The sequence below is a fragment of the Bubalus kerabau genome, chromosome 9, assembly GCF_029407905.1.
Source record: "Bubalus kerabau isolate K-KA32 ecotype Philippines breed swamp buffalo chromosome 9, PCC_UOA_SB_1v2, whole genome shotgun sequence".
Classification (NCBI taxonomy): Eukaryota; Metazoa; Chordata; class Mammalia; order Artiodactyla; family Bovidae; genus Bubalus; species Bubalus kerabau.
In genome coordinates this window covers 29,845,929-29,990,107 of record NC_073632.1, presented here as the reverse complement: position 1 = coordinate 29,990,107, position 144,179 = coordinate 29,845,929, and the positions used below count along the sequence as shown (strand labels likewise).

General features: G+C 37.9%; 1 protein-coding gene and 1 long non-coding RNA gene across 5 annotated transcripts in view; both read left to right on the top strand.

Annotated features, from left to right (window-relative positions):
* Positions 1 to 11,188, top strand: part of LOC129659979 (uncharacterized) — a 14,189-nt gene extending 3,001 nt beyond the window's left edge. Inside the window, exons 2-3 of the long non-coding RNA XR_008718273.1 lie at positions 10,059 to 10,160; positions 10,923 to 11,188. This is a non-coding gene — a long non-coding RNA (uncharacterized LOC129659979). The remainder of the gene's footprint in view (positions 1 to 10,058; positions 10,161 to 10,922) is intronic.
* A 33,999-nt stretch (positions 11,189 to 45,187) lies between these two features.
* IBTK (inhibitor of Bruton tyrosine kinase) lies at positions 45,188 to 139,376 on the top strand. Of its 4 annotated transcripts, none has more exons than XM_055534881.1 (29): positions 45,188 to 45,381; positions 58,043 to 58,733; positions 63,618 to 63,714; positions 66,907 to 67,031; positions 71,124 to 71,234; positions 72,831 to 73,001; positions 74,853 to 74,970; positions 75,060 to 75,240; positions 77,225 to 77,348; positions 79,398 to 79,575; positions 82,374 to 82,548; positions 83,841 to 84,440; positions 85,414 to 85,500; positions 86,317 to 86,399; positions 86,482 to 86,519; positions 86,956 to 87,052; positions 94,961 to 95,062; positions 97,509 to 97,626; positions 100,388 to 100,448; positions 108,279 to 108,400; positions 110,296 to 110,408; positions 112,597 to 112,745; positions 114,687 to 114,850; positions 115,952 to 116,044; positions 116,590 to 116,733; positions 126,681 to 126,830; positions 136,715 to 136,786; positions 137,182 to 137,314; positions 138,093 to 139,376. In XM_055534881.1, the coding sequence occupies exons 2-29, from the start codon at positions 58,227 to 58,229 to the stop codon at positions 138,222 to 138,224; spliced, it is 4,245 nt and encodes a 1,414-aa protein (XP_055390856.1). In that variant the 5' UTR covers positions 45,188 to 45,381; positions 58,043 to 58,226; the 3' UTR covers positions 138,225 to 139,376. The 4 variants fall into 4 exon arrangements, with proteins under 4 accessions (XP_055390856.1, XP_055390855.1, XP_055390857.1 ...); XM_055534880.1 differs by having other exon boundaries at positions 82,371 to 82,548; XM_055534882.1 differs by lacking the exons at positions 136,715 to 136,786; positions 137,182 to 137,314; positions 138,093 to 139,376 and adding an exon at positions 133,132 to 133,933 and having other exon boundaries at positions 82,371 to 82,548.
* Positions 139,377 to 144,179: the final 4,803 nt, after the last annotated feature.

Here is a 144,179-nt window from a genome sequence, read left to right as displayed (position 1 = left end):
CTTTAACACAAAAGCAAGAACTTTAAAGACTAGCAGAGCCTTTGCCAAAATAACACACTGATTTAGTTCCCTCTTGGCTTTGAGCCTGTCGGATTGTCATCTCTTCTGTCTAGAAGGCCTTATTCCATTTCTCTGGCTGTAATCTATTCATTTATCACCTTCTTGGAAGCCAATGAACAAAAGAAACAGTTGCCTGTGGAACCTGGGGAGAGAAAATCTCTCTTTGCTGTTGCTAAGGGAGAGATCTTTGCTAGTGATCATCATCTTGTTTCTCTCTGTTAGATCATTCTCATCTTTCTCATCTTGAACAGGGAGGAATGTGCCCTTCACACTGGGTCTTCTAGCCTCCTTCCTATCTTTCTCATTCTTCTACTGCTCCTTTGTAATACATTCCTGCATGACAGTCTCATTTGGTGCAGTGTCCTGGGCATGCAAAGATAGGAGGGAAAAACCCAGCTCCAAAAGTAATGACCTGGCATCTGTGAAGAAAGAAGGTAATACAATCCAGTCAGTGCTATTAATGTGGCCTAAATTAATTGACCAACAACCAGACTCTATTTTCAGCTCTCCTAGAACCATACCTTGTCTTTGCCATCTTCCCTGAATCCCCAAGTATTGTTTTCTCTTCCAGGCACACTGTTTCTTCCCTGGCCTAATGTTCCTCTTGGTGGACTGAAAAGCCACTCAGTTATTTGAGAGGCAAAACACTCTTCCTTCCTGCCCCTGCTTCCTAACAAAAAATTTCCTTCAGTAGGACCTTTCTTTCTCAGATATAGTTTGATTATCTGAGGGTATCCTGATGGATACATCTGTATTCAGTTCAGTTCAGCTCAGTTGCTCAGTCGTGTCCAACTCTTTGCAATGCAACCCCATGGACTGCAGCATGCCAGGCTTCCCTGTCCGTCACCAACTCCCAGAGTTTGCCCAAATTCATGTCCATCAAGTCGGTGATGCCAGCCAAACCATCTCATCCTCTGCCGTCCCCTTCTCCTCTCGCCTTCAATCTTTCCCAGCATCAGGGTCTTTTCAAATGAATCAGTTCTTCGAATCAGGTGGCCAAAGGATTGGAGTTTCAGCTTCAACATCAGTCCTTCCAATGAACACCCAGGACTGATCTCCTTTAGGATGGACTGGATGGATCTCCTTGCTGTCCAGATCAGATCAGTCGCTCAGTCGTGTCCGACTCTTTGCAACCCCATGAATCGAAGCACGCCAGGCCTCCCTGTCCATCACCAACTCCCGGAGTTCGCTCAGACTCACATTCATCGAGTCAGTAATGCCATCCAGCCATCTCATCCTCTGTTGTCTCCTTCTCTTGTCCCCAATCCCCCCCAGCATCAGAGTCTTTTCCAATGAGTCAACTCTTCACATGAGGTGGCCAAAGTACTGGACTTTCAGCTTTAGCATCATTCCTTCCAAAGAAATCCCAGGGCTGATCTCCTTCAGAATGGACTGGTTGGATCTCCTTGCAGTCCAAGGGACTCTCAAGAGTCTTCTCCAACACCACAGTTCAAAAGCATCAATTCTTCAGCGCTCAGCCTTCTTCACAGTCCAACTCTCACATCCATACATGACCATGGGAAAAACCATAGCCTTGACTAGACGAACCTTTGTTGGCAAAGTAATGTCTCTGCTTTTGAATATGCTATCTAGGTTGGTCATAACTTTCCTTCCAAGGAGTAAGCATCTTTTAATTTCATGGCTGCAGTCACCATCTGTAGTGATTTTCGAGCCCAGAAAAATAAAGTCTGATACTGTTTCTACTGTTTCCCCATCTATTTCCCATGAAGTGATGGAACCAGATGCCATGATCTTCATTTTCTGAATGTTGAGCTTTAAGCCAACTTATTCACTCTCCACTTTCACCTTCATCAAGAGGCTCTTTAGTTCTTCTTCACTTTCTGCCGTAAGGGTGGTGTCATCTGCATATCTGAGGTTATTGATATTTCTCCCTGCAACCTTGATTCCAGCTTGTGTTTCTTCCAGCCCAGTGTTTCTCATGATGTACTCTGCATATAAGTTAAATAAACAGGGTGACAATATACAGCCTTAATGTACTCCTTTTCCTATTTGGAACCAGTCTGTTGTTCCATGTCCAGTTGTAACTGTTGCTTCCTGACCTGCATTCAGATTTCTCAAGAGGCAGGTCAGGTGGTCTGGTGTTCCCATCTCTTGAAGAATTTTCCACAGTTTGTTGTGATCCACACAGTCAAAGGCTTTGGCATAGTCAATCTGTATATCTCCAGCTTAAGGGACTGGGTACTGTTTTAGTGAGATGGTATGTTAACATGATTGGTTTATCTGATAAATCTGAGCCTCATTATTTGCAAAGTTGTTAGATGATGGACTCAGAAGAATTGAGACTCGAAATAGTACTACAGGATAGGACTGGAGATTGTGGACACTGATGACTTTAGAAAGAGGTTCTGCAAAGAGATAAGGAATCACCGTGCACAATTTGGGATATTGCAAAAGAACATCAGAGCAGGAATAGATCTTAGAAATCATAGAAGAAAAGTGTCGATATGTGCCTTTCAGCTGGCCAGTGTCTCCTGTGTGTTTGCTTGTTTAATTGTGGTATATATATCTCATAAAATTCACCACCTTAACCATTTTTAACTGCACAGTTTAGTCATGTCAACTATATTTACATTGCTGTGCAACAGATTTCCAGAACATCTCATCCTAAAAAACTGAAACTCTATCTATTAGACAACTGCCAGATCCACCACCACCCCCCTATTCCCAAATATTGCCTGGTAACCACCTTTCTACTTTCTATTTCTATGAATTTGACCACTCTGCTGCTGCTAAGTCACTTCAGTCGTGTCCGATTCTGTGCGACCCCATAGACGGCAGCCCAACAGGCTCCCCCGTCCCTGGGATTCTCCAGGCAAGAACACTGGAGTGGGGTGCTATTTCTTTCTCCAATGCATGAAAGTGAAAAGTGAAAGTGAAGTCGCTCAGTCGTGTCCAACCGTCAGCGACCCCATGGACTGCAGCCTTCCAGGCTCCTCCGTCCATGGGATTTTCTAGGCAAGAGTACTGGAGTGGGGTGCCATTGTGGAATTATACAGTATTTGTCATTATGTGACTGGCTTATTTCACTTCACATAATGTCTTCAGGATTCACCCATGCTGTAGCATTTCTTGTGACAAGATTTCTAGTGACAAGATTTCTTTCCTTTTTAAGACTAAATAATATTCGATTGCATGTGTATGCCACATTTTGTATATCTGTTCATCCATCAGTGGATGTTAGTGTTGCTTCTACTTCTTGGCTATTGTAAACAGAGCTGATATGTACATGGATGTGCAAACTTCTCTTTGAGACCCTGCTTTCAATTCTTTCAGAATTCTTTTGGATCTATACCTAGATTGCTGGAGTATATAATAGTTCTGTGTTAAATGTTTTAAGGAACCACTGCTGTTTTCCAGCTGCACCATTCTACAATCCCACCAACTGCGCACAAGCGTTCCAATCTCTGCATATCTTCACCAACACTTTCTATTTTCTCATTTATAGCCATCCTAATATGGGTGAGGTGATATTTCATTGTAGTTTTGATTTGCATTTCTCTAATGATTAGTGACATTGAGCATCTTTTATATGCCTGTTGGTCATTTGTATAAGTCCTTTGCTTATTTTTTAGAGTTATTTGTTGTTGTTATTGTCATTGAGTTATAAGAGTTCTTTATATTAACTCCTTATTAGATGTATTATTTGCAAATATTTTCTCCCATTCTCTAGATTGCCTTTTTAATTGTATCCTTTGGTGCACAGGAGTTTTAAAGTTTGATGTAGTCCCATTTGTCTGTTTTTTATTTTGTTGCTTGTGTTTTTGATATCACATCCAAGAAATCATTGCCAAATACATTGTTAGGAAGACTTTCCCCTATGTTCCCAAATTCTTCTGGGTATTTTATAGTTTGGGGTAACACATTTATTTTTTATTTATTTATTTGGCTGTCAGGTCTTAGTTGCAGCAGGCTGGACCTTGGTTGCATCATGAGGGATCTATCATTACAGCACTCCGACTCTCTAGTTATGGCACGCGGGCTCAGTCGTTACAGCAGGTAGGCTCTCTAGTTGTGGTACATGGATTCAGCTGCCCCATGGCATGTGGGATCTTAGTTCCCCGACTAGGAATCGAACCTGCATCCCCTGTGTTGCAAGGCAGATTCTTAACCACTAGATCACCAGGGGAGTCCCCAGGGTATTACATTTAGGTCTTTAATCCATTTTGAATTTATTTTTGCATATGGTGTAAGATGATGCTTCAACATCGTTCTTTTGTATGTGGATATCCAGTTTTCCCAGCACCATTTTTTGAAGAGACAGTTTCTTATTGAGGGTTCTTAGTATCTTTGTCAAAGATCATTTGACCATATGCAAGGACTTATTCCTGCCCTGCAGTTCATTTTTTAATTCACTGAGGTGTCTATCATGATTATGTGGCTTCTTTGTTCAGTTCAGTAACTTAGTCATGTCCGACTCTTTGTGAACCCATGGACTGCAGCATACCAGGCTTCCCTGTCCATCACCAGTTCCTGGAACTTGCTCAAACTTATGTCCATTGAATCAGTGTTGCCATCCAACCATCTCATCTTCTGTCTTCTCCTCCTGCCTTCAATCTTGTATAGACTTCTTTGTATAGAGACTAAATAGATGCCTGGCCTCTTGTATCAGTCTACCCTGAGTATAAGTGCTCTACTATTTACTAAGTGTGTGATGCTAGACAATTTACCTTGCTGTGCCTTACTTCTTTATCTGTAAAATAGGGATAATGGTAAAGTACCTCCCTCAGGATGGGATTGTGAAAGTAAATAAAATAAAGCCTGTAAGAAAATGTCTGATACATAGAAACTACTCAATAAATCTTAGCTATTATTATCTCTTAAATTTGCTTCTCTCATAATTTTACTAGAACATATTCAACAGAGTTATAGTTCCCTAAGGATCTTCAGATCATAGCAATGCCCTCAATTCTAGATACCAATACTATTCATGCCTACTGTGCATTTTCACGATGCACCAACATCCAGGGGCTTTTTTTTTTTTGGCTCACTGTGTGGCATGTGGAATCTAGTTCCCCAACTAGGGATCAAACACATGCACCCCCACAGTGAAGTGTAGAGTCTTAACCACTGGATAGCCAGGGAAGTCCCTTTATTTCATTATTTTTTATTTTTTGATGTGCCACACAACATGTGGGATCTTAGTTCCCCAACCAAAGATCAAACCCACACCCCCATGCATTGAAAGCATGGAGTCTTAACCATTGGACTACCAGGGAACTCTCTATTTTTGTTTGTTTTTTTTGTGTGAATTCCACAGGACCACTTTTCTTGCAGCCTTCTACCTGTCCCATACTTTCCCTGAATATAGGAAATAAAGAATGATCAATATTGGAAAAATATAAAAGAAGGTAAAGGTCTCTGTGGCTTCTTAAAGTTGGTGTTCAGTATGTATTGATCCATGTGCCTAAAATAGATCTGAAAAGGATCAGAGACTTTTCTTCCTATTCTGTGTCCACTGTGAAGTGATGGAGGTGAGGTCCCAGGTAGGAGGGGTAGAGGGGAACCGAAGCCCTTTGGTACAGCTCAGCTTGAAATTGACAGGAAACTGCCACAAAAATCTGCCTGGTTGTTAGGAAGCTGCACTGGCCACTTCCTTACCTCACTGATAACTGCTGCGTGAATATGAAGGGAACAAATTTAGGTTAAATGAATGTATTAACCGTGCTAGCAGCAAAACAAGTCAGAGCAAAGAGGAAAGTCGCATAAATCTAAGCAAAGGTGAGAGTTAACACTGGTTCCGTCCCGTGTGGTTTGGCACAGCTGGAGTTAATTGGGTCTCTCTACCTTCCGTTCTTTTCAGATTAGTTCTTTCTGTTAGAACCAATGTGCTTTCCATTATCTTTTGATCTCGTTCCCTTTCCATATTGAAGATCTCTGAAAATCCAGAGGTATAAATGTTGTTTATAAAAATTTTTCTTGTCCCAATATCAATGTAAATTAACCAGCTGTGCCTTTGATATCACTGTCAGCTAATCTCAATATTAGAAAACTCAGTTTTAATTAAATTGATAGCTATCTTCGATTTACATTATTTCATCCCAGAAGTCAAAGTGTCAAAAGTGGATATTAAACATTAAGAAAAACTTTTTTTTCTTATTATACTTAATACAGTACTTATCAGTATGTGATTATCAAATATATTAGAAGGTTAATACTTTTTAAAATGGAAACGGAAATGGAAGCCCACTCCAGTATTCTTGCCTGGAAAATTCCATGGACAGGGGAGCCTGGCAGGCTACAGTCCATGGGGTTGCAGGGAGTCGGACATGACTGAGCATACAGCACAGGACTTTTTTTTACAACCGTGGACCATAATGATTGCATTGTCAGAGAAAACGTTCGTGGATATTTTAAAAGACTCTAAATATAATTTAATATTGTTTTTGAAATGGGTAAAACTTCCAGATTATTCTAGAGACTAGCAAGGCAAGATGTTTTCTTCACTTTTCAAAAGTTTTTCTTATAGAAATAAAGAACGTATAATCTTTATGAGAACTTTGAGAAAGTCATGTTTAATATCTCATCTAAAGGGAGCTTGGAGCTAGTTGGTTCCACAAATAGTTTTTTTTTTTTTTTTCATTATTTGTTTATTTATTTGGTTACACTGGGTCTTAGTTTCGGCATGCAAACTCTTAGTTGCAGTATGTGGGATCTAGTTCCCTGACCAGGGATAGAACCTGTACCCACTGCCTTGGGAGTGTGGAGTCTTAGCCACTGGACCACCAGGGAAGTCCCCACAAATTCTTTTAGTCATAATGTATGTCCTTCTCAGCATGTCCTGTCCACCCCCATCCTTCATCACTAATATATACTGGAGGTAGTTTTTCAAACTCCTGCTTTCTTTGTCCACATCAAAAACCTCTGTCCCTAGATAAAAGCTGGTGAGATGAAATAGAATGTGAAACCAGCTTGGACTGTGCCTCTTGTGAACTCTGTGACTTTGGGCAATTACTTCATCTCTCTGACCTTTCATTTCCTCCTTCATGAGATAATTCAAACTTCATGAAGTTTGTTGTGGGGATTAAATAAAATAATAGAGTGCTTACTAAATCTATGTTCTTATGAGCATCTCTTCATTAAATTCAGCACCTCTGATGTGTATGTCAGTCTGATGAAATGCTTGTGAATGAATTCCTTTGTATTTTCAACATTTTATTTTATTCCTTTATTGCTCACCTACTATGGACCAGATACAATGATAGCTTCTGGTGATCCATGAATGAATAAGAGACAGACAATTCAAGATGCCCTTAGAACAATAAATTAGGAGTTTGGGATTAACATATATGCACTACTATGTATGAAATAGGTAAACAACAAGGATCTGTTGTACAGCACAGGGAACTATACTCAATATCTTGTAATAACCTATAATGGAAAAAAATCTGAAAAAGTATATATATATATATATATATATATATACACACACACACACATAACTGAATCACTTTGCTGTACACTTGAAAAGACACAAAATTGTCAATTAACTGTACCTCAATTTTTAAAAAGTGTCCTCAGAGCCTCCCAGCTGGCGATAGTAGTAAAGAACCTGCCTGCCAATGAAGGAGACATGAGATATGTGTTTGATCTCTGGGTTGGGAAGATCTCTTGGAGGATGGCATGGCAACATACTCCAGTATTCATGCCTGGAGAATCCCAGGGACAGAGGAACCTGGAGGGCTACAGTCCATAGGGTTGCAAAGAGTCAGACACGACTGAAGCAATTTAGCACACACACACATTTTCAGAGCAGTAGAGGAGACAAATAAATGCTATAAAATCCCCAGAATGGAAAGCCAGAGGGTAAAAGAATTCTTTTTAAAAGAGAAAATGCTTGAGCTGCACATAAAGGGGAGAGAATGGGCAGCTCATGGTGTCTCCTTGGGCCTCTTCCTTATGAAGAGAGTGCCCAAGTTATCCAGGAATTTCTGGGCTTCAGTTGAAAACCTGCCTTCTTCTGATGGCCTCCTTTCTCTGAAAACCTTCTGTAAGGGCTTCCCTTCCAGGTGGCTCAGCAGTAAAGAGTCTGCCAGCAATTCAGAAGACCTGGGTTTGATCCCTGGATTAGGAAGATCCCCTGGAGAAGGGAATGGCAACCCACTCCAGTGTTCTTGCCTGGAGAATCCCATGGACAGAGGAGCCTGGTGGGCTACAGTCCATGGGGTCACAAAGAGTCAGACGTGACTGAGCATGAGCACTTCTATAATAGGACTGCAACACAGAAAGGATAAGTTTCTCCTCTTCATGGGGAAATAAAGAAAGAAAACTGTTGTCATTCTCTCCATACATTTCTCCATTCGTTTAAGTGTGCAACAAACATTCGTGTCAGTGAAGTATTAGGCCCTGTGCTAGATGCTGGGGATTCAAAGAGACAAGAAACTCAGTCTAGAGAGAGAGAGAGAAGTGAGGTTGTTGCTCAGTTGTGTGCAATTCCTTGCAATCCCATGGACTGTAGCTTCCCAGGCTCCTCCATCCATGGAATTTTCCAGGCAAGAGTACTGAAGTGGTTTGCTATTTCCTTCTCCAGGGTATCTTCCCAACCCAGGATTCGAACCTGGGTCTCCCACATTGCAGGCAGACACTTTACCCTTTGAGCCAGAGAGAGAGAGAGAGAAAATCAAAATGGTAGTCTGTCTGTAAGAGCTCTATTGGAAGTGTACTCAGGGGGGTGGGGGGAGCAGTGCTGGGGTGACCAGTTTTCCCAATTTATCTGCTACTGTCCCCATTTTGGCACTGTAAGTCCTACATCCTAAGAAGCTGCTCAGTCCTGGACAAACTGGGACAACTGGTCAACCAAGCTCCTAGCCACAGAATAGGGCCCCCTGATGCAGCCTGGGGTAGGGCTGGGAGCATAGTCACGTTAGAATTTGATGATGAGCATAAACTTAATGAAATACTAGATGAACGAGATCACAGGGAACATTTGTGAAGGGAATGAATTTAGCACGTAGGAACCAGATGACACTGAATTACGCTTAGGAAAACCCCGGCAATGTGCAAACAGTTCACGTGAAACCATCCCCAGTACGTTTGTTAACCATAAAATTTATTTTTTAAGCTGAATCTGAATAATTGATAGCAAAATCTAAGTTTCCTGATTTCTTCTTTCCAGTTGCTCATGCCCTGTGAATGCTAGGTCAGTTCAATCGTATTCGACTCTTTGCGACCTCATGGACTGTAGCCCTCCAGGCTCCTCTGTCCATGGGACTCTCCAGGCAAGAATACTGGAATGGGTTGCCATGCCCTCCTCCAGGGGTCTTCCTGACCCAGGGATCGAACCTTCATCTCCTGCGGCTCCTGCATCAGGCAGATTCTTCACCACTGAGCCACTGGGGACAGAACTTCATAAATTCAACCCCTCTGTTTGTTCATCCCTGTGCCTCTCTCTGCTCCCCTCATCCAATTTGTGTTCCCATAAAATGCAATGTTCACATCTCACTTCTCAGCAAAAATATGAGATGTGTTGAGTGAATTCACATTAATAATATTTTAGCTAACAACACTGCAAAGAGCTCTACAGACCATTTACCAAGGAAACTAAATTATTTCAAATGCTTGTGTCAAAATAAATGAACCAAGGCTTTTCTGATGCAGCAGCCTAACATTTTATTTGGGTATAATAAACACAGTTCCCCCTTCTCCAAAATTCAGCAATTCTTTATTAGGTTCTTTCTTCATTAAGGCAAATAAAACATATTCTCCTATGGATTTTTCCATAACTTCTAGTGGAGGAATAGGGCATCTCTTTACTAAAGTAATTTAGACTAACATGAAGCTCTTTTCTAATAATAAAAAAGTGTCTTTAGAATAACTTAGAATTATTGCAAATGATAAGCAGAATTTATTAAGGTTATGAATCAAAGAGAAATGTGTTGTTGTTGTAATTAAAGAAAAAAACCTTTAGAGGTTAATCTTTTCTCCCATATTTTGGCTTAGTGATTGAGTTCGAGTTTTTTTTTTTTCCCCTCTCCTAATAGGTTCTCTTTGGTTCCAAGGTATTCCCAGCTGCTGAGAGTCACAAATTCTGCCTGAATAGCAGGGTGACCTTTTCAGAGAGCAGCCAATGTTTGTAAGCTCAGGTACAAAGAAAACCAAGTTTACTGACTCTATCCTAGAGGAAGAAGAAAGCTCATTCAAACCAGCTCTCTATCACCCATCACCCCCTACTCCCATCCCTACCAGTCTTCCAACTCCTTCATCTTCATCCTGCCTGACCTTACTGGACCAGTAGAGCAGCCAGCTCCAGGGATGCCATAATTCACTCAGGCTCTTTGATGTCTTTAAAATTCTGTCTCAGTTTCCACTTGTCTTTTTTGGGCAAAGAAGCAGCATCTGGCACCTCCACTCTGTGGAATGTGGCTGTCTGCTCCTGGGAAGGGGGATCAAGAGGTGCCATCCTGGGTTAGGAAGGCAGGTGACCTGGGTTATGCCTGCCCACTGCCAGTCTAGTCTCCCAGGTTACTTTTGGTCTGTATCTGGCCAGATGTCCTCAATTCCCCAGGCCTGAATACACTTAACCTTGCTTCTGCAAACTGCTTTGCATTCCTCACCCACCCCTAGATCCTCTCCATTCTCAGCTCCTAAAAAAAAAGAAAAAGCAAAGAAATCACAGACACTGCAGTTATCACACATCTTTTGACTGTTCATCACAGCTTTGCATGCTCCTTTCAAATTGTCTCTTCCTTTCTTCCCCTTCTTTTTAACCTCCCAATTCTGCTTTTTGGCAAACAACCAAAGATTTCTCTGTGCAACTTAAAAGAAATATTACAAGACAAACCTTCTCTTGGTAGAGAGCAATGGAATGATTTGCATATATAATCTCTTCCTGTGTCTCCTGCTAGCTAGCATGGGCCTTTTCGTCTCCAATCCTCATGGTCTAACAAAAGAATAAATTACAACTACTGATGGAACAGTACACTGACAATCTTCTGAGGCACCGGGAGTTTTAATGGAAACCAAAGAGAAGTCAAGATTAGACAATTTCTTGTAAATGTATTTCTTTTTTCCTATATGCCCTCTCACATATTATCAATTTTCTGACCTTCTTATTATTCAGTTTCCTAGCTGCCAAATAACACATCTAAAGCTGCTTTTGAGCCAATCTCTCATCAATGGAACTGTACTTGCTGTTAGAGAATTAAAGTATTGGCAAATTGGTTACAAGGTGTTTAGGCTTATGATTTAAAGATTTAGTTAAATTAATAAATGATAGCAATTTCAAGGACTGAATGGATGCCCTTACTTAATATTTTGCGTCCTTCCAATTTCGTTGAGATGGGAAAAGTGAAAATAAAGGTGTCTATATAGTGCCATCTAGTGGCATAGATGTTTAAAAGGTCTGGAGAAGGAAACGGCAACCCACTCCAGTGTTCTTGCCTGGAGAATCCCAGGGACGGGGGAGCCTGGTGGGCTGCGGTCTATGGGGTCGCACAGAGTTGGACACGACTGAAGCGACTTAGCAGCAGCAGCAGCAGCAGGAGCCTGGAGGGCTACAGTGCATGGAGTGGCAAAGAGTTGGACACGACTGAGCAACTAACACACACTTTCATTGAGGGACTGTTTAAATGAACCTAGAAAACAATTGCTGCTATTAGTATTAGGGTCTGATTTTTAGAACCTCCAGGCTTGATTCTAGTTTTGTTTTACCTCCTTTGGGGATATCCAATCATGGGGGCCCTTTTTGCTGTCATTGAGAAAGTTTTAATCGGCTTAGTGGAAAGCCAGAAAAACTCTGGAAATCCACAGGAATTGCTGCTCCACTGCTGTTCAAACTTTCTTGCCACTCCACTTCTGATTGCAAAACAGATTCTGCTGAGAAGAGAAAAATGTTAATAATCCAAGAAAACAGCAATGATCATACCACTGAAAATACAAAGATGCTCTTCTCTTCCAACTCTTCTCACTTAAACCTATTGTTCTTAAATGCTAACTATGTGAATATGTACAAAGGTTTAATCAGTTATATTTATGAAAGAGATACGCTTTTATGCAGACAAGACCAGAGTTTGAAAAGCTGGCCCCTGCTAGCAAAGTTCAAAATCAATAAATATATTGAAAGAAACATATATAGAAAGAAAGTAAAAATTAGAAAAATGAAGCCAAATCAGAAACTATGGTCTAATTTATTTGTGCTTCCAAGGATCTGCATGCCCTTTTGAAGACTGATCTCGCATTTGGAATTGAGGTGGGCTTTGCTTTGTGGGCTTCTTCCAAGACCAGAATTCTGTCTTGACCCAAAGTACTTCTGGCTTTCTCAGAGGGCTCTCCTCTGGTACCAGCACTGAGAAGCTGATCAAATCTGCATGTGTCAGTCATCACGTACTTCTTAGCTGCTGACCGAGGTTGGATCTTACCATGCTGACCTCAGAGACCTCAGATGTGTTTCTCAGGCCCTCTTCCTGTTGTGCTTGCTTTCTTTCTGTCTTGATCTTGTGGATAAACTGACAAACACGAATGTAAACTGAAATATAAGACAAGCTGTGCAAGTCTAAAATGTTTTGAATAGGAGGTACTTGAATGGATGACTCAGCCCTCATAGAATGTCTGCTGAGATACATATCTGTTGAATCGGGGTCAAGATCCCTAATTTCCCCAAATATCCCATTATCGGGGCATTTCTTCTTAAAGAAGTTCGGTCTACTGCTCATGGTTCCCTGACATTTACAAAAGGACATCTTTGGTCTTAATCTTTTCTTTTTTTATTAATTTATTTTTAATTGGGGGACAATTGCTTGACAATGTTGTGTTGGTTTCTGCCATACATCAACATGAATCAGCCAGAGTTTATACATATGTCCCTTCTCTCTTGAATCTCCCTCCCACCTCCCACTTAATCTTTTCTTCACTGAGGTACTGTTAACTGTGAAAATGAATATGACGAAAATGAATGTTTCAGGATAGAGGCTTTTAGAACACGAATTTTACTATCATTTTGCCATGTTAATTAGAAAGAGAGTAACTAAATGAGGTACACCTGTCTAAAGCAGTTTTCAGTTAAAAAGGACTCAAAACCTCTGTTCTGAATTTTGGCTAAACTACTATCGAATTTGCCTTTTCAGAAACAGGATGCTGGTCTCTTGATCTCTGTGGTTTTAGAATCCCTCTACTCCCCTAACTCAAAGTTTCCCCTTTTGTTGATGGCATTAGCAGCAGTCTCATAATTGCTAGTTAGAATTGACATGCGGTGAAGTTGAAGAGGTTGTTGGGCAAGTTGCTGTTAAAGAGTTTTAAATTAAATACCAGTTTGGTATCTGGTGTTCTTTGAAAGGCCAACCTTCCACAGCAGGAATTTTAGTGTAAGAATGCCAAGCCATGCTCACTTTTTGTCTCCCTTCCAACTCTCTCCAGTGGTGCCAAGTTTATTACGGGTTAGAAACTGAGCAGGATCAAGGGCTTCATTTCTAAAATGTAATCATTTAATGTGCATATAATTTTATGAGGGCAGTTGAATTATTTCATAATTACATAACCAGAACATGGCATGATGCAAAGTTGTGATGAATGCCCTATCTTACAACCCTAAATATACCTCCCCATCCTCCGCCCCCGCCACCCTCTTTCAGAAGTCTTAATCAAATCACATATGGAGATTCAATTAAACTAATACTAGTCTGTGTTGGCATCTCTTTCTCTTCTCTCTGTGGGCATTAACTCAGAGTTTTCCTGGGCATATAGGAAGAAAAGCCTTCCTCCTATATCCTTCTGGTTTCTCTTAGTGCTTGAACTTTCCGGTAACCTATTAGACACTATTTTATGCTGCTCTTAAAAGTAGAATCATGAGGGACTTCCCCGATGGTCCAGTGGTTAAGACGCCACCTGTCAATGCAGAGGGTGTGGGTTCAATCCCCGGTCAGGGAACTAACATCTCATAGGCCGATGGGTGCAGTCAAAGGGCTGAAAAAAAAGTAAAATCATGAGACTCAGTAGTAAGATGCTCCTCTAGGAATCTCTCTCTCTCTCTCTCTTTCATGTGACTAGAGGAGACATAGATGCTAAGCTGTGGGCTTCATGCCCTCCCTGTGAAATAACTTTTTTCAGATCCCACTCATCTCATGGAAAGCTGTTTGGAACACAGTACTGGGGCCCTGATCTGTTTCTGGCACATAATTTTATTAATGAAAAAAAAATAGCACCTAAAACAAATTCTTGCTTGCAGTAGTAGAAGATATCTACTGCAGAGAGTGAGCTGGTTTAACCAGGAACTAGAGCCATTCTCATTACAATGAACTTAGGACTGGTAGCAACTATAAGGTTGTTCCAGTTTCATAAAACTAGAAACAAGTTGTGTTAGTTGCTCAGTCGTGTCTGACTGTTTGCAACCCCGTGGACTGTCGCTCACCAGGCTCCTCTGTCCATGGGATTCTCCAGGCAAGAATACTGGAGTGGGTTGCCATGCTCTTCTCCAGGGGATCTTCCCGACCCAGGGATCAAACCTGGGTCTCCCACATGGCAGGCAGATTCTTTACTATCTGAGCCACCGGGGATCAGTTCAGTTCAGTCACTCAGTCATGTCTGACTCTTTGTGACCCCATGGAGTGCAGCATGCCATGCTTCCCTGTCCATCACCAACTCCTGGAATTTACTCAAACTCATGTCCATTGAATTGATGATACCATCCAACCATCTCATCCTCTGTCACCAACTCCTGCCTTCAATCTTTCCCAGCATCAGGGTCTTTTCAAATGAGTCAGTTCTTCGCATCAGGTGGCCAAAGTATTGGAGTTTCAGCTTCAGCATCAGTCCTTCCAATGAATATTCAGGACTGATTTCCTTTAGGATGGACTGGTTGGATCTCCTTGCAGTCCAAGGGACTCTCAAGAGTCTTCTCCAACACCACAGTTCAAAAGCATCAATTCTTTGGCACTCAGCTTTCTTTATGGTCCAACTCTGACATCCATACATGACTACTGGAAAAACCATAGCTTTGACTAGATGGACCTTTGTCAGCAAAGTAATGTCTCTGCTTTTTAATACACTGTCTAGGTTGGTCATAGCTTTTCTTCCAAGGAGCAAGCATCTTTTAATTTCTTGGCTGTAATCACCATCTGCACTGATTTTGGAGCCCCCCAAAAATAGTTTGTCACTGTTTCCATTGCTTCCCCATCTATTTGCCATGAAGTGATGGGACCAGATGCCATGATCTTCATTTTTTGAATATTGGGTTTTAAGCCAACTTTTTCACTCTCCTCTTTCACTCTCATCAAGAGGTTCTTTAGTTCTTCCTTGCTTTCTGCCATAAGGGTGGTGTCATCTGCATATCTGAGGTTATTGATATTTCTCCTGGCAATCTTGATTCCAGCTTGTGCTTCATCCAGCCCTGGGTTTCTCATGATGTACTCTGCATATAAGTTAAATAATCAGGGTGACAGTATACAGCCTTGATGTTCTCCTTTCCCGATTTGGAACCAGTCTGTTGTTCCATGTCCAGTTCTGTTGCTTCCTGACTTGCATACAGGTTTCTCAAGAGGCAGGTCAGGTGGTCTGGTATTCCCATCTCTTTCAGAATTTTCCACAGTTTCTTGTGATCCACACAGTCAAAGGCTTTGGTATAGTCAATAAAGCAGAAGTAAATGTTTTTCTGGAACTCTCTTGCTTTTTCAATGATCCAACGGATGTTGGCAATGATCTCTGGTTCCTCTGCCTTTTCTAAATCCAACTTGAACATCTGCAAGTTCACAGTTCATGTACTGTTGAAGCCTAGTTTGGAGAATTTTGAGCATTACTTTGCTAGCATGTGAGATGACTCCAATTGTGCAGTAGTTTGAACATTCTTTGGCACTGCCTTTCTTTGGGATTGGAATGAAAACTGACCTTTTCCAGTCCTGTGGCCACTGCTGAGTTTTCCAGATTTGCTGGCATATTGAGTGCAGCACTTTCCCACCATCATCTTTTAGGATTTGAAAGAGCTCAACTGGAGTTACATCACCTTCACTAGCTTTGTTTGTAGTCATGCTTCCTAAGGCCCACTTGACTTCCAGGGATAGTATGGTTTATTATTTGTTTGTTTGTTTGTTTGTTTTTGGCTTTGGTGGGCCTTCATTCCTGTGTGTAGACTTTCTCCAGTTACAGTGAGTGGGGTCTACTCTAGTTGTGGTGTGAGGGCTTCTCATTGGACTGGCTTCTCTTGTTGCAGAGCACAGGCTCTAGAGCTCTCAGGCTCAGTAGTTGTGGTGCATGGGCTTAGTTGCCCAGTGGCACGTGGGATCTTCCTGGACCAGGAATCAAACCTGTATCCCCTGTGTTGGCAGGCAGAGTCTTATCCAGTGGACCACTGCTGCTGCTGCTGCTAAGTCGCTTCAGTCGTATCCGACTCTGTGCAACCCCATAGATGGCAGCCCACCAGGCTCCCCCGTCCCCGGGATTCTCCAGCCAAGAACACTGGAGTGGCTTGCCATTTCCTTCTCCAATGCATGAAAGTGAAAAGTCAAAGTGAAGTCGCTTAGTCGTGTCCGACTCCTAGCGACCCCATGGACTGCAGCCTACCAGGCCCCTCCGTCCATGGGATTTTCCAGGCAAGAGTACTGGAGTGGGTTGCCATTGCCTTCTCCGAGTGGACCACTAAGAAAGTCCTATTAAGCATGTCTGTGATTCCAAAAATATATTTTTAGAATGTCTAGGTTTCTTATTAAAATTTCCTGGGTTTTTATGGACATAATTAGGAAATAAAAGGACATTTCATCTTACTAGACAGCTTCCTACTCTGAGAGCTCTCAGGGACCCATGACCCCATGTTATAGTTCTCATCCACAGAGGGAATTTCATGCTTCAGGTCCTAAAGAGAGGGCTTCCATGGTGGCTCATTGGTAAAGAATCCGCCTGCCAATGCAGGAGACGCGGATTTGATCCTTGAGTCAGGAAGATTCCCCGGAGGAGAAAATGGCAACTCACTCTAATATTCTTGCCTGGAAATCCTGTGAACAAAGGAACGTGGCAGGCCACAGTCCATCAGGTTGCAGAGAGACAGACATGACTCAGCGATTAAAACTACAGGTAAAGAGAAGGTGATGGATGGATAGGGAGGAACATAAACAGATATTTGTATCTTCACGACACTAGACTAGAACCCAGTGTCTATGGTTGTATTGTCTTAAAAGACAATTTAGCTATGTATTTTTAAAAAGGGGGGAGACAGGGGGATTCCTGTATGTTGGGGACAGGAGTAAGGCAGATGTGTGGGCAGGAACTGAGAAGGAAGGACAGATATGATGGGCTCCACTAGGAAAGCCATCCAAGCCTGCTTTAGACATCAGTCTCTGCTGGAAGAGACCTTGGTGTGAGGCAGTATAAATGCTGCTGACAACCTGGGCCTGAGGACTCGGGCACTAGGAGTCTACATGAGGTGCCTACGCTGACTGTACGTAATGCTGGGGAACTAGACAATCCGCAAATGGATCCACCTGTGTGGGAACAAGAGCTCTCTGAGGCCTTGCTATCACCTGTGTACAAATTACAGTGCTGCAAAATAGCTCATAGACACTGAAAGGCCCAGGGACCCAGTAATATGAGCTAATTCACCTAGTTTCCCATTGGTGTCACCCAGATCTTTTTGGTCCATTTCAACATCTTTCACAATTTTTTCCTACACTGGCAATCATGGAAATAAGAGATTGTTTTCTGATGCTCCCCTGAAGCCTATTCATCCTTCAATTTGTTTACAAATAACTCAATTTAGAAGTTTATTCTGATCTTCTCAATTGATCGTAGCTCTCTCATATTAATAGCTCCATAATTCCCTTGTCTCTTTCTCTCTGTTTTTCTTAAATATGTATATTTTTAATTTTTTTATTCAGCTACACTGACTCTTAGCTGTGGTGCTCGGGATCTTTAGTTGTGGAATGTGAAATCTTAGTTGCGGCATGTGGGATCTAGTTCCCAGAGCAGGGATCAAACCCAGGACCCCCTGCATGCGTTGGGAGGTGGTGGAGTCTTAGCCACTGGACCACCAAGAAAGTCCCTCCCTTATCTCTCTTTTACGGCAATATTTCATTTTACCACCCTTAAATGAAAAAATTAAACCTTTGGAGTGTGGGCTTTATAATGATTTAAATGAACAGAAGTCCTTCATGGTCATCCCTATGAGAAAATTTTACTATGATTTCCTCCAGTGAAATTAGAAGTTTAGAAAAGTTTTTCCATAAAAAATGTGAGTAAAAGTTTTTTTTTTAAGATTTTTAAGAATGCCTTTTATTTTTTGAAGTTCAGGTTAGATCCTGATCATCAGTTAATCATTTATGGATTGGTATTACCTCAAAATCATTGTTAGGTCATTCGGTATGTAAACAGAGTTTAAAACACTGCCTTCAAAACTGAAAACTGGGACCCAGTTTCTAGTTTGCAATCCCAAACTGGGATTGCACTGGGACCCAGAGGCAGTTGGCATCCTTGCATAAAAGACACTGGGTACCAATCATTTATTCACTAAAGGGGTCTAGAATCCCAGATTAAATTATTCACAGTTTTGATTCAATTAGCTTTTGATTCAGTACCTGTGTCTTTAATGACAAAGTTATTCCAGAAAAAGTTGAGCCCTGGAAAAGTTTTACCTAGCTGAGATTCCCCTCAAGGGATGATGTGAGTCACACAGTACTTACACTGGCAAATAAAACCACAGTGCGTGTCTGCTCCCTGCGGATTTTAATTTGCAGCAACAATAAGCTGCAAGTAATGGGCCTTAAGTTAAAAGGTTGAATATAAAGTTCAAATCAGAATTAAAACATCTTGTCTTGAAAAAGATGAGGTAAATGTCAGAGGCCAAATGTTCTGAGAAGCCTTACAAAAATGACAGACCCCGCCACAATCTAGATTGGGGCTTCGCAGGTGGCTCAGTGGTAAAGAATCTGCTTGCCAATGCAGAAGACACAGGTTCGATCCCTGGGTCAGAAAGATCCCCTGGAGAAGGAAACAGCAACCCACTCCAGTATTCTTACCTGGAAAATTCCACAGACAGAGGAGCCTGGTGGGCTACAGTCCATGGGGTTCCAAAGAGTGGGACACAACTGAGCGACTGAGCACCAGCACCTTCTAGATAACCTGGGTTTATCTCCCCCCACAGATTATCTTCATATGAATCTTTTCACTTGAATTAGTTCTTTCAATCCAGTTTGTACCTTGCACTCACAATCCCAGGGGAAGGGGACAGCAAATATGACCAGGAGAAAAAATTAAATTGTCAAAGCATGAATTTGCCAATCAATTTCTCCCCTTGGGGGTACACTTGTGTCTCCAATACAGTGCTCCCTGCCTTTCTCCCTTTTAATTTATTCTTTCATGCTTATGTTGTTGTACTTATTCATTCATATTTATTTAGTCATTCCTTCAACCAACGAATACCTGTTGGTGAATTAAGGTATAGAATAGAATCTAGGCTGTTTCTTAGTGGAGATGCTATTGGCATTTTGGGAGAGAGAGATCTTTTTATTTATTTATTTGGCTGCACTGGGTCTTTGTTATGGCACACAGGATCTTTAGTTAGAGGATCTAGTTCCCTGACTAGGGATTGAACCCGGGCCCCTGCAGTAGGCACTCAGAGTCTTAACCACTGGACTGTCAGGGAAGTCCCTGGGGGAGATAAATCTCTGAGATAATTCTTGTGCTGGATTGTCCCATAAACTGCAAAACATTTGTCATCTCTCGGCTCCATCCACAAAGCAGTTTGTTCTCACTCCCTGAGTATCCTAACCCCACTCCCCACTTCCCTTTCCAAACATTGCAGAAGAACCTGGGTATGATGTCTCATGGGAGGGGATCAGGATGAAGAAGACAAGGTCATGGTCCTCGAGAAGTTGGCAACCTCAAAGAAAAACAGATGAGTAAATACAGTACAGCATGACACATGATATGAGAAAAGTAAACACAAACCAGTGACTCCCAGAAGTATTCAAGAAGGCTTCCCAGAGGACAAAATGTTTGAGTCATGTCTTGAAACCAAATAAAATGCTCGATCGAGAACAAATAAAAATGAGCTAGATGATTTCTAGGCATCACAAGAGGTCCAAAGATCATGCCAGAGTTCAGAAAAGTGCTTTGAATGGAATTGGAGTTGGAAAGGGCATGACTAGTAAGCTAGGAGGTGTGATTGCAAGGAGGGTGTCACAGGCTAGGCTCCAATACTTAGACTTTATCATGGGAGTGACATCATTAGATCTGAATTTCAGAAAGGTCACTCTGGAAAGGACTCTGGGATATAGATTAGAGGAAATAAGACTGGAAACAAGGAAAATCTTTTTTTTTTTTTTTTTTTTTTTAGGTTGCTGGAGTAATTCAGGAGAGAAACGAAAGGTACTTAATGGATTTTGGTGAATACATCTATGGATACAGTAAGGGCTGCCAACATCCTCCAGCCAAAGACCACCAGGTACATATGTTTAGTTGAACAAGTTGGTTTTATTACTCACTGCAAAGGAATGTGAACGCTCACCTTGAGGAACCAAGGGGTGTTTGCATAAGAGCATGTTAGAAGGAACCTATTTATTGGATTTGAGCTTTATTGGATTAATTGGGTAATTTGGGGGAGAGTGTAGGAAATGAGGGGTTTACTCACTACCAAAAAGTGAGGGCAATTCTATGCTTTGGGTATCTCAATAAATCATATCAGGAGGGCGGACTAGAGGGAAGATTGTAAGGAGGTAGTAGTCACTCTCATTAGCTGGAGGACGGTGATGATTGGTATCTTGTGTATTGCAGGGACCTTACTTTTGTCTCATTTTATTATGGTTTCCACTGTGTGAAGACTTCAAATGTTTGGCTGTGAGGGCAGATAAACAAGGTAATAGTTCAGTGGCATTAGTTGGGGTGAGTTTTGTTTGTTTTTTGATCAAGATACTTGATCAATAAGCTGAGGAGAACTGCTCAGTAGAGAGTGAATTGTGAAGGAGGGACAATAATGCAATGAGAATCCAGCAGACATTAGAGATCACACATTTTCATTTATGAATTATACATAATTATTTAATTTCTTCTAGTAACACCCATCAGTCAAGATAAAGGGCAGTGGAGGACACCTGTTAGTTACTTCTTTAGTGTTATTTCCCTCTTTCTAGTAGCTACTGATTTCTAGTTGGGATCCATGAGATTCTAGGGAAACTAATTCCCTTTCCAGCACCAATATGGAAACACAGAACAGAGTTTAAGATTATCAGTTTATCTGAATTACCTGGCCAGAGTGACTGGCTCAGTAGTGGGCACACAACCTAGGAGTTTTACCATGAATGCTGGGACACATATTTGTTTTTTCCCTGCTGGATATGATGGAAAAAAAGATTATTTCAAAATTTTAGAATCCTAAGGCTTCAGAGTACATCATGAGAAATGCTGGGCTGGAAGAAGCACAAGCTGGAATCAAGATTGCCAGGAGAAATATCAATAACCTCAGATATGCAGATGACACCACCCTTATGGCAGAAAGTGAAGAGGAACTCAAAAGCCTCTTGATGAAAGTGAAAGTGGAGAGTGAAAAAGTTGGCTTAAAGCTCAACATTCACAAAACGAAGATCATGGCATCTGGTCCCATCACTTCATGGGAAATAGATGTCAGACTATAGTGGAAACAGTGTCAGACTTTATTTTTGGGGGGTCCAAAATCACTTGAGATGGTGACTGCAGCCATGAAATTAAAAGACACTTACTCCTTGGAAGGAAAGTTATGACCAACCTAGATAGCATATTCAAAAGCAGAGACATTACTTTGCCAACAAAGGTTCGTCTAGTCAAGGCTATGGTTTTTCCTGTGGTCATGTATGGATGTGAGAGTTGGACTGTGAAGAAGGCTGAGTGCTGAAGAATTGATGCTTTTGAACTGTGGTGTTGGAGAAGACTCTTGAGAGTCCCTTGGACTGCAAGGAGCTCCAACCAGTCCATTCTAAAGGAGATCAGCCCTGGGATTTCTTTGGAAGGAATGATGCTAAAGCTGAAACTCTAGTACTTTGGCCACCTCATGTGAAGAGTTGACTCATTGGAAAAGACTGATGCTGGGAGGGATTGGGGGTAGGAGGAGAAGGGGACGACAGAGGATGAGATGGCTTGATGGCATCACTGACTCGATGGATGTGAGTCTGGGTGAACTCTGGGAGTTGGTGATGGATAGGGAGGCCTGGCATGCTACGATTCATGGGGTCGCAAAGAGTCGGACACAACTGAGCGAATGAACTCAACTGAACTGAACTGAAGGCTTCCAATGGCTTCCCAGGTGGCACAGTGGTAAAGAATCTGCCTGCTGATCCAGGAGATGCAAGAGACATGGGTTTGATCCCTGGGTCAGGAAGATTCCCCAAGAGTAGAAAATGGCAACCCACTCCAGTATTCTTGCCAGGAGAATCCCATGGACAGAGGATCCTGGTGGGCTGCAGTTTGTGCAGTCACAAAGAATTGGACATGACTGAGTTGTGGATGTGACTGGTGATAGAAAAGTCCCAATGCTGTAAAGAGCAATATTGCATAGGAACCTGGGATGATAGGTCCATGAATCAAGGCAAATTGGAAGTGGTCAAACAGGAGATGGCAAGAGTGAACATCGACATTCTAGGAATCCGTGAACTAAAATGGACTGGAATGGGTGAATTTAACTCAGATCAGTTCAGTTCAGTCGCTCAGTCGTGTCCGACTCTTTTCCACCCCATGAATCGCAGCACGACAGGCCTCCCTGTCCATCCCCATATCCCGGAGTTCACTCAAACTCACGTCCATCGAGTCGGTGATGCCATCCAGCCATCTCATCCTCTGTCGTCCCCTTCTCCTCCTGCCCCCAATCCCTGCCAGCATCAGAGTCTTTTCCAATGAGTCAACTCTTCGCATGAGGTGGCCAAAGTACTGGACTTTCAACTTTAACATCATTCCTTCCAAAGAACACCCAGGAATGATCTCCTTTAGAATGGTCTGGTTGGATCTCCTTGCAGTCCAAGGGACTCACAAGAGTCTTCTCCAACACCACAGTTCAAAAGCATCAATTCTTTGGCGCTCAGCTTTCTTCACAGTCCAACTTTCACATCCATACATGACCACAGGAAAAACCATAGCCTTGACTAGACGGTCTAGACCTTTGTTGGCAAAGTAATATCTCTGCTTTTCAATATGCTATCTAGGTTGGTCATAACTTTTCTTCCAAGGAGTAAGCGTCTTTTAATTTCATGGCTGCAATCACCATCTGCAGTGATTTTGGAGCCCCCCCCAAAAAAAGTCTAACACTGTTTCCACTGTTTCCCCATCTATTTGCCATGAAGTGATGGGACCAGATGCCATGATCTTCGTTTTCTGAATGTTGAGCTTTAAGCCAACTTTTTCACTCTCCTCTTTCACTTTCATCAAGAGGCTCTTTACTTCCTCCTTCACTTTCTGCCATAAGGGTGGTGTCATCTGCATATCTGAGGTTATTGGTATTTCTCTTGGCAATTTTGATTCCAGCTTGTGCTTCTTCTAGCCCAGCGTTTCTCATGATGTACTCTGCATATATGTTAAATAAGCAGGGTGACAATATACAGCCTTGACGTACTCCTTTTCCTATTTGGAACCAGTCTGTTGTTCCATGTCCAGTTCTAAATATTGCTTCCTGACCTGCATATAGGTTTCTCAAGAGGCAGGTCAGGTGGTCTGGTATTCCCATCTCTTTCAGAATTTTCCACAGTTGATTGTGATCCACACAATCAAAGGTTTTGGCATAGTCAATAAAGCAGAAATAGATGTTTTTCTGGAACTCTCTTGCTTTTTCAATGATCCAGCTAAGACCACAGCCTTGTCTAACTCAATGAAACTAAGCCATGCCCTGTGGGTCCACCCAAGACGGGTGGGTCATGGTGGAGAGGTCTGACAGAATTGGTCCACTGGAGAAGGGAATGGCAAACCACTTCAGTATTCTTGCCTTGAGAACCCCATGAACAGTATGAAAAGGCAAAATGAATTTAACTCAGATGACCATTATGTCTACTACTGCAGGCAAGAATCCTTTATAAAAAATGGAGTAGCCATCATGGTCAACAAAAGAGTCTGAAATGCAGTACTTGGATGCAAGCTCAAAAACAATAGAATGATTTCATTTCGTTTCCAAGGCAAACCATTCAATATCACAGTAATCCAAGTCTATGCCCCAACCAGTAATGCTGAAGAAGCTGAAGTTGAATGGTTCTATGAAGACCTACAAAACCTTTTAGAACTAACACCCAAAAAAGATGTCCTTTTCATTATAGGGGACTGGAATGCAAAAGTAGGAAGTCAAGAAACACCTGGAGTAACAGGCAAATTTGGCCTTGGAGTACAGAATGAAGCAGGGCAAAGGCTAATAGAGTTTTGCCAAGAGAACACACTGGTCATAGCAAACACCCTCTTCCAACAACACAAGAGAAGACTCTACACATGGACATCACCACATGGTCAACACTGAAATCAGATTGATTATATTCTTTGCAGCCAAAGATGGAGAAGCTCTATACAGTCAGCAAAAACAAGACTGGGGGCTGACTGTGGCTCAGATCATGAACTCCTTATTGCCAAATTCAGACTTAAATTGAAGAAAGTAGGGAAAACCACTAGACCATTCAGGTATGACCTAAATCAAATCCCTTATGATTATACAGTGAAAGTGAGAAATAGATTTAAGGGACTATATCTGATAGATAGAGTGCCTGATGAACTATGGACTGAGGTTCATGACATTGTACAGCAGACAGGGATCAAGACCATCCCAATGAAAAAGAAATGCAAAAAAGCAAAATGGCTGTCTGGGGAGGCCTTACAAATAGCTGTGAAAAGAAGGGAAGTGAAAAGCAAAGGAGAAAAGGAAAGATATAAGCATCTGAATGCAGAGTTCCAAAGAATAGCAAGAAGAGATAAGAAAACCTTCCTCAGAGATCAATGCAAAGAAATAGAGGAAAACAACAGAATGGGAAAGACTAGAGATCTCTTCAAGAAAATTAGAGATACCAAGGGAACATTTCATGCAAAGATGGGCTCGATAAAGGACAGAAATGGTATGGACCTAACAGAAGCAGAAGATATTAAGATGAGGTGGCAAGAATACATGAAAGAAGTGTACTAAAAAGATCTTTCCGACCCAGATAATCACGATGGTGTGATCACTGACCTAGAGCCAGACATCCTGGAATGTGAAGTCAAGTGGGCCTTAGGAAGCATCACTACGAACAAAGCTAGTGGAGGTGATGGAATTCCAGTGGAACTATTTCAAATCCTAAAAGATGATGCTATGAAAGTGCTGCACTCAATATGAGTGCAAATTTGCCAGCAAATTTGAAAAACTCAGCCGTGGCCACAGGACTGGAAAAGGTCAGTTTTCATTCCAATCCCAAAGAAAGGCAATGCCAAAGAATGCTCAAACTAATGCACAATTGCACTCATCTCACACGCTAGTAAAATAATGCTTAAAATTCTCCAAGCCAAGCTTCAGCAATACGTGAACCGTGAACTTCCAGATGTTCAAGCTGGTTTTAGAAAAGGCAGAGGAACCAGAGATCAAATTGCCAACATCTACGGGATCATTGAAAAAGCAAGAGTTCCAGAAAAACATCTGTTTCTGCTTTATTGACTATGCCAAAGCCTTTGACTGTGTGGATCACAATCAACTGTGGAAAATTCTGAAAGAGATGGGAATACCAGACCACCTGATCTGCCTCTTGAGAAACCTATATGCAGGTCAGGAAGCAACATTTAGAATTGGACATGGAACAACAGCCTGATTCCAAATAGGAAAAGGAGTACGTCAAGGCTGTGTATTGTCACCCCGCTTATTTAACTTATATGCAGAGTACATCATGAGAAACGCTGGACTAGAAGAAGCACAAGCTGGAATCAAGATTGCCAGGAGAAATACCAATAACCTCAGATATGCAGATGACACCACCCTTATGGCAGAGAGTGAAGAGGAACTAAAAAGCCTCTTGATGAAAGTGAAAGAGGAGAGTGAAAAAGTTGGCTTAAAGCTCAACATTCAGAAAACGAAGATCATGGCATCTGGTCCCATCACTTCGTGGGAAATAGATGGGGAAACAGTGGAAACAGTGTCAGACTTTAGTTTTTTGGGCTCCAAAATCACTGCAGATGGTGATTGCAGCCATGAAATTAAAAGACGCTTACTCCTTGGAAGTTATGACCAGCCTAGATAGCGTATTGAAAAGCAGAGACATTACTTTGCCAACAAAGGTCCGTCTAGTCAAGGCTATGGTTTTTCTAGTGGTCATGTATGGATATGAGAGTTGGACTATGAAGAAAGCTGAGGGCCAAAGAATTGATGCTTTTGAACTGTGGTATTGGAGAAGACTCTTGAGAGTCCCTTGGACTGCAAGGAGATCCAACCAGTCCATCCTAAAGGAGATCAGTCCTGGGTGTTCTTTGGAAGGAAAGATGCTAAAGCTGAAACTCCAGTACTTTGGCCACCTCATGTGAAGAATTGACTTATTGGAAAAGACTCTGATGCTGGGAGGGATTGGGAGCAGGAAGAGAAGGGGACAACAGAGGATAAGATGGCTTGATGGCATCACTGACTCAATGGATGTGAGTTTGAGTGAACTCCGGGAATTGGTGATGGACAGGGAGGCCTGGCATGCTTCAAATCAAGGTGTTGCACAGTCAGACACGACTGAGCGACTGAACTGAACTGAACCACTGAACGTGTACAAGTGGGATAAAATAGATCACATACCAAGGAGCAGGAACAAGCATGACATCTGAATTCTCAGGAGCACTGCTGCACACCAGAATGTGATGGAGCGGTGCCTGGCCTGAGAACAAAGCCAACGCCAAGGAAGGCAACCTGAAATGACAAAGAGAAGCTTGGTGTTGCTCACATCATTTGCACTCTAAGATGAAGCCACGTTGGAAGGCAGTTTTACCTTCGGTCTTCTCAGTTCAGATACCCTTCATTATTTACACAAGTGTGTGTTCATCTTCCTGTTACTTGTTATCTTGTCTCCAGCATAACTAAGGTAAGGAGTGAAGAAGGCTGAGGTGTAGGTTGACCCAGGATTACCACTGAGCTTGAGGCAGGCTTGTGCCCCAAGAATTCAGGGAATTAAAAGTCATGGCAAGGGACTTCTTGGTGGTCCATTGTTTAAGCATCTGCCTTGCAGTGCTGGGGATGCCGGTTGAAAGATCCCCAAGTGCTGCAACTAAGACCCTACACAACCAAATAAATAAATACTAAAAAAAAATTTAAGAACGAGTTGCCAGTCCAGGTTCGATGCACGATACTGGATGCTTGGGGCTGGTGCACTGGGACGACCCAGAGGGATGGTATGGGGAGGGAGGAGGGAGGAGGGTTCAGGATGGGGAACACATGTATACCTGTGGCGGATTCATTTTGATATTTGGCAAAACTAATACAATTTTGTAAAGTTTAAAAATAAAATAAAATTTAAAAAAAAGAAGAAAATTTAAGAAAATATTTAAGAAAGAATGATAAATGAATGTAGACTCCATAGTCTTAAAAATATCTGGTCTTCCTCCACTAAAATTTTCCTTTTCTCTGTCTTCTTAGGGCCAAAGTCCATATTTCTCATGCTATTATCTAATTTAATTAAAGTCAAATAAAAACTATAAGTATTGCAGCATTAAATTTTGTGAGAATACAGGAGTCTAGTTTCCTGTTTCTAGTCCTTGTTTCTAACACTCTTATATAAAATAAGGGTGTTAACATACCCACAGGGGCTTCCCAGGTGGCCCTAGTGGTAAAGAACCCACCTGCTTCGGCAGGGGATGTAAAAGGCACAGGTTCGATCCCTGCTTCAGGAGGGCATGGCAACCGACTCCAGTATTCTTGCCTGGAGAATCCTACAGGTAGAGTAGCCTGTAGAGCTACAGTCCATGGGGTCGAAAAGAGTCAAATGTGACTGAAGCGACTAAGCACGAAAACACACACACACGCACACACACACACACACATAGCACTCACCCATTCACTTATTCAACTTTTAAAAAGCAAGACAAAGCAAAATGCAAGAACGAGCTCAAGTGAATTTTACAGATGGCAAGTGCAATGGGATTTGAGAGGAAGTAGAAGGCAATCTGTGCAGTTCAGCTAATGTGGGGTGATTAGAGGAAATTCCCCAGGGCTCCCTTTTCTCTCATGTAATCTGTTAGCATGACAGGGGGCAGCAGGCTTAGTCTGTTTCTGATGTGATGGATGAGGAATTTTTTATGGCTCTGTGACCTTGAGCAAGTCACTTAACCCCTTAGAGCATCATCTTTTTTATTATAAACCTTTTGATTGTAAGTCCCTACTTCTTTCTCAGGATTTATTGCTGAGAAGCAAAATCATAATCGGAGACAAAGGATGTTAAAGTAACTTCCAAACTGGAAAACACCAAAGAAAAGTAGGCAATGATGATGATAATGAACGGTGGACCTCAGCTGATCTAGAGGTACCGTGACTATGATACTATTCACTATGTTTTGCTTTGTTTTTGTCTTTGGTCAAAAATCTAAGTATCTAATGGTGGCTGTTTTAGAAGACTTGAACAAATCTGTGAAGAAGAAATTGCTATACAAGTTGTAACATGTACCTCTCTGTCATCTCCATTTGGGGACAGGTCCATTGGGCAATGATGTAAATTTTTAGGAAGTGCTTATTCAGCTGCATTTTATCCACAAACCTAAAACTGGGATCAGGAAACAGATGGACACTGACAATGACCTTTTCTGTTTGGGACCAAAGAAAGCTTCCATTCAAATGAAGTTGTTCACATGGCTCTGCTCTTGTAAACTTCATAAGTTAATTTCTTCTTGCTCAGTTAAAGGCTGAGCAAATTAGGAGCCAAATGCCAACACCAGCAAGGATCCAAATCCACATACACATTGAAGGCAAAGCAGTCATAAGGGTTATAGGGGAAATGAGGTCCTTAAGATCCTGGCTGTCTTCCTCCTCCTTCTTTAACTTAGGCCAAGATAATTTCTCTGAGTCTTACTTCATTTTTCTGAACTATGTGTTTCAGTCTGTTCTCTTGCTTTCTCCTCTGGTCCTGTGCTGGGCTTCTTGTCCACTCCTGATCTGCTTACAGTAGAGGGCAATTGTGCAGCTGCCTTTAGTATCCCCCTTTCAGAGCCCTCACTTAACGTTGTGCTTAAAGGCAGGAAGGAGCTTCCCAGGTGGTGCTAGTGTTTAAGAATCCACCTGCCAATGCAACAGATGTGGGTTTGATCCCTGGGTCAGGAAGATCCCCTAGAGTAGGAAGTGGTAACCCACTCCAGTATTCTTGCCTGGAGATTCCCAAGGACAGAGGAGCCTGATGGGCTACAGTCCATGAGGTTGCAAAGAGTCAGATACAACTGAGCAACTGAGCACAAAAGCAGGAAGTTTTCCAAGGCTTAGTCTTCCTTCCATCTGAGAACCAGGATGGGTCACTCAGGGGGTTTAGGGAGGACCGTGCCGCATAGCGTGAGTGAGCTACAGAAGAAAAACCCACATTCTGGACATGGAAGACATGCCAGAATTCTGGTTTCTTTGGGATTTCAGAATAACAACCTCAGAAAGGGAGGGCCACCGACTATTACAAGTTCCAGTCCTCTCTGCTTCTAGAGGTAACCAAGCAGCTACATTCAGACTCAAAACAAAGAAATTCCTGAGGGATATTGTGTAACCTTATTACATTATAGCCTGATATCAATTTCTCAGTGGTTTCAGTGGGTAGAGATATGCTTTAGGCTTTGTTGATCACCTTTTTAAATCTCTCAGAAAATTAAGATATGCAATTGAAACCCTCAGAATAAGAACCAGCCAGCATTCAAAAGTGCAAACAACAGAGCCTGCATTGTCTAGTTTAAGCCTAAAAGGAATGTATTAAGATGTTGGGCAACTTATAATTTCTGAGAGAACCTTTATAATTGGGTTTATAGGCTACAGGGCCTGTAATAATTAGGCTACTGGGTTATCCAGTGAAGACTGTATCTCTCTTGCTTCTGGACAGAGGAAAGGAAGCCTGTTCTTTTGCACTGTCAACAATGAATACGCAACTCAAGTTCTAGGACCTTCACCCTAATTACCTTTGAAATCTGAATGCTTTTTCTTTTTAAACTTTATTTCCATTTCTTTACTTTTTAGAAAAGATATTAATTTTTTATTTTTCAGTAATTATAGATTCCCAGGAAGCTTCAAAAATAGCTCAGGGAAGTCCCTTATACCCTTCACCCAGTCCCCCCGCACCCCGCCAATAATTACATTTTATAGAACTATGCTGTGCCGTGCTTAGTCAGTCATGTCTGACTCTGTGACCCCATGGATTGTAGCCCCCCAGGCTCCTCTGTCCATAGGGATCTCCGGGCAAGAATACTGGAGTGGGTTGCCATGCCCTCCTCCAGGGGATCTTCCCAACCCAGGGATTGAACCCAGGTCTCTCTCATTGCGGGAGGATTCTTTACTAGCTGAGCTACCAGAAAAGCCCTTATATAACTATAGACCTGTGCACAGGTCTGTACAAATGTATAGACTTTTTACCATCTGAGCCACCAGGGAAGTCCAAGAATACTGGAGTGGGTAGCCTAACCCTTCTCCAGGGGATCTTCCTGACCCAGGAATTGAACCAGGGTCTCCTGCATTGCAGATGGATTCTTTACTAACTGAGCTACCAGGAAAGCCCTTATATAACGATAGCACAAACCAAATAAGGAAACTCACTTGGTACCATCCATGGCCCTTATTCAGATTTTATCACTTTTATGTGTGAATTCATTTATGTGTATGTGTGTGAATGTGTCTGTGTGTACTGGTCTGTGCAAATGTATAGATTGGTATAACCATCACTGGAATCAAGGTACAAAACTGATCCATCACCATAGAAATTTTCTTTGTGCTATCTTTTCATAGTTATACTTACTTCTTCCTGTGGCTAACCCCTGGCAACTATGAATCTGTCTTTATCTCTATGTTTTCATCATTTTAAGAATGTTAAGTAAATGCAGTCATGTGTGATATTTTAAGATTGACTTTTTCTCACTCTTTTTACTCAGCTTATTGCCCTTCAGATCCATTTAGATTATTGTGTTAGTTAAGAAGGAAAAGTTAGTTCCTTTCCATTGTTGAGTCGTATAGCAGGGTATGGATATACCATAGCTTGGGATATACCATAGCTTATTGAACAATTCACCCACTGAAAGATATTGTGGTTGTTTCTGGTTTGGAACTTTTACAAATAAAGTTGCTTTGAATATTCACGTAGTTTCCCTGATCCACTTTTAAACCAAGGTCTTCCTCACATTGACCCACTGACCCATTGGAGGTAGATCTGCTTAATAGAACCCAGACCAGAGTTTGTGCCCAAGGTTCCTAACAGACCTCCCTTATTATCATTAATCCCTATTGGTCATTTAGTATGATTAGCATAATTTCAAATATATACAGATCAGATCAGATCAGATCGTGTCCAACTCCATCGTGTCCGACTCTTTGCGACCCCATGAATCACAGCACGCCAGGCCTCCCTGTCCATCACCAACTCCTGGAGTTCACTCAGACTCACGTCCATCGAGTCAGTGATGCCATCCAGCCATCTCACCCTCTGTCGTCCCCTTCTCCTCCTGCCTCGAATCCCTCCCAGCATCAGAGTCTTTTCCAATGAGTCAACTCTTCACATGAGGTGGCCAAAGTACTGGAGTTTCAGCTTCAGCCTCAGTCCTTCCAAAGAAATCCCAGGGCTGATCTCCTTCAGAATGTACTGGTTGGATCTCCTTGCAGTCCAACGGACTCTCAAGAGTCTTCTCCAACACCACAGTTCAAAAGCATCAATTCTTCGGCGCTCAATGATTTTAACATATACAAGCTAGAAATATATAGAGATTTTAACATACACAATAATTATGTACATATACAATTTCTAACATACACAAAGTAGACAGAAATGTAAAATGAATACCCATGATCATCAATGAACTTCAACAATATCGTGATTCTACCATGTCTTTCACTCATATCTCTACCCGCTCTCCCTACAAACACTCAATTATTTTGAAACAAATCCCCAAGCTATAATTTTATCTGTGAATATTTCAATATGTATCTCCAAAAATGAAGAACTTTGAAAAAACATAACTAAAATGTCATTATGCCAATGTCATACTCTGGGTTCCTCCAGAAACTCGTAATATACCACAGACTTGAATGCATATAGTCTGTTTGAGAGAAGGAGCCCCAGTAGGGAAAAGGAGGAAGTGTAACGAAAAAGGGAAGGCTGTAAGTTAAACATGGGTAGAAAGCTGCTCTGGTAAGCATTAACTCCTCAGCACCTGCAGACAGCCAAGGGCTGACCAAGACTTCAGCATGCAGAGAAAGCCCTCAGGGAAGAAATGCAGATGCTGACAGCAAAATTCTGGAAAGCATGCACCTTACTAGTAAGGGTGAGTGACTATGGGACCTGGGAACTTATCCTACACAGGCATAAAAACAATTAACAAGTAATCAGCCAGTGTTCAGATTTCCCCTAGTGTCTCATCATTTTTAGCATCTTACATGTTCAAATTATGATCCAAATCAAGTTCATACATTGTAACTGATTTATACAATTTGTTTGAAAATTCAGACTAATTTATTTAAAGATTTCTTTATTTTTGGCTGTGTTGGATCTTTGTTGCTGCGTGCGGGCTTTCTCTAGTTGCGGTGAGCAGGGGCTACTCTCGTCGCAGGGCATGGGCTTCTCACTGCGGTGGCTTCTCTTGCTGCAGAGGTCAGGTTCTAGGACACTCGGGCTTCACTGGTGCTGCTCGTGGGCACTAGAGCTCTGGCTCAGCAGTTGTGGTGCTTGAGATTAGTTGCTCCGCAGCATGTGGGGTCTTCCCAGATCGGGGATGGGACCTGTGTCTCCTGTGTTGCTAGGCAAACTCTTAACCACCTACACCACCAGGGAAGCCCCTGAGTTATACAATTTTTAAGTCAATTTTCCTCTTTTTATTTTGAAAACTTTAAACATGCAACAGATTTGGAGGAGTTTTACTGTGAACTACAGTAAACATTTTTATATACTTCCCTTATCACATATCATCCTTCATCTTTTTCTCCAAATTATATTTCTTGATACATAGTAAATAGCAGGCATTAATTTACGCTTAAATATGTTGGCATAAAACATTGCTAAAGTTCATATTGTTTACTATTTTTTTCCTCTTGAGGTAACTTTTAAACAATGAAATGCACAAATTTTAAGTGCCTATCTGTTGTCTTGACAATGCATACAGTTTTGTAATCCACACCCCTGTAAAGATACAAAATATTATTTTTTACCAACTTGGAAAGTTTTCTTGTACCCTTTCCCAGACAATATCTATCCCTAATTCCTCAAAGGCAGACCCCCCCTAACCTAATGTTGTTTATAATGTTTTTTTATTTTTCCTTCTAATGTCTGTAGGATCTAGAGTGGTGACTTCACTTTCATTCCTGATACTGGTAATTGGGGTTCTTATTGACAGACAATTATACATGGGTCTCTGTTACCTGAAAACTAGGTTTACCTCTTGGTGGATATTGAGTCAAAAGACACAACCAAGCCAAAGAGCAGGAGAAAGAAGAATTTATTACTTGCAGCAAGTAAAGAGAATACTAGGGATTTTCCCCAAAGCACTGTCTCCCTAAATAGCAAAATTGCCAAGGGTACATGTATATTCAACAAAAGGATTGGGATGGCATATTCATATTCCTGAAGGGGCTTGAGCAGAGGAGAATTCAGCGTAGAACTGGGGCAGTGGTTAAGAGAGTCCAAGTTTGGTTGACTGAAGCATTCAGGAGGATCAGAAAAGGTCAGCCTTTGTCATTCCTTAGGTTCCAGATGATCTGGTGGTTGAAGGCTGGAGGGAGCTTGAATTCTGCAAAGGAGCTCAAGAATGCCTCAGGCTGCTGCTGCTGCTAAGTCGCTTCAGTCGTGTCTGACTCTGTGCGACCCCATACACGGCAGCCCACCAGGCTCCCCTGTCCCTGGGAGTCTCCAGGCAAGAACACTGGAGTGCGTTGCCATTTCCTTCTCCATGCCTCAGGCTAGTCATTACCATTAACTGGTAGTCTTTATAACTGATTTATTATCTCTGCTATTTTCACTTCTCTTGCCTGATATTAGTCATTTATGCCTGCATTCTTTTGTTCCTTAAAATAATCACTGAGCCCTGTTGAAGGATGAGCACTGTGCAGGCTTAGCTCACAGAATGGCTTAGGCCCCAAATGGCTTCTCTTGTGTCAAAAAAGCCTTACCTGGTTCTCTGTCTCCAGGAACCCCTACCCTATCTACTTATATGTCCTCATGTTTCTGCACATCTTGTGAGGAGGACACTGACAGCCTTTGTCCTCCACTGTCTTCTCAAGGTTGTTGTGTTGGTATAGCAAACAGCCTTGGTAAAGAGCGATGGTGGCTTTCTCCGGGGCAGAGGACACAATTTTTTACTATTTAGTATAGTAAAGGCAATTTCTGCTTCAGGGATGAAAACAGACGTCAACTTGCAATATATTTTAAAATACTGTTTCCCTAAGCTTGGAGTTCCTTAGCTGGGATGCTGACTCACTAGCATTTGCAACATCTACCTGGGCCACTCTGTGTCATTCTTGACGGATTTGGGGGCCAAAGTGAAACCGTGTACCTCAGATTGGGAGTTGAAGCCACTCACCAGGATCGGAACCCAGCCGAAACCCAGACTGAGATTTGAACCCACAGTCTTTTAACTGAGACCACACCAGGTCTCAGGACTTAATGAAGCTCAGGTTCTTGATGTCTCATTGCAAAAAGAATTCAGTGAGAGACAAAGTGATAGGTAAGAAGTGGATTTATTTAGAGAGAGACACGCTATACAAACTGAGTGTAGGCCATCTCAGAAGGCAAGAGTGGCCCCGAAATATGGCATGGTTAATTTTTATGGGGGCTTCCCTGGTGGCTCAGACAGTAAAGAATCCACCTACAATGCAGGAGACCTGGGTTGGGAAGATTCCTTGGAGGAGGGCATGCCAAACTATTCCAGTATTCTTGCCTGGAGAATTCCATGGACAGAGGACCCTGGCAGGCTACAGTCTGTGAGGTTGCAAAGAGTTGGACATGACTGAAGTGACTTAGCACAGCTTACAATCCTTCTACTCATTAGCCTATGAAATTACCCAGCCTATAAAAATGTGCTGTATACTGTGCTTAGTCACTCAGTTGTGTCCAACACTTTGCAACCTCATGTACTGTAGCCCACCAGGCTCCCCTATCCATGGACTTCTCCAAGCAAGAATACTGGAGTGGATTGCTATGCCCTCTTCCAGGGGATCTTCCCAGCCCAGGGGGCGAACCTGCATCTCTTATGTCTTCTGTGTTGGCAGGAGGGTTCTTTACCACTAGCGCCACATAGAAGCCCATCATGGTGGGTATGTCACTTAGCTTATGCTGCTGCTGCTGCTGCTAAATCGCTTCAGCCGTGTCCGACTCTGTGCGACCCCATAGATGGCAGCCCACCAGGCTCCCCCATCCCTGGGATTCTCCAGGCAAGAACACTGGAGTGGCTTGCCATTTCCTTCTCCAATGCATGAAAGCGAAAAGTGAAAGTGAAGTCGTTCAGTCGTGTCCGACTCTTAGCGACCCCATGGACTGCAGCCTACCAGGCTCCTCCATCCATGGGATTTTCCAGGCAAGAGTACTGGAGTGGGGTGCCATTGCCTTCTCAGTAGCTTATGCTAATGTATTACTGCTGCTGCTGCTAAGTCGCTTCAGTCGTGTCCGACTCTGTGCGACCCCATAGATGGCAGGCCACCAGGCTCCCCCGTCCCTGGGATTCTCCAGGCAAGAACCCTGGAGTGGCTTGCCATTTCTTTCTCCAATGCATGAAAGCGAAAAGTGAAAGTGAAGTCGCTCAGTCGTGTCTGACTCTTAGCGACCTCATGGACTGCAGCCTACCAGGCTCCTCCGTCTATGAGATTTTCCAGGCAAGAGTATTGGAGTGGGGTGCCATTTACAATGAGTACATATTGAGGTTCAAGGTCCATCAAAAGTCAGATCTTCCACTATCTTGGATCTAGTTGGTTCTAACTAGTTTTTACCATGTCCTGTGGCTTTGTCATTCTTTTTTTTTTTTTGGTTGTCCTGGGTCTTCATTGCCACACACAGGTTTTCTCTAGTTACAGCAGGTGGGGGCTACCGTCTAGTTGCAATGCACGGGCCTCACATTGCTGTGGCTTCTCTTGTTGGGGAGCACAGGCTCTGGGCACATGAGCTTCAGTAGTTGCAGCTTTGGGGCTCTAGAGCATGGGCTCAGTAGTTGTGGCACACGAGCTTAGTTGCTCCATGGCATGTGGAATCTTCTTGGACCAGGGATCAAACCCATGTTGCCTGCACTGGCGGATGGATTCTTACCCACCGTCCCACCAGGAAGTTCACTATCTCATTCTTTGAAAGGTTGTGCCCGGCTTCCTTCCCTCCCGTTTCAAAAGGAAGTGATGCAAACATAAAGCTCATTCCATTTGCTGTGCCATGAACAATAAAGTCTTATTTCTGGCCCAGGAATCCCATTAAGTGCGCCAGCAACCCTGAAACTGTGATAAGCTAACTCGTTAGCTTTCCAAGTACCGTATAATTTGAAGCCTTTGAAATTCTTGTCAGTTCTCAAATTTTACTTTTTTCTGGAAAACTAACTCTGGGTAGGAGTTGGTCAATTTTGCTAATATTTTCAAAGATAGTTTTCAGCTTGCTACTTTTCTTTACTTTTTTATCTGTTTAATTGAATTCTGATGTTATTATTATTTTCTTCCCTTTCCTCACTTTGAATTCACATTGCTTTTCTTTTTCTAGCTTCTAAATGTGGAACCATAAGTGACTGATTTTTTTTTTAATTTTTAATTGGAGGATAATTGCTTTACATTGTTGTTGGTTTTTTCCATATAACGTGAATCAGCCATAAGTATACACGTGTCCCCTCCCTCTTGAACCTCCTTCCCACTCCCCACCCCGCGCCACCCTATAGATTGTTATAGAGCACCAGCTTGAGCTCCCTGGGTTATACAGCAACTTCCCACTAGCTATCTGTTTCACACATGGAAATGCATATGTTTCAATGCTACTCTCTCAATTTGTCCCACCCTCTCCTTCCCCTGCTCTGTCCAGAAGTCTGTTCTCTAGGTGCTTGATTTGTGGTTGCTCTTCTTTACTAACATAAGTATTAAAAGCTATTAATTTCTGTATATGAGCATTACTTTAGCTGCATCATACAAATGATATGTTGTATTTTTATTTTTGTTGTTCTGTTTAGTTACTGAGTTGTATCTGACTCTTTTGCCACCCCATGGACTGTAGCCCACCAGTCTCCTCTGTCCATGGGATTCTCCAGGCAAGAATACTGGAGTGGGTTGCCATTTCCTTCTCCAGGGGATCTTTCCAACCCGTGATCAAACCCAGGTCTGTTGCATTAGAAGCAGATTCCTTTTTTATATGAGCTGAGTAATATTCTGCTCAGTATATATGTTCCACAGAGAAGGCAATGGCACCCCACTCCAGTACTCTTGCCTGGAAAATCACATGGACAGAGAAGCCTGGTAGGCTGCAGTCCATGGGGTCGCTAAGAGTCCGGCACGACTGAGCGACTTCACTTTCACTTTTCACTTTCATGCATTGGAGAAGGAAATGGCAATCCACTCCAGTATTCTTTTTTTTTTTTTTTTTTCACTCCAGTATTCTTGCCTGGAGAATCACAGGGACAGAGGAGCCTAGTGGGCTGCCGTCTGTGGGGTCCCACAGAGTCGGACACGACTAAAGCGACTTAGCAGCAGCAGCAACAGCATATATGTTCCACACATCTATATCCATTCATCTGTTGATGGACATCTAGGTTGCTGCCATGTCCTAGCTATTGTAAATAGTGCTTCTATGAACATTGGGGGTCCATGTGTCTTTTTCAATTATAGTTTTCTCAGGGTATATGCCCAGTAGTGGGATTTCTGGGTCATGTTGTAGTTTTATAACTAGTTTTTTAAGGGATCTCCATACTGTTCTCCATAGTTGCTGTATCAATTTACATTCCTATCAACAGTGCAAGAGAGTTCTCTTTTCTCCACATCCTCTTCAGCATTTATTGTTTGTAAATTTTGTGATGATGGCCATTCTGACTGGTGTGAGGTGATACCTCATTGTAGTTTTGATTTGCATTTCTCTAATAATTAGTGATATTGAGCATCTTTTTATCTGCTTATTGGCCATCTATATGTCTTCTTTGGAGAAATATCTGTTTAGGTCTTCTGCCCATTTTTTAATTGGGATGTTTGTTTTTCTGATATTGAACCATTTGAGCTATTTATGTTTTGGAGATTAATCCTTTGTCAGTTGTTTCATTTGCAATTATTTTCTCCCATTCGGAAGAATCAGTATTGTGCAAATGACTATACTACCCAAAGCAATCTACAGATTCAGTGCAATCCCTATCAAACTACCAATGGTATTTTTCATGGAACTAGAACAACAACAAAATCACAATTTGTATGGAAACAAACAAACAAAAAGCCCTGAATAGCCAATGTAATCTTGACAAAGAAAAATGGAGCTGGAAGAATAAACCTTTCTGACTTAAGACTATACAACAAAGCTATAGTCATCAAGACAATATCAAGACACTAAGACACAAAAACAGAAATACAGACCAATCGAACAAGATATAAAGTCCAGTGATAAACCCAAAAACTATGGACACTTTATCTTTGACAAAGGAGGCAAGAACATACAATGGAGAGAAGACAGCCTCTTCAATAAGTGGTACTGGGAAAACTGTATCCAGTTTCCTAAGACCATACCCAAAAATAAACACAAAATAGATTAAAGACTTAAATTTAAGGCCCCAAACTACAAAGCTCTCAGAAGAAAACATAGGCAGTACACTATTTGACATAAATCACAGCAAGAGTTTCTTTGACACCTCCTGGAGTAATGGAAATAAAAACAAAAATAATGGGATCTAATGAAACTTAAAAGTTTTTGCATAGCAAAGGAAATGATAACCAAGATTGAACTGTTTTTTTTTTTTAACATTAAACTGATGGCCATGATACTCATTCTTGAACAAAGCTGATCTAACACATGTATTTTCTGCTCAAAGCATCTTTATAGACTTCTTGGGCTTAGGAACACTTCAGCACTCCATTTTGGGGGGCGGGGAGCACTTTAAAGAGCAAAATCATCCATAAAAAGCACAAGAATGCAAAAAACATGGCAATATATAAAAACACCTGTTTGCATCCTGAGAGTTAAAACAGGAAGGCAGAGCTTTGTCTCGTCTGATCCCATCTGGAACGTGCTGAGAACACCTGCAATAGGTGACTCAGAGCTTCCGCTGCCCTGAATCCCTGAATGTGTGTATCCCTGAATGACTGGGAAAGCTCTGAGTACTGATTTAGGGGTTACACATAAATTTTAGCCCATTGGTGAATTCACAAATACGAAAGCTGTGAAAACTGAGAGTTGACTATATTTCCTTGAACATTTTCTGTTTTTCATGTTCTTCCTTCCTTCCTAAAATTTTGTTTCCAACTGGCAGCATTCCCATTGAAGATCTTTAGCATCTCTTGTGGGCCAGTTCTGATGACAGTTACTTCTCTTACTTTTTGTTTCTCTAAAAATATCTTCATCTGCCTTCATTATTTAGGGACAATGTATGGGTTAGCAGTTTTCTTTCTTCTGCTCTTTAAAGATACTGACCTACTGTCATTGTCATAGGTGGCGCTGTGGTAAAGAAGCTGCCTGCCAATGCAGGAGACACAAGAGATGCTGGTTCGATCCCTGGGTCGGAAAGATCTCCTGGAGAAGGGAATGGTAACCCGCCTGGGAAATTCCATGGACAGAGGAGCTGGTCGGGCTATAGTCCATAGGGTCACAAAGAGTGCAACACAACTGAAGCGACTTCGGACACACACACATCATCTTCATGGTTTATGGTGTGAAATCCACGGTGATTCAAGTCATTCTTCCTTTTATATAATACTACATCTTTCTCGGAGTGCTTTCTCTTCATCTTTGGTTTTCAGCTATTGGACTATGATGTTTCTGGGCATAGCTATCTTTGAATTTATTCTGCCTAGGTTCTGCTGAGCTTCTTTCAATCTGTAAATGTATATTTCTCACAGTGTTAGTTTTCCTTTAATATTTGATGATTCTTAGTTTTGTGCTCATCTGTGCACAAAAGAGATTAGAACAATATTGTTTGTGGAGGAAGCGCTGTCTGTTGTGGGGAGGAATAAGACCTGTAGCCACACCTGAATACCTGTCTTGCTTTAGGGGTATGAGGAAGGGATGGGTCATGTTGCTGAACAGGAAGAGATAGTAGGTAGTGTTGAGGTATAATAGTTTCCTGATTACTCCAGGTTTCACCTTCTGCATGGCCACTGTCCTCTCTTTTAAACTGAAGGCCCTATATTCTACCTGGAGGCAAATATCCCAGCTGTGCTCATTGAAGAGGGAGGCTAAGGAAGATTCAGTTAGCTTATCTGCTCCTGCTGTGATAGTCCAGTTAATCACTTTGCGGCTTAGTATGAATTCCTTTCTGCTCCTGACAGCCACCCTGGATGTGGAACACTCTCGGCACTGCTGTTGTCTTTTGTAGCAGTCCTGTCTTGTTGTTTTGGGGCTGTTACTATTTTCTACTGTCCAATCCAGCCTCCTATCCCTCTTTCAGAGAATCCTCCTAAGTTCTGGACCATCAAGAGCCAACGTTCTTATTTTCCAATGCACTCACTTGTGAATTTTAAAATTCAATTTTAAAGATGCTTTTCCTGCCAGGTCTAGAGATTTGTGGCATGCAGTATGTGCCCAGCATGACATTTTAAATCCAACCTGTTTTTCTTCTCCTCCTCCCCAATCCCCTCTCCTCCTCTTCCTCCTCCTCCCACTCCCTCTTCCTCCTCCTCCCACTCCCTCTTCCTCCTCCTCCCACTCCCTCTTCTTAAAGAAACAGTGGTGATAATCTGATTTAATCACATAGTTAGACAAAGAAGGAACACAAGCAAATCTAAGTTAAGGTGGGCTGAGAAACGAGCACTACAAATTCTCGTAGTAAAGGGGGAATAGAGTTGTCCTGATTATAAAAGAATGCTAAGCTTGACAAATCCATAGATTTGATTTCTCACAATTTTTGTTGCCTCATGTAGGCTTTGAAATGGTCTTGAATTTCTCCAGTATTTGCCTTGAATTTTTGGGTTTATTGGTGGACTCTGCTTTCAAGCTTATATATTTCTAAAGTTATATTCAAACACTGCCATCTTCTGGGTCATTTCTTGGGTCTCCCAATCCCACCTCTCAAACTTGCTTATGCAAATATATTCATCCAGAAGGTTTCAGGGATATCAACGTTTGTTAGGCCCACTAATAGCAGTACTGAGATATATATGAAGTCATTAAACTTCATAAGGCCTTTATGAAGGAGGTACTGCTAAGCCCGTCAGAGGTGAGGAAACTGAGGCCTAGAGTGGTTGTATAATTTGCCTTAGGTCTCAAAGCTGGTAATAATAGAAGTAAATTTTTATATTCAGACAGTTTGCCTTCAGGACCTTTGCTTGTACTGCACCCACATATAAAACTAATAAATCTAAAAACAACCCAGTGTGACACAGTAAAATGAATAAGCTATAAAACTAGTAGAGAAGAGAGGATAACTGTTAGGAAAGGGCATCAGGGAAGGCATCACAGATTTGTGAGGAGGTTGCCTCCTCTAAATGAGAATTAGAAGGATAATTTTCCCATTGGGAGGACGCAGCAGAGTCCATAACCCCTGGATCTAATAGTATAGAAACACCCTCAGTTCAGTTCATTCACTCCATCGTGTCCGACTGCGACCCCATGAACCGCAGCACGCCAGGCCTCTCTGTCCATCACCAACTTCCAGAGTTTACTCAACCTCATGTCCGTTGAGTCGGTGATGACATCCAACCATCTCATCCTCTGTCGTCCCCTTCTCCTCCTGCCCTCAATCCTTCCCAGCATCAGGGTCTTTTCAAATGAGTCAGCTCTTTGTATCAGGTGGCCAAAGTATTGGGGTTTCAGCTTCAACATCAGTCCTTCCAATGAAGAGTTATCTAATTTTATCTGCCACTGTACCCTGTCTTCTTTTGGGAAACTACTTGTCATTCTGCTTCAATTATTTGTTGTTTAGTTGCTAAGTCATGTCTGGCTCTTTGTGATTCCATGGACTGTAGCCAGCCCAGTTTCCTCTGTCTGTGGAACTTCCCCGGCAGGAATACTGGAGTGGATTGTCATTTGCTTCTCCAGGGGATCTTCCAGATTCAGGGACTGAACCCATGTGTCCTGCATTGGCAGGTGGATTCTTTACCACTGAGCCACTATAGAATTCTAATAAAAGCTGTCAGTCATGATGCCCTTACGGTTCACCTAATCTGAGACAATATCAGGGTACATCAGGTGCCCTGAGATTTTTGTGCTTGAGGCAGAGGGCTCAGTGCTGTCTTTCCCAGTGGCAAAGCCGAGGTTGGTGTCAGAAAGCTGCTTCCAGCTAAGCGTTCTTACCTGGAAGGCAGTTTGGAGTAAAAGAAAATCAGGTCAAACAAAAAAGTTCTCATCATCTGTAGGCCAGCTGCATTGCTGATCTTCAGGTAGTGATAACCACTCTTACAAAACCTGAGCAGGTCTGGGTTATGGTTCATTGCAACCATACAAATTCTGATATTCTTTTTTCTGCCACCAGCTGAAGTAGGGGCAGTACTGTATTCCTTGTCTGTACAACTTCAATGGTAGCACAATACATTCTGATGATGAAGGATAGAACAATTAACATGAGAAAAATGGCATTTATGGAGTTTATTGGAAATGGTGTGGTTTAAACATCTCTGCAATGCTCTGTCTTGGTCTCATCTCAAGCTCCATTCCTGATTCATGGACTATTTTCCTACTTCTCTGCCTCTAAATCACTGTAATCTTCTAAAGCCATCCTTAGATTTCTTGCTTTAAGCTTAATTTAATTTTAAAAAATTGTTTCTTTTTTGGTCATACCATATGGGATCTGGGTTCTTAGTTCTCTCACTAGGAATTGAAACCAGGCCCTTGGCAGAGAAAGCACAGAGTCCTAACCACTGGACCACCAGGGAATTTCCTAACCCTACTTTGGAGATTCCAGTCAACTATTTTTCTAAACTTCCATTTTTTTTTTTAACTTAATGAAGTAACTTTAATTATTGCAAATAAAAATGACAAATTCAAAATGATAGAAATTAACAATCACCAATAACCCACCACACAGATAATAATTGCTACTAGTATAGTTCTGTCTCTTCTTTCTTCTATGTGTCAGCACAAAGAGAGTTTTTTTTTTATGGCTAATTTTGATCTCTTCCTTCACTAACCTCATCTCCAATGCCTTTTTCATTTCATTTTCCTTTATTTGTACCATTTCCTAATCATTGCAGTATTCCATCCTGCAAATTACCAGTATCTTTGAAGACATCTAATCTTCCAGGGAAATGGGGAGCAATCTCACATCCCTTGGCTTGCAGTGTTCTTTTTTTCCTGCTTCATCTTGTTATTATCTACTCATTCTTCCAATCTTAGTTCAAGTGTCACTTCTTTGGGAGCTTCAATTTATCATAATAATATTTGCAGTTTTTGTACAAGTTGCAAACAATTCTTATGTGTGGGATTATCTGGGTTTTGTTCACTAATTGGATCCCTATTGTTTACAAGTGCCTGACACTGGCTATTGTTAAAATGAATGGAATAATTGCAACGGAACTAGAATAATTCCACTGCTAAGGAAATACTTATTTATAAAAAGTAACGTCTACCATTTAGGAAGTGTTATTGTGTTCCAGGCACTCTGCTAAGTGCAATATGTCTCTATATAATTACATTTTCACAATGGTAATTGCATTGATGCTCCTATTTTACAAATGAGGAAATAGAGGCTTCCAAAAAGCCAATTAATTTGCCCAGAGACTGATAAAATATTTGATCTTTGGTCAGTGCATTTATTTACATTATTTTTCTTGCCATTGCTAGCTTCTTTGTGCATGAATATAAAAGTCATCATACATAGCTTATTTTCAAAATCACTTCAATGTTTACATTATAAACTAGTTTTTGTTACCTGTCAAAGAAGGGCACCTAGAATAAGGGGCAAAGAGACAGAACAGAGTTAGTTATTCTCTTCACGAACCAGCTGGGTGTCTTTAGGCTTCCACAAGGCAGGCTCCTGAATGAGTTCAGCTGAATGGGCCGTCCCAAAGAAGACATTTAGTCCAACTCTGTCGTTTTACAGATGAGAGAGACTAAATGGCTTGTATAACTGACCACGTGGCAGAGCCGCACAGCTACCTCCTGACTTCGAGTTGTTTGTTCTGAGTCACCGAGCCCTCCCCGAACAAACATTGAACGGGCGCCTACTGTATTAGGCATTCCCAGGCAGGGTGTTTCTTTTTCGCTACCTTAGTATCGATTATTGGCTGCTTGCTTTTCCTCCCTCATTTTTCACGCGACCATTTTAAAAAACAGCCCTTCCGTGCGGAGTTAAAGGGGGGCAAAAAGGATAGAGCCAGCCTGGCGTCAGGCAGAGTGGCGTGAGCTGGCGACTGGCGGGCCCCGGGTCGGCGGCTGGACGCGCACAGCGATGATCTAAGAAGTCCTTGACGCCTTCTGACCCAGGGAGTGACCCCCGCCCCGATCATCTGGGTGTGGGAGGGGCGATGCTGTCTCTCTGCCAGACCGCGCCCTGAACTTTTCAGTGACCCCACTGGTAGGGCGTTGGGGAGGAAACTCAGGTGGCAGATGCCTACGCCTTTGATTTCTGTTGCGTGGTGACCAAGGCATCCGTCCAGGTTCCCAAAGTTCAGTCTCTACACCAGGGTTTATCGTGAACTGCTAAGTCTCCGGCTGTGGGGGCTAACAGGATTTCTCCTTGGGCGACAGCTGACGCGAGGCGGACATTTCCACCATCCCCCGTTGGTTTAAGAGTCCCCGACCGCGGCCTTCCCCAACCCCGCCGCCCCCCTCCGCACACCCCCACCCGCCAGCGCTGGCAGTCCCAAGGCCGGCGGGGTCAAGTTCCTTTAGGGCGCCAGGGAAAGGCCACAGTTTCGGTGCTGCCACGCGAGGCCTTCTGAGCAGACACTAGCCAATCCTCAAGAGGCATACATGAGCCCCAGCCAATCAGCGCCCGTCTTATTCCTAGGTCCCGCCTGCGCCGGCCTTTCCTCCCAGACCCACTTCCCACCCCCCTGCCAGGCGCCTGTAGACGCGGCTGTAGCTGCAGCCGCCTCCAGAGCTGACCCGGGCCTGGGGACCGGCCTCCACTGGCGCCCTTCGCTTTCTCCTGCTGCCTTCACTGAGGATGAGTCCCTGCGCTGCCGTGCGCCCACCCCGCGGAGACCACTGGCGCATTTTCATCTAGCGACTGGTGAGGGGGAGGCTTCGGCCGCGACGGGACGGTGTGATCTTCCCGCAGGGTGCGGGGGACAGCGGGCAGGGGACTCCGGGCGCCGAGGCCGCCGGGCTCCGCGCGAGGCGGCGCGAGGCCGGCCGTGTGGCCCGGGTCCCAGTGGCCACCTCCCCGCCTCCTCTCTGAGCTAATGAATGGTGTGTGCGGGCAGCGCGCTACGTTGCGGTTCTCCTGCCACGCCTTCCAGCGACGTCGCGCTGCTCGTTTCTGGTGGTTGTCTCGTGTCACTGTCCCTTGAGCCTGAATGTGAAGCCATTCTTCGAGGCGCCCATATCCCTCAGCCCCTTCGTCGCGTCACAGAAGTTTTCGTTCACTCTGGGGATGCTAACGATGAGGTGCTGAGTGAATCGACTGTTCTGTGAAAGGGACCCGTTCTTTTCTTGGGGGATGGAAGAGACAGGATAGAGGCCTTCTGTTCTTGTATCATGTTGCGGATTTCTAAAAAAACAAAAAGTTTTAGTTCAGTAGCGAAATAAGTAACCCAGGATATCCGTGATTCCGTATTTCCAGCGTAGGTAATAAAACGTAAAGGGTGTTCACCAGACAGGTCAGGAAGTAGAAATTGATGTGACACCTTTTTTTTACCCCCCATGCATGTAAGGTAGGGGGTTTGAAAGTCAAAATTTATCAGAAATGATAAAAGAACCAGTGTTTCTATGCCCGTGATGTCCAAATTCACATCCTGCCATAGATCCTTGACCTTTTCACTGTCCCCCCCCCCTTTTTTTTAAAAACTTTTTAATTTTTATTTATTTATTTGGCTGCACCTGGTCTTAGTTGGGGCATCTGGGATCTAGCTTCCTGACCAGGGATGAAACCTGTACTCCCCGCACTGGAGCCCAGCGTCCTAGCTACTGGACCACCAGGGAAGTTCCTGCCCTTTCTAATTTGAATTCCTTGATTTTTATGGATTTTATTTTATTTATTTATTTTTGATTTTTATGGATTTTAGAAACTGATATAGGGCAGAAAGAGCTGCTTTCTAAAAAGAATTATATTATGATACTTGCAGAAAGTACAGATATTTAGTCAAAGCAGCTTATTTCAAGGAATTTTAAAAAATGGCTCTTCTATTATTTAAATTTTTTTTTTTTTAAACTTGTGTCCACGGCTTTCAGTATGCTAAATTATACATTATGCTTCAAGACCATAAAGTTCAATAGACCATATTACATAAGGAGCTCAGTGTTACTTGGTTAATTATTATAAATGATTTCGAAGTTAGCTTATTATTATTATTTTTAATCTTTTGGACGTGTCCTGTGTCATGTGGGATCTTAGTTCCCCAACTAGGACCAGGGATCAAACCTGTACCCCCTGCAGTGGAGCACAGAATCTTAACCACTGGAGGGACCCCTAAGGAAATCCCTTTATTATCATTAATAGGGTGGTAATTCTTTGCCACCTCCAGAGATGTGCTTGCCCCCTAAAATTTGGGGAATTGTTCAATTGTGAAACTGGGTTTTGTGCTAATAAAATGTTGAATTTTTTCTTTTGTACCCAGAGAATAATTGAGAAAACATTAGAATGAAATACAGTATTGATAAAGGTAAATTATTTCCTAAAGTAGTATGTCTTGATGTTTTAAAATTAGGTGAAATATTTTCAGGGCTTAAAGAAGGAATTTAAAATTTTAAACATTCTTTGATTATAAGTCAGTATAATTTGTAGCTTTGTAACAGTTAACATAGATACAAGTCTTTAGGGAAGATATTTTGATTTTAGAGAGCTCTTCAAAAAAAATAAACCTACTGGTTGAATACATGTTATAATATTGTGAGAAATATAAGTTAGTATGGCATTCCCTTCCCTCCCTTCAGGAACTTAAAATTTTTGTAGGCAAGGTCTCCACTCATAAGGCAAGTTGTTTTCATTTTACAGATGAAGAAATTTGGATTAGGGAGATTAAGCTACTTGAACAGGGTTTTAGATGATAGGAATCCAATTCTTTTTTTTTTTTTTTTTTTTAAGTGAAACATTAGGCAGAAAAGAGTTGCGCTCATGGTAGTTTGAATTACTTTTTAGGAGCCGTTTCTTCCAGGTTTCATTTGGCCAGTCATTTTGATTTGCCTGGTTCTGAGTCTATTCAGTATAGCTTAGGAACTTCCCCTGTGTGCCCGCTCATCTCTTAGCCAAGATGGATTCTAGTGCAGAGGCTTATGGGTAGTTGACATCACTTACTGTGAGGTGATGCCTCCTCCCTTTTTGACCTCTAAGGAGCCTTTCATGTGTAGTCTGCAAGGTCTCCTTGACTTTGAATGAGGAGTAAGTGGTCTTTTATCTCTTATCTGGGCAAGGCCCAGACTCTTCCATCGTCCTGCTTTTATGGAGTTTCTGGTATTTATGGAGTTTCTGTCCACAGGGGAGAAACTGTTCAGTTCAGTTCAGTTCAGTCGCTCAGTCGTGTCCGACTTCACGACCCCATGAATCGCAGCACTCCAGGCCTCCCTGTCCATCACCAACTCCTGGAGTTCACTCAGACTCATATCCATCGAGTCAGTGATGCCATCCAGCCATCTCATCCTCTGTCGTCCCCTTCTCCTCCTGCCCCCAATCCCTCCCAGCATCAGAGTCTTTTCCAATGAGTCAACTCTTCGCATGAGGTGGCCAAAGTACTGGAGTTTCAGCTTTAGCATCATTCCTTCCAAAGAAATCGCAGGGCTGATCTCCTTCAGAATGGACTGGTTGGATCTCCTTGTAGTCCAAGGGACTCTCAAGAGTCTTCTCCAACACCACAGTTCAAAAGCATCAATTCTTCGGCACTCAGCCTTCTTCACAGTCCAACTCTCACATCCATACATGACCACAGGAAAAACCATAGCCTTGACTAGACGAACCTTTGTTGGCAAAGTAATGTCTCTGCTTTTGAATATGCTATCTAGGTTGGTCATAACTTTCCTTCTAAGGAGTAAGCGTCTTTTAATTTCATGGCTGCAGTCACCATCTGCAGTGATTTTGGAGCCCCAAAAAATAAAGTCTGACACTGTTTCCACTGTTTCCCCATCTATTTCCCATGAAGTGATGGGTCCAGATGCCATGATCTTAGTTTTCTGAATGTTGAGCTTTAAGCCAACTTTTTCACTCTCCTCTTTCACTTTCATCAAGAGGCTTTTTAGTTCCTCTTCACTTTCTGCCATAAGGGTGGTGTCATCTGCATATCTGAGGTTATTGATATTTCTCCTGGCCTCCCTGTCCATCACCAACTCCTGGAGTCCGCCCAAACCCATGTCCATTGAGTTGGTGATGCCATCCAACCATCTTATCCTTTGACGTCCCCTTCTCCTCCTGCCGTCAATCTTTCTCAGCATCAGGGTCTTTTCAAATGAGTCAGCTCTTCGTATCACGTGGCCAAAGTATTGGAGTTTCAGCTTCAACATCAGTTCTTCCAGTGAACACCCAGGACTGATCTCCTTTACGAGGGACTGGTTGGATCTCCTTGCAGTCCAAGGGACTCTCAAGAGTCTTCTCCAACACCGCAGTTCAAAAGCATCAATTCTTCGGCGCTCAGCTTTCTTCACAGTCCAACTCTCATATCCATACATGACCACTGGAAAAACCATAGCCTTGACTAGACGGACCTTTGTTGACAAAGTAATGTCTGCCTCAAATCCCCCCTGAGGGATATGAACCCCAAGAAATCTTTATGGGGAGGATGAAGGGCAAAGGTCTGTCTTCTCTAGCTTCTAGTTGGGGTCACAGAGCTCTTGTTTTGTCTCAGGGTGACTTCTGCTGTTATTTTGGCAGGATCTATTCCGAGGAGTGGCTGGTATCTCTCCATCACTGTCATCTTGATGCAAAACTTATAATTTGGAAGAGACAGACTTAATAATCTAGATTGGAAAAGTCAGGGGCCAAATATCAATAAAATAATTTTTTGTAACCAGGGGCCCAAGCAGGAGTAAGAACCAGGTTACATTTGGTAGCAGTTTTGATCCTGGTCTAGATAGAGTCAGAGCTTGGGTTACCCTGTCCAGAGAAATGGAGCTATTTGGTGTGGTCATACACATTTTCTTTGTTCTGTTGGCCTAGTATGATTGATGTAGGTGTCACACACCCAGTTAGAAGTAGTTGGACAAGTGACAATGTGAATGTTAATAGACAAAATTGGTCACATTTCTTTTCAGGAGAGTAAGTCAGAAACCCAGTCTGGCCCTGGTGCTTTGGGGAGACTTGTAGCCAAGTAGCCATTTGTCTTGTTTTATCTAGGTAGGTTTTAACTCTTGATTTGGTATTAACATATGGGTAATGAGTGCTATTGGTCCCTGCACATGTGTTTTCTCATCTTGTTAACATATGATTTAAAGCAAATTCATTGTCTAAAAATATAATAATTATAAGAGGAGGCCTTTAAAAAGTAAGGTTGTGGTCACCAGCTGCTAGCAGACATTCTTTTGAGACTGGTTGGTGGCATCCCAAGTTTGACACAGTTCAGAAAACTTAAGTTCTTAGTAATACAAGGACTTGTTTGAAATCACATCCATAGTAGGAGCCCAATTCTTATGACTACAAGTAAGGGTAATTCTTTTCTGCCACACTATTCTAGTTCTTATTGAAGATTTCCTAACTGCATTTTGAAAGAGCAATTTGGGTAGAGAGAATAGGTAGAATTCACAGTTTTCTATCTGTGTGATTTTACATCAATTTACATCAAGCTTTTACATCAATTTCCTCTTTCTGAAGTAAAGGTAATATACAGGGCAATACAGTTAGTTCATTTATGTAAAGTACTATGCTTGTCCATATGAAAGTTCAAAAGATGGTAGACATAACGTTTGTAAACTGTGGACAAGTTGGCAGCCTTCTAAAGGTTTGAGTAAAAACGTTCCAAGCAGAAGGGACTTCAATATAGTTACTCCATTTTCTGATCTATATGTATCACTATGTTTCTTTTTCCTTCATAACATTGTTTGGTACTTACATGTGCATGAATTGTCTCACTGATTTTTCAGAACAACCCAGGAGATAAATAGTTATTCCCTTTTTACAGGAAAGAGTTGAATCTTAGGTGATGGGTGATGTGCCCAGGGTAATTTATAACTTAATTAGTGGTGTATCTGAGTTACTAGCCCAGTGTTCTGAATTCACAGTCTGAACTTTATGTGCTACATAATTGCCAAGTCTAACTGGCCTCCTCTTTCTGAGGTCACAAAGCTATTAATGTATGAAATATATTGTTTCATTTTGGTCTTAAGTATTTCAGAGACTAGCATGATCAGATTTGTGTTTTAGGAATATAACTGAACTCTTAACCAAGTTCATACATAGGATTATGAGCCATGGTTGAGGGCTCAACCTCTACTGACTGGCACCTTTATAGTGAAGCAATCTTCAAGGTTAACAATTGCCTGTAGCTAGCTATACTCCTCCACTCAATTTCTCATCAACACTTCATCACATATAAAACAAATCTTCACCTTTAATTTGTTTGTTCCTTTTGTTTTAAGTTTGTTTTCTCTGATTTCTAAAGTATTTACCCTCTACTTTTCTTCCTGGCTGCCCAAGCCAGAAACCTAGAAGTTATCACCACATCTAATCAATTCAGGGTCCTAAATATGTTTTTGATTGCTCACTTTCTTTATCCCTAAAGAAAGGCACATAAGACTGTCTATAATCTAGTGTATCCAGTATATATATATTAGGCATTATGCATTTCTGTTTTCTGAATTTCTTGGAATTTTCAGAATGGACCAAGGTAATTTTAGTGCTTTTATATTTACTCTTACTTCTGCCTCAAATGCCCATTAACCCCAGGCTGACACGTGCTCATCTTAAGTCTTCGTTTATACATATCCTTTGGGGAATCTCTCTATCCCTCCTATTGACTCTACATTCCTGTGAGTCACTTGTTACATCTTTACCATAGATTTTTAATCATGAGTTTTTTTAGTACTTGCTTAAATTCTTTCCCTTCTACTAAGCAGTTCATTCCCCCGTACTAAACTGTGACCCACTGATGGTAGACTACGTACTAGATAATAAATCTTGTTCAATCAATACAGTTGTTAAATGAGCTGTATTTTCACTCAATTATTATTGATGAATATCGAGAATAGAATTTTTCGAATTATCTAGAGTAACAGTGAAAACTGTCCGTCGCTTAGTTGTGTCTGACTCTGCAATCCCACAACTGTAGCCCTCTCTAGGCTCCTCTGTCCATGGGATTTCTTAGGCAAGAATACTGGAGTGTGTAGCCATTCCCTTCTCCAGGGGATCTTCCCAACCTAGGGATTGAACCCGGGTCTCCTGCATTGTGGGCAGATTCTTGACCGTCTGATTCACCAGGGAAGCCCTTAAGCTCTTTGTATTTTTGTTTTTGCAGTACCTTGTGACCTGTAGATGCACTGAGGAGGCAGCATAGTGTTGTAGAAATAGCTTGGACTTTACTGTGAAATAGATCTGTGTTTGAATCCTGAATCCTAACTCTTTGCTGATAGTGTGATTTGGGTGGTCTACTTAACCTCTCTGATGTAAAATATCACATGCCTTCAATAAGTATTGTTCAAAGCATAGATAAGATTAACACTAGGCATTGGGCCAGGAATTTAGGGGAAACATGAGGGCAGGAGGCAGGTTTGAGGATTATGAGCACATAGGTTAAAGTAACATGAAGACATTGAAACTATCCAAGGTGAGTGAGTATGAGTTAGGAAAGGATAACTCAGTGGAACACTGAGAGAAGCCCAACACTTGAATGTCAGGGGAAGGGAAAATGCCTTTGGAGAAGTGGTAGGAGAGCGAGCCCATGCTGAAATGCTTCAGTGGTTCCCTGTCCTTTCAGTACTCCTTGGAGATGTGAATGTGGTGGTAACCATTCAACAGCAGGGACGTCAAGTAACATTATCCCCAAGTAATATTTGGCAATTTGGATGTCATTGGTAACCTTGGTATGTATGGTTTCCTTGGAGGTGAGTGCTCGGAAACCAGTGACAGAGATATTGCAAGACCAAACATGAGCTCTGGGATAAAAGTTATCTTTTTGTTACTGAAGAAATGGTAGTAATAAAAACTACTATTTGTGGAATATACATTTGGTGGCAGATACCATGCTGAGCAGCTTCATATATCATTATAGTAACTCTGTGAGGTGGGTGGCATTGTCTCTGTTTTCAGGTGAAGAAATGGAGGCTTGGAGAGATTATTGTACTTTGTAGTTACATAATTGGTAACAGCTGGCATTGCTATATTTGAATTCAAATATGTAGGATTCAGAGAAGTGCCAGCTCTTAGTCACTTCCATATTTATGTTCATAGTACTCTGTACGTGCCTCTCTTGTTACATATTGTATAGTATCACTTTTATTTAGATTTAGTATTCTTTTTTCCCTTTAAGTCTTTGAGTTATGTATCATAACAAATTAGGGAATTCTTTTCTCTTGTACCTTAATTATTGCATGTAGGTTTGAGTGACTGATGTAAGTGGTTCTTTTCAGGTATTAGGAAGACACTGAAAACACAAAATTTTAGAGCCTCAAAGGAATTAAGTACTTGTGACTGTTTTGCCACCTATCATGTTTTCCAGTTTAACATTTTAAACTACTTGAGGCTTTGGTACTTTGTCTTCATGTCTGCTAACTACTGAACACTTTGTTAGCTTGTTTACATGTAGTCTAGTGGAAACAGAACTGGAGCTAGAAAGAACTAGGAGTTCTCTAGTTCTGTGCTATCATTTCCAAATGGGGAAATCATAATAGTTAGGAACCAGTTAGGTTTAGAATTTATGACTTAGTGTGATTTGAAATGGGAGTGGAAATTATGGATTTGGAATGTTTTATGTCTGCTGCACAGAAGTTTTTCCTGTACATACATGTGAACTCACTTATGTCCCTCTAAATAGTCATGTAACTGTTTTTGCTCTGTCATTCATATAAATACAGAAGTTCCTTGATATCAGTCGGGTATTGGTTCTAGGACTCCATTGGTATAACAGAATCCACAGATGCTTAGGTCCTGTATGTAAAATGACTTAATATTTGCATACAAGTATACTTTGAATCATCTTTAGATATCTAAATACAATGCCAATGCTAATGCTATGTAAATATGGTTAAACCTTGAACAACATGGGTTTGAAGTGCATAGGTTGACTTATACTTGGATTTTTGTTAATAAATGTGTACTGCAGTACTACCAAGATCTGCCTCTGAAATGGCAGATGTGGAGCTGTGACTAGGAGCGACCTAGCATAGCGAAAGCTGGCTATGAGAGGGCCATTGTGTTGTTCAGGGTCAACTGTAGTTGAATATGCTATGTAAATATAGTTGGTCAGCATGAGGCAAAATTAAGCTTTTGGAACTTCGTGGAATTTTTAAATACTTTCAATCCAAGCTTGGTTCGATTAACAGATGTGAAACTTGCAGATATGAAGGGCTGACTGCATGTTTAAAATAAATTAAAATGAAAGAAGTATTTTGGGAACTTAATTTGATACCTTGGAAAAGGTAATTTATGTAGAATTTCTCCTATAAAAGCTTTAAAATCTAGGCATTATAGATGGATTGACTACTCATTTAAAATCCAGAAGACAAAAATACTGAAAGGAGAAGATAATTAGGAGATGATAAATAAAAGGTGATGGAGAAATCCTTAATGTGAAGTAGTCCACTCTAGATATAAAATTTCTAGTATATTATATTGGTGTTTAGTTTTCTAACACTGAAGAAACTGAAGATAAGTAGTTTATCAAGTGGCTGCTGCTGCTGCTAAGTCGCTTCAGTTGTGTCCGACTCTGTGCGACCCCATAGACGGCTGCCCGCCAGGCTCCCCTGTCCTTGGGATTCTCCAGGCAAGAACACTAGAGTGGGTTGCTATTTCCTTCTCCATCAAGTGGTTGACAAATAATATTTTATTTTTCCAGATCAGAAAGGGCAAAGCAAGAAACATTAGCATATTGCAAGAAGACTAGAGGCTCATGTATGATGGTTGAGTTTTCTTGACTTGCCTGTGGCCTCTCTAATCAACATATTAGCATTTATGTGTGTTTTTAAGATGTATGTTTATTTTAAAATGTGTACATGAACTTGGTAAAGCATTCAAAAGAGGTTTGTAGTAAAAAGTAAGTCGGCCTTGCATTTCTGTCTCCAGCCATGTGCTCTTCCCTGGAGCAACCACTATTAACCATTTTCTTGTATGTTCTTCTAAACATCTTTCATGCGTATTTAAGCATAAACATGTGCTTACATATACATTTTCTCATAAGTGGTATTACACATGCATCTAGTTTTAAGAGACATTTTACAATTTATCTTGCAGGCTATTTCATATTAGAAAATATGTAGCTGCCTTTTTTTTTGATACATGAACAATCTTTTGCATGGACATACCTTAACTATCTTAACTATGAAGATTTTTTTCATGCATTGATGCAGTGACCGTTCATGTACTTATGCCGTTTCACACATAGATATATTTCTACAGGATAAACTCTTAGGAGTAAAATTGCTTGAGTCAGAAGGAATGTGCATTTTACATTTTGGCAAATATTACTGAATTGCTGTTTATAATAACTGTACTGGTGTACACTCACCAACAATGGAGTAGAGTTTCTATTTCTCCACACCCTTGTCTATACATAGTGGTATCAACCTTTTTGATCTTTGTCTTTTTGATAAAATTAGTGTATCATTGTAGCTTTAATTTACATTTCTTTTCTTTTGAATGAGATGAGTTTCTTTTTAAAAATCCATTTAAATCCACCCCACACCCCCTTTTTGTGTGAGAAAGTTGATCATATTCTTTGACTTTTATTCTATTGGTCTCTTACTATTTTGTATAGATGATATATTAAAGGAAAAAGTTTCCCCTTTTTTGTCTTTAAAGTTTTTTATGTATGTTTTAAACTGATGGAATTTATTGGAGTTTTATAACTTTTGGATTTTAAATCACATTTAGAGAGACTTTTTGTGCTTTGAGATTATAAAAAAGAGTCTCTTTGTTTTTCATCTAGTATTTTAATGTGTTATATCTTATGTTTGACCCATCTGGAATGTATATTGGTGTAAGGTATGAAATAAGTATTTATAGATTTTTTTTCCTCCCAGATAGCTATCCAGTTGTTTGGGTACTTGTTGTTTGGCATATTTTTAAAAATACTTATTTATTTAGAACCAGCACTGGGTTCTAGTTAGGGCACGGAGGATCTTTTTGTTGTGGCATGCAGGGTCTTGAGTTACAAGATAAAGTTTCTTGACCAGGGGTTGAACCTTGGCCCCCTGAATTGGGAGCATGGAGTCTTAGCCACTAGACCACCAGGAAAGTTCCAATACCTGATGTTTAATTAACATCTCCCTCTGTGGTGAAGAACCTTCCAGGCAGAGAAAACAATGTTAGCACGGTACCTGGCACTTAGTAAATACTGACTGATAAGAGTGTTGGTTATTGTGGTGGTGGAGGTGCTGGTGATAATGATTATTTAAATTCTTTTTTTAATCGGCTGCTCAGGGTCTTCATTGGTGCACGAGGGCTTTCTCTAGTTGCAGCAAGCGGGGACTGCTCTTTAGGGCACGTGGGCTTCAGTAGTTGAGGCTCGTGGACTCAGCTGTCTGCTGGAGGGCTTCAGAGGGCAGGCCCAGGAGTTGTGGCGCAGTGGCGTAGTTGCTCTGAGGCTTGTGGGAGTTAAACCCATGTCCTCTGTGTTGGCAAGCAGGTTCTTAACCACTGGACCACCAGGGAAGCCTGATCATTCAGTTTTAAGGGGTAAAATTTTCAAATGGGATTCCTATAAAGACAGTAGATTTAAGTGTGTTTATAGCTTGTGGAGGTATAACTGGTTAGAGTGTAGAAATACAGGAGAAAAGTAATGAAGGTTCTGGAAGAAAAGAGGCGGATTCCACAGTACCACACAGAAGTTAACCTTAAACATGAGAGTGGAAAAACGCTGAGAGGATGACTGATACAGATACAGAATACTGTAGATGTGAAGGTGATGTCAATGCAAATAACCAGTGACCCATAGTAGGAATAAATGAGGGTTTTATTCCAACTCAGCTGCAGACTGTAGCCCAGGAAACAACATCTCAGTAACTTGGGAGGAGCCAATATAAACATGAATTTTTTTTTGCTGGGAAATGCATACAGGCAGGCGTACATGTTGGTAAAAGAGTACTGCTAATCACAAATGACAGATACCTCAAGTAAATGATAGTAGTGTTTCTCTGTGTGTGGGGAGGTGCGAGAATCTGGTCGTCTGACCGATCGTGGAGTCTGTAGATCCCCAGTGTAGATGCTTCATCCTGTTTTTCCCATCCTAAATTTTCCTCAGGACGTATTGTCAGTGGGTTACTGCAGTGGGTTGCGACTCAAGCTTTGTGTTACTGGATGGTGATCCACACTCTTCTTTAATGGTAAAAGCAGATGTACAATGTGTTTGACAGGCCATAAGACAGGTTGTTTTTAGTTAGCATAAATTTAAAGCCAAATCATGATAAGCAAGAATGACCTCTCCATATCTCAGTATGGGAAAATTTCTTCTATTAGTGAAAAGTTTTTGTTTTTTAAACCTGGTTAATTTTTTTTTTTTTTTTTGGCAACCATAACAGAGCAGATAATGCAAAGTGGTGGCCACTTAAAAAACAATATCAAGGTGACCTCAAAATTCATTTCTTTGAAAGTTACATATGAAGTAGGGACAGGTGACTGCAGTTTCAGGGCTTGAAATCTCCTAAAATGCAGGAATAGCACAAAGTAATACCTCTCTCTTCCTTTCTGTCCTTTCTTCCCTTCCCTCATCTCTCTCACTCACACACTCTCTCTCTCCTGTCAGATGACAAAATTTTAAAAAATTGGTAACAACTTTGCTGTTTTTTATTCAAGGGAAAATGACCCATGGATTGCGGGGAGTTCAGTTCTCACTAGCAGTGAGGCAGGCTTCCAGGGGATTTTGGGCAAGAGAGAGAGAATTTTGCAGAATGTTGGAAGAGACAACTCTGAAGGAGGGTGTGCTTGATTAGGAGGTGGGGGTTTCCTACTAAGGCGTGCAGGTCCTATTTTGTACAGGGAGGTGAGTGCACCAAAGCAGAGTTGGAGGATTGATTGGTGTTAGGTTTCCTGGATGGGTGTATCTCTAACTGTGGGCTGACCTAGGCTTGGGTTTGTGATACACACAGGGCCTCATTAAATGAATTAACTTAATCACTCCCCATATACATACCTACCCATAATGCCTGGATCCTGAAGTAAAGTTTGAGTGAAGTCAAAGAGCTTAGACATACCTCGGATGTGAGAGACCCTTCCAGTCATCTGTATGGTGATGTAGAATCCAGGCAAACAAGCTGGAAGGGGGCTGCCAGCTGGATCCACTTCCCTTTCCTCCTCAACTTTCTTGGTGGGGGTGGTTGGAGCCACTTTTCAGACAGGCTTATAGTCAAGCAGAACTCACCTCCCTCATCAAAACTGGGAGAGGAGGCCGAGCTTTTGTCGGTGAACCTCTTAACTTTGCCACAAATTCCATACGGAGAGTATCACAGGGGAGGAGGAGCAACTAAAGTCAAAGCCTGTCTTTGATTTGCTTGCTTGCTCTTGAAAGTAGGAATCAGAGGCACTTAAATAGGGGGATAGTTGTAAAATACTTGAGAAGAGTGAGAGAGATTCTGTATTTCTTACTTTGTTTCTCCTTCTCTTACAGGTCACCCTTGCAATTATGGATATTTAAAAGGATCAGACAGTGTGGAGGGGGAGTTCCCCTCCTCACTCCCCCTTGGTGCTTGACTTCAGGAATAATTTATAAACTGTGGAAAGTTTTCTTTTTTAAAGAAAGAACTTGTATTTGATATAAACTTTATAGAGCTATTTATAATTTTTTGATTTAAATGCCAAAATACATTGTACAAATCTATATAGTTTTATACTGTTGCCAGGAGGATTTAAATTATAACCCTAAGCAGGCCATTTATTCTCTATCAGTCTTTCTGAATAGCAGCTTTGTGGCCTGGCTTTTTCATTTTTTAAAATTATCTGACTATTCTGAAGAAGGAAGCTGCATAAAAACAAATAGGATGAATTCCTCCATCCCTGACTGCACATCAAAGTGTCGCTCCCTGACGCATGCTTTGGATGTCCTTTCTGTGGTAACGAAGGGGAGTGAAAACCAGATTAAGGCCTTTCTCTCCAGTCATTGTCACAATGCTGCAACCATCAGGGATGCCTTTGGTCGGAATGCCCTCCACCTTGTTGCCTCCTGTGGGAAAAAAGGAGTGTTAGATTGGCTTATTGAGAAAGGAGTGGATCCCTTGGTGAAAGACAAGGAGTCAGGATGGACAGCTTTGCATAGAAGCATTTTTTATGGGCATATTGATTGTGTTTGGTCTCTACTGAAGGTAAGTGTCATTTGTTTTTTTAAAACTTTTCGGTCTGGCATGTGTTTTTCTTAATCTCCACGAAGAGATTGGCGTTCTTATCAATTGATAAGAACTTGATATCTTTTATTGTAACCATTTTTAGAATTCAAATCTCATATATCCTTTTAATTTAAACTTTTTACGATGTGAAATTCTAAACATATACTAAAGTTTATAATGTAAACTATTGGCTAATTTTGTGTTATGTATTTAATATGTCTCCACTGACTTTCTCCACCCCATGTTATTTTAAAGTAAATCCCAGATATTTTGTCATTTACACAGTACTATATATCAGTATTTTTAAAAAGTATGGTTTCCTTTTCTATAATTATATTATTAGCTACTTTAAAAAGACACTAGTTACTGAAATCATATAAGGACTCTGATTTGGATAGTGTGTTCATCTCTTGTTTGGCTAGGGATTAAGTTTTTCCTGTTGTTTTTGTTCAGTCACTGAGTTGTGTCCAACTCTTTGTGACCCCGTGGACTGCAGCACACCAGGCTTCCCTGTCCTTCAGTATCTCCCGGAGTTTGCTCACATTCATGTCCATTGAGTCAATGATGCTGTCTAACCATCTTGTGCGCTGCAGCCTCCTCCTCCTCCTCCTGCCCTCAATCTTTCCCAGCCACAGGGTCTTTTCCAGTGAGTTGGCTCTTCGCATCAGGTAGCCAAAACATTGGGACTTTAGCATCAGGTCTTCCATTGGATATTCAGGGTTGATTTCCTTTAGGATTGACTGGTTTGACCTCCTTGCTGTCCGTAAACAGTATGAAAAGGCAAAGTTTTTATAGTTGTTTAAAAAATTAATAATCAGAATCAGTTTTGCATGCGTGCTAGGGCGCTTCAGTCATGTCCGACTCTTTGCAACCCTGTGGGCTATAGCATACCAGGCTCCTTTGTCCTTGGGATTCTCCAGGCAAGAATACTGGAGTGGGTTGCCATTTCCTCCTCCAGGGAATCTTCCCAATCCAGGGACTGAACCCATGTCTCTGGCATCTCCTGCATTGGCAGGTAGGTTCTTTACCACTAGCACCACCTGGGGAGCCCAAAAGGTGTTAGTCGCTTAGTAGTGTCTGACTCTGCAATTCCATGGACTGTAGCCCGCCAGGCTCCTCTGTCCTTGGGATTTCCCAGAATCAGTTTATTTTAAATTTCCCACGAAGTAGATTAAATCTAGGCTTGTTGTACTGGTTAGACAAATAATGTTTTGAGATATACCCTGGTATCATTTCATTAGTAAATGCAAGTTAAAAACTGTCAGAAATCATGAGTTTTAAATTGCACAGTTTGGTTTTGTACCGGCATTCAGTCGTGTTTGTGGAGGACCAGAGAAGAACAAAGCAGAACAAAGTTCCTGTCCTCAAGGAACTTGTGGTCACATTGTAAGACATTAGGGAGCTTATATTCTATTTTTGACTTCAAAACAATTGTTTGCATAGTGGTTTTTAGGTAGTAACATTTACTGATCAAAATGATTTTCAGTATATATTAATAGCAAAATGTCCTTTTTGGAGCTAAACTATCTAGGTCTACCACTTACCAAGTCATCTTGGATGAGTTACTGAATCTTGAACCTCAGTTTCAACTATAAAAAAAAGGATAATGATAGTACCATCCTCACTTTTTTCCCCCCAGTGAGTTTCAGTGAAGAAAAACTTTTCTTAAGTATTAATAGTATTATTAATTCCTATTATATCTAAAACCTTTGTGTATCAGTTTAGTTCCCTTATTATAACCTCTTTTATAGGAAGAGTTAGGTTAGTAAGAGTTATAGCATCTGTCAGTTCTGCTTTGGCCTCTCCCTGTAGTTTCTGCTGGAAACTGGGTGACCACTGACCCTTTCAAGCCTGAGAATGGCCTTCGGGTTTCTGCTGTGCTAGGGTTTGCCATTCAGGTGTGAGGATTTGGGTCTTCAGTTTGAAATAGGTTGTGGTATGAATTTTGGACCTTCCTTCCCTTTGGCTTTCATTTACCTTTAGAAATCCTCAGTCATCCTTGCTGCCTTGGCCAGGAGAGGCCAGGACATTGTGCCTTGGGCCACCTTGCTCTTGGCTTGACTGTCTGATTTTCATCAAGTGTCCTTCTGATCAGTGATAGACATCCAACATGGATGCTTCCCACTGATAAAATATCCCACAGAAACGTCTTTCTTCCACTGAGTACTCCCATGTTGCTGTAATCCATCTGCATTTGTTTGGTCCAGACTTCTTTCCTTTCCCCTTTTAACTCTTCTTTAATTGGAAGGGCTGCAACGATAGAGTTGTTTGTTGTCAATTTCGCTTCTGCTGGCAACTCTAGCATTTAAGGTGTTATGGATGAGCAGGAAGAGACTATACAGAAAAACACATTTTAAATGAATTACATTTGATAAAAACTTTATAGTATGAAATTTTAAAATTAAGTGCTAAACTTGTACAATAAATATACACCCATGCTGTCAGTTCCCAGTTGCCAAAGATGAAAACCCTCAGCAGAAACTTCTTATGGAAGAACTAGCTGAATCATAAGCGTGTGTGGACTAAATGATAACCTATTTGTAAAGTATTTGGAACAGAAATTTTTCTTTAGTGCCTGATGTGTATTAGGCAGTGATCTCAGTGCTAGATATATTGTAATGAAAAAAAAAGAATCCTTTTTTGCTTGTTTTTTTTTCATTATGCTTAGATGCTATTTAGTAAGCTGGTGAATTTATCTCCTCTTTGGGGGATATGTAAAGAGTTGATCTTTAAATAAATGAGATAGACTACACACTGGTCCTTTACCTTTAGAGTTTAAAGTGAGCATATTAAAAAGTATCAGAGACCACCATATCTAGGGAACTCCAAAGGCAAAAAAAAGTTCCTAGTCCTTTATGCAGTTGGCGCTACTTAAGAAGATGCAAATAGGGTCCAGTAAAGTTTAGGATGAATTTATAAAACTGGTAAAGTAAAATCTGCAGGGATCTAAGTTTCTGGGATCCTATTTGTCAAATTCGTAACTTGGAACACTGCCCTGGAATCAGCCCTTTTTACTCTTATAAAGGTCAAAATCAGGTCTTTCTATGTGGATTTATTTTATCTAACTTAGAAAATAGGCAACGTACATTTTTAAATTTATTAAGATCTTATTAAAAGATCACTTCTGAATTTTGTTTTATTTGTTAGCTCACTATCTTGAGTAGTTTTTGTTCATTGACAATCTTTGTGAAATCAGTTGTCATTACTGTCTGGAACACAATGAAGTTAGAATTGGTATTGCTGTTTACTTGCTAAATCATGTCCATCTCTTTTGCAATGCCATGGACTGGGTTTCCCTGGTGGCTCCATGGTAAAGAATTGATTCTAGTTTATTAAAATTCATTGTTACAAGATAAGAGGAGAGTCCCTTTGTTAAGTAACCCAAAACAGTGTTGCAACGTATTATGGTTAAAGTTTAAAAATTTCATGGTTCCATCTCAACCTATAACTCCAGTGTGTGTGGATAGGCAGGGATTACTCACATCAGTCAAAATAGTTGTTGAGGGCTTCCCTGTGTTGAGTGATTAAGAATCCACCCTCCAGTGCAGAGGTCATGGGTATGATCCCTGCTCTGAGAATATCCCATGTGCCACGGAGCGACTAAGTCATGCACCACTACTACTGAGCCTGCGAGCCGCAACTGCTGAAGGCCATGCACCTAGAGTACCTGCTGGGCAACAGGAGAAGCCGCCACAGTGAGAAGCACGTGCACCACGACAGAGAGTAGCCCCTGCTCCCTGCAACTAGAGGAAGCCTGAGCACAGCAGCGAAGACCTAGCACAGCCCAAAATAAGCAATAAGTCTTAACAAAAAGAAACTTAGATTAAAAAATAATTGTTGAATGCCGTATTAAACTGTCAACAAATACTGTTATTTTTGAAAAGGAGTACATTTTGCATTTAAAAAGCTGTAATGTAATAGTAATATGAATTGAACATTGCACTTTCTCCTCTCCTCCCATTATATTTTAAAAGACAGTAAGTATGTACTAAGGATAGGGTATACTAACTGCCTTAAATAAATGGGATGGAAAATGTTCTATTTCATGTTTAAATTCTGGAGATATAAAACTATAGATTAAATTCATCCTTAAAACACACAAACGCACACTCTCACATTTATTTATGGCCACACCACACATCTTATGGGATCTTAGTTCCCCAACCAGGGATTGAACCTGTGCCCTCAGCAGTGACTTAAGACACAGTCTAACTGTAAGTGATGAGACAATGCTCTGAAATTGCACGTAGAAAATTTTAAGTGGAAAGATATAAATCACACAAATAGAAATAAAAAATATGATTGTCTTCATGTCAATAGTAGATATAACAGAATTTAAGTCAAAAAGATGGAGCATAGGTGATCACATTATATACAGTAAGTGTGAAAAACATACAAAAAGTAAAAACTATTGTTTGCCGTCCTGTAGAAATCTTTACACCCCTTATCTGGATGTGGAATTTGGTTCTTTAAATACCAAAAAAAAAAATGTGTATGTACATACACACACACTCTCAGAGTTAGGGCCCTCTAGGTGAACTGACCTGCGTTACCATGGAAAACTTTCATATCTACTTCATTTAGATTTTTGTTTCATTTTGGTTTTAAATGTTGCTTCTTTACATTTTATGGTTCTTCTTTATTCTACCAAGAATTGGATATTTGATTTGTCTTAGTTTTCTTCTGTGTGAGAAATAAATGTTTATGAGCATAGGAGATAATTGTTATTAGGTGTTTATTTTTAATGTTCTTTATAGTTTGATCATCTAACTTGATAAATATAAATGTTACTGATTATAGATAAATAGTTAAAAATATATGCATGTATGTCTATATCTATATGCACATTTTTTCCTTTTTTAGCATGGTGTTAATCTGTATATTCAAGATAAAGAAGGCTTGTCAGCTTTGGATCTTGTAATGAAGGATAGACCAACTCATGTAGTATTCAAAAATACTGGTAAGAAAATTCCATAAATATATTCCATTAAAGTAAAGTTTTGAAAATTTTAAAGAAATTTTATTGTTATAAAAATACCTGAGAAAATTTTTGTGTGGATATCTGCAAAGACTTTTACTTTAATATATATAGGTTGATAACTTTGATTTTCTTTCATAACACTTAGGTTTATTTTATACTTTTTAATTTCAATCTACATTTATGTGTATAAGAGTAAAAACACAGCCTTGAAGAAAGTAGGGAAAACCACTAGGTCATTCAGGTATCACCTAAGTCAAACCCCTTATAATTACATAGTGGAAGTGACAAATAGATTCAAGGAATTAGATCTGACAGACAGAGTGCCTGAAAAACTGTGGACGGAGGTTTGTAACATTGTACAAGAGGTGGTGATCAAAACCATCCCCAAGAAAAAGAAATGCAAAAAGGCAAAATGGTTGTCTGAGGAGGCCTTACAAAAAGCTGAGAAAAGAAGAGAAGCGAAAGTCAAAGGAAAAAAGGAAAGATATACCCATCTGAATGCAGAGTTACAAAGGATAGCAAGGAGAGATAGGAAAGCCTTCCTCAGCGATCAATGCAAAGAAATAGAGGAAAACAATATAATGGGAAAGACTAGAAATCTCTTCAAGAAAATTAGAGATACTAAGGGAACATTTCATGCAAAGATGGGCACAATAAAGGACAGAAATGGTATGGACTTAACAGAAGCAGAAGATATTAAGAAGAGGTGGCAAGAATACACAGATGAACTATACAAAAAGATCTTCATGATCCAGATAATCATGATGGTATGATCACTCACCTAGAGCTAGACATCTTGGAATGCAGAGTCAAGTGGGCCTTAGGAAGCATCACTACAAACAAAGCCTAGTGGAGGTGATGGAATTCCAGCTGAGCTACTTCAAATTTTAAAAGGTGATGCTGTTAAACTGCTGCCCTGAAGCAAATTTGGAAAACTCAGCAGTGGCCACAGGACTGGAAAAGGTCAGTTTTCATTGCAGTCCCAAAGAAAGGCAATGCCAAAGAATGTGCAAACTACCGCACAATTGCACTCATCTAACATGCTAGCAAAGTAATGCTCAGAATTCTCCAAGTTAGACTTCAACAGTATGTGAACTTCCAGATGTTCAAGCTAAATTTAGAAAAGGCAGAGGAACCAGAGATCAAATTGCCAGCATCCATTGAATCATAGAAAAGACAATTCCAGAAGAACATCTACTTCTGCTTCATTGACTACGCTAAAGCTTTTGACTATGTGAATAACAACAAACTGGAAAATTCTGAAAGAGATCGGAATACCAGACCATGTTGCCTGCCTCCTGAGAAACCTGTATGCAGGTCAAGAAGCAACAGTAAAAGCTGGACATGGAACAATGAACTGGTTCCAAATTGGGAAAGGAGCACATCAAGGCTGTATAGTGTCACCTTGCTTATTTAACTTCTGTGCAGAGTACATCATGTGAAATACCAGGCTGGATGAAGCACAAGTTGGAATCAAGATTGCAGAGGGAAATAACAATGACCTCAGATACGCAGATGACATCACCCTTAGGGCAGAAAGTGAAGAAGAACTAAAGAGCCTCTTGATGAAAGTGAAAGAGGAGAGTGAAAACGTTGGCTTAAAACTCAACATTCACAAAGCTAAGATCATGACATCCGGTCCCGTCACTTCATGGCAAAAAAATGGGGAAACAATGGAAACAGTGACAGACTATTTTCTCAGGCTCCAAAATCACTGCAGATGGTGACTGCAGCCATGAAATGAAAAGACGCTTGCTCCTTGGAAGAAAAGCTATAACCAACCTAGACGGTGTATTAAAAAGCAGAGACATTACTTTGCCAGCAAAGGTCTGTACAGTCAGTGCTGTGGTTTTTCCAATAGTCATGTATGGATGTGAGAGTTGGACTATAAAGAAAGCTGAGTGCCAAAGAATTGATGCTTTTGAACTGTGGTGTTGGAGAAGACCCTTGAGAGTCCCTTGGACTGCTAGGAGATCCAACCAGTCCATCCTAAAGGAAATCAGTCCTGAATATTCATTGGAAGGACTGATGCTGAAACTGAAGTTCCAGAACTTTTGGCTTTCTGATGCAAGGAGCTGACTGACTCATTAGAAAAGACTTTGCTGCTGGGAAAGATTGAAGGCGTGAGGAGAAGGGAACGACAGAGGATGAGATGGTTGGATGGCGTCACCGACTTGATGGACATGAGTTTGAGCAAGCTTCAGGAGCTAGAGAAGGACAGGGAAGCCTGGTGTGCTGCAGTCCATGGGGTCACAAAGAAGTCAGTCATGATTGTGATTGAACAACAAATAAAGGCAGCTAGAATTGTAGCTACTGTAAAGTGATTGATGTGCATTGAGAAAGGACAGCATTTAAGGTCGAAGGGAAAGGAAGTGATTCTTCTATCCACATGTTCGTTCTTGTAACGGCACTTATCTTTTCAATTTTTGTGCCCTGTGAGCTTTGTGAATGTAAATTGATCGAAAAGAAGAAGAGATGTAAATGGGGGCACTAGTTAATTTGCATTTTAACTAATGAGCAATCTAGGTAAGGACATGTTCTTCATTTTATTTCTGTCTTGGACACTATATTGCAAGTTACAGTTATTATTCTATTCAAGAACTTGATAAGTGTTCCAAAATAAAAATGAAGATTTATATCATAATTGGCTATGATTTTTATCCCATTTTCATTTTTGTTGCCCTAATCCCTAGTATGATTTTGCATCTATCAAGATCAAAGTATTGGAAAATAATCCTTAGGTAATAATAGAAACTAATACCATGTGCTTCATTTAGAACCTATATATATGAAATGTTTTAATGATATTCTACATTTAAATAGTTATCTGTAATATTTTTCTGAGAGCTAAGTGAATATGGCAGGTGGTATTTTACTCATTTGGCAGTTAAACCTTAGCTGCTAAAGAAACAAGGGTTCAACATGTTAAATTGCCTTCGTTGAGACAGGCCTGTGCTGATTTGGATCTTCTGATTTCTGTTTCTAGAGTGTTATAATAAATTAATAGATGGATAATTTAAAAGAAAATTTTGGTAGTATCTTTCTAAATACGGTAGTTTGGTTTTGGTAAAGAGTCATATTTGAAGTAAATTGATTTGTTCAGTATGTAATTAAACAACACTGATACTTGTTTAAAATGTGATAGAATATAAAAACTCATTTTCATTTTAGATCCTACAGATGTCTACACTTGGGGAGATAATACAAATTTCACCCTGGGTCATGGAAGCCAGAATAGCAAACATCATCCAGAGTTGGTGGATCTGTTCTCCAGGAGTGGGATTTATATCAAGCAGGTATTTTACTAATTCTTTTAAGATTTTGTTAATCATAGTTAGACTGTGTAAAGTATCATAAAACTATGAGATGTTTGTGCAGTATTCTTGCCTGGAGAATTCCATGGACAGAGGTGCCTGGTGGGCTACAGTCCATGGGGTCACAAAGAGTCAGACACGACTGAATGACTAACACATTTACGTTTGTATAAGGGGCATTAGAAGTTAGAAGGTGTTATACAGATAGTTGGAGAAGGAAATGACACCCCACTCCAGTGTTCTTGCCTGGAGAATCCCAGGGACGGAGGAGCCTGGTGGGCTGCCGTCTATGGGGTTGCACAGAGTTGGACACGACTGAGGCGACTTAGCAGCAGCAGCAGCATACAGATAGTTTTTTAAAGGTAGAACTTCTGTTGGATTTTCTAGCTTTTTTTTCCATTTAAAGTTCTTCAAATTGTTCTCAAGTGAATTTGTTGTTGAAACTCAATTTGTTATTAGTTTTAGGTAAGTGAACCTGAGTTGTTAAATATAAGTAACTGTAAAATTTTAATTGATAATTGTTAAGGTTTTGCCTTTGTCTTTATGTCATAATCCTGGCTATCTCCCTCTTCAGTGGATTTTGGAACTATTGACCCACTCATCTTTTTCTATAATACTCCTTGTGTGTGTGTCTCTGTGTGTATAATGCATATCTAGCCTCAATGTTTCTTCCTCTTGAGCTTCATTTCCGTTGCACTCTGGATAGTCTTCAAAGTTTTTAAGTTTAACTAAAGTGTTAATTTTGCCACTAAACAACCTCTACTTAATAATTTTTAAAGCTATAAATCTCATTTTCTAAATCCGAAAATTGCACCTCAGAATATGTCTGCTGAGTCCTTTTCTTCATTTTTTCCCCTGATGTAATCATAACTGTCATCCCCTTTTATTCCCCCAATTATTTGGATGATAAATTATATAGCCACCATATTTAGGGTCCCAGGGACAGGGGAGCCTGGTGGGCTGCCGTCTATGGGGTTGCACAGAGTTGGACATGACTGAAGTGACTTAGCAGCAGCAGGACACTGTTTTTCACACCAGAAGTCACTAATGTATCACGATTAGCAATTTAAAAAATGTAATAGAGTTAAACCCAAGAGAATATTAAAATTTGAGAGGGCAAGAATAGGAGCCCACATGAGAATAAAGAGTGACGAAAGAAGTAGAGTAGAGTGGTGTCCTGAAAGCTTAGAAAGGCACCTGTTTTCCTTTTCTGACTTGGTACAAGATACAGTCAGAATGGGTGAGGGGAGGTTTTTCAGGAGCAGAGATTTTTACGCAAATGTGAAGGAGCAATGGAGGCATCAGGGGTAATGGGGCTGTCTACATAACAGGAACTCAGTAAATAGTGCCAAATACTGCCTTCCTTCCTCTCAAACCTATCCATAGTGTTTGTATTTCAACCCTTATTTTGTGGTTAAAAAAAAAATCCTTTACATCCTTAATTTCCTCACAAAGTACTCAGTGTCCTTGTCTTAACTGAAATGAGCTGTGTCTTTGTATATACTGTTTCATCCTTTAACCCTACTGAGTGGAATATGCTCAATTCTTCAGATCAGGTGTCCTGATTCTGGCTAGCCATCTATTAATACAAAGACTTGGAAGGAATTGAGGATGCTGAAAGGACTTGGGACAGATCAGAGTCTTAAGCCTGGGGTCAGAGTCTCTAGAGAATGTGAGGGAAACAGTTGGAGCAGGGCTGGCTGTTCTTTCTCACCTACTTGAAAGCTTTTGGTAGACACTGCTGATCTGGCACTGCACTCCAGTACTCTTGCCTGGAAGATCCTATGGACGGAGGAGCCTGGTAGGCTGCAGTCCATGGGGTCGCTAAGAGTCAGATACGACTGAGCGACTTCACTTTCACTTTTCACTTTCATGTATTGGAGAAGGAAATGGCAACCCACTCCAGTGTTCTTGCCTGGAGAATCCCAGGGACGGGGGAGCCTGGTGGGCTGCCGTCTATGGGGTCACACAGAGTCGGACACGACTGAAGTGACTTAGCAGCAGCAGCTGATCAATCACAGTGCACACTTCCTCTCCCCTCCTCCTTCAGTCCCACTCTCTTCTTCCCCACCTCTCTGTTTTAAAGTAAATTGGGACAAGTCCTCAGAATTCACCTGTCAGCAGCCATGAATGATTAATCAGAGTTGAGGCACTTAGAAAGGCTCCTGTTTTCCTTTTCTGACTTGGTACAAGATACAATCAGATTTGGTGAGGTAAGATTTTTCAGGAGCAGAGATTTTTACACAAATGTGAAGGAGTCATGGAGGTATCAGGAAATGGGCTGGTTGACTGTACCTTCTGATTCTAAAATACATAGAAGAATATAGAAGAATTGAGCATATTTCACTTGGTAGGGTTAAGGATGAAACAGTGTACATGAAGACAAAGCTATATTTCAGTTAAGACAAGGACACTTAAGTATTTTGTGAAGAAATTAAGGACGTAAGGATTTTTTTGTTTTAACCACAAAATAAGGGTTGAAACACAAACACTATGGATAGGTTTGAGAGGAAAGTAGTGTAAATTAGTAAGAAAAAAGGAAACAAGTGTTTGGCAGTATTTACTGAGTGCCTGGTTATGTAGAGAGCTCCATTACTCACTGAAAAATAGCTGATTCTGTTGTACCAGATGAATTGACTGCCGTGGGACAGAGATTATTGTTATTAGCATAATATATTCCTGATAATTAAGATGAAAATCCATGATCAGTTGCCTCTTTAAAAAATTCAAAGGTTTTAAAGTTGAAGGTCTTATACTCTGGCGTTGGTTGTTTGATGTTGTTGTTAGTTGTTAAGCTGTGTGTGACTCTTTTGAGACCCTGTCGACCGTAGCCCGCCAGGTTCCTCTCTATCCATGGGATTTGCCATACAAGAATATTGGAGTGGGTTGCCATTTCCTTCTCCAGGGGCACTTTCTTACCCAGGGATTGAACCCTGCATTGGCAGGCAGATTCTTTGCCACTGAGCCACCAAGGAAGCTGAAGTTGGAAATTATAGAGGCACTCTAATGTTGAATATAGGATTGAACAAAATGTATTCTAGTTTCATAAAATAATATTCCCTTTACAGATTTTAACTTTGTATTACAAATTTGAATACAATTTTCATAAAATAATATTTCCTTTACAGATTTTAACTTTGTATTACAAATTTGAATACAATTTTTTATTTTATTTTTAGACTTTCTAGATGTTTGTGGTACAGCTAAATAAATGACTTTTTTGCTTTAATCAAAGACCCAGAGTCTTTGATAAACTTTCTTCTGTAAAAAACAAGTTCTATAAAAAAGTATTTACAGAACTTGCCAAGTGGTTAAGGATATGTGTAAATAGTACTTGCAGTTCAGCTTATAATATTCTTATAAACAATTCTAGGATTTTTTAAATTTCTTAATCCTTTTTTAATGTCCTAAGTTAGAAATATTTATGGACAGCATAAGAAACACAAATGCAAATTTTTTTAAGATAAAAGGATTTTTAAATAGTATTTAGGTAAAATGAGTGTACTGATGATGCCTTGAAAAAAGCTTGAAAATCAGTATAAATTATTTAAAGCCTTGTAATGATATTAAAGATATATTAAACATTTCAGAGATATGAAAAGGACATACCGTTTACCCACCACTCCCTCCGTATAGGTGATATTGAAAAAATATTCTTAAAGCATTTCTACTATTTTCTTTAGTAGTATATCAATATTTGGTAATCTTTATACTTCATATTTAATTCTGTTCACTTCTTGTTGTGTGGGATTTTATGAAATTGGAAAACAATTGGTTACTTTTTGTATTTTCCTTTGTTTAGTCTCTTGGTTACACGTGCTTAATTCCTTCTAAATTTATTTTTTTTCCCATCTGTCAGTGTTTTTAGACATAGTTTTAATATAGACCAGTATATATTTTAAATTTTTATTTCAGAAAATTTTAAACATGTATGGAGTAGAGAGAATAGTATAATGAATTCTAATGTACCCATTATCTAGCTTAAACAATTAGTAATATTCTGTTATTTCTTTTTATAAAATAAAGGATATTTTATACAGAGACATTTAATAATATTCTCTTGTTTTCCTGTAGGTGGTGCTTTGTAAATTTCACTCAGTGTTTCTGTCTCAGAAAGGGCAGGTTTACACCTGTGGTCATGGTCCTGGAGGACGATTAGGCCATGGAGATGAACAGACATGCTTGGTAATTGAAATGTCACTATACAGTTTAGGTAACTTTGGTAAAATTTGATAGATTGGAAACTTCACTTAACTAAATTTTTTTTTTTTAACTAACTGAAAGGAGAAAATAGTATACCAACTGATAATTGATTTTAAAAGATCAGTTACTTTCCTGGTATATTGTATTTAAAATAAAGATTTAAATATGTAAAATTCTAAAGCATCAAAAATTTTTTTCTTATAGGAAGTATTGAGTCAGGAGATATAGTATATAAATAAGCTTTAAAATATTTCCATAGTTGAAATTTTAAAAGGAGTTTAATTGTAAAACATTTTTCCTGTTGTAGTCCAGGATTTATTCATTTTTAACTTCTCATTAAGGTATTTGGTGGTCTAAAAATTGAGCCAATATTTTCATTATATAATCACAAAATTTAGTCAGCTACTGAAACTTAGTGCTAATTGGGAAAACCTAATAATCATTACATTCAGGAAAATACCTTACTAGTTTATTTTTAAGTAATTTTTTTTTTTTTTTTGAGGGGACTGGTGGCATATTCATTGATTAAGAGGTCTTTAAAAAGGAGAGAGAGCTATGATAATTGCTTCTATTATTAGGGTATATTATGTGCTAGGCATTGTTTATGCTTTCCATTTAGTATTGTTACCTTGATTTAAGCCTTAAACAGCCTTGTGAAGTTATAGCCTTATTATCCTCATTTTATACATAATGACAATAGTAATAATAGTACTCATTTATTAGTTGTTTACTCTGAGCCAGAGATGGTTGTTTTGCGCTTACCAATTCATTTACTCCTTATATTGATCTTATTATCATCCAAAATACTATTATTTTGCATTCAGATGAAGAAAATGAGAGAAGTTAAGAGATTTTTTTGATATCAAATAGCTGGTAAATGCAGAGAAGGCAATGGCACCCCACTCCAGTACTCTTTCTTGCCTGGAAAATCCCATGGACAGAGGAGCCTGGTAGGCTGCAGTCCATGGGGTCGCTAAGAGTCGGACACGACTGAGCGACTTCACTTTCACTTTTCACTTTCATGCATTGGAGAAGGAAATGGCAAGCCACTCCAGTGTTCTTGCCTGGAGAATCCCAGGGACGGGAGAGCTTGCTGGGCTTCCGTCTATGGGGTCGCACAGAGTCAGACATGACTGAAGTGACTTAGCAGTAGCAGCAGCACCTGGTAAATGGCTGGATTAAGATTTGAACCCAGAACAGATGACTTTAAAGGAATATAATATTGTTTGGTCTTCGTTGAAGGGCTGTGTTGATTCCTGTATTTTCATTTATTGCTTCACTCCACCAGTGAATACTGTGGTTAAAGAACAGCCTTTGTTCAGACCAAACAAATTTGCACTTGGTGTATGATATATGATAAGGGCTCAAAATCATTTATCGAATCCAATTGTTTTATTAAAATGTCTTACTGGGATTTTGTATTTTATTTATAAAGCAATGCCCGTGTCCTGTTAAATTCATCCCCCTCCTTCAGCCATATAGCAGTCATGTCATTTGGGATGTAATATCCTCGGATTCTATTTGTATATTTTATATAAATGGTTAATGTAATATTTCAAAGTTAATTTTATTTTGTAGGTCCCTAGGCTTGTGGAAGGACTGAGTGGTCATAATTGTTCTCAAGTAGCAGCTGCTAAGGATCATACTGTTGTATTAACTGAAGATGGATGTGTTTATACATTTGGTCTAAATATTTTTCATCAATTAGGACTCATTCCTCCGCCTTCCAGTTGTAATGTACCCAGACAGGTAAACTTCTCTTTTTTAAACAATAATGTGACCATTGCCATAAAACCTATATGGACAAAAAGATAGAAGGTGTTGATAAGAGCAACTTATTTTACCTATAGTCAATGGTATATGTTTCTTCAATGGTATATATTTTATTTTTCACAGGAGAAATTGAGCATAGTACAAATTAAAATTTGTTTGGAGTGAGAAAGAAAGAAAGCACTTGGGATATTAGGCAGCAAACTGCCTTTGATTCAACTTACAAGTGGTCACAAGCAGAGGGGGATCCAGATATTTTGCAGAGGAGGATCCAGATATTTTGCAGAGGAGGATCCAGATATTTTGCAGAGGGGGATCCAGATATTTGGGGTTTGAAGCTTAATTTTGAGGCCCTCCTTAAAAAAAAAAACCACGAATTTTTTATAAGTAAAAAATGGGCCATGCACGTGAGGTCCCCAGAAGCTTAAGCTTATTGGCTTCATGGTCAATCTGTCTCTGCGCAGAAGTCACACCTGGCAAGTCTATTTGAGGGAACATAAGCCTGAAAGCCACTGTTCTGTTTTCTATTATCCCTTTTTCTGTTGTACAACTACCAGCAGAAGGTGGCCTTTCCTCAACTTCAGGGACCTAGTACACAGGACCTCAGGGCTGGTGCTTTAAATTAATGTATTACTAGAATCATCTATTGGAGAAGGAAATGGCAGCCCACTCCAGTATTCTTGCCTGGAGAATCCCGTGGACAGAGGAGCCTGGTGGGCTGCTGTCCATAGCATCGCACAGAGTCCGACACGACTGAAAGGACTTAGCATGCATGCATGCATTGGAGAAGGGATTGGGAACCCACTCTACTATTCTTGCCTGGAGAATCTCAGGGACAGAGGAGCCTAGTGGCTGCTGTCTATGGGGTCTCACAGAGTCGGACACGACTTAAGCAACTTGGCAGCAGCAGCAGCAGCAGAATCATCTATAACGTGTGTTTTCAACTCATAAAATTTTGCATTCTGGTATTAAAATTCTTCATTGGTTTAATTCTATGGATTTAAAATGATTATTAGATATTCATTTTTTATTAATAAAGCTTTAAAATCCAATGCTTTTACATTCTGGATGGCTAGTGAATCAATAGTAATTACTCCAAGATAATTAGAGGTAGTTTCCGATCTGTGGTACTTCTTAGAAGATCCATTTTCCTCAACCAACTGTGGAATGTGTAGATATTTAATCATTTTTTAGACTTCTTTAGGAATGGTAGCTTTTACTCACATTTTCATTCTGTTTGTGTGGCTGTCTTGGAGCTCCGGGTTGTTACGGACATATCCAGTGTTCTTAAGTGAGGGCAGATTTGTGCCCCAGAGCCATTTGGCAATGTCTAGAGACAGTTTTAGTTGTTACAACTGGGGGGTAGGGCTGGGGTTAGTGGTACTGACATCTAGTGGACAGAGGCCAGGGATGCTGCCAAACCTCCTGTGACACAGTCCCCCACAACAACCATCTGGTTCAAAATGTTAGCAGTGTTACTGTTAAGAGACTCAGGATATGTCAAATATAAAAGTACCATGTTTTCTAATAAGAACCAGGATGCCTGTTGTGTATATTGCATGTTAATAAAAGTTTAATGGTTTGTATAAAGTTTTTTATATGTTAAAACTGCTGATTTAAGGTGGCTGCATCAAAATGTCTTATGTTCTAAGAGGAGTTGGGGTCAGTATTAGTGCTGAGATCTATTGGTGATGACTGCCTTTAGTACATGAAGGGGTTACTGGCAGCAAGTATGCCCTGTATTTGCTACCCTGGTCTGCTAGATCTTTTGCAAAATTCCATTAGTTTATAGATACATAATAAACTGAAGCCTTACTTGTCTTTGAATAGATGCAGGCAAAGTATCTGAAAGGAAGGACAATCATTGGAATAGCAGCTGGCAGGTTTCATACCGTGCTGTGGACTAGAGAGGCTGTTTACACTATGGGACTAAATGGTGGACAGCTGGGTAAGAAATCCAGGATAACAATATCTGAAAAATAAATTGTGTTCTTAAAACGGATATTTTGTGATTTGTTTGCTTATGTAATTTTTTAGGTTATTTACTAGATCCCAATGGAGAAAAGTGTGTAACTGCTCCTCGTCAAGTCTCTGCCCTTCATCATAAGGACATCACTTTGTCTTTGGTTGCTGCTAGTGATGGGGCTACTGTCTGTGTTACCACAAAGGGAGATATTTACTTACTTGCAGACTATCAGTGCAAGAAGCTGGCTTCTAAGTACGTATATTTCTGTGAAAGAAACGTACCTTAATAATTCAGTTCTTCCAGCAAATATCTGAGTTTCAGCTTTATGTTATTCTCTGATGTGTCAAATGGGAACACTGAATGGTGGGAAAGTCAAGAGTTTTTGCCTAAGATGATAATCTTAATCTTTTGGCAAATGTTCAGTAAATATATGTAAAAGTTCTTTGTAGGGTTGTAAAGAGTATTTCTGAATTAAGATAACATATGGTTAAATATGACCTATAAGTTTCCCTTTTTTATGCTTTAGGTGCACAGAAATAGATTAATCATAATTCTTGGTTTGTGACGCAATCATCTTTGGTTCATGTATAGCCTTTATATATTACACATTTATTTAAAAACATTGTTAGTCATACTCTGTACCCTCTACTCAGTCCAAGTATTTATACCTAATTGGTGTATTTTTATATTTTTGTATAGCCAGTTTTTATCTGATAACATATTATAGTAGCATGTGGTAAACAAGTAGTTGGCTGTCTAATCAAAAAGTCAGTTAAAGCAGGGAATTATAAAACTTAAGGTTTAAGTATAGATGAGTCAGCTGGAGTTCTGTCTTTTGTGCATAAACCATATTTGTAATATGTTATCTCTTCATTTTGAACGACTTAAGGAGCAAGTGCTTAAAAAACAATTATGAAGTAAGTTAAGGGCAGAATCCTATATTTTTCATACATTTTCAGTATTTAATATAGTTGCTTAATCTATATCTGATTTGACAGTAATTTTTTGCCTGTCATATTTGTTGCATCATTTTAAAGTATTATGCTTTTATAGAAAGTGTTCTTCTCAGACTACTATTTTGTTGGTTTTACATATTTCATTATAAGTGTAGTAATAAATACAAGTAGAGAAATAGATCTTTGAACAGATACAGTAGCTCAGTTAGTGGGAGTAGGCATGTGTAGGAATTCTAGAGAGTTAGCCATCCAACTTTTAAAGTAATCAGGGATTTGAACTGAAATGCAACAGAATGTGCTTTTGCTAATGTCAGTGAGACGGTAACTTCATGAACAGATACCATTATGAACAGAAGATGTCAACCGTCAATATACACAACTTATCTTCTGTGTGTAACAGTTGGAAAGTTACCAATTGTAAGGTCATATTTCAGTTATAAAAATATGAAAATGTGATCAAACTTGTTTCTTAGAACTGAGTTATATAGGTTTCTTTCTGAGCATGAGATGATTTATGGGATGTAAGAATTTGTTTTTGCTTTGCATTTATAAAACTTAACCTCACAACATTAAGTTACATAAATATGTTACATCCAAGTTTTGCCTAAGAAAATTCTTTTGTTACAGAGTAGTAATTTTGAAAAGAAAAACATTAAAATTTTTTTATTTTATTTTTTAAAATAAAATATAAAAATATATTATAAGTTAAAATGTTAAAATAAAATATTTTTAAACATTTAAAAATACCTGAAAGAGAGGACAGTCACTGGAATAGTAGCAGGCAGGTTTCACACAGTGCCATAGGCATCACATGTGTATATGATGAAATGTGTAATGAATTGACTAGTGGATGGGTTATTAAATTAGCAATACTAATTATTTTTATAGTAGCTGTATCTATTTAAAGTTGTCCATATTTGAAATAAGGATTTCTGTTTTGTTTTGAGGTTTAAATTTTTTCTGTTAAGAATGCAGATAATATATAGGAGTTTTTTCGTCTTACCAGTTATTTAATCTGGGCAGAATGTGTATGTTAGCACATGGGGTTTTAGATATATAGCGTGTATATCTGAGTAGGTAAAAACTTGCCATAGAAAGAAATGGTCATTGTGTAGGGGAAACTCATAAAAGGAGGGACTAAGGATACCAAAGGTCAAATCACCTTACTTTATCTTTCACAGCAATCACCCTAAATTATTGTTTGAATAGTAATTTATTTAAAATTGAGCTTGTATAGTATAGCAAACATATTCATCTAGAATTTTTTTTTTTTCACTCAGACAACTGAACTTGAAAAAGGTTCTTGTATCTGGGGGGCATATGGAATACAAAGTTGATCCTGAACATTTGAAAGAAAATGGGGGTCAGAAAATTTGCATTCTTGCAATGGATGGAGCTGGAAGGGTGAGTATATATTTATGCAAAAGCTTAGTAATCTTGTTCTCCGTTGACAGCTGTAGAGGACCTGATAATGTAAAACTGTGTTGCTATGATAGTGGATTCCTGCTGACTTGTTTCCCTACTTGTTTTTGATGTCCAATACTAATTGGTTTGAAATAGTAATTGGTATTTCAAAGAAAGTATGACATGTCAGGTTGCATAGTACTGCCTTGTTAAACTGTAGTTTAAAATTTCATTTATTGTGTGTAAAATAGAAGTAAGGGATTTGATGAGTTATTTGATATATACACTAAGTATTCAAAAATAATATTGAATTATATAGATGTGAGGTATATAACTACTCTTTTAAAAAGGTAAAAAACTAAGCTGGCAGTATTAAAAATACATAATCAGAAATTTTCTCTCAAATTTGATCTTAAATGTACACAAAATATTATATATACAGAGATTATAACTGTCATATAGAAAATATATGTATTTCTGGATCGCTATATAAAGAATCTGTGGGACTTCCCTGGCAGTCAAGTGGTTAAGACTCAACAGTCCCAGTGCTGGGAGCATAGGTTTGATCCCTGGTCAGGGAACTAATGGCACCCCACTCCAGTACTCTTGCCTGGAAAATCCCATGGACTGAGGAGCCTTGGTGGGCTGCAGTCCATGGGGTCCCTGAGGGTTGGACACGACTGAGCGACTTCACTTTCACTTTTCACTTTCATGCATTGGAGAAGGAAATGGCAACCCACTCCAGTGTTCTTGCCTGGAGAATCCCAGGGACGGGGGAGCCTGGTGGGCTGCTGTCTATGGGGTCGCACAGAGTCGGACACAACTGAAGTCACTTAGCATAGCATTATACATTAGAAACACTGAATAAGTTTTACACTGTGACTGGAAAAACCGATTGCTGTCTGCTTTTTGTTTATAAAATAAAAACATACAATAAGTGTATTGAGGTTTTATAAATTGCTATAAAAATTGACATTTTAGAAACTGAAGAATTAATCATAAAACTCCACCTACTGGTACATTATAGGAATAAATCTGTGATTGATCATTTTATTTGAGGGAACTATCTTTAAGAATTAGAGATCTAATTTGTAGTAAAAGAAGGAAGCAGAGGCATAGAATTACATTTAAAAAGTTGAATATTAAAAACATTTGACTTTGGGATATAGTTCATGTACAGTAATAGAGATCTAGCTTGTTTATACATGTGGATACTTACTTCCTGTAAAATTAATAACTTTATAAATGACAGGACAAGCTCTGATAGTATCAGCTGATCAGTACAGTCTATATTTTGTGTACATAACTTGAGTGACCTTGGCAGATACCATTCTGTGCTTTAAGATTCTTAATTATGAGGAGATTGAGCTTTTCAAGATCAGTAGTATTAATTTTTCAAATGAAATCGTGCTTGGAATGCCTGTCTATGATGTAGATGAAAAAAAGGTTTGCTGCTCTAGATAGAGCTGGATTGGAAAGCCCGGCACCTGGTCTCTTGTCATTTTCAGTCCTCGAGCAGCAGCCCCTTGGCCATTTCTCGGGAGCACTAAGGCTGACAGAACCATGTGGAAGCTGCTGAATTCTGTGATGATTGTTCTGTCTCTGAGATTTTGTTTTACTTGAGTTATGTAGACATCTTTTTTTGTTCCCCTTGAGAGTAAAGTTTGGATTTTTGTAGGGTGGTTTTCATTCTTCTTGTAAATATTACTCTTAAGTCTGACATTCAAGTTTTAGCATTAAGAATTTGGTTTTCTTTAGCATATTGTATGCTAAACATTGTAGCATATGTTTGCTCCACATGAGTAACACTGAACATTACTTCTTAAGAGAAGTGTCTTTGAAGCATTTTTAATGCTTCATGTTTGCTTGATGTATTTTCTGAAAGATACACCATCATGGCTTTTATATGTATATCTTATACTATGGAAAAATGAACATTGGAACATACTGAGAGCTCTTAGTTTTTGAGATAAGATCTGTTGATTTCATTTTTTGGTTGTTCAGATGCTATATTGCTTTCTATTCCACTGTAATTTGGTTTTATCTTAGGTATTTTGCTGGAGATCTGTCAACAGTTCTATGAAGCAGTGTCGATGGGCTTATCCACGCCAAGTCTTCATTTCTGATATTGCTTTAAGTAGAAATGAAATTCTTTTTGTCACACGAGATGGAGAGGGATTTAGAGGGAAATGGTTTGAAGAAAAAAGAAAGAGTTCTGAAAAGAAAGGTTAGTTCATATATGTAAATGGCATGCAAAAGTACCTTCTGGCTAATGTTTAATTTTGTACTTACTTATTATTAGGTTTAACTGACAAATGTTACTAGGTTTTACCTCTATATCTCTTCTTTTGATTTTTGGTTTGTCTGTGTGCAGGTAAACAAAGGGAATTCAATCCACTTAAATCCTAAATTTTCAATCTTATATCTGTTAGTATGCCCTGAAATCATGGTACATTCCCATCAGTAACAGAGGCAGAGTATTGCTAATCTCTAGTCTTGGCTCTAGGGACAGGGCAGTATAAAATTAAAAACAAAAAACTTTGCAGGTGGATTTGAACAATCTTCCAAATTCCTTTTTATCCCCCTCTCCCCAAATTGAGATTTGAGTGGCTTATGCTTCAGGGGTGTTTTGGGGGGTTTTTGTTTTGTGTTTTGAATATATAAAATGAAACTTTTATAAGGCATTTTAGGATTTAGAGGAAGATTACAGGAAGAATAAGGTTTTTATATTCATTGAGAATTTTAAAACCTACAGGTCGCTTTATTAAACAATTACTGAATAATTGGAGGCAAGTTTTATTCATTCCTTGATGAATATAAAGGAGAGCTTTAAGATGCTAGCATGGAAAATAGGAGTTATTCATTACATTATATAGTTCATTTTTGATTTTTCTGACTATGAATTGACGAACTTGTGGATTGCTTAACATTGTTTTTTTTTTAAACTCTAGTAGTAAGTAGCTTTTTTCTTTCATCCATAGTTAGTAATCTGTTGATTTTTTTTTCCTTCCAGAAAAAGTAGAATTCATTGACCTCTTCACATCTCATTCCTTCCACCCTAGCCCAAGTCACATCAAATGGTCACTGCAAAAAATGTTTCCTTTTTTCAACTCGTTTCTTTTTATTTATTCTCTTACCAGAGTGAGCTTTTAAGATCTGATCCCAATTTACCTGTGTTTAAAAACTTTTTGATGGTTTCCTCACTTCTTGAACATGGCCTACAAGGGTCCTGCTCTGACCCTTGTCTGCATCTCTGAATTCCTCTTGAGTTCTCTCCCTCTCATTACCACTCTCCAGACACTCTGACCTTCAGGTATTCAGTCTTGTCCAGTTGTGGTTAGTCCCAGGGCCTTTTCTGAAATTCACATCTCAGCTTAATTTATGCTTCTTCAGAGATGTTTTTACCAATTATTTAAACTTGGTTACCCTGTTTAACTTTTAATGTTCTCTTTGTATTTTTATCTTGTAGCTTATTTTTACTTGTTTTTATGTATTTATCTTTGTGATTAATTTTTCTAATGTTGGTCTCCTATCATAAGATGGCAAGGACCATGATATATAGTCATTTTATCCTCACAGTGAAATCAAGGTTTCTTTGTAATCATTAGCATTCAGCATATTTCCTTCCCTCATTAAGTCATCTATTGAGTGAACAAATCAGTTTTATATGCTAAAAGATACATAAAGAACATTTATAATTACTCAGAAAATTATAAACATATTCTTCAAAACTATAAAGCCACAAAGGAATGATTTTTGGATAGTTAATTGATTTGTAGTATCTATTTCTTTATAGATTACACAAGTCTATAAACATTTAAGGTATATTTACTATGTGCTGGATATAGGGCTAGGTTTTAATGATACAAAAATATGTAAGATGGGCCCCTGTTCTCAGACAGTCATGAGTTTGTAGGGGCAATAGATACATTTACAAATATTTGCAGTTCATGGAGACAGATACTAATTTGCACATAATAAGTCTTTTAAGAACATAGAAATTGGAATAACTCAGTGTCAGGAAGATTAGTAAATCCCTGTGAATAAAAGAGAGTGAATTTGAGAGTAACCAGAGGCATTTTGACTTGTGTTGGAATCCTTAGAATTGTGTCTTAGTCATAATTTGTGGTCTAAAACTGAATTCACGTTCTCATGCTTATGTATCTGCTTTTCAGTGTTTTTTAAGTAAATGGCTATCTTTCACACCCCATTTTCCCTCACCCTCTATAGCCGATTGGTCACCAAGTTTTGTCACTTCCATCTCAAATATTTTTGAAATCTCCACTTTCTCTAGTTTCTTTGCTACAACCTCAGTCTTAATAGTGTTCATTCTTTTTCTGGACTCTTAGTTTTGTCAGTGATCTCTTTGTCTTTATTTACTTTAAACATTTTTCATACTACAGGCAGAAACATTTACTTGCACGCACATGCCATATTTTTCTTTCATATCCTTGATCTGACTTGTACTGATAAAATCATTTGTTTAACATCTGTCTTCTCTGCTTGATTGTATACTCCAAGAGTGTAGAGGCATGCTATCTATCTTGTTCACTACAGTATTACTAGGGCTACACTGAAAAACACTATGTCACCGTAGCACATGTGGTCATTCAGATATCTGCTGAATAAATGGAAGGAAGGGGGAGAAGAAGGGAGGAAGCAAATGACGTTTTTAATAGAAGCTGAGGAATTTTTAAAGGTAGTATAGACATTGTATTTGCCTTTTAGACAACTTTGGTTGCAGTGTGGAGGACAAAATCATGAGTAATTGAAAAAAGAAGAAAATTGAAAAAAAAAATCATGAATAATTGAGAATTGACCCACCAAAATTTCTTCTATCAGACAAATAATATATAGGGTGTAAATTATGTTGAAGAGAGAGAAGATGTAGTTCTTCAAAAGGACTTAACGCAGACAAAAGATTTCTCTATTCTAATTGTTTTTCTATTCCATTTACTCCTAAATCGTTTTAACCGTTTTAATAAAGCCTTGATTAATGAAAGCTTATTTTTTTCTTTTTAGCAGAGATTTTATCAAACCTTCATAATTCCTCACCAGATGTGTCTTGTGTCTCTGATATAAATAGTGTATATGAAAGAATTCGACTTGAGAAACTTACTTTTGCCCATAGAGCTGTTAGTGTCAGCACAGATCCAAGTGGATGCAACTTTGCAGTCTTGCAATCAGATCCTAAAACAAGGTAAATGTACACTTGTCTATATTAAATTTCATTTTTAGAAGGAACAGTCATTGGGTTTTCTTTTGTTTTCGTTAGCTCCTGGTACAAATTTAATTGAATAGCTGTTGTCAAGTCTTATAGAGACTTCAGACATATAATCCTATTACTAGGTTAACTCAAAGGTGGAGTTTGTTATATTGGAAGTTAGGAGTGTTTGTTTTAGCTTGTAAATGGATATTTATTGAAAATATTGAAGGTAATATGTACATATGCACACAGAATTTATTCATGTCTTTGGTACTTCATGATGTCCTGTAGGTTCTCAGATTTTGAGAAATATAAATATTTGTTACATAGTTTACAAAAATTTCTGACCATTGAGTACAGTGGGAAATGATAGACGAGTAGTATAGAGTCATGTGGAGGGCATTGTGAATCTCAGTGCACATCTTCTGTCACATTAGTACAGAGATGACAGGTTTAAGATAAATATCAAGGGTCTTAACTGAAAAGGGTAAAAAGTCCTAGAGACAGGATTCCTCCTGGTTTGCCCAGGTCTGTCCCACCTTGAGCACTGAAAGTTTCCTCTCCTGGGAAACTGCTCAGTCCCAGGCGGACCAGGGGAGTTGGTCACCCTACCGAGAAGAGTGAAACGTACATTGGGAAGGTATGATTGCGTGCTTAAAGTTCTGAAAGAACCAGGGATATGGACTGATGTATGTGTGTATATTTATCTTTATTTCCTTGAGTTGCTAACTTATTCTGGGATCTGGGACCTAAAGTATTTATTTGCTGTTCTGTATATATTCTCCACTTGTGACATGAAAGAATATAAAACAGGAAAAGGTTGAACACTGTACTGTACTCTTTTTGAATGTTTTTAGTAATACTTTTAAAAATACATTTAAAAAATTTCTCCAAAAGTCATTCCAATTTATGTTCTAGTGTTTCCCTATAGAAACAGAAAACTCTCCTTTCAAAGGAAAACTTAATTCTTGTCATGTTAGTTGAGGGGAAATAAAATACATATAGGAAATAAAATACATAAAGGAACAGAAAATATTTAAAGGGTATCTAAAATTATTCTTTTGGAAATGTCTTATTCTTATTGGAATAAGATGCAATGTTCTTATTGGAAATGTCAAATGCAATATTTTTATTGGAAATGTCAAATGAAAGATTTTCTAAGTTTAATAAGTAAAAATGAAATTATACTTTAAGGAGAATTGCCTAGGGATGCTCTTGGTTTTTTGTGTTTTCTTTTTTTTTTTTCATTATTTTGAAGGTAAAAATAATTTTTGTTTCATTTCTAGCCTTTATGAAATTCCAACTGTGTCCTCCTCATCCTTTTTTGAGGAGTTTGGCAAGCTGTTAAGGGAAACGGATGAAATGGACAACATCCATGATGTGACATTTCAAGTTGGCAGTAGACTCTTCCCTGCACATAAATATATTTTGGCAGTGCGTTCTGACTTTTTCCAGAAATTGTTTCTTTCGGATGGTACTGCATTAGACTTCACAGATGTTTACCGGAAAGATGAAGATTCTGCAGGCTGCCATCTCTTTGTGGTAGAGAAGGTTCATCCTGACCTGTTTGAATACCTTTTGCAGTTTATATACACAGATACTTGCGACTTTTTAACTCATGGCTTCAAACCAAGACTAAATTTAAACAGAAAACCAGAAGGACATCCAGGCACTCCAAATTGTCATTCGAATAAAATGAATTCCCATGAAGATAATCAGAAGTCAGCATTTGAAGTTTACAAAAGTAATCAAGCTCATACAATTAGTGAAAAGCAGAAGAGTAAATCCAAATCTTCCAAAAAAGTAAAAAGTGTTGGGGAAGATGATCCTGTAAAAATGTTGCAAAATGTCGCAAAGAAATTTGGTTTCAGTAATTTAAGTAGTAGGTATGACTCCTCCTTAGTATCTATTCATGTCTCATTATGTCTTCCTTTTAGAAATTCTGCTTCTTGGTTTTTTTTTCCCTGCTCAGCTTTGCTTTGCTCCTGCTGCTGATCTTGGTCCTTCTCTTCCCCTCCCTACCCCCTTCCCACCCATCTCCATCCCCTCCTCCATCCTCTCCTCATCTTCCTTTTCTTTTCTCTTTCCTTCACTTTCCCTCTCTCTCTCCTTTTCTCTCCCCCTCCCCTTTCTGTTTGGATCTGTTTCTTAAGGGACCTGTTTCTCTGTTTTCTACTAAAGCTATCTCTAGGATTCCCTGGATTAAAACATTAAAGGATAGAAAGGCTGTTCATGGATTTGAACTCTCATGGTGTCTCTGTAACAGGGATCTGGAGTGGCAGGCAGTGTGGTATTCTGGAAAGAGTACTGTCTTTGGAGTTAGACCTATATGTGCCTCTTAGCTCCACTATAACCAGCCTAGGGCAAATTTCTTATTTCTTGAACCTTAGTTTCTCAGTAGATAAAATGAGAGGGATAATATTTACCTTATGTTATTGGTGTAGTTTGGTCATAAAGCATGTGTACAATGCCTGACAATATTTGTCATCTTAACAAACCAGATTTTTTGGAGTTCTCTATTTTTAAGGTATTTATGTTGCCTGTGGCAGTATAACCTTAGTTGTGGGGCAGGAGCCAAGGGAGGAGAGTTTATCATGTTTTCTGATTGAAACCATGAAGGGTTTTGTGTTGTAGCTTTCACTTGTTTTTTTGTCAGTAATGATGTTTAACACATTTTAAATATTAAGTAAAATTGAAGGACACTGTATGACTTCTTTATCACAGAGTAGGGGTTTGCTGAGATACTCTTCTAGGTGATACAAATTATATAATCATGTTTAGATGTGGGCTCATTTGTTGGATTTTTGTTGTTTTGGTAGGGAAATATAGTCACCAATTGTTACTTTTTATCCTTGATAGGTTAGATGGAGTCAGATATGAAAATGAAGAAATTAGTATCATTGCCAAGAAAACTGGTAGTAAACCAAAGCTAAATCAGAAAAAATGGTAAGTTAGGAAATGAAGATAAACTTTTCATCTCTAGATTTTGGGGCCCTAACTGGAAATAGAGCTCTCTTTATTTACACATGTATGCAGCAAAATGTGTATGTGGATACCCTGTTACCTTTATTAATCTTTTTCATGTCTGGAAATGTTGGAGAATTGTTGAGGCAAATGGATAAAATGTTAACTGCTCAGTAAGACATAGAGTTCATTTTTTTTTTTCTGATTACTCTCTAATAAAGAATTTAAAAAAAATTTCCTAAATTTTGTATTTTTTTAATAAATAGGTAATGATGTTAACCCAGAAACCAAAATAATTATGCCTCTTCTCTTCATCATTATGAAGATTATTTCCTTTAGTATAATTTTGTTCCATAATAAGTACATTATTCTAAATATGTTTATTATTAAAAGTTTTTATTTTTAGGTATTTGTCTCTTGTAGGTAGAAAATTTTAGAGAAAAACCTGGTTGTATATAGACTGTGCTTAGCACAAAATAGGTTGTACAAATAAGTGAATTAATGACCTTTGACTGTCATGCCGCTTAGTGTCATATTAATTAGCACCTGGCCTGTATTGAAAAAGGAAAATTAGAAGGAAGACTTTTTTGAATATTTGTCTGTACACAGTTCCTTTTACAAATACTATCTTTGTTGTAAGGCCTTATTTTTTTTCCCTAAAGTGGAAGGAGATAAAATATTTTATTTGTATGTATACCCTCAAGTTGTTTGTTATATGCCACCTTTAATTTGGAGAAAATCAAAAGTTAAGACAAATCCTAAAATTGCTTTTGCTTCAATTAAACTTTTTTTTTCCAGTTCATTTTTATGTGATGTGACCATGAAATCAGTGGATGGAAAGGAATTTCCTTGTCATAAATGTGTTCTTTGTGCTAGACTTGGTAGGTGTACTTTTTGTTGGTTGCAGATTTATTTGTTTTGGTATTGTTGCCTAGTCTTAATTGAATTTTTTTTTTCTTTCAGAATATTTTCATAGTATGCTGAGTAGCTCATGGATTGAGGTAAGATTTAAGTAGAAACCACATAGGCTGCTAATTATGCTTTATATTTTTGGGAAATTATATACTAAAGAAACTTTAAAATATTTTTAACTCAGTTTTTCTTTTGTATTGACTTTATTTATGCTTAAACTGTCTGGAAAATAGCAGTGTTTTGAAATTAAAGTTGTTGCAAAATAATTACTTAAATGAATTCTCCATTATTATTTGGAGTTATATTTGCAATACCAGTTTGTTTCTTTTTTCTCAGATTTTCTTGATTCTTTTTCATGTTACAAGGCATTTTAAAATTAAATGTATCTCATTTTAGCTTTGTGTTTTAACATTATATTTTTTTGCATTTGATGTGATTCCTGTTAAAAGTTTTTCATAGTGATCACCTCAGTCAGATTGTAGTGTTATTTTGTAGTTGAAAATTAATTGTTTTACTTTTATTTAGGCTTCCAGTTGTGCAGCTCTGGAAATGCCAATACATTCTGATATACTGAAAGTTATTTTGGACTACCTCTATACTGATGAAGCTATTGTGATAAAAGGTATTAATAAAAGTTAGGACATTTTAGATATTTAAGATACAGTTTAAAAATGATAAAATTACACAAATCTTATTTTCTGCTTTAATTGAATTAATCGACAAAGGCTTAAATTTAGAATAAGCTATACAGATGATTACTAACAGTGAAGGAATGGAATAGAAAATTTTCATTACCTACATGGAAATGAACTCTATAAGAATTGTTAATAATGGTTGAGATTAGATTTAACATTTTCATACCCAGCTACTTTTACATGATTGAGATGAAAAATTGACAACAGAGAGTATAGTCTTGATAGATAGTCTACAAAAGTTCTTTCTTGTCTGTTTTTCCCCTCATGTGAATGTGTCTGAAGTATAAACTAATAATTGAACTGAAATTTATAAAGAGATGCATTTATATATTTTTTGATAATAGCCTTCCTAACAGGTATAAGGTGACATCTTCTTGTGGTTTTGATTTGCATTTCTCTGATAAACAGTGATATTGAGCACCTTTTCATTTACCTTTTGGCCATTTGTATGTCTTCCATGGACAAATGTCTAAGATCTTTTGCCCATTAAAAATAAAGTTTTTATTTTATATTGTACTATCGTTGATTTATAATGTTGTATTAGTGTCAGGTATACAGCAAACTGAATCAATTATGCATATATATGCATCCTTTTTCAAATTCTTTTCCCATTTAGGTTATTACAGAATATTGAGCAAGATTCCCTGTGCTATACAGTAGGTTCTTGTTGGTTATCTATTTTGAATATAGTAGTATGTATATGTCAATCCCAAACTCCCAATTTATCCTTCACCCCAGTCTTTCCCCTTTGGTAACCAGAAGTTTGTCTTCTAGGTCTGTAGTTTTTTTTTTGTTTTGTTTTTGCTATTGAATTTATATGAGTTCCTTATATATTTTGGACATTAATCTCTCATGCTTTGCAGTTATTTTCTCCCATTCCAAGGTTGCCTTTTCTGTTGACTCTTTGGTGTGATTTTTGGTTTCATGGAACACCACTTGTTTATTTTCGCTTTTGTTACATGTGGTTTTGGTGTCATATCTAAAAAATCATTGCCAAGGCCAGTATCTAGGAGCTTTTCCTGTTTCTTCTTCTAGGAGTTTTTTGGTTTCAGGTCTTAGATTTAAATCTTTAATCCATTTTCAGTTGATTTTTGTCCAGTTTCATTATTTTGCATGTGGATATTAGGTTTTCTCATATCCTTAACTGAAGAGACTGTCTTTCCCTGTTTTGTATTCTTGACGTTCTTGTCAGAGGTTAATTGGCTGTATACATGAAGGTTTATTTCTGGCCTATTTTGTCTCATTGGTCTACGTGTCTCTTTTTATGCCAGGGTGTTCCTGTATTGATTACTCTAGCTTTGTAATAGGACTCAGAATTTCTGTAATAGAAATCATAAAATATGACAACTCCAGTTTTGTTGAATTTTTTCATATTGCTTTGGCCATTTATGGTCGTCTGTGGTTCCATGTAAATTCTAGGATTACTTTTTCTGTTTCTATGAAAGGTACCATTGGAACTTTTATAGGATTTCATTGAATATGTAGATTGCTTTGGGTAGAATGGGCATTTTAACAATATCAGTTCTTCTAGCCCATGAACATGAAATATCTTTCCATTTATTTGTATCTTCTTTAATTTGTTTTTTCAATGTTTTGTAGTTTTCAGTATGCAGATCTTTCATTTCCTTGGTTAAATTTATTCCTAAGTCTTTTATTCTTTTTTGATGTGATTGTAAAGTGGATTGATTCCATAATTTCTCTTTCTCTTAGCTCAATGTTAGTGTATAGAAATGCAACAGGTTTTTGTATATTGATTTTTTTACCCTGCAACTTTATTCATTTATTATTTCTAATAGTAAAAAATGCCACCAAAATACTATTAGAAATAATAAATGAACAAATTTACAGGGTTAAAAACAAATATACAAAAACCTGTTGCATTTCTAATTTGTTGTCAGTTTTTATTATGAATGTATATTGACTTGCAAAGAGTCGGACACGATTGAGCAACTGAACTGATGTTGAATTTTGTCATGTGCATTTTCTGCAACTATTGAGATGATCATATGATTTTTAGCCTCTATTCTGTTAATGTTGTGTATCATCTTTATTGATTTGCACATTTTGAACTGTCCGTGCATCACAGGTATAAATCCCACTTGATCATGGTGTATGGTCCTTTTAATATGCTGTTTAATTATGTTTATTGGTACTGTATTGAGGGTTTTTATATACACACTCATCAGGGATATTGTTCTGTAATTTTCTTGTAGTGAACTTGTCTGTTTTTGGTAGCAGGATAAGGTTGGCCTCATAAAGTGAGTTTGCAAGTGTTCCCCCCCTTTGGTTTTTGGGATTAGTTTAAGAAGGATTTGTGTTAATTTTTCTTTAAATATTTGGTAGAATTCACTGATGATGCATTCTGTTTTTGAACTTTTTGATTGCTGATTCATTCTCCTTATTCTGTTATTAGTCTGTTCAAATTTTCTATTTTATTATTCAGTTTTGCTATGTTTCATGTTTCTAGGAACTGATCCATTTCTTCTAGGTTGTCCAGTTCATTAGCATATAGTTATCCATTATAGTCTCTTATGAGCCTTTATATTTCTGTGATATCATTGGTAATGTTTCCTCTTTCATTTGCAATTTTGAGTTGTTTTTTTTTTAGTCTACTTAAAGGTGTGTTAATTTTCTCTTTTCAAATAAACAACTCTTTATTGGTCTTTTCTCTTGCTTTTCTAGTGTCTGAATCATTGGTTTCTGCTCTATCTTTAGTATTTCCTTCCTTCTGCCAAGTTTGGGCTTTGTTATTCTTTTTATAGTTCTTTGTTGTGTAAAAACCTTCAAAGGTTGTTCTTTTGAGATCTTTTTTTTTAGGGCATTTATCAGTATAACCGTCTTTCTTAGAAATTCTTTTGTCCTTTAAATTTTGATATGTTGTGTTTCTCATTTTCCTTTGACTCAAGGTATTTTCTTTGCTTTCTCTTTCTTCTTTGACTTCCTGATTATTCAAGACCATTTGTGAATTTTCCAGTTTCTTTCCTATTTTTCTAATTTTATGCCCTTGTAGTTGGAGATGATACTTAATATGATTACAGTCTTAAATTGTTGTTTTGTGGGTCTGCACATGGTCTCTCCTGCAGGGTGTTCTGTGCACACTTGAGAAGAATGTCTGTTTTGCTGCTGTTGGATGGAGTGTTTTATATATATGTCTGTTAGGGTGATTTGGTCTATAGTGTTGGTCATATCTGCTGTTTCTTTATTAATTTTGTCTGGGTTATTTATTCATATTGAATGTAGAGTATTGAAGTCCTCTATTATTTTAAAAAATATTTGTTTACTTATTTATTTTTGGCTATGCTGGGTCTTTGTTGCTGCACATGGGCTTTTTGTAGTTGTGAGTGGGGATTACTCTAGTTGCAGGGTGTGGGCTTCTCATTACAGTGGCTCCTCTTGTTGCAGAGCACAGGCTCTCAGGGCATGGGCTCAGCAGTTGTGGCTTGTGGGCTCTTGAGTGCAGGCTCAGTAGTTCTGGTACATGGGCTTAGCTGCCCTGCAGCATGTGGGACCTTACCAGACCAAGGATCAAACCTGTATTCCATGCATTGGGAGGCATATTCTTAACCACTGGACTACCAGGGATGCCCAAAGTCCTTTCTATTATTGTATTCATGTCCATTTCTGCCTTCAGCTTTTAATATTTCCTTTATATAAGTGTTCCAATGTATCTAATATAGTTTTTTCTTTGTTGTTACAATGAGGCTTACATGTAATACAATCATGGAACTGGAAGTGTTGGTGGCTCAGTCATGTCTGACTTTCTGATTCCATGGACTGGAGCCCACAAGGCTCCTCTGTCCATGGGATTCTCCAGGCAAGAATACTGGAGTGGGTTGCCATATTCCCTTCTCCAGGGGGATCTTCCCAACCCAGGGATCAAACCCAGGTCTTCTGCATTGCAGGCAGATTCTTTATCATATGAGTCACCAGGGAAGCCCTAATGTAATTATAACAATCACAACTTTTTTCTGTATTTCTTTTAATTGATGTATGGTTGATTTACAATATTAGTTTCAGGTGTACAGCATTGTGGCTCAATATTTTTATTGATTATGCTTCATGTAAAGTTGTTAAAAAAAACAATGTCTTTATTTTTCTGTACTATACAATATATCCTGTTGCCTTCTCATTTTATACATAGTAGTTTTTAACTCTTAATCCCATAACCTTATCTTGCCTCTCCCCATTCCCTCTCCCCAGTGGTAACTACTGCTTTGTTCTCATTATCTGTTTTTGTCTTTTTTATTTACATTTGTGTTCTCTAAATTCCATGATTCCACATAGAAGTGATAACATAAAGTATTTGTCTCTCTGACTTATTTCATTAAGCATCAGAGAAGGCAATGGCAACCCACTCCAGTACTCTTGCCTGACAAATCCCATGGGCGGAGGAGCCTGGTAGGCTACAGTCCATGGGATCACCAAGAGGTGGACATGACTGAGCGACTTCACTTTCAGTTTTCACTTTCGTGCCTTGGAGAAGGAAATGGCAACCCACTCCAGTGTTCTTGCCTGGAGAATCCCAGGGACGGCGGAGCCTGGTGGGCTGCCATCTATGGGGTTGCACAGAGTCAGACACGACTGAAGTGACTTAGCAGCAGCAGCAGCAGCAGCATTAAACATAATAGCCTCTAGGTTCATGATTGAAAATGACAGAATTTCATTCTTTTTTATGGCCAAGTAGTATTACACTGTATGTCACACACACACACACACACACACACACACAGATACATGTATGTATACATACCATATAAACAATACATCTCCTTTATCCATTCATTGGTTGATGGTTTTTTGGGTTGTTCCCTTTCTTGGAAGGGGACGACAGAGGATGAAATGGATGGATGGCATCACCAACTCAGTGGACGTGAGCTTGATCAAACTCTGGGAGATGGTGAAGTACAGGAAAGCCTGGTGTGCTGCAGTGCCTGGGATTGCAAAGAGTTAGGCACAACTTAGTGACTGAACTACACCTATCTTGGCTGTCATTTACTGCTTAATTTTGCATTCAGATTTTCTTCACTCTTAGTTTCCTCCCCCTCTGATATTATTTCTTTTTTTCCAGATTACCACTGATTTTATTTTTTTTTTATATACCAGTAAAGCATTTATTTGTTGAATTATTGGAATATACTTGATTTACAATGTTGTGTTAGTTTGAATCAGTTATACATATACATGTATCCACCCTTTTTTAGATTCTTTTCCCATGTAGGCCATTACAGAGTATTGAGTAAAGTTCCCTGTATTAATAGGAGGTCCTTATTAGTTATCCATTTTATATATAATAGTGTATATATGTCAATTTCTATCTTCCAGTTCCATTATTTCTTCAAATATTTTGTCCTTTCTTATTTGCTTCTGTTAGTCCCCTATGTATCTTTTTATAGTATTCCAGAAATCCCTTACGCTGTTTATTTTTATTCATTGTTTTTTTTTTTTTTTCTGTTCTTCATATTGGATCATCTCTGTTAACCTATAGTTTCTGTCTTTATTGATAGTCTTCATTTCTTGAGATGTTATTCTCATACTTTCTTTTAAATTTTTAGACATGATTTTTTAAATTTGTTTTTGGACATATTTAAAATAATCGATTTAAACTCTTTGTAATAGTTCAGGATCTTGGCATTCTTAGGGACGTTCTCTTGACTTTTTTTTTTTTGCCTATAGGCCACACTCGACATTTCTCTTTTCATCTTTCATAATTGCTGGATCTTAGATCCCTGACCAGGGCTTGGCAGTGCAATTGCACTAACCACTGAGCCATCAGGGAATTCCCATAATGTAGCAACTCTTGAAATCAGATTCTCTTTCTTCAGGGGTTATTTATTTTATTTATTTATTTATTTTTTCCTGTTTAGTGACTTTTTGAAGCTAATTCTGTCAGATTGATATTCTTTGTCATATGTGACCATGGAGGTCTCTGCTTATTCAGCTAATAGACAGAATTTTCCTTAAATGTCTAAATTTCCCAGCCTATGCCTAGGAGTTCATTGTGTGTGTTGTGGCATGGCTTCAACTCTTAGACAGGCAGCCTACAATTCTGCCTTAGCTTTTATTTCCTGCTTTTGCAGAATCTGAAGTTCAGCCAGAGGTAAGAGTTTGGGGCCTTCCTAAGTGTTTTCTGGGCATGTCCACAGTCCTCCACGTTTGTATGGCCTTCTAGATTCACAGGAATATGTTAAAACTTTTGAAAGCCCCTTATGACACTTGTATTAGTCAGCTTAGACTGCTATAACAAAATAACAGACTGAAATTTATTATTCATAGGTCTGGAGGCTAGAAGTCTCAGACCAAGGTCTGGCAGGATTCTCTTCCTGTCTTATACACAGGTTATGTGTATAACCTTGCTATTATGTCCTTACTTGTGTTGTGTAACAAGCCTCTCGTTATGTCCTTACTTGGCTTTTCCTCAGTGCTTATGAGTGTATATGGAGAAAGAGTGAGAGAGCACACACACATGGAACAGCTTGTTAGGGAAGTATGGATAGATCTCTGTCTCATAGAAAGAGACTAATCTTGTCAGAGCAGGGCCCTACCCTTACCACTGCACCATGTGAATTTTCAGGGGACACAAACATTCAGTCTTGACAACATCTTTTCCCTGAGCTATTCTTTTTAAGTTTTGACCTGCCTCTTGTTTGCTCTGCCCCTTATCATTGTCTTGGACAGCTTCAGTGTTAAACAATTGCTATTTGTTTTTAATAAATACCCTTTTCTGAGGCTGTTCACACTGGGTAAGCTTTGAGTCAGGTCAAATAAACCCCTACTAGTGGGGTTTCCAGGAAACTGCCAGATGGGTTAAATAATAACAGTTATTTGCTAATGTTGCCCCACAACTGTTCTGTCACCTCCAGTGTCTGTACCTGCTTATTTCAGCCCATGATTGCAGGAGTGATGGCTTTCAGGACTACTGTTGAGAATGGAGGAGAGTAAGATCTACGTAGGAGGAGCCAGGGTGTCCCAAAGCTCACTGTTGTTAGCAAGATTCAGCCAAGTTTTTGGAGTCAGTGCTCCCTGATTATTGTGAGCCTTTGGCTAATTTCTAGAATTCTGAAAGAGTTGATTTTTGATCATTTTTTTGTAATAATTCTCATTGCTTTGGTAGGAGAGAAGAATTTTTGAAGTGGTCCTTAGTCTGCCATTTACAGTGACTTCACCTCTCATTTAATGTTTTTTCTACTTTAATGTTTTTTCTTTTTAACCATTTTTTTCCTTCCTATGGTGGTGTTTTTTTTTTTCCTATTTATATTGCTATTCTGGCAGTGACTCGGGGGCATTGCTTAAGGTCATTAATAGTACACTGGACCAAGGTTATGTTAAATTAAGGAACTTCTCTATAGTTTGCAAGTACTCTTAGATGACCAGATCCATTTTAAATAAACCTAAGAGCTTTATTCACCTCCGTCGTCCCTCACTGTGTGTGTGTGTGTGTGTGTGTGTGTGTGTGTTTTAACATATACCTGTATATTATCTTTGATGATGAGAATTGACTTCCCCCCATTAGTGTAACAATAATGAGAGATTTTAAATAAGGCAGGCATTCTAGCCCTTTAAGACGAAAAGAGATCTACTCAAGTTGCCCATTTTATGGTCTTAATGTAAACCAGGGCATTTTGGTGTTTTGTGTTTTTTTTAAAACAGTTTTCTACCTGTGAGATAGAAATATTTTGATGTTATTACTGTTTATCATATTTACAATTTCAACATTTAGAAACTAATCATCTTAACTCTCTTTTGAAGTGTTTTGTAGTATCTTAATTACTTGGACTTTTTTCCCAGGTATAATGTTTACAGAATAGTATGAGTGATACTTGTTTTTTTTTTTCTAGAATCTCAAAATGTGGATTTTGTTTGTAGTGTTCTTGTGGTGGCTGATCAGCTTCTCATATCTCGATTGAAAGAAATTTGTGAAGTAGCATTAACTGAAAAACGTGAGTAATTTTGAATTAGAATCATAGTGTTTTCTCAGGTTGATTCAGGATTTACAGTATTTTATTGACTTTATGATGCAATTTAAGTAAAATGCCTGTTTTTATATCATGAAAATTGTCAAGACAGTTAAAATTATTTCTTGTCATCATTTGTAAGCACATCCTTATTTCAGAGATGTTAATATGTGAATACATGTAAATCTTATAATTGAAATATGTTAATTTTTTGAAATATCATAAAACTTGAATAATAAAGATGGCATGAAATTATTTTGTAATCTGAAGGATGGGAGTTTGAAAGTGGAAATTCTTTGCACTTGCCCTGGTCTGTAAGTCTACACTTAACGACCCTGTTATTTGCTGCAAGTTTTTTTTTTTGAGCCACGTTTTGCAGCTTACGGGATCTTATTTCCCCATCAGGGATGAACTTGCATCCTTGGCTGTGCAGGTACAGAGTCCAAGCCCATGGACTGCCAGAGAATTGCATTTGTTCGAATTTTTATGTAACCATCCCATCAATGTATTTGATCAAAAGTATCTCTTTTTCTGAAGCTCTTAATTCTCTCTCTGCTTATTTCAGTTATTTGCAGGACTGTCATTCTAACACTAAACTTTGAAAGCCAAAGTTATTTTTTTATTATTTTCTGCCTTACATTCAAATTGCAGCTGTCAAAACTGATCAGTCTCTTGACTATGTTAATCACATTTCCCCCACCTTTTTCTTCCCACTGTCACTGTGCTAGTTGAGATCACTGTCACTCGTCCCTTCTGTGTAGTGTCATAGTAGTCTTTTAAGTCCTTTCTCTCTTCTGACTTCTCTTTCTTTAATCTTCCTATAGGAACTGGTTAGTGTCTTCTCCTATTCATATGTTTTTAATTGCTTCCTCTGAGACAATGGTTAAATTTCCTTAGCCTGATACAGAAGTTTCTTGGCTTTCTAATCTTATTCTTGTTCTCCTTCTTTGTCTCTTAAGGAAGTGTGATTTTTCTGATTTGTACTTGCTAATAGTTAATCTTAGTTCAGGTATCTTATTTACTCACTTAAGCTCTGTGGAGTATCTTCTTCTTGGTTATCAAAAAGAGAGCAACAGCTATGATCTTAAAAACCAGAAAAAGGAAATACAGTTGTCCCTCAGTGTCACAAGGGATTGACTCTAGGAGCCTCTGCAGATACCAAAATCTGTGGATGCTCAGGTCCCTTATGTAAAATAGTATAGTATTAACACAGTGAATACAGCTGGTCCTCTGTGTGTGGAACTTGCTGGTATGGAGGACCAGCTCTGTATTAAAGGATACAACATGCAGTAGGTATAAAATATACAAATTGAGGATATTTTCAGTTGTAGAATCAACTTTCCTGGCATCCTTTGGATATTCTTTCTTGGCTCCTGCTGCACAATTGCCCCTGTTAATGAATTTTTTGATCATCTTAGAATCTAGCAAGAGAAGAATTCAACAGAACTTTAGTGTCTGTTTGTTGGGCAGTCCTTGAAACCAGCTGAACAACTCTTTATAAAGTTTTTATATGATTCATTTTTATTTCTGTGAAATGGGAGACTTTGGGTTCATCATTAGTTGAGACTTTGGGTCAGTCCAGAGTGAGGCAGAGATCATTATTGTCTGCATATAGCTTTTGACTGAGTTACAAGAGAGAAAGAGAAAGGAAATGGAGGAAGCCAGGTGTAGAAAATAGTTGTGTTTTTCTGTTGGCTGGGGCTCAGAGTAAATAAGAAAAAGGGGATTTCAGAAGCCAAGTTTCATGTTAGGTAAGCAGAATATTCTTGGACAGTCTCCAGTAAAACACACTTCGTAAATACAGTTACAAGAATTATAACAAAATCTAACATCTTTTGTGCAGTACGTCAGATTGTGCACTGGCATGAGTGATAATACAGTAATATTTAAATGTACTTATTTTCTAAATATATAGTATGTGTTTATATATGTAAATATACTCACGTAAAGTCTGATAGTTGATTTAACATAAAAATATTTTATAGAATGATTCCTTCACTTTCTTTTAATCATAAGTGTATTGTTTTAGTTTTATAGAAGAGGAAATAACTATTCTGTGATATGTAAGTGAAAAGGAATGTTGTTTATCAGTGAAAGTTAAAAATATTCCAAAACATTTAGGTGGAAGATTGTTGATTCTTACGTGTTTGCTTTTAGATGACACTGAAATGCACCTTTTCTATTTTCTTTTGCTTAAAATTTTGTGTGTGTTTATTTTTCCTCATAACGAATCATTTAAAATTACTTTGGCATATCGGGTTGGAAAATAAATTCTATATTTGCCCTCGTATAACTTTTTTTAGCAGAACAGTACTTTCAGTTTTCCTTCTTCTAAATGTTCAAACCTGACAAGTTAATAAATAAATGTATTTCATTTGCAATAGTTAAAATGCCTTTCATCTTGTTTTATAGATCTTTTCTTCCTTTGTAGTTACCCTTAAGAATGCTGCTATGCTACTGGAATTTGCAGCAATGTATAATGCTGAACAGTTGAAACTCTCTTGTTTACAGTTTATTGGACTGAATATGGCAGCTTTACTTGAAGCAAGGTAGGTTGAGTATTATATACAGACTGTCGCAAAAGCACTTATTTATATATAATAGCAAATATGTTAGTAATTTGAAACTAAATAACAATAAATCCTAACTTTGTAGAAAAAGTGAAAATATAAGACATTTAATCATTTCATCAGTATTTGGATGCATAGTGTATGCCAGCCATTGCTACAATACTACAGTGAACAAATGGACGATATCCTTGCCCTCAGTGTTATAGGAGCTTACATTCTGGTTGGAAGGTCATGGGACAATATTACCACAAGTATATTTGTATATATATTCGTATCACTCTGCTTGTTTAGGCTAATTTGTAATTATGTAGTTGTTACCTGGGTTTTGGAAACTATCTGTAATACTAATTAAGTCAGCATTTAATTACTTCACATATATTTATGCATATGATTTGTTACTGGTTGATTTCTGTTTTCTCTTTGTATTTATTCTCTTTTAAGATTTTCCCTATACTACGTATTGATTCTTTGGTCAAACTTAGTGTGCAGCAGATGGCCTGAAAAATTTAGTTGGTCTGATTTATTGCAAGGTGGTACATGTGTTCAAGTTTTGATGGTAATAGAATATTCATTATGAAAAATGACACATGTTACATGAAAAAATAAGTTAAATATTATATCCTATGTTATAAGCTAATATTTCACATTACTGATGTTTACCTGGATGAAAAGAATTTGATAAATGCTAATGATTTAGGAGTCATGGACATTTTAGAATTAGAGGAATCTTAGGAAATTTAATCCCATTCTTTTCAACTATTTTAGCAGTGGAATTTTTTAATGAAATAAATTTACAGATTTATTTTTTAGTGTAAGGTCAAGATTTTATTACATTTATTCACTATAAAGTCAGTGATAAGAAGATGAGTCTTTTTGGTGGATACAGAAATTTCACATTAGAGTTTTTAGTGTCAGTTACATTTTTAAAGTCAGTCTCCAGTATAATTCTGTATTTTGCTTTAATTGTAATAATAGGTAACACTTATTGCCATAATAATAGTTATTAATAATAATAGTAATATAATAGTAGTTACATAATAATAGTTATAATAATACTATCATGTGCCAGGCAGCATTCTAGAAATATTGTATGGATGCTCATAATTTTCATGAAAACCTTATAAAGTAGATTTTTTATATCCTCATATGAGGATGAAAAAAACCCATGAAACTTCTTATGCAAATAATCCAGAAAAACCTTGATTCATATAATTCGAAGTAGTAACAGTTGTTTGATAAGTAACTTTTCAAAGTCAGGATGATTTTTAATAAAACTAATTTCAAAACATGTTTGAAATAAAAGTTTTCTACCTTTTTATAAAGATGAATCACTAAGAGATTCTTAATAATTGACATTTAGGGTTCTATTTAGAAAAAATTCTTATGGGCGTTTAATCTTTGTTACTTGGTGAAAAATGCTTTCTAAATACAAATTAATAGTATGGGATGTTAGACAATGTCATTTAAAATGCCTCTGGTATTTTAGTGGCAGAACAAAGGTTTCAGAATAAATTCATTTATTTTTGCTGACATTAGTAATTCTAATCATAGCAATTTTTTCTCATTATCACCAAATTAAGCTCTTTTAATATGTGAGATAAGAATCAACCACAGCTTGAAATGAACACCATATCTAAAATATGATGTTGGAAAATGATGTGTCACACTGGTTTTCAGTTATTACGTTGTGACAAATTTGTCAGCTGAAGTATTAAGGGTGACACGTGTGTTATGTTGAATAATTTTACATAAGTAGACTTGCATAAGTTTCATTTTAATAAAGATTTGTTTGTATAAATGTAAACATTTCTAGTCAAATACGTGTTTTTCAGAAGTGTAAATAAACATGCAAATAGATGTTAAGAAAGGAGAGCTGCATCCAAATTGACGTAGCATCACGAGTTAATTATCTTCAGATGCTAAAAAAACTGGAATGGTACACATTTGAATGTGCTTGTTCCATATTGTTGTTTAGTTGCTAAGTCATGTCTGACTCTGCGATCCCATGGACTGTAGCCCACCAGGCTCCTCTGTCCATGGGATTCTCTAGTTAGGAATACTGGAGTGGGTTGCCATTTTCTTCTCCATGTTTTCATGTTAGTTGTAAAATAGTTTGAAGTATACTTTGGAATGAAAACTGATTTAAAATTTTACTGATCCCTCAAAGTATCAGTAAAATTCCTGACAATCTCTTTGAATTCAGTTGAACTAGTCCAAATGTCATTTTATACATGAAGATCTTAAAACCTAGAGAGATGAAATGAGTTGCTCAAGGTCATGTAGATGAATAGGAACAATGGTAATTCTAGACAGAATTCAGGTACCTGATAGGCCATTGTTCTAGCAATGTAATACTCTTTTGTAGGATTATAATTAATTAATTAGACTAATTATATATTACATATGATTATAATATATAATTATAATATTATTACTCTTTAAGGATTTTAATTTGTAGAAAATGAAAGTTGAAAATTTATATTTTACTATGATAGAAAATATTTTTCTATTATTTGTAAGAGTTGCTTGAGCTTTATTCAGTATGTTTGTCTAATATGTTTGCCATATATTTGAAATATATAATCACACATACTTCCCAAAAGAGTTTGTTACTGCTGACATATTAAAAGAAATAAATGTTACTTATTCAACAATATAAAATGTCTCTATACATTTGAAAATCTTACCAGGTATTAAATTACTTGAGTCTTAAGATAGAATTTTATAATTTATTTTTTAGATCTCTTGATGTTTTAAGTGATGGTGTTTTGAAGGACCTTTCTGTGTTTTACCGGAAAATGGTAAGGTTTATGTTTTTTTTCAGTTACAGTATCAAGTAAAGCAGTATATTTCGCCCAACTTCTCAGTACAACAAATTCCTAATGAATTCTGATTCATTAGGATCTTTTAAAAATGAGGACATAAGACTTAGGTACCCACTGTACAGGTAAACATGATAATCAAAATTAAAGATTTTCAATGATAAAATTAATGTCTATTTAAATTGCTTTATAAATGGAATTTATGGAAAGCTTCAGAGTCTTTTGTTATTTTTTATTTAGCAAAGATCCAGAAATTATAAAAACATGGGCTTTTAATGGTTTTATTTATTTTTATTCAGGTGACATTGATTTATAATACTGTATAAGTTTCATGTGTACAGCATTATATTTCTGTTTGTGTATACTCTACAGGTTGCATGCAACCAAAAATTTAACTTCTGTCTGTTAGCATATGGTTGATCCCTTTTACCTGTTTCACCACCTGCTTTTCCCTCTCATAATCACTACTCTGTTCTCTGTACAAAGGGAATTTTGGGGTTTAGTTTGTTCATTTATTTTGTTTTTGTTTATTAATGTTTCATATTCCATCTATGAATGAAATCATGCAATATTTGTCTATCTCCATCTGACTTATTTCACTTTGCATAATACCCTCATGGTCTATCTATGTTGTTGCAAATGGCAAGAGTTCATCTTTTCTCATGGTTGAGTAGTATTCCATTGTATGTATATATATATATTTGTGTGTGTGCATATTTATATATGTAAATGCATGTAACACAGGTTCTTTATTCATCCCTTGATGGGCACATACGTTGCTTCCATATCTTGGCTATTGTAAATAATGTTGCAGTGAATATAGGGGAGCATATATCTTTACTAATAAGTGTTTTTGTATTCTTTGGATGAATACCCAGAAGTGGAGTACCTGGCTATATTATGGTTCAATTCAGTTCAGTTCAGTTCAGTCACTCAGTCAGGTCCAACTCTCTGCGACCCCATGAACCGCAGCACACCAGGCCTCCCTGTCCAGCATCAACTCCCGATGTCCACCCAAACCCATGTCCATCGAGTCGGTGATGCCATCCAGCCATCTCATCCTCTGTCATCCCCTTCTCCTCCTACCCTCAATCTTTCCCAGCATCAGGGTCTTTCCAAATGAGTCAGCTCTTCGCATCAGGTGGCCAAAGTATTGGAGTTTCAGCTTCAGCATCAGTCCTTCTAGTGAACACCCAGGACTGATCTCCTCTAGGATGGACTGGTTGGATCTCCTTGCTCTCCAAGGGACTTTAAAAAGTCTTCTCCAATACCACAGTTCAAAAGCATCAATTCTTTGGCACTCAGCTTTCTTAATGGTCCAACTCTCACATCCATACATGACTACTGGAAAAACCATAGCCTTGACTAGATGGACCTTTGTTGGCAAAGTAATGTCTCCGCTTTTTAATATGCTGTCTAGGTTGGTCATAACTTTCCTTCCAAGGAGTAAGTGTCTTTTAATTTCACGGCTATAATCACCATCTGCAGTGATTTTGGAGCCCAGAAAAAGTCAGCCACTGTTTCCACTGTTTCCCCATCTATCTGCCATGAAGTGATGGGACCAGATGCCGTGATCTTAGTTTTCTGAATGTTGAGCTTTAAGCCAACTTTTTCACTCTCCTCTTTTACTTTCATCAAGAGGCTTTTTAGTTCCTCTTCACTTTCTTTTTTTTTTTTTCCTCTTCACTTTCTGCCATAAGGGTGGTGTCATATGCATATCTGAGGTGATTGATATTTCTCCCGGCAATCTTGATTCCAGCTTGTGCTTCTTCCAGCTCAGCGTTTCTCATGATGTACTCTGCATATAAGTTAAATAAGCAGGGTGACAATATACAGCCTTGACGTACTCCTTTTCCTATTTGGAACCAGTCTGTTGTTCGATGTCCAGTTATGGTAGTCTGTTCTTAATTTTTTTAGGAATCTCCATCCTTCTTCTCTAGTGACTCTACCAATTTAAAGTCTCATTAACAGTGTATGAGGGTTCCCTTTTCTCCACATCCTTGCCAACACATGATATTGTGTTGTCATTTTGACCCTAGCTTTCTGAAAGGTATACAGTGATATCTCAGTGTAGTCTTGATTTGCATTTCCCTAATAATTAATGATGCTGAACATCTTTCCATATGCTTGTTGGCCATCTATATGTCTTCTTTGGAAAAATATGTATTCAACTCCTGTCTATTTTTTAATCAGATAGTTTTCTTGTTAAATATATCATTGAATTCATACATATGAGTTGTTTTTTGATACATCATTTGCAAATATCTCTTCCCATTTGGTAGGTTGTCTTTTCATTTTATTGATGATTTCCTTTGCTCTGTAGAAACTAGTTTGATGTAATCCACTTTGTTTATGTTTTTGTTTTCCTTGACTGAGAAAACATATCTAAAAAGATACTGGGAGACTCATATCACAGTGCCTGCCACCTATGTTTTCTTTTTTAGGACTGTTATGGTTTCAGGCCTTACACTAAAGCCTTTAATCCACGGTGAATTAATTTTTGTCTGTGGTGTGATAGTGGTCTAGTTTAATTTGTTTTGCATGTGGCTGTCCAGTTTTCCTAGCACTATTTATTTATTGGAGATTGTCCTTTCTCCATTTGCTCCTTTGTTATAAATTAATAGTCCATATATGCAAGCGTTTATTTCTGAGCTTTAATTCTGTTTGGAGATCTTTGTACTTATTTTTCTGCCAATACCATGCTGTTTTGACTACTATGGGTTTGTAAAATAGTTTGAAATCAGGGCGTGTGATACCTCCAGCTTTGTTCTTTTTAATCAGTGTTGCTTTGACTCTTCAGCATCTATTTTGGTTCCATATAAATTTTAGAACTTTTTGTGAAAAATGTTCTTGGGATTTTGATAGGGATTTTTTTGAGTTGGACTGCTTTAGGTAATATGGTAATTTTTCCATTCCATGAGACTGGAATATCTTTCCATTTATTTGTATTTTCTTGAATTTCTTCTGACAGTGTCTTAGAGTTTTCAACATACAGATTTTCTACCTTCCTGTTTAAATCTTTTCTTAGGTGTTTTATTCTTTTTGTTGTGATTGTAAATGTGATTGTTTTCTTAATTTCTTTTTCTGATAGCTTATTCTAAGTGTATAGAAATGCAACAGATTTTTGTATGTTGATTTTTGTATCCTTTGATTTGCTGTATTCATTTGTTATTTCTAACAGATTTTTGGTGGAATGTGTAGAGTATGTATGTGTAAAATCATGTCATCTGCAAATAGTGACAGTTTTACTTCGTTCTTTCCAATTTGGATGTCTTTTATTTTTTCTTGCCTAATTGCTCTGGCTAGCACTTCTAAGACTGTGTTGAATAAGAGTGGTGAGAGTCAGCATCCTGGTCTTATTCCTGATGTTAGAGGATAGCTTTTAATACTTTGCCACTGAGTATGTAACTTGTGGATTTTTCATAAATTATACCCACTTTATTGAGAGTTTTTAATCCTAAATGGGGGTTGAATTTTGTCAGATGCTTTTTCTGCGTCTGTTGAGAAGATCTCGTGATTTGGGGCTTTATTTTGTTAACGTGGCGTATCACACTGATCCATCTGAGGATGTTAAACATTCTTCCATCCCTGGTATGAACCCTACGTGGTCACGCGGTATAATTCTCTTGATGTGTCATTCAGTTCAGGTTGCTAATATTTTGTTGAGGATTTTTGTATCTGTTCAGCAGAGATATGGGCATGTGATTTTCTTTCTCTGTGTTGTCTTTGTCTGGTTTTGGTATCAGGGTGATATTGGCCTTATAAAAGGAGTTAGGAAGCATTCCCTCCTTTTCAGTTCATTGAAAGAGTTTTAGGATAGGCACTAAATCTTTGAATATTTTGTAGAATTCACCTGTGAAGCAGTCTGGTCCTGGATCTGTGTTTTTAGGTGCTTTTGGATCACTGTCTCAATCTCTGTACTCATGATTCATCAATTCAGATTTTCTGTCTCTTCATGATTCAGTCTTGGAATGTTTTATGATTCTAAGAATTTGTCCATTTCTTCTTGGTTTTCAATTTTGTATTCTCTTATATTCTTTTACATTTTTTGGTATCATTTTTTCTTTCATTTATTTTATTTTATTTTATTTATCAGGCCTTCTCTTTTTTCTTTGTCTAGCTGATGATTTGTCAATTTTGTAATCTTTTCAAAGAATCAACTCTTACTTTATCTTTTCTACTGTCCTTATATTTATATTTCCTTCCTTCTAGAAGGTCTTCATTTCCTTTGGTCTTCATTTGTTCTTCTAGTACCTCTAGGTGTAAGTTTTTCTTGTTTCTTGAGGTAAGCCTTTATTGCTACAAACCCTTAGTACTGCTTTTGCTGTTTATAGATTTTGCTGTATCATATTTCCATTTGTCTTCAGGTAGAATTTTGTTTCTCCTTTGATTTCTTCAGTAACCCAATTGTTCTGTAGCATGTTGTTTTTTACATATTTGTAAATTTTCTATTGTTCTTGTTCTTGATTTCTATTTTCTTATACCATTGTAATCAGAAAAGATATTTGATAGGATTTGGGGTTTCTTAAATCTGTTCAGACTTTTGTGTCCCAACATGTAGCTTATCCTTAATTAACTTTCATGAGCATTTGAGAAGAATGTATATTCTGCTACATTTGGATGGAATGTTCTTGTTCAAATCTGATTTATCAAATATATTGGGTCTGATGTTTCAGTTAAGGCCACTGTTTCCTTGTAGACTTTCCTTCTAGATTGATCTGTCTGTTGATGTATATGTGAAAATCACTCAGACATGTCTGGCTCTTTGTGACCCCATGGACTATACAGTCCATGGAATTCTCCAGGCCAGAATACTGGAGTGGTTAGCCTTTCCCTTCTCCAGGAGATCTTCCCAACCCAGGGATCGAACCCAGGTCTCCCACATTGCAGGTGGATTCTTTACCGGCTGAGCCACAGGGAAGCGCATCTCTTGATGTAAGTGGGTGGTAAATACTCCCTACAATTATTTTGTCACTGTCATTTTTCTCCTTTTGGGTTGGTTAATAATTGTTTTATATATTTTATAGTTCTTAGGTTAGGTACACATACATTAGTAACTTCAATGTCTTCTTGATGAGTTGTCCTCTTTATAACTGTATACTGACCATTTTTTGTCTGTTACATTTTTTGGCGTGAAGTCTATTTTGTCTGGTATGAGGATGGCTATATGTGCTTCTTTTTTGCTGCCATTTGCTTGGAGTATAATATTCCATCTCTTCACTTTGAGCTTGTGTTTGTCCTTATAGCTGAGGTGTGTCTGCTGGAGGTAGCATATAGTTGAGTCTTATTTTTTGGTGCATTCACCTAGTCTCTGTCTTCTGATTCATGAATTCAATCCATTACATTTAGGGTGATTATTGATAGATGAGGACTTCAGTTCAGTTCAGTTCAGTCGCTCAGTCGTGTCTGACTCTTTTCGACCCCATGAATCGCAGCACGCCAGGCCTCCCTGTCCATCACCAACTCCCAGAATTCACTCAGACTCACGTCCATCGAGTCAGTGATGCCATCCAGCCATCTTATTCTCTGTCGTCCCCTTCTCCTCCTGCCCCCAATCCCTCCCAGCATTAGAGTCTTTTCCAATGAGTCAGCTCTTCGCATGAGGTGGCCAAGGCACTGGAGTTTCAGCTTTAGCATCATTCCTGAAATTTTATGTTTTGTTTTTTGGTTGCTTGACATCTCCATTGTTTCTTTTTCCTTGTGTTTTTGTCATTTTGGTGTGGAGGTTTCTTTGGTCTTTTTCTCAGTGTTTTCTTTTTTTATGTTTCATCTCTCTGCTCTGTAACATAAAGTTTTGTGGTTGTCCTGAGCTTTGTAAAAAACGTCTCATAGAAAAACAGTCTTTTCTCTGCTGATAGTATGTTACCTTGCTTTACCTGTTCAGTTTTTCTCATCCTCTTTTTTGTTTTTGCTTTCTCAAATTATCCCTTTTTATGTTGTGAGTTTGCTACCAAACAGCAATGGCTTATAGTTTTTTTTTTTTTTCTCCATTTAACCTTTATGCTCTACAGTTTCCTGGTTCTATTTATCATCTTGCTCAAAGTTTTATTTACTTTTGTCTCTATTAAAGTACTGCTTTCAACATGTCTTATTATGTAGGTCTAATGTTGATGAACTCCCTCAGCTTGTTCATTGGAGAAAGCCTTCTCTCTCTGTCATATTTAAATGATATTTTCCCGAGATAGAATATTCTTGGCTCACAGTTTTTGATCTTTTAATATTTTGAGACTGTCATTTCACTCCCTCCTAGCCTGTAGAGTTTCTGCCTTGACATCTGTTGATAGCCTAGTGGAGGTTCCTTTATAGGCCACTGTCCTTTTTACACTGCCTGCCTTTAAAAATCTTTGCTCTTGACTCTTAGCAATTTTATTATTTATTAGTTGTCTTGGAGAAGGTCATTTTGTATGAGGTAATTTGGTGTTCTCTTAATTTCATGTACTTGTTTATCCAGTTCCTTCCCCAGATTTGGGATTTTCTCAGCTGTTATTTCTTTAAATAAACGCTCTGCTGCCTTCTCCCTCTGTTCTCCTTTTGGGTTACTAATTACCTTAGTGTCATCCTTCCTAAAAGAGATAGGTCTTGAGGAATTTCCTCATTTTTAAATATTTTGTTCCTCATTTTTCTTATACTTGTATCATTTCAAGAGTTCTATCTTTGAGCTTGCTATTCTTTCTTCCATATATTAACTCTATTTCTATTTCTTTCTAATGCATTCTTTATGTCATTTGTTGGATTCCTCAGTTCCAATTCCTCAGTTCTTTTTTTAGAGTTTCTATCTTTTTGGTAAAGTATTTCTTCTGTTCATTAATTTTATTCCTGAGCTCATTAAACTACCTTTCTGATTTTCTTGTAGCTCCTTGAGTTAGCGGCTATTTTGAATTATCTTTCAGTTATATTGAAACACTCGGTGATTCAGTTTGGTTTCTGGAGAAATATTTTCCTTTTTGTGATATAGTGTTATCATGCTTATACACGGTGCTTGATGAATTATTCCTCTGCGGGTGCATTTGAAGTTAACGATAGGTTGGAAGTTAGAGTCCTTACTTTTGTTTTCCAGCAGGTGGCATTATAACACTAGGTTTTGGTTTCTTCCCTGTGTTGCGTCCGATTACATTTTCTGGCTGGCACTTTTCAGCTTCCGCTGGCTCTGGGAGAGGTGTGCCTCAGTGCCATCACTGTTGCTTCTGTGCCTCCCTGATCCTTACTGCCTTTCTTCAGCCAGGGCTGCTGCCATCATTGGGATGTTGGGCCCTCCCCAGTGTCTGGGAGTCTTTGTGACAGTCTCCTCTGCATAGGGGGAGGAGGAGCATGAGAGTGGCAGGAGGCATAGTTTCACAGGCGTCTCTGCTGTGTCTGCTGTCGTATAAGGTTTCTGGGCTCCTCCACGGTGGGAGGTGGGGGTTGAGGGCTGTGTTCCAGGGCCCACTGCCGCTGCTACCTAGCAGCCTGTGGTTGTGAGCGCCACCACTCCTTTCAGGAGGCTAGAGATGTGTGTGCCATCTCGCCTGCTGCTCCTCGGGTCTCTGAAGCTGTGGACTCAACTGCCGTGGTTAGAGGCCCAGGATCACAGGCACAGACTCCACTCCTAGTGGTTCTGCCTCCTTCCTCTGTGTGTTCCAACCTACACCTTTAGATGTACAGATGTGTGGAAATCTCTGGTGTCCTAGTGTGTTAGACAGGAGCACCTTTCTTGAGCTCTGGCTGTTTTACTGGTTGTAGATTGAAGAGGCGAGAGAAAGGTAGGTGATGTCATTCCTCTACACATTTTGTAGAATTTATAAGAAAAAAGTAACATCTTTTTTCTTATAGATTCCAGCAATGGAGAGAAGAGTCATTACACCATATCAAGATGGACCAGATATTAGCTATTTGGATGTAGAAGATGGAGATATCTTTTTGAAAGAAGAAGTAAATATGGAACAGAATTACTCGTAAGCTTTAGATTTGGGTTTTTTTTTTTTTTCCGTTTCTTTTCTCCTTCCCCCATTCCCAATCTTGGACACTGTTGGCACTTTTGTATTGACACTGAAATAAAATGTGAAAATTAACATAGAAAATAGATATTTATGTTCATTCTTAGCTTTGGTATAAATGCATAATTAATATTTGCAGATATGACAAAATTAAGCATAAAAGGAATATACCCTTCCAGTTTAATATGTTGGGTTGAATAAGTGCAGTTATCTTCAGTACCTTTCCAAACCCTGCAGAGAGCATAGTAAAGAAATGAAAAAGGCATATTGTGCTAGAGTAGAGAGAATGGGAAAGGAGTAAATGGCAGTCAGGAGATGTTAATGTTTTGGAAGTTGGAAAGTGGTTGTTCAGCAATAATGACTTAGAACAGAAAAGACTAAAACAGAATTCTTGACAGGCTTAAGAATTAGAGGCACTAGGTTTATGAAGACCAGTGCACATGGTTGGATTTCAAAAAGCATTGTTTGAGAATTTTTCAAAAAGCATTCATCTATTCCTGAACCAAAGAAGTGCCTCTTCTCCATCTTGATAGAAGAGAAAAGGCTTGCCTTCTGGGGAGGGTGAACCAAGGGGATTCATCAGCCATTCCTCTAGATCCCTCTTTATAGAGAACCCTACTAGTTCAAGAGACATGACCTATAATGCCTGGCATTTGGGAGTTCTCTGATAAAATATTCCAGGTTCTACATAATCTCCCTGTTGACTGTTTGACAAGTCAGGTTTAGAATTTCCAGTTTGTGTTTCAGGCTAGTTTATCAGCTGGTTATAGAATTACTTTCCCTTTACTTGGTAAATGACCTGTTAAAATTTTGGCATGTTCAAGTAATTTACTACATGTAAGTATGAGTGTATATATATGTAAGTATATAATAATCTGGAGAAGGCAGTGGCACCCCACTCCAGAACTCTTGTCTGGAAAATCCCATGGATGGAGGAGCCTGGTGCTGCAGTCCATGGGGTCACTAGGAGTCAGACACGACTGAGCAACTTCACTTTCACTTTTCACTTTCATGCACTGGAGAAGGAAATGGCAACCCACTCCATGTTCTTGCCTGGAGAATCCCAGGGACGGGGGAGCCTGGTGGGCTGCCGTCTATAGGGTCGCACAGAGTCGGACACAACTGAAGCGACTTAGCAGCAGCAGGCAGCAGCAGCAGTATAATAATCAACTATATTGCTCTCTGAAAAGTTCTTCTTGGTTCCAGGAATTTTTTTTTAACCTCTTTTCTGGAGTTTGATGGTAGCTGTTGGGATACTTGATATTTATTAATATCTGACTTGGATGTATGATGTGTTACCACATTAAAAGTTATCATAAAATTAACATTGACTTAAGTATATTATCCTTTACAAAATAATAGTATCCATAGCTGACCTATGTTAACTGGGGATAAATTATATAATGAGATTTAATATTTTTGGATGAGATAAGATACTTGTAGTCCTCATAGATAGTGTTATTTTCCCTTTCCTGGTTAATAATGCTTAATTCAAAGAATTAAGCAGCCCCTGAAATGCTTTAAAAATTATCACCAAATATTTCTAGTTCCAGATCATAGATTATAATAGTTTGTATGTGAACATGTACAGTATTTTACTTCTCAAAGTATTTTCATATATACCACCTTGTTTCTGACTTTCACAGAAATACTAGAGCTATAGTGTGATAGGATCACATTGAAGTTTAGTGGAACTCTGGGCCACGTAGATAAATGGGACTCTAGAGCATGTGTATTCTTCTGTGTTTTCTGTTTGACCAAAATGCTGTATTCCATTGCTCAAAATTTCATTGTTCTGTTTTACCTCTAACTTAACTTTTTTAAAATGACTTTTATGTTTGCTTCCTTCCTAGGGAAAGTATGGTCAAGAAGACAAAAACAAAAGCGAAAAAGAAGCCACGTAAACGGTCAGATAGTTCTGGAGGTTATAATCTTTCAGATATTATTCAGAGTCCGCCATCTACAGGTGAGTGGAACCTATTTGAGGGTGTATTTTCTGATCTAATCTTTCAAGACTCTCTTCCTTATCTAATTCATTTAACATGTGTTGAATACTATTACATGCTGTCTGCTGGGTCTACAGAAACAGATAATCCTTGTCTCAGGGATGCCACAGAAAATGGTGTGTGTTGTGGTTGAGTACTCTGATATCTGCTCTGTGAGCACAAGAGAGGCACGCAAAGCAGTCTGAGAAGATCTGTTAGAGGACACATCTGTTAGAGGAAAGTAATAGCTGAGCTGGCTCTTACAGAGTAAAGAGAGGTTAGTTAAGAAGAAGAGGCAGGTTGACATGGTAAGAGAATAGGGCAGTGTTTCAAGCCTAGAGACAGCAGAAAGATTGCACATATCTTATGCATACAGTTCAGCTTGGCTCAGCCATATCAGATCTCTGCAGATAGGAGATAGGTTGGAGAGGGTCGGACTTTGGAAGACATTAATTAATAATACTATCTAGTATTACAGATGGAGAAGGCAGCGGCACCCCACTCCAGTACTCTTGCCTTGAAAATCCCATGGACGGAGGAGCCTGGTAGGCTACAGTCCATGGGGTCATTGAGAGTCGGACACGACTGAGCAGCTTCACTTTCACTTTCCACTTTCCACTTTCATGCATTGGAGAAGGAAATGGCAACCCACTCCAGTGTTCTTGCCTGGGGAATCCCAGGGATGGGGGAGCCTGGTGGGCTGCCGTCTGTGGGGTTGCACAGGGTCGGACACAACTGAAGCGACTTAGCAGCAGCAGCAGCAGCAGTATTGTAGTCTACACTCAACTTTCCCTACTTGTCCAAAAATGTTTTGATAGCCTTTTTGTTTTAATGTAAAAGAAAATCTAATGTCTTACTAAGATTGACATTGCCTTTGCTTATTAATGTTTTTTTAGTGTTTTTAAACTAGAGTAGCACCCCCTCACAGTGTTTTGTTCTGTTTTCAGAAGTTGAGGCCAGTGGTGGTATAGACTACCCTATATTCTAGATTCATCTGATTAGATCTAAATTAAGCTACCTAAATTTTAAGTTTCTTTAGATAAAACTTTGAAGTGTAAACAAATAATGACACTACAATATGGCTTCAAGGAATTGTAGGTGTATCTATAGCAGTAAGACAAACTGGTGCAATTTCTATCCACAGTATATTCTTTCATAGTCAGCTTTATACAAACAACTTAAGTACAAATGAGGTATTTGACATGTTTGGTAAATAATGCAAAGAATAATTGTTTTAGGTAATATAAAAGATATTTTAAAAGATAGCTAATATAAAGGTATTTCTCATTTACTACATATCTTGATTCCTATTTTAGGATCTTTTCAAGTTTAAAATTCTGTGATTTTTCATTCTCTGTGTTACATGAATTACCTCACATCCTTAGAAGGAAGCATAGGTACATTGATGGGAAGATATTTAAATGGATAGACAATCATGGAACTAGTGATTTTCCAAATACCTAAAGGTTTATGGAAAAAGCAGACATTTGGTTTGTTTTAAATGATGTTATTGTTAGCACATGTGTTAGAGTCATAGCATTTCAAAGTTGGAAGAGACGTTAGTAATGAACTAATTTATGCCCCTTCCTTTAAACTTGAAGCAAGGTCAGAAAACGTTTATGTGATTTCAGGTAGTAACAGAAGTAGAATTTTTTTTCTTGATTTCCCTTTGGTATTCTTCCTGCTATACTACTCTTTCTGTGGCCAAAGCAAATAATGATTGAAAGGTTAAATTTAATGGCCAAAAAAAAGACCTATTCTTGAAGAAATTTTGAGTTTGAGGCTAATTTCATCAAGGATAGTTGTGTGAATGATTAGTTTTTGTGTTGATCCTTAAAGTTAGAAGACATTATTTATTAGATTAATTTATATTTGAATTTTGGGAACATTCCACTAGTAAATATACACTTTCTTATAAAAAGAGTAGAGTTTACTTATTTTTGTCTTCCTTTTTTATCTTTATGGGGGAAAATATTCTGAGTCACTTCTTAAATTAGATACCAAATAACAATCTTCCTTATAATTGATATGTAATTGAAATGAATAAAACTTGCTTTAAAACCTCCATTTCAGTTTTTTTATTTCATTAAATTATTTGGTTCTTTAAATGTAATTCATGTATGTTTAATGTATATGTGTTTAAATGTTTAAAAACTTTTTACCTTTTAGAATTGTTAAAGTCTGGTAAGACCAATTCTGTGGAGTCTCTTCCAGAACTGTTGACATCAGACTCTGAAGGAAGCTATGCAGGAGTGAGTAGTCCTAGAGATTTACAGTCTCCTGACTTCACAACAGGATTTCATTCAGATAAGTCTGAGGTTTGTCTTTATTTTTTAATGCACTATTTTCTTCAAATTCTAGTCTAGAGACAGTTGAGTCTTTAATTGTTTTTACTCTAAAGTGAAAGTTGCTCAGTTGTGTCCAACTCTGCCACCCCATGGACTATACAGTCCATGGAATTCTGCAGGCCAGAATACTGGAGTGGGTAACTGTTCCCTTCTCCAGAGGATCTTCCAACCCAGGGATTGAACCCAGATCTCCCGCATTGCAGGCAGATTCTTTACCAGCTGAGCCTCCAGGGAAACCCAAGAACACTGGAGTGGGTAACCTATCCCTTCTCCAGCAGATCTTCCTGACCCAGGAATTGAACCGGGGTCTCCTGCATTGCCGGCAGATTCTTTACCAGCTGAGCTACTAAGAACCCAGCTTTTTTTTTACTGGGCTTTTTTACAAGTGTTTTACTCTAAAAGACTCCTCTAACTGGTTTATAAAATATATATATATAAAATTAGTGACATAATACCTGTAGTATTAATTTTCTCAAATTTGCCTAATGTTTCTACTCTTAAAGATTTTAATGGCAGTGTTGAGCTCTTTATGATGTTATATTTCTAATCTTTCTACATTAAATATAATATTGATGTAAAGTATAACAATACTGTATAGACAGTTGAAATATATGTGTATATGTAGTTGCTCAGTCGTGTCTGACTCTTTGCAACCCCACAGACTGTAGCCCACCAGGCTCCTTTGTTCATGGAATTTTCCAGGCAAGAATACTGGAGTGGGTTGCCATTTCCTACTCCAGAGATCTTCCTGATGCAGGAATTGAACCCATGTCTCTTGTGTCTCCTGCATTAGCAGGCAGATTCCTTACCAGTAGCACCACCTGTATATTCATGGCTGGATTACTTGAAATTTGTTTTGTGGAATGTCAGTTAACACCAGCTAAAAACTAAGGAAAATGATTTTGAAAATGAGCTGAATTACAATTACAATTTAGTATCTTTTCTCCATGGTATTTAAGAACAATGCAATCTGAAATAGAGTTCTTCTAGTCTAGCATAATTGACACCAAGCTGCTGAATTCCTAGTCTGGTCAACTCTGGGGAGGCCATATTTTAGACATCTCTTAACATTTTATTCCATAGTTGTTAATCTGTAGGGAATGAAAACCTCTAACTTACCAGATATTTTTTTCTAACCTCTTTGCTTTCACAAAACATATCAGAATATCTAGAAATTTGTGAGACCTCAGAAAATGTACCCTTTATTAAGAGTCTTCTAGGCCTCAAGGATTGATACAAAACAAATTTTTATTAAATTTTTTTATGTAGAGTAAAAGTTTGGGGGCAATTAATATTACACTAAGGTTGGTCTGGAAGACAGTTGAGGTTTAAATGAAGGTTGAAGTGCCTTTCTAGCAGTAATAGAAGAATCTATCCTGGCAGTAGAAATAACTATTTCAATAACTTCCTTGACCTCTTTTAATAGCAATAGTTTTTGCATCCCTTTTGAAGTGACAATATTATTTGGCTTTCATTTTATTCAGAGTCCTTTAAGTATATTCAGAGTGAATTGTGTGACATTTATACAAAACTTTAATTTTTTTTCTTCTTCAAATCATGGACATTAATTTTAAAGTTACTGCTTCATATCTTATTTGAACCACTTATATTTATTAACATTTTTCTTTAATGCTCATGTAAATAGGGCTTTAATATGCAGATTTATTTCCCTAAAAATTATTCCCAAAGCTTCCAGTAATTAGGTTATAGCCACTGAGGATTTGAAAACTGATCAAGATACTAACCTATAGAAGAAGTGAATTAAAAGTGCTAGATGATTATTGTCATAAAATTTTATTCTTTAATATAGTTTAACCAGTATTTACTGAGTACCAACTGCGTGTAAACTGCTATGCTAGGGGTACCTGTTATTACTCAATTAAAAAAAAATTTTTTTTTTTTTACCTCCAGGGGAAAATTAAATCGTATGTTAATGGTACACCTCCTGCATATTTTCGGGAAGATTTAAAACCATGGGAAAAATCACCATTACTTAAAATAACTGCTCCACAGCCCATTCCCAGTAACAGAATTGATACTACAAGTTCTTCCAATTGGGTGTCTGGCTCTTTCAGGTAGGATTTTTATTTTGTTCTGTACTGTACTTGTTAGTCAGCAAAATATCGTTCATTTTTAGTCAAATGAAAATTTTTAATGGAGCACATCTAAAAACATTAATATAAATTTCTAATATAGAGAAAATGATCTAACTGCATACAAATTACTAATCAGCTAAAATAGGCTTTTTTTCCAGACAAAATATAGTTGCCTTTGTAGTGTCATTAATGAATACTAGTAAATCCTCCGTAACAAACACATACATGCACACAGTGCCTTGATATCACCATTTTTTTTCTAATGAATAGTGTATATTAGTAAAAACACCCACTCAGGAAGACCATTTTGTCTTTTATAGGCTTACTTTATCTTTTCTTTAGCACATTAAAGGATATTTAAGGTTTCATAAAATGTGTTGTTATTCACAGTTATTGTCAGAAGATACTCATTTACTGTTATACTGTAGTATTAACTTGCCTATATATTCTATCCATAATTTTATTTAGAAAATGCAGTTTTTAAAACTGAAGGAGTAAATATAATTAAAATACAGTATTCTTTCAAACTGCTTATTGAGGTTGTTCTTCATCTTTATTACCTAGTATGGTTTATTATAGGCCTAAAACTGTTAATTGCCTTACTACTATACTACTATATACTAATATACTACTATACTAACTAACTATACTAACAATACTAACATCTGGACCATTTGTGTAAATATTTCGAAATATGCTCTATTACACAGTTGGAATAAAGATTATGATGTCCTGGTTTATGATGGTTCATGGTCTAAAGATAGTCAGAAAGTAGTTTCAAATTTTTTTGCCCAAGTAAACATACTTGTGGGAACACTTGGAAGCATCTTCTAATCATTAATGTTAGACTTACTTATTAAAACATGTATCACTTAATATTTGACTTTAGATACATTTTAATTATTACTTATGTATGTATATATAAAAGTAGCTTTCATTTATCCTTTTTGAAGTTGACCACAGCTTACAAAATGGACCTAAACTGTCCTCTCATTTAATAATGTTATATATAATTTACAGTTTCAGTAATATTTGGGTAGTAATGAGCGGGTTGTAAAGTAACTTTTATATGTCTTTTAGTCCTGTCAGCCCTCCTGTCATGGATCTCAGAACCATCATGCAAATTGAAGAAAGCAGACAAAAATGTGGAACTACACCAAAGACAAATTTGGGGTTGGTTACAAAATCATAAAAAGGAAAGAACATGTTGTATTATAGTTTTGCCCTAAAGAATTAGAAAGACCTACTGGACCTTTCCTATTATTTTTCTGCATTTGATGTTAAAGTTAGTTCTAAGCTCTTTTCTATTAATAGGTAATTTAGCCTCCATAACATTATTTCTTAAGTATGTGCTAAAGATTGAGTTGGGTTGATAGTCCAGCTCTTGTGGAATACAATATTATATGCCAGAAATTGGCCTCTAAAATAATCAGTATAGGCTATTTCTGATACAAGTGTGATGCACACTATTACAAGGGCTCATTGTAGCTATTACTTTATCCTTGGTAGTATAAACTGATTTTATATATATATATATATATATGGTCACTGTTGAAACTTGTGGTCATTTTGATCTACTAATAGTAAAATTTCATCAAATAAACACAAAGCAATATAATTACCTGTATTCTTAAGCAGAAATTTCTAGCAAAATTAGTTTTTATGGAATTAAACTTTCTCAGAAGCAGTAAAACTGATTGGTTTAATTTAATTTCTAGAAAAATGATTTCTCATGGAGTTAAACTTTCTCAGAAGCAACGAAAAATGATTGCATTGACTACCAAAGATAATAATTCAGGAATGAATAACGTGGAAACAGCTTTAAGTGCACCTTCAAAAATCCCCAAGCCAGCAAATGCATGGTATGCTCTAATTTTTATTAAAATAAGCTTTGTACATTAGCTTTTAAGGTGGTTCTTGGCTTTGGTTTTTTTTTTCCCTCCTGTTTTTTCAAATATTTTGTTTCCCCTTTGCTTTTATGTTATGAATCAGACCTTGGGAAATACTTTATTTTTTTGTTTGTTTTGACAAGTATATCATGATTTTCAAATTTTTTTCATATGTGTAGATAAAATTTCTTCTTGGTATTTTAATGTTTATTGCTAAAGTAATTTGAGAGCATTATTTTTTCATTGTTTTATAAAAATAATATATATCATGGAGAAGTTTGATAAATCTCTTCTAGCACCCTAATTTCTTTGCACATTCCCTGTATGTATCATATTATCATAGCTTGTCATTGTCACTTTTAAGCAGGGCTATTTACTTAACAATATGTTATATAGTTTTCTCCATTAGAATTTAACCATAAATGCAGCATTAATAGGAATCATTTCCAAAGAGTTCAGATGGCAATTTTGAGATATGTAAAATAGATTGTACTTCCTGCTTCCCTTGCAGTCTCCTTTTTTGGTAACTAATATCATAATAGACTTTAAAAAAAAAATTATTTTTGGCTGCACTGGGTCCTCATCAGTATGCACGGGCATTCTCTGGTTATGGCGTGCAGACTCCAGGGTGTGCAGGCTCAGTAGCTGTGGTACTTGGGCCCCGCTGCTCTGTGGCATGCGGAATCTTCCTGGACCAGGGATCGAATCTATGTCCACGGGATTGGTAGGCAGATCCCCAGCCTCCATACCACCAGGGAAGTCTACTAATAGAATATGTGGAAACCAATTTTAGAGGAAAAATACATGGAAATATGAAGGGCAGGAAAAAACCCTGTTGCTGTCCCAAGCATAGAAGAGGGTACTAGAGATTACCTTTGACTGAGGGGAGGGGAGGGGCGTGGGGACATCCTTTCATTGCTTCTAATGCCACTTTTTTCCTATTTGTAAAAAGGAATATTTTTTCCCCAATTAAAATGCAAATTATTTTGAAGAGAGTGGCAACTCATTTTGATTGCCATCAGGAAGACTACATGTCAGAACCACTAGTAAATATAAAACTTGATCACAGAAAAAAAAAAGACATGAGAAAACCCAAGTAAAAAAGAAAAGAGTAAAACTTGAGGGAATGGGTTTAGTAGAATGTTTCAATTCATTGGTATTTGTTGTGTAGCTTCTACCTGCAAGGCATGTTCTAGTTTCTGATAAGGCAATATACAAAAGTAATTTGATCACTGCCTTTGTTAGGTTTATGTGGTAGATGGTAACAATAACCCTGTATATGAGACAGCAAAAGAGACACTGATGTATAGAACAGTCTTTTGGACTCTGTGGGAGAGGGAGAGGGTGGGATGATTTGGGAGAATGGCATTGAAACATGTATAATATCATATATGAAACGAGTCGCCAGTCCAGGTTCGATGCACGATACTGGATGCTTGGGGCCGGTGCACTGGGACGACCCAGAGGGATGGAATGGGGAGGGAGGAGGGAGGAGGGTTCAGGATGGGGAACACATGTATACCTGTGGTGGATTCATTTTGATATATGGCAAAACCAATACAATATTGTAAAGTTTAAAAAAAAAAAAAGAGTTACTGTTTTTCCTAAACAAAAGTATGGAAAAGACCAGGGGGAAAAAAAAAAAACTTCTTAAATTAGTTCTCAAGATACTAAATATATTGCAATTTGAGCCAGTTAACTAAGCACATGAGGAAGCTTTCTGCTCTCATGTCAAGTCATGTCTGATTCTGCGACCCCACAGACCAAAGCCCACCAAGCTTCTCTGTCCATGGGATTCTCCAGGCAAGAATCCTGGAGTGGGTTGCCATTCCCTTTCCAGGGGATCTTCCCAACCCAGAGATCAAACCTGTGTCTCTTATGTTTCCTGCATTGGCAGGCGGGTTCTTTACAACTAGTGCCACCTAGGAAGCCTGAGGAAGCTTTGGGCTTAGTAAATACAATTTCAGCCATGCCATAAACCAGTTTCCTTATTAAAAAACAAAAAGTAAATGAACAGAAAGAGGAACAAAACAGTGATCACTCAAGTTGGGAAATCCAACTAATAGACTTAATCCAACTCTTGTTTAGAACCTATTTCAAACACCAGAGTTCATTCCAACCCCAATAAAGAAAGTCTGTTTTGACTGGTTAAGATTCACAACAGAACCATTGTATGATTGTAGTTCCTTTTTTACACTTTTATTTTTTCCCTGGAATAACTAATAAATAATAATAATTCCCTTACTGGGAAACATCCCAGATTACTTATGACTTTTGTTTTTTTATTGGAAACATTTTCATTTAGAACTCTTGAGTTCTCTGGTCTGAACTAGGCCTTTTTCAGGCATGCTTAATACCATGATCTTGAGACTTCTCTTAATTGTCATCCTGGGGATTTCCTTTGCTTCCCTCCAGTGTTTGATCCCCAGTTTCTTAGAGGCTGTGTTTTTTTATTTCTTGGCTTACTCTTTGATTTGAGGTAGCACACTCCACATCAAAACCAGTAGTTTTCTGATAAAGAGTGTATAGGATGTACAGTTTTGGAGCTCTTATAACTTTGAAAATGTTTTTATTCTCACCACCCTTGACTGATAGATGGGAACAGAATTCTGAGTTGGAAATCATTCGTAGAGTTCCTTTTTCTTATTTCTGTTGGGAAGTCTAAGCCATTCCAATTCCTAACTCTTAATATGTTACCAGTTTCTTTCCCCGCTTCCCTCTTTTTATCTCTGGTGTTCTTAAATTTCATAGGGAAGTGCCTTCATGTGGGTTCTTTTTTGATACATTATACTGGCTACTTGGTGGGCTCTTTTATTAATTGTGAAAAGCTTGTCTAGGAACATCCAAGTCTAGGAACAACTTGTATACTATTTGATACTTTCTTCCTTACTGTTTTCTCTAGAAATCATATTAGAAAAAACAGGAATAGATTTGTTTTTCTGAGGATGTCTCTTGTAAATGTTGGTCTTTGTTTTTCTGAGGATATCTCTTGTAAATGTTGGTCTAAATAAAGTTGGTAGAATTTAAAGTTTGCTCAGCTTTGAAAAAAGTAGAAAATACGAAATTAGCATTTTAATTTGATTTGATTTACAGATTGTATATATGGAATATATTCATTGCTATAGTGATTTTTCCCAACTACTTCTCAAAGGGACATCTTTATCTCCTGATGAATCATCTAATGTGATTTTTCTTAATTATTAAAGGATGTTTTTATTCTTTTCTTATCTTAATAACGGGCTTCCCTGGTAACTCAGCAGTAAAGAATCCACCTCCAATATAGGAGGTGTGGTTTTTGACCCCTGGGTTGGCAAAATCCCTTGGAGGAGGAAATTGCAACCCACTCCGGTATTCTTGCCTGGGAAATCCCAAGAACAGAGGAGCTTGGCGGGCTACATTACAGTCCATGGGGTTGTAAAAGAGTCAGACACAACTTAGCAACTAAACAACAACTTCTTAATAATAAGCTTAATGTGCAATTAATTAGCAAATCACAAAGTAGCCCTTTAAGTCTACCGGTTGTGGTAGGGAATTGACGTAGTTTGTTCACCCATTCATTCACCTAGTCTGTATGACGACTTCCAGTATGTAACAGTACTCCTGCTGCATGCAATTAGGTGTGACAGTGTTAAATATGAAAAATAACTGGTTTTTGCATTACAATGAAATTCTAACCAGTTGACTTTTAAATCTGTTGTGAAAACACCAAGTGTATATGGGAGTTGATCACTTTTCATTATCCTTTATTTTACTTGGAGAAATAAAACTACATTTCTTACCAGCCATCTTGAGTGAAAGAATGCACGATCTTTGTGGCCTGGCTGTATGAATGTAACTTCTTCCAAATTCCATTTTGAGCTAACCTATAAACTTAAGTTCAGTTGCTTAACTTTTTAGCTCCAAATCTTGCTCATTAAAGCACAATTTTTAGAGCTTCCTTAGTTGAGAAAAAAAATGTTGATTAATTTTTTATGTGGGTACAAATGCTTCATAAGTTTCTCTGTCTGCTAAAATGGAAAAGAGCCAGAGCCTTTGAGTTAGGAAAGTAAAATTGTGGGAAATCAGACATCAGACACTGTTTCAAATTATGGCATGATCAGTGGAAAGAATAATAGAATTCATTTAAAGAAGTCTGCATAATACATTTTATAAGTGACCACTATGCATGATTAATAAACATGTGAATGTAAGATATCTTGTAAGTAAGCATTGCTACCTACACTTATTCTTAAGGAGATGGTATAAACTAGCTATGAAAGAAAGAATTTTTTTTAGGGTGTACACTATTTATCACATCTAGAAGTTTGCAAATTACCACTAAGGTGAATCTGACGTCTTGTGGTTTTTATACAGATGATGGTGAAGTTTCTGTACTTAGAGACATGAATTACTTACAAAAGACATTCATCAGATTTTTTTGGCAGAGTATTTGCCAGCAGTGTTCCCTGTGACTAATAATACAAAGTACTTTATAGCATAGTTGTGTTGTTTGCCAGTAGAAACTTTCAGGTATGTGTATTTTGGGGAGGAGAAGAGAGTTGGTAAGGAAATGGGGTGTGGTTCTTTGTGTTTAATTTTTTAACGTTCTGCCCATGTATGTCCTTTGAAGAAAATTTTGTGATAAAGTCAAAGTCAGGTAAGTTCCTTTTGAAGAAATATCTTTAACATGAATGCCTTGGTAGGTCATATTTCTGATAAATCTGTAAAGAAAATCTCTTTCTTATGATTAAAGAACTTGGCATAGGGTGAATGATTTTCTGTGAACATAGTAGTATAGTGATTAAGCCTGGTAATCAGGAGTCAGCCTTGCCTGAACTTTAAAATGTGGATCTATTGTCTAGCAGTGTGAATTCAGGTTAAGTCTTTAATCTGACTTTCCAGTCTTTCTCTGTCAGGACAATTTTTTAATCTTTCTCTGTTTTCTTGTTCATAAATAGACTAAAAACAGGACCTATTTCACAGGGGTATTGTGAAGAGTAAACAGAGTTAATGAAACACATTTAGAACAGCACCTTAAGCATTGTATAATATAAGTATTAACCATTAATATATAAATAAAATGTAACTTTATTTGTAATATTTTCACGATTGATTTCTTTAACATGTATTGAGTTATTGGTGAGTTTTTTCCTTAGAAAAACCTTATGTGAGGCAGTCCTATTTAATTATTGAGCAGATAGAAATTTGATAGGTTTCAGCTGATGTTGTTATGAATAGATGCTTATTAGCTCATACTAACAAAACTAAGTGTGAATCATCATTTTCCTTCCATCTTTGGCACTTTATAAGGAGTATTATTTTGATTCTTATTGAAGCCGGTGATAGACTAGATGGCCAAGCATGAGTTTTGTGATCATTAAGAACTGGGTTTGGATCCCAGTTCTGCTTACTCTGGTGATCTGAGGGTCATTCAAATGCCTCAGCTTTGGTTGTGCTCTTTTAAATTTAGGTTGTGATGAAAATACTTAAAGGATTATTGTTGTAAAGATTAAATGAAATGATGCATATAAAGGTGTTTTGGTGGTTAGGCCAGAATCAGATATATATTAGTTATTCAGATAAGAACGTTTCATGCAAAGATGGGCATAATAAAGGACAGATAATGGTATGGGCCTAAGAGAAGCAGAAGATATAAGAAGAGGTGGCAAGAATACACAGAGGAACTATAGAAAAAAGATCTTCATGACCCAGATAATCACGATGCTGTGATCACTCACCTAGAGCCAGACATCCTGGAATGCGAAGTCAAGTGGGCCTTAGGAAGCATCGCTATGAACAAAGCTAGTGGAGGTGATGGAATTCCAGTTCAGCTATTTCAAATCCTAAAAGATGATGTTGTGAAAGTGCTGCACTCAATATGCCAGGAAATTTGGAAATTTCAGCAGTGGCTACAGTACTGGAAAAGTTCAGTTTTCATTCCAATCCCAAAGAAAGGCAATGCCAAAGAATGTTCAAACTACCACATAATTGCAGTCATTTCACATGCTAGCAAAGTAATGGTCAAAATTCTTCAAGCCAGGCTTCAAAAGTACATGAGCCATGAACTTCCAGATGTTCAAGATAGATTTAGAAAAGGCAGAGGAACCAGATACCAAATTGCCAACATCCATTGGATCATTGAAAAAGCAAGAGAGTTCCAGAAAAACATCTACTTCTGCTTTATTGACCATGCCAAAGCCTTTGTGTAGATCACGACAAACTGTGGAAAATTCTGAAAGAGATGGAAATACCAGACCACCTTACCCACCTCCTGAGAAATTTGTGTGCAGGTCAAGAAGCAACAGTTAGAACCGGACATGGAACAACAGACTGGTTCCAGATTGGGAAAGGAGTATGTCAAGGCTGTATATTGTCACCCTGTTTATTTAACTTATATGCAGAGTACATCATGTGAAATGCCAGGCTAGATGAAGCACAAGCTGTAATCAAGATTGCCGGGAGAAATATCAATAACCTCAGATATGCAGATGACACCACCCTTATGGCAGAAAATGAAGAGGAATGGAAGAGCCTCTTGAAAGTGAAAGAGGAGAGTGAAAAAGCTGGCTTAAAACTCAACATTCAGAAAACTAAAATCATGGCATCTGGTCCCATCACTTCATGGGGAAACAGTGGAAACAGAGACTTTATTTTCTTGGGCTCCAAAATCACTGCAGATGGTGACTGCAGCCATGAAATTAAAAGATGCTTGCTCCTTGGAAGAAAAGCTATGACCAACCTAGACAGCATATTAAAAAGCAGAGACATTACTTTGCCAACTAAGATCTGTCTAGTCAGAGCTATGGTTTTTCCAGTGGTCATGTATGGATGTGAGAGTGAGAGTTCATAAAGAAAGCTGAGTGCTGAAGAATTGATGCTTTTGAAGTGTGGTGTTGGAGAAGACTCTTGAGTCCCTTGGACTGCAAGGAGATCCAGCCAGTCCATCCTAAAGGAAATCAGTCTTGAATATTTATTGGAAAGACTGATGCTGAAGCTGAAACTCCAATACTTTGGCCACCTGATTCAAAGAACTGACTCATTTGAAAATACCCTGATGCTGGGAAGGATTGAAGGCAGAAAGAGAAGGGGACGACAGAGGATGAGATGGTTGGATGATATCACTGACTCAATAAACATGAGTTTGAGTAAGCTCCGGGAGTTGGTGATGGACAGGGAAGCCTGGTGTGCTACAGTCTATGGGGTCGCAAAGAGTTGGACATGACTCAGAGACTAAACTGAATCCCTGAATTCAGATAAGATAATAGATTTTAGAAGGCTTTGCTGATCTTTTATGGGGAACCCCAAATAGTTCATGAATTTAGTCTGGTGTGGATTTTATGGTTTCTTCAAAGTATGAATTTAGTTTTGAGAGGAATTAACTGGTTAGCATTTGTATTCACTTTGTTTTTTGAGGAAATAAAATAGATGAAATTAATATCTGACTCAGAAATTTTTTATATTGTTATTTATAATATTGACTTATTAAGGATTTCTGAAAATGATGTTCAGGATTAATAGCAAAAAAGTTACATTTCTGGATTAATTTTTCTAAATCAGACTTTAGGAAGGAAAGATATTATGCCTGTTAATTGACTATATTTCTTCATATCAGAATTTGTGTTCTCATTGTCTTGTTTTCTTTAAGCAAATTTTGTTAAATGCCGTGAAAATTGTGGATAGTAACATACTTACATAGCATTTCTGTGTATCAGGTACTGTTAAATATTTGACCATAAGTTAACATTCAATCCACATAGCAACCTTTATAAGGAGGGAGATGGTATTAGTATCTCCATGTCTTTGACTAAGGTTACAAACATTTTTTGATTTGATGTAGATGTTTCCTTAGTTTAGCTTTTGTGATTAAGTGTCTCTTTGTATGTGGGTAAGGTACAGGGCAAGGTTTTTGTTTATTTCCCCATGCAGATATCTAGTTGTTCCAGCAGAACTTATTGAAAAGATCGTCCTTGCTCTATTTTATTACTTGGCAGTTTTGGTGGAACTCGGTTGACCATGTATTTGTGGGTCTAGTTCTGGACTCTACTCAGTTCCATGTGACTTACATGCATGTGTTTATGCCCATATAGACTGACTTGATGATAACTTTTTATAAATATTAAAATCAGATAGTGCAGTTTCTCTGATTTTGTTTTTATTCAGAATTATTTTTTTCTATTTTTAATTTTGACCACATTTATATAAATCTTAGATTTGGCTTGTCCAAAGAAAAAAAGTTCTTTGTCAGATGTATGTTTTACAGATATTTTTTATTTTCTTAATGATATCTTCTAATGAGCAGAAGTTTTTGATTTGGTTAAGTCTAATTTATCATTCCTTGATTTGATGGTTATTGCTGCTTATGTCCGAATAAACCTTTGCTTGCCACCAAGTTACAAAGATAATCTGTTTTCTTTTGGGACATTTAGCTTTTATGTTAAGTCTGTAATTCAATTTTCTTCCAGGACATTTAGCTTTTACATTAGGTCTGTAATTCATCTTGAAATAATTTGGGGGGTATGGTGTGAAATAAAGGTCTTTTTATTTTCTTCTATAAAAAAACACTTTTCCCACTTGTTTGCTTTGGCAATTCCATTATTGAAAGTAAAGTAACTATCACATGAGGGTCTGTTACTGAGTTCTCTAATCTGTTCCATTGATCTGTTAATAATTATGTCAATACCACACTGTCTTGATTACAGTAACTTGTTTTATCTTCTTCCAGTTTTGTATTTCTTTTTTAAGACAGCATTGGCTAATCTAGGTTTTTGTATTCTCATATAAATTTTAGAATCAATTTGTTAGTTTCTACAATAAAAAGCTGGTGGGATTAATTCAGTTTTTTAGATACAGGTCTATACAGATTTTCTATTTTATTTTTTGTTATCTTTGATAAGGTATGTCCATTTCTTATAAATTGTCAAATTTATTTGCATAGTTATTTATAATATTTCTTTATTGTCCTTTGAAATTGTTATCTTGTATTATCTATCGCTTTGCAACCAATTGCCTTAAACAGTAGCTTAAAACAACCAGTGTTTATGGTCCTTTGGGTCAGGAATCCATTATGGCTTAGCTTGATTAATGCTTTTTTTAATGTAATTAAGTGGGGGGACCCCCCGCCCCCATCACATTAAAGACATCTCTCTTTTGACTTTCATTTCTGGTAAATAACCAGGTGTTTTCATACTGTGTTGGATTTCTGCAGCTGCTTTTAAGATTTCTTTTTTGATCTCTGGTTTTTAGCAGTTTGCCCACTGTGTGTATAAGTATGTTCTTTTTTACGTTTTTCTTCTTTGGGGTTGGCTAAAATTCTTGAGTCTGTCACATTATGGATTTCGCCAGATTTGAAGATGGCCAAATTAAATATTAAATATCCAAATATTCTTTGGATATTTTTATCTGCCCTATCTCCTTTCCTTCTGGGTGTCCAATTACATTTAATATTACTGTAAGTCACCATGGCTGACGTAAATCAATAAAACTTTTTTAATCAGAAGAAAAGATTGAAAACATTTATCTTCAAGTTTAGACTTTTCCAGGCTTGCTGTTTCACCCCTCCAGTGAATTTTGTTGTTGAATATTAAAGTCTTTGAATTTCTGTTTTCTTCTTTTTCATAGACACTTTTCCTCTGCTGAGCTTACTTATTTATTCTAACCATATTTTTTGTTGTTATCTGAAGCATAGTTATAATGCTGTTTTTAAGAGCATTGCTAATTTCAATATCTGGGCTATCACCCATGTATATCTCCATTGATTGTTTTTTCTTATCACAGTTTTGATTAGTCTGTAATTGACAGCAAAAAGCCAGCATCACATTGAAAACTAATTATATCGCTGAAATTTTTGGTATATATTCACTTCATTGTCCCCTCGCCACTTCCAGCAACAGCCTTTTAAGAAAAATGAATATTTTTCCATGATCTTTGTTGTCTTTCTACAGGGCATCTTCTCAACATTCAGTTTCATCCAAGTCATTCCGGGATTTCTTAGTAGAAGAAAAGAAATCTGTTACTGGCCAGAGATCAGGAGATCATGTCAAAAAAGTTTGTTTTAAAGGGATTGAAAATTCCCAGTCTCCAAAAGTTGTAAGGTAATAAACATTTTCCTACCTTTAAATGTTCTTATAGTGGTTCTATGTTCTAAAATAATCTTTAAAAATTTATAAGGCAGGTTTTATACATTCTTTTTACATTCAAAATTAACATGTTTATTTTTAAGATATATTTTGATAGTTGGCTTACAGTAAACAATATATATATTTAAAGTATGTAATTTGAAGTTTGGCATATATATACCTTTGTGAAACCATCATCACCAGTTCTTCAGGTCGCTGACTATTAACCACCATTCACAGACGTTTCTCCATACCCCTTTACAGTCCTTCCCCATCCTGTCTTCTTGCAGCTCTAATCTGAATTCTGTCATTATGGATTAACTTTTATATTCTGTTGTTTTATTATATCAGTGGAATCATTCAGCACATGCTTTTAAAAAAATCTCTTTCACTTAGCATACATTTTGAGATGCATCCAAGGTTTTTTGAGCCTGTTTAGGTATTTCCATCTTTTTCTGTAGCTGTTTGTGATACTGGTTGTCAAAGTCCAATGTATTTTGAAAAGATGTTTCATATTATAAATGCCTACATGAAAACCTAAACATAGATTAAAAGTGGTATTTTTAAAAAGTTTCCCCACCATGATTAAATTCTCTTTTAATTATTGTTCAAAAGGGAACAAACATTCTTGGGGCATTAGATAGGACAATGTTGGAAGGAAAAACTGTTTCAAGTAGGTTGACTAAATGGAGTTTTCTTTTTTCCCTTATTTCTGCTAATATGACATCTCCTATATATTATACTCCCTAGAATGTTTTAGACAAAATAAAAATGTAATTAAAAATGTTAGTTGTGACCAGATTAATAATTTTGTTTTTCATAATGATTAAGCAGTTTTTCACTGTCAGATTCCCCTCCCACCCCAATTCCTTTTTAAAAATCAGATCTTTCGTCCAATTATAACATATCAAACAGGTAATATAAACTTCCCTGACCCGAGCGAAGAGGGGTCTGGAGCCATACTACTTCACTGTCACCTCACCTGTCCTGTGAGCAGCTCCTGAGGAATGTCAGTCTTCTAACAACGCTGGAAAGTGCAGGTTTAGATGAACTGTTGAAACATAGTTTTGTTGTTTTTGTAACTGGCTTTCTTGTTACAGATATGTATATTTATGACTGTAGTTTTAGAGCCTTTTACTTATAGTACAGAAAATCAGATTAGAAAGGATCTAAAGAAGTCGTGATCTGTCTCTAACTTTTCAAATACTTTTGGCAGTGTAATGTTATTTTAAAACAAAAATCTTAAATCGAACTCTAATGTGTAAAACAGATACACCTGTTTATATAATGTTTACCTATGATTAAGGGAGAATATTAAAGCTATTGTGATAGGCTCATAAATACAAATTGGGTGCAATGTAAGATATCTTAATATTAACAAATATTAGCTGATGTGTATCAGACATTATAGCGGATAGTACAGTTACAATGGTGAACAAAATTAACATAGTCCCTGCTCATACAGAAGAGACCAACCTTTACGCAAAAGTGACAACACATTATGAAGAGGAAGTTTATCAGCCTTGATATTCAATTTATGTCTCATATTTTAATTGTATAGTATTTATTTTCACTGTTGTCTGGTTCCTAAATCATGTCTGACTCTTGCGACCCCATGGCCTGTATGTAGTCTGCCAGGGAAGAATACTGGAGTGGATTGCCACGCTCTCCTCCAGAGGGTCTTCCCAACCCACGGATTGAATCCACGTCTCCTGCATCGGCAGGCGGATTCTTTACCACTGAACCACCAGGGGAGCCCATTTATTTCAATTAGGATCTTCTAATAAGTCATTATGGGCTTCCCTGGTGGCTCAGCAGTAAAGAATCTGCCTGCTAATGCAGGAGACATAAGAGACACGGGTTCGATTTATACCTGTACTTGTATCTTAACCCAGTTCCACTAATGAAGGCTTAAATTATTAACTGTCTTTCTTTTTCTTATGGATCAATGTTTTCCTTTAAAGTAGATTCTTCCCATTTGGTTTTGAATATGCACAGGTGTCTCACATGTGGAGTGGCGGGGGGTGGGGGGTGGCGAGGGAAGTCAATCCCTCACTCAGCCTCCTCACTTTCTTCTAGAATTGTCCTATTGTTCCCAATTCCCTGCTTCCTTCACAGCCAGATTTCTCAAAAGAGCTGTCATCGCCCACTTCTTTTTATTCTGGCTTCCAGTCCCACAACTAAATTGAAACAGTTCAGGATAAATTCGGAAGTAGCCTCCATATTGCCAACACCATGGGCTTTTTATATGACTCATCATACTTGAAGTTCACTTATAGGTTATCTTTTCATTTCACTTAAGTTCTGTGTTTTCATGAGTTTCACTGTTCAATTATCAGCTATACATGAAAGACTCAAATTGCCTGTCCACATCTGGCATCTGAGCTTCAGACTTAGGTCTCCATCTGCCTTGTTTGATATTGCCATCCTATTTGAATGTTCAGAAATACCTTAAACTTTTATGTCCCAAACCAAATTGAACATTTTCCTCATAGCCTTCTCGTAAAAGCAAAAATACAGCCAAAACACAAACCCAGCCTATTCTTGATTTCCTCAGTAAATGTCATTCGCAAGTTTTACATGACCATCGTCCTCAGCAGTATCCAGCCTGTCAGGACATGCCAGTTATATCTCTCTAGTATTATATCCATTTGTGTATTAAACTATCTCCACTGCCACCACCCTTATTTAGACTACTTTAATCTTTTACCTGGGCCGTCTGAGTAAGCCTGCTAACAAGTCTTGCCATAGCCTTTTATCCTTCTCTATAGCATATTTGGCTAGTGTTTGTGTATTTTTAAATGCAAATCTTACCTTGCAGGATAAAAGCTAGAATTCTTATATGGCCTTCAAGGCTTGATACAGTCTAGCTCCTGTCAACCTCTTTAGCTTTTAACATGATCTCTGTATTATAGCCTTGACCTTGTAGTTTCTCAAATGCCAGTTGCTTCTTCCCACTTAACTGCCTTTTGACTTGTTGACTTGCTTCTTGAATTCTTGGAAGAAGCCTGACTTCTTTTACTGGGTCAGTTTCCTGTTACATGCCTTCATGGCTCTTGTCACTTATCACATTTACCACAGTTTGAGTAGTACCCCCTTGTCTGTGGTTTTCTTCACATGGTTTTGGTTACCTGCTGTGAGCTGTAGTGTGAAAATATTAAATGGAAAATTTCAGAAATAAACAATGTTTTCAGTTTTAAATTCTGCACTGTTCTGAGTAGTGTGACGAAATCTCTCCCCATCCTGACCGTTTTAGCTGATCCATTTTACCTGGACATGAATCTTCCCTTTGTCCAGTATACCCTGCCCATCAGTCATTCAATAGCCATTTCAGTTATCAGATCAGTTGTTGGGGTTTCAGGATGCTTATGTTCAAGGAATCTTTATTTTACTTAATAACAGCCCCAAAGCACAGGAGTAGTGATGTTGACAATTCAAATATGCCAAAGAGAAGCCATTTAAATGAAAGCTTCAAGTGGGGGGGAAAAAAAAAGTGGAAAGTTCTCAACCTAATAAGGAGAGGGGGAAAAAATAATTGTATCTTTAGGGTGCTAAGATTATGTTATAAGTGAATCTTCTACCCATGAAATTATAAAGAAGCAAAAACTCATGCTAGTTTTGCTGTCATACTTTAGAACATAGAAGTAAAAGGCATTATGTTTCTGTAAGATACTTTGAAAGAGCCATAGACCACGTTCACATAACTTCTATTACACTATATTGTTATATAATTGTTCTCTTATGGTTGTAAGTTTCTTACTGTGCCTAATTCAGAAATTAAACTTTACCATAGGTATGTATGTATAGGGAAAAAACATAGTGTGCACAGGCTCAGTACCATCCGCAGTTTCAGGCATCCACTCTAGGGGACTAGGAATGTATTCCTGTGGATAACATGAGAACTGTTGTAAACTTACTGTTGGGGTGATTCTTTATTTACTGTTTTTGAATTGTTGTTTAGTCGCTAAGTCGTGTCTGACTGTTTTGTGACCCCATGGATTGTAGCCCACCAGGCTCCTGTGTCCATGGGATTTCCCAGGCAAGAATATTGGAGTGGGTTGCCATTTCCTCCTCCAGGGACTCTTCCTGACCCAGGGATCAAACTGTCTGTCTCCTGTATTGGCAGGCGGATTCTTTACCACTGAGCCACCAGGGAAGCCCAGTGTTTTCAAATACTAGTCTTTTAATGTCTGTGTTCAGCTGTATGTTCAGTGAGAGCAAGGAAGATTGACCTTTGCTTATCACTGATTAGAATGTTTCCTAGTGTGTAGTAGGTGTTCAGTGAGCATCTGGTGAATGAGGGCAAGAATAAATGAAACAAAATTGCTCTTATTTCAAGTAGTATTTGTTTTTAATGTAATGAGCTGTATTGTTTGCCTTGGATGTATAAATGTCAAGGTGTGAATGTTAAGATTGTTTTGTAACATTTTTACATTTTAAGTATTGAATGTATTTTTAAAATTTTCTAATTTTCTCTATCTTTTAAAATATTAAGGATGTGTGGTTTCATAGTTGATCGCTAGGGTGTGCTATAACACCAGGCTATAATTGTGAAAAGTGGTATGTGATGTTATAGTGCTTTAGACATTTTAGTTAGAGGAGTGTATGATATAGTATCTTGCTATCCATAGCTTGGGTGTTTGGCAAGTGGAAGTTAATGTTTTAAATAGTTTTTTGTCTTCTGGTCACTGAGAAAGAAAAGAGCTTTGATTTCATTTTTAATTTCATCATAGAAAATATGTTACTATAAGAGAGCGGTATTTAAGGAAATGATAAAATATAATAAAGTAGAATATTTATTAATTCACCAGATTATGGGACACTTGATATACATATTCTGCTGGCATCTCTGGGTGTATATATAAAAGTATAATACACAGACCCAGCCTGAAATATGTTTGAAATCTGGTTGGTGAATCTAAATACACATACATGGAAGTTAACTGACAGAACAAAAATACAGTGTAATATAACAGTGTTAAAGAAGTCACACAGCAATATATGACTATGTGCTGTATGAGTGGTTCAGAGAAGGGAAAATGACCATGGGCTAGAGCTGTCCAGAAAAACTTTATTGAAGAGGAAAAGTTTGAGCATTAGTTCATAAACACTTTTCCTATTCAATCTCAAATATTTTGATCATTATATTTATGGCTATATATTTAAATGATTATTTATATTAATGTAACATGATCAAATGGCCATATATTTATGGGATTTTTAAGAGAGAAGAAAGGGCAGTGTAAACAGAGGAAATAGTGGGAATTAGAGCAAGAAGACAGGAATACTTTAGGGACTCAGTGGCAGGGATGGAGGGCTCATCTCAGGACATTCCACAAAAAATACATTCTTGTCTTCATTCTTGTCTTAATTGTAGAAAATGTGATCATTCCCCAGCCCCAGGCTAGGGAGCTAATAAAAGAATGGCAAAGTTACTTACTGACGTGAAAAGAGAGGTTTATGCACTTTTTGTTTGTTTATTGTTACTTCTGTGTTCTTTTTCATTTTAATGTGTTTTCCTTCATTTTCCTTTCACTTAAATACCCCCTTACGTGCTTCTAGGCAGAAAATGTGATCTTGCATTTCTAATTAGTAAGGAAAACTACATGTGAGATAAAATTATATCAGCTCTAATTTTATATAAAATCTTTGTAATTGCGATAATACAAAATTATTTTTAATAATTGTCAACCATGTGAGCAAAAAGTAAGTTTTTCTCTTGAAGTCTAAATTTGGCAAGATTAATGTTCTTCACTTTGAACAAAAATCTTTGAAAGATTTTAGCCAGCCCTTTTATGTTGCTTTTATTTCCAGAAGGCTAAATTTTATAAGATTATCTGTTGGGATGTCTGTTTCTATGCTGCAAATACCTGAGGCTTAATGCTGTTATTTATTATTGGAAAGCTTATACTCGTTTTGTATTTGTTTAGTCATAGCTCTATTTAGCAGTTTTACTTCATTCTAAGATGAAATTTTGATAAAGATGTTTGAGTAAATTTATAATTAATGACGTTATCCATTGGAAAATCATTAATGAAAACAATTCTAACATCTTACAAAACAGATATGAGTTGGGTATAATTCTTACAGCAGTCCACTGTGAACCTTTCTGAAATGAGAACAGTAATGCCTATCATATGGGTTTGTTACAAGGATTATATCAGGTAATTCATGATAGTACTTTATAAATTATATAATGTTAAGTAAGTTCTGATTGCTTGGCTTTAACAAGACCTATACAAGATACTTTAGTCCTTATATTCAGTTCTGTTTGCAGAGAGAAAAGGTGATATTTGAACCAATCCTTGAAGAATTAGAAGATCCTTGTAATGGACTGTGCTACAGTGTATGGAAAATACTCTGTATTTTGAGTGAAAAAAGCCTGGATTTGAGTTCTGTCTTTACCATTTACCCAGCTTGCTAATCAGGCAAATTATTGAATATTCTTTGAGTATTTTTAATAGTTTCCTAATCAATATAATAGGAACAATAGGTGCGTTCTTCAGAGTATTAGAAAGATTAAATGAGATAATGTATATGAAAATAGACTCAGTAAATTTGTTTGCCCACACACACATCAGGTTTAAACATTTTAATTCTTAGTGCATCTGTACTCTGACCCTTCTGTTTCATTTTAACTTTATTTCCCTCTTAATCTCTTAACCCAGTCATTCAGTTCATTGAAGAGAACAACCTACCTTTACTTAAGCCAACAGTCTTGAAGTGTTCCCGGTATTTGTATGACCAAGCCCCTTCTCGGTGCCACTCTCCTCAGCTTTAATGTCATTTCCTCAGTGAAGCCAGTAGTGTATATACCCTTTTCCATATTATGTAATTTCTCCTGTGAATCCATAGTACGTGGTACATATTGATGTAAATACCAATTATCTACTCTCACATTGCTTTATCATTACTTAAATACCTTTAAAAAAATCTTTTACCTATTATACAGAGTGAAGTAAGCCAGAAAGAAAAACACCAATACAGTATACTAATGCATATATATGGAATTTAGAAAGATGGTAACAATAACCCTGTGTACGAGACAGCAAAAGAGACACTGATGTATAGAACAGTCCTATGGACTCTGTGGGAGAGGGAGAGGGTGGGAAGATTTGGGAGAATGGCATTGAAACATGTAAAATATCATGTATGAAACGAGTTGCCAGTCCAGGTTCGATATACGATACTGGATGCTTGGGGCTGGTGCACTGGGACGACCCAGAGGGATGGTATGGGGAGGGAGGAGGGAGGAGGGTTCAGGATGGGGAACACATGTATACCTGTGGTGGATCCTTTTTGATATTTGGCAAAACTAATACAATTATGTAAAGTTTAAAAATAAAATAAAATAAAAATCTTTTACCAGAGTGAAGAGAACTAGGTTTTAACCTGATTTTCAGTACCATAGTACTGACATATACCCAATAAATATGTGCATAAATGAATTAGAAAGTCAGTATTTTAGGCCCCATTTATTCTTGCTCTATTTGACTTTCTGTTGTAAAGCCCATCTAGACCTACATTTGCTTATTGCTGAAAGAGGGCAATCGATTAATCTAAGTAATTTCTAGATATCTTTCTAAGCATAAAATTCCACAACTAGGGCTCTCTCATTGTTTCTTCATTCATTTTTCTCCTTACAGGAATGCTTCTCACCTCCCTCATTCTTTACCCTTTTTATTGTCTTCTCTGTGAGGCCTTCTCAGATGACCAAATCTATTTGGTTGTTTTAGTCTTTACAGTCAGTAGATCTTTAAGTTTGTTTTCTTAAATTCTTTTCTGTTATGTCATTTTACATCTTGGTTCCTCATCTAGTTTGTGAGTTCTTAGTGTGTTTTAAATTTCTGTTCTATCAGCCACATGTGAATCAGTGATGTTAGAACACACCTTCTCACCATATACAAAAATACACAAAAATAAACTCAAAATGACTTAAAGACTTGAACATAAGACATTATACCATAAAACTCCTAGAAGAGAACTTAAGCAAGACATTCTCTGACATAAACATACAAATGTTTTCTTAGGTCAGTCTCCCAAAGCAGTAGAAATAAAAACAAAAATAAACCTCATGCACAGCAAAGAAAACCATAAACAAAATGAAAAGATCACCTATGAAATGGGAGAAAATATTTGCAAACTAGGTAACTGACAAGGGCTTAATTTCCAAAATATATAAACAACTCATAAAACTCAACAAGATAAAAATGGGCAAGATATACAGATGGCCAGTAGGCACACAAAAGGATGCTCAATACTGCTAATTATTAGAGAAATACAAATAAAAACTGTAATGAGGTGCCACATCATACCAGCCAGAATGGCCTTCATTAAAAAGTCTACAAATAACAAATGCTGGAGAGGGTGTGGAATAAAGGAAATCCTCCTACACTTTTGGTGGGAATGAAAGTTGGTGTGGCCACTGTATTGAGGTTCCTCAGCAAACTGAAAGTAGAATTACCACAGCAATCCCACTCCTGGGCACATATCTGAACAAAACTGTAATTCAAAAAAATACATGCCACCCCTCTGCTCCTAGCAGCGCTCTGCACAATAGCCGAGACATGGAAGCAACCTAAATGTCCATCTACAGAGGAAAGGGTAAAGAAGATGAGGTACATAGATGCAACCGAATTCTACTCGGCCATAAAAAAGAAGGAAATAATACTGTTTGCGGCAACATGGATGGACCTAGAGATTCTCATAAAGTAAATCAGACAGAGGAGAAATATCATGGTATCACTTATATGTGGAATCTAAACTATTAGAGAAATGAACCTATCCATGAAATAGAAACAGACTCTCAGACATAAGAGAACAAACTTGTGGTTCCCAAGGAGAAAGGGGATGGGGGAAGGATGGTGTGGGAGGTTGGGGTTAGCAAATGTAAGCTCTCACATATGAAATGGATAAACAAGGGCCTGCTGTATAGCACAGAAGACTATTCAGTGTCCTGTGAAAAACCATAATGGAAACAGTGTTTTTAAAGAACGGAATGTATAGATACGTATAACTGAGTCAGTTTGCTGAACAGCAGTAAGCAGTAATTAACATTGAATGTCATCTGTACTTGAATAAAACAAATTTCTGTCCTATCTATAAACTCTGGGGTATCAAAGCATTTTCTGTATTTTTGTTGCTCACAGTATTTATACTATTATAGTCACACAAAATTTGGCTACTATCGTGTTTTTATATGTTTTGAAACTTCGTGCTAATCTGTCACTTTTGTTCATAAAATGTTATTAATGTAAAACATTCTTCATAGAGTTGTCTATTTTCTAATGTTCGGTTTTTTATAATAAATTGGCTATGTGAATGTTATTAGAAAGAAACAGACCTTTTTTGGGGAGTGTAGTTGATTTAGTGTTGGGTTAGTTCAGGTATATGGCAAAGTGAATCAGTTGTACATATACCCACTCTTTTAGATTCCTTTCCCATATAGGTCATTATAGAGTATTGAGTAAAGCTCCTTGTGCTACACAGTAAGTCCTTCTTGGTTATCTCTTTCATATGCAGTAGTGTAGGTATCAATCCCGATCTCCCAGTTTGTCCTTCACCCACCCCATTTCCCCCCTGCTAACCATAAAGTTTGTTTTCTACATCTGCTACTCTGTTTCTGAAGAACAGACCCCATATCTTGTAAGATCTTCCCCCATGGTATTTTATACACATAATTTTATAATTATCTAGAGATTTTTGTTGTTTTATTTACAATTTCAAAGGTAAGTCTGACTTCATAAATGAATTAGTCTCGAGTCAGAGCCTTGCAATTCCTCCCCTGTATTTCTGTTAATAAGCAGTTTTACTCATGTTACTAAAAGCTTTAATCTCCAGTTTTGGCATTTGTTTTGCAGATGTTCTACTCATGGTTCCCCAGGACGAGAAGGCAACCACATTTCAGATGTACCACTTCCGGACAGTCCCAAGTAAGGTTAATTGATCAGCTTTGGGACCTCAAAGCTAGACTTAGTTTGGCACTGGGAGAGAACACTAAGAACTGAGAATAGTATCAAATAGAAATGTATCATCTGAATACTCTCTGCTCTACAATTTGAGTCATCTTTCAGTTATATTGCTTTGCTCTATTCCACTTTCTGGTGTCTCCAAACCTTACAGCACTGATTCAAATAAAATATCAGTTCTCCTTGTTTCTCTTTCTCACCTTGTCATTCTGTTAAGTTTAAATGCAGAAGCTTCCAGGTCCCCTTATGTTATAGGTCACAAGGAGACACTGCGACACTGGTAAAGAGTATTTCAGGGGAGATTTTATGTGCAAAAGTTTGGCAAGCTGACTGAAAGCTCATTATTCCTATTCTTTCAGTCCCTGGCTGTCTTCTTCACTGACCGCTCCTTCCGTGGTAGCACCCGTCACTTTTGCGTCTATCGTAGAAGAAGAGCTACAGCAGGAAGCAGCTCTTATCAGAAGCCGAGAGAAACCCTTGGCTTTGATTCAGGTAAGTAACGTACCTTTTTGGGTTTAATTCAGGGTAAGATAACCTTTTTGGGTTTAATTCAGGGTAAGATAACCTTTTTGGGTTTAATTCAGGGTAAGAACTAGTTACTGTATTTCATTCTTAGGTCTTAAGAAAATTCTATTTGCTTTGCAGAGGTGCATGTATTTAGCACATTAAAATGTAAATGCAATGTAAAACAAAACTGAAGCATTCAGCAAATATTAATTGAAGGTATTCAGGATAATAAATTTAGAATAAAATTATGTAAAGCTAATATTTTTAGCACTGGTGATGCTTTGGACTGTTTTAGTTTTTGAAAGTGACCGGTAGAGAAGTGGCCTTACCTAGCTCTCCACCTGGCTTCTGTATCAGTCAGAGTTCATAGGTTGTAAGCCACAGACACCCAGCCAGGCTAACTTAAGGAGAACAGAACTTATTCGAGAGACACTAAGATTCCATAGACTTAGCTGAAAACCAAAGAACCAGACTTAGGAAACAAAGACTTGTCGTTGTCCCAAAGAGCTCAAAGAGCTAGACAACCCGTACAATAACAGGAAGTATCTCACAGGGTGAGAGACTGCAGTGAATGGATTCCATCAGCTGTCTTCAGTTTCTTTTTCCTTCTGCTCAAGATTAAAGTCAAGGAAAGGTGGGTATCTGATTATTCTAGCTCAGGCCTCAGCCCTTCTCCTTGCAGGATACCTATTGTGCTGTATTGCAGGCATAGAAAGTGGTAATTCAAAGAGTAAAGCAAGTTTTCTTCCCTTCCTCCTTTCAGATTGAGGAGCGTGCAATACAGGATTTGTTGGTTTTCTATGAAGCATTTGGCAACCCTGATGAGTTTGTCATTGTTGAAAGGACACCACAGGGACCACTGGCAGTACCTATGTGGAATAAGCATGGCTGCTAGTTCACCGTGGAGTTGAGATACAAGTTTCATAAATCGTGATTGTTACAAGTAAATGCTGTGGAAAAAGAGTTCATACCAATTTGGTAACCGATCATTCTGGATAGAATATGAAAGGATATAATTTCTTTACTTAATTTTAAGTATATAATGTTTGTATGATTAAAAAAGAAATTCTTCAGAATTGTGATTTTAGTAACTTTTATGTAAAAATGTGTGAGAGGAAAAACTTATTAGCTTAAATTTAAGTAGAACTATTTCTTCTGAATAGTCTTAAAAGGAAAACATGAGTGATTGAAGTGTAAAATGTAAGAGTGATGGATTAAAAATAATTAAAAATTCATTTGGGATGAATAATTTAGAAGAGTTTTGCCAAATACCTTTTCTTTTTTTTTTGGTGTGACATTGATGAGCTTCAAGTAGGAGCATCAGCCATTACTTCTGATCTGTTAACGGTCAAAATTTTGTGTTTGCTATAGTAGTTTTATGTCTCCATTCTTGTGTCTTTTTTCATCAGGCTTTGGGTGCTAGCCTGGTTTTTAAAGCTTGAGCTGTTTGAATGCCATATTATTTCAGTTTGTACAGCACATTCTCCATTTTACATTAATCTGTGGAGTACTGTGGAAAGGAAATGAAACTATTCTGAGCAGCTTAGTCTAAGATAAAATTAGGAGTCATTGTGGGGATTGTTTTTTGATAGGGAGAGGAGACCTTATAAAAAGCCTAATCGTGAAAGAATCAGTTCCTAAAGGTGTTAAAATTTTCTAAAATAAATGCTTAATTATACATACAAGAATTGAATAGTGTGGAAAAAGTTTGGTTTATAGTTACCTTTGCACTGTTACATAATCAAATTTTCTGAGCCTGGATTATATAGACAGACAGAAACATTGTTTTCTTTACAGTATGCTGTTCGGGTTGTTTTTGAGTGGTTAAAATTTTAAAACAACAAATGTTAAATCTGCTCCGGCGCCTAGACAAATTGCAAAGGTTAATGTTTCTGGGAAATAATAAGCCTCGGGGAACATACAGGCAAATCACTGCTGTAATTAGATTGATGAAATATGGCTGAAATTAACAACACTTGAGCTTTTTAGCTCTGCCTAAAGCAGCAAACTTGTAAGCAAATGTGCAATAAAAAATAATCTTGATCCATTTCACTGTTGATGTGTGTTTGATATCTTGTACTCTACTGACATCTATTATAGGAGGAATTACCAGTGATTCTTCCTAATATCATGTATTGTAGCCACTACTTGAAAGGGCAGTTTTCCTGAAATGCATCTGTGAAAAGTTTTATATTATATACGTTTGAGTAAATTGAGAAAAAACAACTTTTGTGATGTGTTATTGATGTTGCTGTGAAGAGATTTTCTGAAGTAATTTTACTGCGTTTGAACCTCTGATTCTTCCATGCATTGTGGCATCTTGAAAGATTCCGTAAAGTGATGCTTTTCCTGGTGCTCCATGCTGCCTGCGGAGCACCCTAAGAGCCTTTAGTGGATGGGGTGTGAAGGAGGGGCAGGGGCTGACCAAGTCTGTGGAGGTTTAGGTCTTTACCAACCTCGCTGAGGGTAATTGCACTTTATGACCTGTTTTATATAGTTGCTGCTGCTAAGTCGCTTCAGTCGTGTGTGCGACTCTGTGTGTCCCCAGAGATGGCAGCCCACCAGGCTCCCCCATCCCTGGGATTCTCCAGGCAAGAACACTGGAGTGGGTTGCCATTTGCTTCTCCATTTCTATAGTAGAGTATTATATAAAACTTCATTTGGCGGGAGTGGAAAGAGTTCTTTTGCTATTGAAATGAAAGGTAAGCACTGCTATAAACTGATTCGTAAATGATTGCATGAAAGCAACCTGATACATTGTGACCAAAAAGCCTAGGGAAGTAATGGGTTTTTTCCCCTAACATTATTCAGCCTACAATAATTAATTCATCTTTAATCTTATTAATTGGAGAAAGTCTTAAAACTCCAGAAGTGGGCAATTTAAGGGATCGGTGGGATGAAGAGGTTTTTAAGATTGATGACAACACTTGTAGAGCTGCTTAGCCTGGAAGGTTGTTGACTGGATGGAGAATTGCTGGGGAGAGGTGTCAGAGCAGTATATGCTTAAGATTTGCAAAATCAAGACGTCTACGCGTTACATAAAGTCATATTTTTGGACAAAATACTAGGAGTTAGGACTTCCTGTAAAGAGGAACAACAGTAGATACAGTCAATTGAGAAAGGTATTGCTACTTAATAGCTAATATCTGGGTTTGTTCTATAACTCTTCTGGAAGCTGGGGTGTATGTTTTAGTTCATGAGAAGGGGGTTGATAGCCGATTCATATAATTTTAGATTTGAAGAAGCCTAATAGATCAACCCTGTATATCTTTTTATTGTATAAATTAACGAGTGTGAACTCCAGAGAAAATGAGTAATGAGAATTCTATCTTTTCAGTCTGGTCCGCTTACAGCTACAGCAGACTGCCTCTTTCTAATTGTCTATAGTAATTTAGCCAAGACTAAGAAAATATTAAAAGACACTTAGTAAAAATAATCTGGACGCTTCCAGAATTATCAGTTTAAGAGCTATTTTCAGAAGCTACCACAACCTTCCACCAAGGAACTGGGGACAAGTGATCCAAGATATTCATGGTAATGTTTATGTGTATCTTTTGCTTGAAAATGACCATCAAACTATATCTTAGACCCTATACTTAGTTCATTTTCTTACATGTTGTTACTTGGCAAAGCTGAATTTGTTTCACCTTTCCCAAACTTTCTGATCTTTTTTATTTCCTTCTCTTAATCTGTCATTCTCCTAAGTCATAAACTTCTGAATTCTTTGTCTCTTTCACCATTTTGCCCCTACATTTACTGTCCAACTCCTATCAGTTCTGTCTCTGCAAATCTTTTATCTAATATTTTTCACTTCATTCTTACCAGTACTGCTCTGTTGTATGTCCTTAAATCTCCCTGAAAGTTCTGAAACTTTTTGGTGTCAGGATCCCTTTATAATGATTAAAACTTTTGAGGACCCCAAACAATTTTCACTTACATTGATTACATATCTGTCATATATAATGTATTGCAAGTTACAACAGACTGTAAAATTTTAATTCATTAAAAAATTATAAACCAACGCATGCTAACATAAATAACATTTCTAATGAAAATGTAACTGTTTTACAAAAACAAAATTACACGAGTGAGCTTGTTTTATATTTTCATATATAAAAATATGTAACTCAGTATTTCAGGTTTAGGTCTTTACCACCTGATTTAATAGAGGACCCCTAGACTCTCATATCTATTTCCACATTTAAGCTGGTATGAAAACAAAAGTCATATAGTGTCTGGAAACTTGAAAGATTGAGATTGAAAAAGGCAAATAACATGAATAGTTTTGACCTCGCCAACTCCTGAAAGGTTGAGAAAGTGGTCCAGTTAACTGCCTGAGTCCCTTAACTGCCACCCTATTCTCTTTCTCCTGGTCCAAGACATTCAGCTCTTTAACTTTCAAAATAATACCCGCCCCCCCCCCCCCCAAGCATATTTTCCTGCTCTGAAAACTTAAGTTACTCCCTCTATACTTCGCTCACCTTGGGCTTCCAGTGATTTTTTTTTAATCTATATGTATATATAGTGGTGGAGCCAACCTGGCCTCGTGTTTCTCCCAGATAGGCTTAAAGTTTTTCCATGCATATTTCCACCTAAATTTTTCTTTCTCTTCACCTATTGACATTCTACCCATCCATGGTAAATGCAACCCCAGTTCTATTTTTCTTATAAAGTTTTTGTTTTTTCCTTCTCATACCACCTCAAAAAGTAAAATAGAGTAGCATACATGGATCAATTATGTTCCCATTTCCTCTGAACACTTCATACCTTTTAGGGAATTTGTCATATTCTGCCATTATTTTTGTTTTTCTGTTAGTCCTTATCTTTTACTGTTACTTATAGTTTGAACTCATAGAACTAGGCACTCTTTTCTTTCTTGTGTGTATTTAAATCATTAAACTTGAACCATTACACAGACATAAGTGCACAAGAGAAAAATATTTAGTTCAGTGATTTACCAGGTCAAGAAATAGACCATTAACAGCCCCTTGGAAATGAGGTGCTGGATTTGATTTGCGAATATTTCATGGAGGATTTTTGTTTCTGTAATTCATGATATTGGTCTGTGGTTTTCTTTTGCTCTTTTTTCTACCTTTAGTTTAATGATGGCCTCATAGATTGTTTTCAGTAGTCCTTTTTTCCTGTGTCCTGGAATTTGGATATGGATTTTGTGGAAAGGTTTTAAATGACTAATTCAGTTTCTCTTTACATGTTATACACCTATTGAGATTTTCTATATCTTGAGTCAGTTTCAATAATTTGTATGTTTAGGAATTTTTCTAATTCATCTAAATTGTCTAGTTTGTTGTTATAAAGTTGTTGATAGCATTTACTTCTAATCCTTTTAATTTATGTAAAGTTGGTGGTGAGGTCCCCACTTTCATTCTTGATTTTGGTAGTCTGTTTTTCTTTTTTTCCTTCATCATATTAATTTTATTGTTTTGTTCAAAGAACCAACTTTGTGGTTCCTTTAGATCTTTCCCTGTTGTGCCTGCATCATCCTTGGTCTCAACCCTGATCTTTATTATTTCTCTTTTTCTGCTTGCTTTAGGTTTAATTTGCTGTTCTTTTTCTAGATGTTTAAGCTTAGATTATTGATTTAAGGTCTTTCTTCTTTCTAAAACACAGGCATTTAAAGCTATAAATTTGCCAGTAAGCACTGCTCTAGCTGCATTCCATAATTTATATGTTGTGTTTTCATTTTCATTCAGTTCAAAATATTTTCTGATTTCTTCTTTATTTCATTTTTGAAACAAGGATTATTTAAAGTATATTGTTTAATTTCAAAATATTTGGGAATTTCCCCCCAATATCCTTTTATTGTTGATTTCTAATTTGTTAAATTTGGATCTTGTATTGTTTCAGTCTTTTAAATGTATTGAAACCTGTCTTACCATCTAACATATGTATGATCTATCCTGGAGAAAGTTCCATTGTATTCATGAGAAGAGTATGACTAAATTGATACCAGCCTCTTATGAAATGATAGCTTCAGGACTCTGTATGATTCTTACACTGAGAACATAAATCGGTTGCCTAAATAAAGGACAAGGATATATGCTGAAGAACAAAAGGGATGGATGATTCTAGATGTATTCTATTTGTACCTCAGACCCATTCTCTGTTCTTTTCCTCACTACTACGTCTTAATAGGGTTGAACTCTTTTTACCAGCCGGGATTAGGGAACCTCTGGTTTCTGGGTATATTAGCCAGTTTGGAACACTAGGCAAATACTGGCATATTGACAGGAAGAAAAGTTTTTTCTTCCCCTGCCCTTTATCTCCATGGTATTGCTATGGGCTGTATGTCTCTCACGCAGCTCACAGCTCCTCAGGTAGCTCACTCTCCACACAGCACTTTCCCTCCAGATTCGGTTTCCCTTCACCCATTCCGTTCTAGGACTGGCAGAAGATCTCCCATTGTTTCCAGCCCAGGTTACTGCTAGCATCCATTGCGACCACACCTTTATGAAGAGTCCTTCAGTAGTTTCCCAAGTTGAGAGTGCTGTTTCTTGCTAGGACTCTTAACTAATTCAGAGATGATCCAAGTAATGGAGAAAAGTAATAGAATGTAGAGGTTTTGATTCCAGCATATCATTTAGAAACTTGGCAGTGAATAGATAGATGCGTGAGACACAGAAATAATGGTTAGATAGGGCACTTGTTTTGTGTTTTAAAAAATGGAAGTCTCTGCATCCAGACAACAGGAGGTGGGAAGTCAGTGCTTATAGAGGGTGCTGGGAAAAGAGGAAATAATTACAGAATGGGGATGAAGATGGAAGCAGCAGTACAAAGTAAAGCTTGTGGGAAAGGAGAGAAGTGCTATCTGTTTCTCCTAAACTGCAGGGAA

What these genes read in the sequence shown, in the direction of transcription:
- IBTK (XM_055534880.1), top strand. Translation starts at nt 58,227, where the DNA reads ATGCCAAAATACATTGTACAAATCTATATAGTTTTATACTGTTGCCAG. An exon ending in CTGTGTTTTACCGGAAAATG is followed by an intron (nt 100,449 to 108,278) that starts GTAAGGTTTATG and finishes TTTTTCTTATAG; the next exon opens with ATTCCAGCAATGGAGAGAAG. An exon ending in CCACTTCCGGACAGTCCCAA is followed by an intron (nt 136,787 to 137,181) that starts GTAAGGTTAATT and finishes CTATTCTTTCAG; the next exon opens with TCCCTGGCTGTCTTCTTCAC.